This window comes from Petaurus breviceps, unplaced genomic scaffold (assembly GCF_028583685.1).
Source record: "Petaurus breviceps papuanus isolate PSGF00001 unplaced genomic scaffold, PetGlider_PUasm1.0 90804, whole genome shotgun sequence".
In the NCBI taxonomy this organism is placed as follows: domain Eukaryota; kingdom Metazoa; phylum Chordata; class Mammalia; order Diprotodontia; family Petauridae; genus Petaurus; species Petaurus breviceps.
This window is the reverse complement of record NW_027187348.1, coordinates 6,644,161-6,769,702: the sequence shown is the minus strand read 5'-3', so window position 1 is coordinate 6,769,702 and position 125,542 is coordinate 6,644,161. Positions and strand designations below refer to the sequence as shown.

Genomic DNA, 125,542 nt, shown 5'->3' with positions numbered 1-125,542 from the left:
TCTCTCTCTCTCTCTCTCTCTCTCTCTCTCTGTGTCTCTCTCTCTCTCTCTCTCTCTCTCTCTCTCTCTCTCTCTCTCTCTCTCTCTCTCTCTCTCTCTCTTTCTCTCTCTCTCTCTCTCTCTCTCTCTCTCTCTCTCTCTCTCTCTCTCACTCTCTCTCTCTCTCTCTCTCTCTCTCTCTCTCTCTCTCTCTCTCTCTTTCTCTCTCTCTCTCTCCTTTTCTCTCTAGGCTTCCCTAGATTTCTCCCAGTTTCAGCTAAATTTCCATATTCTGAAAAAATTGCTTCCCAGTCCTCCTTAATCCTCTTGCCTTCCTTTGGAGACTATTCTCACTTTCTCATGTTGAGGGAGTTGAGTGAACCCCACTGACTCCACCTTGAGACTCGTTTCTGGAGCTAATTCACTTCTCTTTTCTATTCAATGATGGGTTTTATCCAATTTTTGTCTTGTGAGAAAACTGTATTCAATTGTGGGAACTGTGAGAGGACATTATTGCATTGCTTGAACCTAGCCATTCATGGCTATGAAGTTAGACCACCTCATTCTATTGCTTTAGAGACTCTTAACTAGGGACCAAGGTTATGTTGACAAGAAACCCAGTCAGATCTAAAGACTGATGTGCAGAGTTTTCTCAAAACGATAAATCTCAAATAACCCATGTGTCTTTTCTGAAAACTGGCCCAGTACTGGTCAATCAGTTATAGATTCCATGTTCCTTTGACTGCATACAGACATTTGGGGGGAGTGGGACACATCTTTTTCTGATTTCAGGGAATAGCACACTAGTTCACTCTCCCCCTCCCAACTTGGAGAGTCCCTAATCTTTCCTCCAATTAGAAATCATATTACCCAATTTCTTTCTTTCTGGTTAATTACTTTCTTTTAACTAATTGGTCTTATTTGATTGATTGTTTTTAATATATAAAAATCTGTCTCACTCTGTATTCAGGATATAATCCAATCCATACAGTTACACAACTAAATTTTTGCATTTGCTGGGATTCCTAGTTACACTTCTGCTTACTGACTTTGTAACTTGTGCCCCTGCTTAAGGGTCATGTTTCTTTTTTTTTTTTAATTAAGCAATCAGGGTTAAGTAACTTGCTCAAGGTTACACGGCCAGTTATTTCTGGGTGTGGTGCTGAGTATCTGAGCCCGGATTTGATCCAGGTCATCCCGACACTGGAGCCGGTGCTCTTACTCGCTGTGCTACCTGGCCTCCCCAAGGCTTATGTTTCTTACTGCTTGATAAAAGGGATTAGCTGAGAGTCCCCAAATTCCCAGCTAACTTATGGAAAATTCACTACTGACAGTATCCTAGCCAAAAGCCACCGATGCTTGCAATTTCTGCTTCTTTATTGGTCCTCTTTGTACCTTCATGCATGCTCAAGACTCATAACAGCAAATTTTGTCAGCCATGTAAATCTCTGTTGATAATGATGACAGTAAATGGAGGTTTCTGGAGAGATGTTCAACCTCTTAGAGAGACAGGAGGCATGGCTTTTCAGTGATTGCTGTTTTAACCTCTGGTGGATGGACTAAGAATTCTCTTAACATTTGCCTACGCAGATTGTAACTCAATCGAATACTTAATTTACCCAGATATTCCTTACCCTCTCAAATTGTTCATGAAGACTTCTGGAGAAGTCAGATCATTCTTTGGGATGATATACTGTCTGAGGTTATTTCTGCAATGACATACATCTACTATCCTTTGATACATTTCCATTTCCATTGTGTATATTGTTTTCCTAGTTCTGCTTATTTCTCTCTATATCAATTCACAGGAGCATTCTAAATGCTGTTCTGAATTCTTCATAGTGATTTGCAATAGCATAAAGATAGAATCCATTATTTTCATGTGCTACAATTTGTTCAGTCATCCATGCTGAGAACTTCTGAGGTTCTGAAAGGTTACTTGCTCAATGTTTCCTTTTCCTTTCACTAACATTTTCACTAGTATATTGTGGTCAATATGATTGAAATTCAGTTAAATAGGTGTCCTTCTCTGCCTATGTGGTTACTGAGTGGAGGCTTTCCTGGTCCAGGATGCAGCCTGGACTGAGGGCTGGGGTGAGAGGTGGAGTTACCTGGCACCATGGACAGCTTCATTACTGTCATCAAGCTTAAGAATTACTTTGCAGTGTATATCACTTTGCTTTGTTTGTGAGAAACAAAGTGTGTCTCTTGGTGATTTGCTCCCTGCATTAGGTCTAGAAAGTATAGTACTAGCAGGATATACCAGTGACTTCAAGGTCTGATGTCAGCTCCCAAGATCTTACCGTTCCTTCACAGTTTTCATCCCATATATTCTGCTTGCTGGCCTAGCATTGATAATACCAGGTAGGTTCTCCGACAACCTCCTGGATCTGCAAGCTAGCTCACCCTAATTTGGATCCCAACGGAAGTCTTGGCAACCTTTCTAAGGAGGCTCTGCTTGATCACTATCAACACAGACCTTATCACTATTGAACTGATGACCTTCTCAAGGTATAAGCATATAGGGATGATGGGTGGCCTGCTATTTGGGAGGATGGGCTAGTACCTGGTGCTCAGCTGGTGTTTTGTGACCATCTTTGTCTTCCTGATCCAGACTCCTTGACTAAAAATCTTGTCAGAAGTAATGGCCAAGGCATTCTTGGATGAATGAGGGTCAGAACAAGCTGTGTATGTACCTGACCATGGCTATAGTAACTGCCGGTTTCTTCTTCTTTACTGGCTCACCTTCCACCTGGTCATGTGAGGGAACCAGGAAGCCCCTTACTTCCCTCCCCCATCCTCACACAGCTTACTTAGCTGCTCAAGGACTAGATTAAGGGTTGGAGAGGACCAGGCCTCCACTCTCTGGAAAGACAAGAAGCAGGAGGAGGGGACTAATTGTTCTGGTCAGGTATGAGTGTAACTCCTCATGTGTCCTGGGGCAAATTTAGTGAACTATGATCCAGCTTGGGAACAGAACAAGTAACATTTGTAAGTACATCCTTCCTACTTGCAATGGACATTCTATACTGACAGGTTTCTCAGTGTGTGAGGGAATACCCACCATGATCATAGTTGTTAGTCTATGAAAGCAATCTTAAATCTTTCAACTCAGGCCTGTGTTATAAAACAAATCCTTTTTTGCTCAGGTCATCCTCCTTTGGTCCCTACTCTCACCTGCTCTATTCTGTGTGGTTGAGCCAAGATGGTGTATTAGAGGAAACCCAGATGAAATGTTTCAATATATTCATCCAAACAACTCCTATTGGCTCTCAGATATGATACAAGCTCAACTGCCAATAATTTAAGGCATTATACTTTTTTTTTCTTTTGTGTTACTCTCCTTCATGAATTTTACATGGAAATTCCCATCTACATTTTACATTCTATATTCTAGTTATACTAAACTGATAGTGTTCCCTGAACTTGATCCTTCATCCCCTGCTATCTCTTTGCAGACAATCAACAAATTTAGTCTTTTTCCTGAGTTCTAACCCGCCCCCCCCACATCATGAACTACATTATGGACCTCTCAAACTGGATTCCCACAGACATCCCAAACATGACTGAAAAAGAAATTATTTTTTCCTCTGAAATCTTTCTCACTTTGAAATTTTCATATTGCTATATAAACATGCTCCTCATTGTCTAGGCTCTCATTCCTAGTGCCATCTTTGGCTCCTCACTTGTACTTTCCCCCTCTCCAATCTTCCACCAAGTCTTTTCATAGCCAAGTCAAATCATTGCTCCTGTTCTGTCCCCATTCTCTCGAGTCACACAGCTACCACCCTGGTGCAAACGTTCATCACCACATATCAGGAATATTGCAATAGTTTTCTGGTTGGTCTTTCTGACTCAAGTTTCTCTCCACTCCAATCTGTCTTCTCAGATGTCAAAGTGTTTTTTTGCTTAAGGGCAAGTCTGACGATGTCAACCCCCCTGCTCAAATTCTGGTGCTTCCCTATTACCTCCAAGATCAAATAGTAAGTATTTTATTTGGGATGGAAAAACCTTTGTAACCTGCACATTTCCCCCTACCTTTTCAGTCTTCCTTACTTTTCTTCCCTCCATATACTCTCTTATCCAGCTACACTGTCCTCCTTGCTGTCCCTGCCATAGGACACATCATTTACCAACTCCATGCTATCCTAGCAATTGTTTCATGTTCCTGGTTACTCTTCCTCCTCACCTCTGCTTCTCAGTTTCCCTGACTTCCTTCAAGATTCAGCTCAAACCCCGCTCTCTGAAAAAAAACTATTGTAGTCCTCTCCATTGTTCTTACTGAGATCATCTTCTATGTACATACCAGATATATAAATGCAGGTGTAATTATACATATATGTACCTATATCTATATATCTTATTTGTACACAGTTTTGTTTCTGCCATTAAAACGAGTTTCTCAATAGCATAGATTTTTTTTTTTCACTTCTAAACCTCAGCACAGTGGCTAAAATATAGTAAATTCTTATTTATTGCCTCATTGCAGGACAGTCCCTCAGAGAGGGAACTTCTGAGTTTGAGGCAGGATTCTGACACCTGCTAGCAGAGTGAAGGATTGTTTTTTCTGGTTACATAGAGAGAGACATGGTGGCATCAACCAACCATATAAAAATATTATTTACAGCATTTTGCAAAAATAATGAGGCTTTCAATCCATGGCTTTTATGAAGCTTGGTTAGAATGATTCTGAGACTTATGTGTGGAAGTTGCAGAGGCCAATTTTAAACTTAATATAAGAAAATTTTCTCTACTGCTAGAATGATCTAGAAATGGAATGGGCTTCCTCAATCCAGAGTTTCCTGTCACCAAAGGACTTTAGTGGAGACAATCATTGTTAGGTACATTCAGGGATGTATTGGATGGGATGAGATGGCTTTTTATGTCCTTTCAATTCTAGGATCCTATGACTTCACTGTAATAAAAGCTGTCCTACTTCTGAGTACCTATACCAGGGCACTATTCCTTAGCACTTCTGCTCTATTATTCCCCAAATACCACTTATTTCTAAAACGACTCCCCCTTCCACTAGACTAACTCAGTCTCACAAGCCTCAAAAGACAATCTATATAGACAAAGTACTTTTCAGTGTTTAAAGCACTATGTAAAAGATTGTTTTTTTTATTATTAACAATGTTATTAATTATTGTTAGCAATTGCCATCACGGAAAGAGTGTTTGTAGTCCCATTGTGGCCTCTGATGAGAAGATGGAGACTATCAAAACTTAGTATCATGAAGAATAGATCATAATTATCTTTGATATGGAAGCCTGTCCAATATTTAATACAGCTACATTTGATTTTAGTTTTCATTTTAAACCATTAGAGGAGAAGAAAGGCAAATAAGCTTGTACATCAACTAGTGACCTCCGTCTGATGTGACCTGTCTCCCAGTTAGCTTCTTGAATGCTCCCTTGACATCCTTGTTCCTAAGGGTATAGATTGTGGGATTAAGCATGGGAGTGACAACGTTGCCAAAAATCTGAACAGGAGTCACTAGCACTTCACTCAGAGATGGCTGGGTATAAACGAGGGCACAGGGCCCAAAAAACAGAGTGACAACAGAGAGATGAGACACACAGGTAGATGCTGCCTTGCGCCGACCCTCAGCAGAACTCATCTTCAGAATAGCAATGGCAATGCGAATGTAGGAGGCCAAGATGAGGAGGAAGCAGGTCATGGGCACAAGGCCAATATTGGTAAGGCTCACTGTCTCAATGATGAGGGTGTTGCCACATGCCAACTTGACCACAGGAAAGATGTCACAGAAAAAGTAGTCTACCACATTTGAACCACAGTAGGGCAGCTGGAAGGTTAGTGTAGTAAGAATAGCGGCATGGAAAGAACTGGTGAACCAGGTCCCAGCAGCTAGGACAGCACAAACCCGGCGGTTCATGATTATGGTGTAACGCAATGGGTGGCAGATGGCAGCAAATCGGTCATAGGCCATTACAGTATAAAGCAGACACTCAGTACTGCCCAAGAAGTGATAAGAGAAAACCTGGCACATACAGCCGCCCAGAGAAATGACCTGATTCCTCACCAAAAGGATTGCTAGCATCTTGGGCGTACTGACTGAGGAGAAGCCAATATCTAGCACTGATAAGTTGCACAAGAAGAAATACATAGGAGTGTGGAGACGGGAATCAGACATCACAGCCACAGGGATGAGAAGGTTCCCCAGCAGGGTACAAAGGTAGAAGATCAAGAAGACAACAAAAAGCACTTGTTCCTGTCCTTCAGTGTGTGGGATGCCAAGCAAGATGAACTCAGTCACAACAGTGTGGTTCCTTATCTCCATAGACATCAGATTTGTTCCTTTAGAAGGGACATAAAAAAATACACACAAAGTGAACAAATGAATCTTGATAATCAATTCCCTCTCTTGCCACCTCTTCCTGAATTTTTTTTACTATTTAGCATGGAAGAGTTTAGGAGATAAAGAGAGAAAGTTTACAATGAAAGATGCAGTCACTGATCTTACATAGAGGTAAAGAAGCTTTGAACCAATTCTCAGCAAATAACCCAAGAAAGAGATAAAGGAGGAACCTGGTGTCACCTTTAGATCTGACACTTCTTCAGGTGGTTATGGGAAGACATGAGGGAACAGCAGAGTCCTGAGCACCAGAAATTAGTCCTTGTCCTGGCAGTATGGGGTTTACCCAGTCTGATTCGCAGACATTAGAGTCATTTGACTGGAGATTCTGCTGGTTCAAAAGTTCCCAGTCAATAAAATTAAAATCCTTACCTGATAGATTGCCAAATAAGTCGTTCCCTGGCACAATCTGCTCTAACTCTCCATTTGTTTCTTTGTTTCTTAATAGAAATGGAGATACAGAAAGCAGTGAGATAGCCTTGCACTTACAAGTCTTGTTCTGCCGGCATAGCCCTAAACTGTGTTCCAGGACTGCATCAACAGTCACGGAAACTTCCTCCCCCAAACAGAAGGTGCAAAATTAGATGAGAAGCAGATCTTTGTTTTGAATTCATTAGGACCCCTGAATTTATAACTCAGGGTCTGCTGTGGTAATTCATTATTTAACTTTCTATTGCTCTTTATCAAAGACAATAGCCTTTATTGAAGAACTTTTAAAACTTCAGTATATCTGAATAAAGAAATGAGCAGGAAAGGAAAAGCATTAAATATTTAGTATGTACCAGTCATTGTGCTAAAACATGCCTTGAGAAATGGCACTCAGTTATCACATTAGATTCATTTTCAGCAAGTGTCACAATAATGGCATGCTAGAGGAAACTAGATGACTCAGTCAATGTAGCAGTAGGACTGGAGGAGTTAGGAAGACCTTAGCTCCAATCTTTTCCTCAGAAAGTTACCAGCTGTGGGATCGTGGGCAAGTCACTTAACAACTCTGCCTAGGAGACAGTGGATCAATGGATAGAGTGGTAAGCCTAGAGTCAGGAAGACCTGAGTTCAAATTAAGCCTCAAACACTCACTACCTGTATGACCTGGGTCTAGTCACTTAACTTCTATTTGCCCTAATCCACCGGATGACAAATGACTCCAATATTTTTGCCAAGAAAACCCCTATGGACAGTGTGGTCTATGGGGTCATGAAGAGTCAAACATGACTCAATAATTTAACAACAACATTGTGGGACAGTAGGAGTTGAAGTCAGTAAGTCAAAATGAAAACAATATTGGATTTGAGTCAGAAGACCTAAATCTAAGTTCAAATTCAAGTTTATAAGTTCTTCCATTAATTTACCATTTGAACTTAGACAAATCACTACACATCTCTGACTCCATCAGTAAAATGCCAGGGCTACATTACATGTTTCCTAAAGTCCCTTGCAGGTCCCAAAACTTGCATGACCAGACCCAGGACTCAGTACTTTCCTGTTGCTTTACCAAATTCTTTCTCCTGGGGAACTCTCTGCTCCTTTGCATAATTCTGAAAAGTCTTACCCAAATCAATTCAACAAAAACATTTATTAAACACTACCATGTGTTTGCTAAGTATAAGGTGGGAGAAAGTTACAAAACATAAATAAAATTTCCCCTGTCCTCAAGGAGTTTGCATTGTACTGTGGTGGGATACTACATGTAAACAAAAAATTAAACACAAAATCTATAAGAAATAATTTTCAGGGGCAGCTAGGTGATGCAGTGAATAGAGCATTGGCCCTGGAGTCAGGAAGACATGAGTTCAAATCCAGCCTCAGATACTTGACACACTTAGTTGTGTGACCTTGAGCAAGTCACTTAACCCCAATTGCCTTGCTTTCCTCCTTCAAAAAAAAAGAAAATATTTCAGACAGAGTGTTCATGACTGAGGAGATAGAAGAGGCTTCATATAGAAAGTAGTCCCTGAGATATGATTGGAAGGAAGCTCAGAGTCCTAGGTAGCAGAGCAAAGAATGGACTGTCCCCACATGTGGGAACCACATATCTAAGGCACAGAGGAAGGGCATAGAATTTTAGGTAGAAGGAACAGTTGAAATGCATCTTTGACTAGAAAAGATATTAGGAGAAAGGTAAGGGAAAGTGAGAGCCAAATAAATACAGTACCTTGTTGACAATCAGTTTCTTCTTTCCAGGAACTAAAACCCATTATTATATCAAAAGAACATTGATTAAGGAATCAAGAAAGAAACCTGACAGAAGGAGGGAGAGGAGAAAAAGAGGGACAGACTAAAACAAAGAAAGCCTAAAACAAATACTGAACAAAAAAATGAGATGCTTACACCCTTCATTTGTATAAGTCCAAGTTCAGTAAATTCTGCTACTCAGACGTAACTCCAGGAGATGATCTTCTGAGTCACTTCATAGAAAGGGATCCAGAAGTGTGCCTTATCTCTTCAAATTGGAAATATTTCTTTCTCTACCCTCACAAGACCATCAGGAAGGGAAGGACTAATGCCCACACCTTCACTGGGCCCAGTGGAACCTCAGATCCTTCCTGGAGGCTCTAAAGCCTCCTAGGAGCTTGCATCCCAAGCCTAAATAGCATCATTGGCCCTGAGGGACTAGGTCCTTTGAAACCTACTCAGGGTCCCAGTGCTTGCATCATGCTTCATCTAATCAGTTAGGTGATACTAATAAACAAGTGTGTATCAGGTGCCTGCCATGGAGGAGTTTATAAAGCACCCTCCAACAGGAGTTAATATGTTGGATATGATGAAACTCTTTCTCAGCCACATTTTGTAGAATCATGCTCAGGGTCTAGGCATACTGACAGCTGACAGAATCATAGACTCATAGAACTGGAGCTGGAAGGGTCATTTAGTATAACGCTTTTATTTTAGAGATGAAGAAACCAAGGCCTGGTGAGGCTAAATATCTCACTCAGGGTTACACAGATAGCCATCGCCAGAGGTAGAAATTACTTCGAGGTCTTCTGAGTCTAGAGTCACTTCTTTTTCCACTGAACCACCTCTCCTGTATCTGAAATAGAATGTTTCACTTTGGCTATCTTCACCTGAAAATCACCCGAAGAAATGACAGGTGATTTCTTCACCACTGATTGATGCCCTTTCTCCCAATACTTCAATTTAGCAATTTAATTTAACAAACATTAAATTTCTACTCTGTGCAAAGGGCTATTCAAGGCAAAGCAAAAAAAAAAAGAAAGAAAAAAGAAAAGAAACAGATCTTTTCTTGCTAAAATCTTACATTCTACTAGGAAGAAACTACAGCATTACTGGCCACCCAAAGTCATTAAAAGGCCTTCTTCTTGTCCTGCACAAGAAAGGTGCTTTGTTAAAGAGAAATGAACTAGGATTTGAGGAGCTTGTGCTCTTCAATTGATTAGAGCATCTCACCCAGTCCAATATGAATTTATTAAATGTCTGTTATGTGCAAGCACTGTGCTGGTCACTAGGGATACAAAGATAATACAGAAAATGGTCCTGATCTTGATAAAATCTAATCCCTTCTCTAAGTCTCAGTTTCCCTGAAATGAAACAATGTTTTCTCAACTACCAAGAGAGTTAGAAAGTTTATTACAATGGAATTTTTTGGGAGAAAGGGAAAACATTCTATTCTTTAAGGAAAAAAAATAGTGACCAGTGAACTATTTTGATGTGGTAGCCACACATAATTTTACCCTTAATCCCGTGTGCCTGAGACATTATGTCCCTATACAGATATACTTTATGTGTGAATATATATTGCTGGGCAAATCTCATTCCATACTTCAGATTGCCTGTGAGTAGAAATGTATGAGTTGTCCACCTTTCTATGATTTCCTGTCTTTTTTTTTTTCAAATCATATGGTTAGGAGACCAAAAATTTTTGACCTACTACTGGTACTTTGCATACAATAGGTGCTTAATAAATATTTATGACTAAATCCTATTATTGAACTCTCAGGTTTCAATTCATATCATATGATATTTAGTGTTTATTTACTATATGCAATGCATATATGGGATTTTCAGGGGGGGACTAGCACCTCTGGTGTGAAGGATTTTTGAGCCATCTTTGATGTCCTTCTATCACCCAGATCTCACCTGTGACTCCAAGAAACCATAGAATATGCAGGGCCACACCCCAGTAAAACCATGTAGGTAAATGGGCTAAACCAGGTTAAGGGTAACCGATGGGAAAACCTATCAGTGAGTTACATCCTTCCAGCAGAATGGGTGAATGGGAACAATTTGCTCCAATGGCCATGAAGGCAGTTGAAGCTGGTGCTGTGAAGTGCTTAGAACTTGGTCAGGCATTAAAGACACCAAGGTCGTCCACTGCATCATAGACCATCACCACTCCCCTTGACTCTTATCTTGCCACTGGACTTTGATGACTTTGGAAGAGAGTGGAGATGACAACTTACTGCAACTTTGCCTCACTTAAATACAATTCACACACAAGCCATCATGATGTCATTATTTCTCTTTGAAAACGTAGGACAAACAACTATATGCAAGGAATTGTAGTAAGACCTGTGGGTATTACAGAGATGATTTAAACTTTGTCCATGTCTTAGGAAGCTTGCAGTCTGGATGGGAACATGTGGGTATGTATATATACATATATATGTGTGTGTATGTATATGTATATATAGATAGACAGAAAGACACAGAGACAGAGAGAGCAAGAGAGAGAAACAGAGAGACAGAGACAGACAGAGAGGATGTCAATTTGACTACTTCTATCAACCTTATGATACATTTATCTATAGCCATCTGAAAGTTACCTTCCATGGATATTGGGCTTGTACATTGACTCCTTGCTGTGAAGATCGAAATCATTTTTGGCTGATTCACAGGGGCTAAGATTCAGGGAGATTGTCTCAAGGACTGCCCTTGTCTATGGTCTGTAAAAATGTGAGTGTGGGCGAGTGCCTGCTTTTTCACTCTTTCAGTTCTTATCTAGCTTTTTCTTTGCATCTTCAGTAATGAAGAAATGAGGGAAGGATAGGGACTTTTCTCCCTCTCCCTTCCAGAAAAAAACATCTATGACTTATAACAGAGCTCCAAGGCACTGTTATACATATGTAACAAGACATATAACTTAACAGTCTAAAAATACTCTTTCTAAATTCCACTTTTCTGTGTGGAGGATAAGGAGTTTTGAATTCCTTGGGCGGTATGACCCCTGGATAAAGTCTTCTTGTCAAAGAAGGAATGTTTCTTTCATAGCATAAACTTTTGGAATTGCCTTATGGGTAACCCCAACTTCAAGAGCTCCACAATTCAATTATGTAGACAATAGCATCTCATAAAGATGAGCTTTCCTCAACATCATGCTTCTTGGAAAAGGAAGAGGATTATCAATCACCTGCCTAAGCAAAATGCCTGGCCTTCTAAAAATATCTGATATCTCAAAGCTGTAATTATATTCAGAAATACCATAACTAAACTAAGCTAGTATACATTACCATTATGCTAAGCAAGTTGACTGAGTTGCCTTAATGAGTGTGATCACACTATACCCAAAGGGCTATAAACATGTGCATACCCTTTGACCCAGTAATACCACTTCTAGGTCTGTATTCCAAAGGCATCATAAAAATGGGAAAAGGACTCACATGTACAAAAATATTTATAGTAGCTCTTTTTGTGATGGCAAAGAATTGGAAACTGATGGAATGACCATCAAATGGGAAATGGCTAAACAAGTTGTGGTATATGAATGTAATGGGATGCCATTGTGCTATAAGAAATGATGATCAGGCAGACTTTAGAAAAACCTGGAAAGACTTATATGAACTGATACTGAGTGAGGAGGAGCAGAACCAGGACAACAGAACACTATATACAGTTATAGCCACATTGTGTGTGCTGACTAACTTTGACAGACTTGGCTCCTCTCAGCAATTCAAGATTCTAAGACAACTCCAAAACAGTCATGATGGAAAATGCTATCAACAACCAGAGAAAGAATTATGGAGTCTGAATGCAGACCAAAGCATACTATTTGCTCTGTCTCTTTTTTGTTTTGGTTCTTTTTTGAAGTTCATTCCATTAGTTCTTACTCTTCTTTGCAACATGACTAATGTGAAAATATGTTTAATGTGAATGTAAATGTAGAGCCTATATCAGATTACATGCTGTTTTAGGGAGGGGAAAAGGAAGTAGGGGGAGAAAACTTGGAACTGAAAAGTTTGTGGAAGTGAATGTTGTAAACTAAAGATAATAAATAAAATTTTAGAAAAAGAAAAAAATTTAAAGTGTGTCCCAAGAGGCGTAGGCTATCTTGTACTCCTTCTTTCTATTATTGCCTAAAAATCATAGGCCTGAGATGCCATAGCAATACTCTTGGTTGTATGTCTTTCTGGCTTTGTCTCAGTTTCGGTTAAAGATATCACTCCTGACCCTAGTATGATAAAGGTTGATAGGCTACTTTAGTTCGGAAGTGTTGGTCTTTGATAAAATTGGAGGCAATCACTGGATTGCCTTCAGTACTGCCCTCTTGCTGTTTTTGCTTTCTGCAACCTAGGGTGGCATTAGTTTAGTTCTAGTCTTCCCTTCAGAGCCTGTCTTTCCCTCAGAAGTATCTTTTTAAAAGAGAAATAGACAAACAAAATGCCAAATAACAGAACTTCCAGCTGTCATCATCGTCTGGATCATTTGATTTTTCTATGAAACACTTTTATTAGTAGGAATGGAACCTGACACAATGAATGATACTTTCTAACTCATGCAAAGATGGGAAAGGCATGAGAATCTAAGTGACAAAGAAGCAAACATGAGCCAAAAAAATTATTAATTTTATGAGACTTATAATTTCACTTAAAATAGGCTGAAACCTGGGTTGAGAGCAAGGAATGAGTGTATCTCAGAATCTACTGGTAGTGAAAAAAAATTACTTAAACCTAGAACACAGGAGAGGCTCACTCATGCAAAGTGGAAGTGAACCGAAATAAGTCGATCTTGGAAGGCCACCTGGTGGCTTGTGCAGATATTGCACCCCACGAAGCTATTAAAGCAAGCGTATGCCATCACCCATGAGTGGGCTCAATGTATCTATTACACTTATCGAACACTTTGCTATAATTTTCCTCTACCTAGAACATACTAGTCAACAGTAATTCCTGGGCAGGTATGCTATGATTTTCATATTTTTCACCAGCATTGTTCTTTACTTCATCTAATATGTGGTTATTCCCTCTGCAGATTGTTCCTCAGGACAGCTGAAATTCTTGCATGTTTAGGCCCTGAACTCCTGTCTCAGGTGAATGTATTTAACCTATTAGCCCTTCACTCTTCCGAATATCTCAACAAATTCGGGGGGAAGGGGGAGCAATATGGAATGTTAGTAGATTGCTGAATATACAGTCCAAAAGACTTGTATTTGAATATCATCTGATGCTCATTTAGTTTTGTGCCCATGAGTGAATCAAATACTTTAACTCTGTTAGACTGAGTTTCTTCAGTTACACAATCAAGATTAACATACTTACAGTCATGATGTTACCACACAGGATTGCTATAGGCTTCAAAAGATAAAATAATTGCAAAAAAAACATTGAAAATGTCAAAATGCAAAATGAATTCTAGTTATTATACTTATTATGAAATACACAAATATTAACCATGAGCATTAGCATCATTTAGTAAAACAATGACCCCCTTATACCACAAAATCCACAGCCAGCACACTGAGTGGTCTCTGTGACAAAATCAAATGAAACTTCAACCCATGAAAATGAGAAAAAGGAAAAGAACACCAAAAAAAGCCTTCTGCCCACTGTATGTTTTTTTTTTATTATAGCCACTTTGTTTTGCTTTAGGTTGTAGGCATATGATCAGTGTTTATTTGTAAGGTTTGAGTCAAAGTTCATTGTCATAAAAGCCACAGTAGTAGTAATAATAGTGTACACTTATGTAGTACTCTGTAGTTATGTCATTTTATTTGATCTTGTCAACTATACCAATGATGGGGTACCTGGGGTCTAGAGCAATTTGTGAAACCAACTTGTGGAGCCAGTCTGTGAAGTTGTAATTTGTCCTTTCCCGCCCTTGAGATCTGCCCCTTCCCTCTATCCCACATCCCACCTAGGCAACACCCTTCTACCCCTTTTGTTCTTACTTAATCTCTTGATTAAGTAATCAAGGCCAGGCCTGGCCCACACCCTCCTTTATCCTTGCCTTTTATCTCCTTAACGACCTGGCCCAAATCTTATCTAAACTATCTATTCACATGCTCCTCTTGGTCAGCTCTGACCTTTGTCTATGCATTGAGGCCCCTCCAGTCTGGTCAGCCCTGACAATGGCAGCCCTACCCTTAAAAAGTAAAAGCATATACCCCTCTCACTCGCAGGTCCCCTAAAGGACTCTTGCCTGCTTCTCATGGAAGCATAACAATAAACTTCTACAACTCTCACTCCAATTAAGCCTGAGACCTTGAATTCTTTCCAGACGATATTGTAGGTTTTCTGGTCTTGGATAAGATCAGAATATCTGCTGAACCTTTTGGGCTCCCGATCAGAAGATTCTAGGTTCGAATCTTGGCTGGCTTGCCAAAATGATGGGGGAGGGGATCCCAAAAGGTTCAGCAGATATTCTGATCTTATCTAAGACCAGAAAACCTTCAATAGCGTCTGGAAAGAATTCAAGGTCTCAGGCTTAATTGGAGTGAGAGTTGTAGAAGTTTATTGTTATGCTTCCATGAGAAGCAGGACAAGAGTCCTTTAGGGGACCTGCGAGTGAGAGGGGTACATGCTTTTACTTTTTAAGGGTAGGGCTGCCATTGTCAGGGCTGGCCTGACGGGAGGGGCCTCAATGCATAGACAAAAGTTATAGCTGACCAAGAGGAGCGTGTGAATAGATAGTTTAAGATAAGATTTGGGCCAGGTCGTTAAGGAGATAAAAGGCAAGGATAAAGGAGGGTGTGGGCCAGGCCTGGCCTTGATTACTTAATCAAGAGATTAAGTAAGAACAAAAAGGGGTATAAGGGTGTTGCCTAGGTGGAATGTGGGATAGGGGGAAGGGGCAGATCTCAAGGGCGGGGAAAGGACAAATCACAACTTCACAGACTGGCTCCACAAGTTGGTCCAACCTAGACCCCAGGTACCCCATCACCAAGAGGTAAGTAGCATATTTATCATGACCCCAATTTTACAGAAAAATAATCCTAGAAAATGAAAGAACTTGCCCAAAATAAAACAGCTTAAAGAACAAAAAAGACTAAGGAGCCAGAATTCAAAACCATGTTTTTTTAACACTAAAGCCAAGGTTCCTTCCAACAGAGCATATAAACACTCATGCACCTATCATTTACCAGGCACTGTGCTAAGCCCTGATGATACAAAGAAAGGCAAAAGACAATACCTGTTCTCAAGGAGTTCACAGTCTAATGAGGGAGATGCATGCTTACGTGCATACGACGTGCATACATGCAAACTACTGTGCATAAACAAAGCATAAACCAGGCCAACAGAAGGAAAGCTCTACAATTAAGGGGCATCAGAAGAAACTTCCTGAAGGTGAGATTTTAGCTGAGACTTGAAGGAAGCCAGGAAATCCAGTATGTGTGGATGAAGAGAAAAAGAGCAGCCAATAAAAATCTCTAGAGTTGGGTGATGGAGTTTCTTGTTTGAGGAAAGATAAGGAGGGCCAGTGTCACTGGATTGTAGAGTAGGTGGTAAATGGGGCAGGGTTAAGTGGGGGTATAAGTTTGTATTAAGACTGTAAAACTGGTGAGAGCAGGTTATAAAGGACTTTGAACATCAAAAAAAAATTTTTACATCATAATAATAGCTGAAATTTTATATGGTGTTTACTTTATACCAAGTACTATGCTAAGTGCTTTACATTTATCTCATTTGTTCCTTGTAACAACTCTGGGGGGTAGGTGCTATTATTATCCTTATTTTCAGTTGAAGAAACTGAGGTAACTAATTTTTCTTTTGTAGGCCATTGCCCCTAACCTTCCCATTCTACAACATTTTCTCTTTGAAAGATGTCCTTCCATCACTTCCTGGTTCCAGAGACCTCACATTCTATTCCTCTGTTTCTCTCCTTGCTATGAAACTCTTTTCTTGGGAAAGGATTAATTAACTGCTATTTATACCTAATTTAGTTCAGAGGAGTGAGTTTTAGTCACTGTGTTCCCATCTCAGGAAAATTTTAATAGTAAGCTTCTTCTCTCATTGATAAATATATGTATATACTCCCTAGTAAAAGGATTTCAAGTCTCAATGAGAGGAGAAGGTATTTATGGTAAAATGAAATCATAATCCAGGGGCAGATGTCTTCTCTGCCCATGAGAAAGGCTAGCCTTGAATCACTACCACTTCCTCCATTCTGAAAGACTCTTTTTGTTTGGTTGTTTTTTTAGTAGAAAAGGAATTTAAATTGGTTTTATTTTGATGATGTCTAGAGAAGAGGAGGATGGAAATAAACAGATTGCAGCACACTGCAGATAAAGAATCAGGCAGGAGAACAAGGGATAATCAGTGAAAGCAACTGTGCTGCCATGGAATGTTTTGTGTAGTTCAGAGAACATAAGGAAAACCTCTAAAAGAATTAGCAGGCTTTTTATGTTTAATTTATAGTAGGATTGTGAGCATCATTTACGTAGAATGAGCAGACATGAATGGGTTTTGATCTGTATCCAAATATTTGGAAATGTGGGGAAGAATCACATCAATGAGGGAACAGAAATATATGAGTGCGAGAGTCTTCCTATGAATTTGAGAATAGATCTTTTATATCTTTGGAGTTACTCTAGCGTATCCCCTAAACATTGTTGAGAATCATTGGACAAGCCAATTGACCAATCAGTTACAATGAGAAATCAGATGCTTAGAGAGTTATAATAACTCTCTAGACATTAGGGAAACAATGCAGTAGCTCCATATACTCCATCCACCCTTGGGACTGAAAACAGTGGTTCATAAAACATGGTTCACAAGTATACTCCAGGTAGTTCATGGAATAATCTCTAGAAGAATCCAGACTTATATTATGAAATAACTGCACTTTTGTTTCTGGTCTGAATGATTAATAATATTCAATAAAATTTGACATCACCACTAATATCTGAATGAAGCTGTCCAGTTTTAAATTCTAATATCAGCCTCATTATACATATGTGGAAAACACACTTGGCATTATTAGTCCCCTATTTTTAAAGATAAGAAAACAGACTGTGAGATTCTATGCTTTGCCCTGTGTCATGAAATGGTGAAAAAGAGAATGTGGAACTTGTGTCTTCGCAACACACAGTAAAGTGAGACTAGGCATTAATTTGATTAATTTAGTTATGTAAATTGTTAGACTAGATAATCCAAACCCCACTTCCCCTACTTGAAATTGTCCTTGAATTTCTGAAAATAACTGTATTGCTCAAAACAACCAGATGATTCACAGTTTTTCCCTCCCTTGCAAGTGAGTAGATCCAGAAGCTCTTGACCCTAAGGACATAATCACCAATGGATAATTTCATGGATGACATTTGGGTTGTCAAAACATTGTAACCCTCGACTATAGAAATCCATTGCCACTCTCTATCTGGAATTCCTGTTTAGCACATTCCTTCTTCGCTATTGCCCACTTCATTGTAAATTCTTTAAACCATGCTGAAGTGAGTGAAATGCATTTTTACTATTGACTCCCAATGGTAACAGCAAAACTGGGCAATTCCCAGAATCTACATGCCACTTTGCTTTTAGCAAACAGGGCCTATTAAATGTTTCCTTTTAAGAGATAGAAATACATTAGTGTTAATCAGCTAGGTCTTAGAGTCACTAGAGAAATCAATGTGAACTCAAGTGTTAATGGTGTAGGCACAAGTGCCCTGCCTATTCAGTACTTAGCAATGATAGGGAACAACACTGCATGTAAAATATCCCACCGCAAGCATTTTTAACAAGGCCCAGTGCAATGTCTGATACAATTCCCTTGTTGAATGAGTCTCTTGGCCCACAGCTCACAATTAAAGACCTGGAGTGAAAATTTAAGGAGAAGTTATAATGAGCCTCAGAAGTCCCGTACTGATGAAGGAGGACCTTAGAGATTGATTAACTAAAAAGTTGTGTTTTCAATGAGTACCTTAGAGAGCATTTACCAAGATGATGTAAGAGCGAAGAAAAGTTTTCCTGAGTGAATTTCATTTTTGATACCTCATGTAAGGTTCACATGGTAATTTTATAATAAAATATATTTCATTTAAACCATATTAAATAACCCTTTGGCTACTGCTCATTTGGTTCCTGAAACTAGTGTTTTGAAAATGAGTTCTCAGCAAAGAGAAAACAAAATCATCATTAATCACTCAAAATGACTAATGTTTCCTGTGAATGCCTATTTTATTTATGCCTAACTATACCTGTTATTGAAGCAAGAACTACATCTTTGCTATATCTTTCCTACTCCTGCTTAATCTAATTAAGATTTAATTCTGTTACATATCTTAGTATGGTGACCTGAAGCAGTCATCTTCCTTATTAACAAAAACTACTTTAATTATTAATACTTTGTACAGTTTCTTGCATGTTGTTCAATTTCATTATGTCAACTTGAGAACCAGTTCTCATTCACCATTCATCTCTTTTTGATCATGATCTCAGAATTGTAAGATCATGGGTAGGAGGAGAAGAAGGCCAAGTGGGTAAAGGATTTAAGAGAGACTAGTGCACTGTTTAATTGGTCAACTGATCCACAATAATTGTGAAGGGAGGAAATTGAAGCTAGAACCAGGATGATTGAAAATGACACGGATTGATATTGATGTTGATATTTAATGTCCAAGAAAGAGCAAAGAGAAGGTTTAGGATAAGTGAGACACCGGGAAACACAAGAGATTGTGAGTAGAATGCCCAATCTCAGTATTTGGGATTTGAGAAAAAATAATAGTCTTGAGTTATAGAGGGAAAATAGACCTCTAATGAAATCAGAATTTCCAAGGATTTCTGATAAAAGACAAGAATTGTTTAGAAATGTTGACATAGAAACACATACATCAAGAGGAGTTTAAGCTGTTTACATTCTTATATGGGGAAAGGTGTAAGGTTAATGGGATATAAGATCTTCTGTGTCCATTAATAGGCCTCATATGGAGCCCTGATGCAGAGCCAATTAGCATTGCTTGGAGAGGGATGTGTGGGTGGAGAGAGACTCAAGCTGAGAAAGAAGCAGACAGAGGGAAGATCTTGCCTAGAGGAACTTGCTTATGGGGAGACTTGAAAGAGAGAATGCTTGCAATGTCAGCACTACCTGGATTGGTGATGACTATCTTACTAAACCTTGCTTTTTTGCATCCTAATAGCAATGTCCCAAATAAATACTTTGGTTTTGTCTTGGAGGAAAAGAGTTTATTATATTTTGTGAACAAAATATGCATATTCATAGCAGCTGCTATGTATCCCTACAGAACTCCATCATCATCAGGGATGTATAATATCTGTGAAGAGAGAATCTAAAAGAGGGACTGGGGATAATTCTTTTTTTTTAGGATTTTAAAAGAAAAAATGAAAAAAGAAAGGGAAAAGACACTGGGGGAGTGAAATGGAAAAGAAGAATGGGAAAACTCATCTTACACAAATGGAGTACACAAGTAGAAGTCTATACAAAGAAGAGGAAGAAGGGAGGATGGGCAGTGAAAGATACTTGAACTTTATTCTCCTCTGAACAGGATAAAAGAGGGAAAAATACACACACCCAAAAGGTTGGGTAAAGTCTCACCCAAGAGGGCAAGGAGGAAAGAATAAAGGGAAGGCAGATTAAGTCAGAAGTTAAATAATAATGTAAAAAGGAGATAGAAAAAATCAGAAGGAAAAGCTGAAGGTAGTGGAAGAGGATGAAAGGAAATGCAAAAATAACAATCATAACAGGAAAAGTAAATGGAATAAAGCCCATAAAATGGAAGATGATAGTAGAATGAATAAAATAACCACAATAAAACTATACAATGTTTATAAGAAACATACTTGGAACAGAAAGATACAGAGATAAAATAAAGGGCAGAAGTAGTATCTATTAGGTTTTAGCTATTTTTTTTCTTCATTTAATAGCATTTTCCCCTAATCACTTGTAAAGATAGTTTTTTGTAAAATTTTGAGTTCCAATTTTTTTTTTCTCCCTTCCTCCTTCCCTTCCCCCTTCCCCAAGACTGCAAGCAATCTAATAAAAGTTATACATATACAATCATATTAAGCATATTTCCACATTAGTCTTGTTGGGAGAGAACAATTAGAACAAAAGAGAAAAAACTAAGAAAATAACAACTACAACAAAAGAGGGAAAATACTCTGCTTTGATCTACATTCAGACTCTATAGTTCTTTCTCTGAATGTGGATAGCATTTTCCACCATGAGTCTTTTGGAATTGTCTTAGATCATTGTATGCTGAGCATAGCTAAATCTATCTAAGTTGATTATTGCACAATGTTTTGTTACTGTGTACAATGTTCTCCTGGTTCTGCTCATTTCACTCAGCATCAGTTCATGTGTCTTTACAGATTTTTCTGAAATCCACCTACTCATTAATTCTTATAGCACAATAGTATTCCATTACATTCATATACCACAGCTTGTTTAGTTATTAACCAGTTGATGGGTAAACCCTCAATTTCGAATTTTTGGCTACCACAGAAAAAGCTATTATAAAAATTTGTACATGTGGGTCCTTTTTCATTTTTTATGATCTGTTTGGGATACAAAACTAGTAGCAGTATTGCTGGATCAAAGGGTATGTACAGTTTTATAGCCCTTTGGGTATAGTTCCAGATTGCTCTCCAGAATGGTTGAATAAGTCCACAACTCTACCAACAAAGCATTAGTGTCTCAATTTTCATACATCTTCTTCAACATTTATCATTTTCATTTTTTGTCATATTAGCCAATCTGATAGGTGTGAGGTGGTACCTCAGAGTTGTTTTAATTTGCATTTCTCTGATTAACAGTGATTTGGACCATTTTTTCATATGACTATAGATAGCCTTAATTTTTTCATCTAAAACTGCCAATTCAAATATCTTGACCATTTACCAACTGGGTAATGACTTGTATTCTTATGAATTTGACTCAGTTCTCTATTTTAAAAATAAGACCTTTATCAGAAACATTGGTAGTAAAAATTTTGCCTAACTTTCTGCTTTCCTTCTAATCTTGGTTACATTGGCTTTGTTTTGTAAACCCTTTTTAATTTAATATAATCAAAATTATCCATTTGCATTTCATAATGTTATTTATCTCTTGTGTGGTCTTAAATTCTTTCTTTGTCCATCTATCTGACAGGTAAACTATTCCTTGCTCTCCTAATTTGCTTACAGTATCACCCTTCACATATAATTATATACCCATTTTGACCTTACTTTGGTATACGATATAAGATGTTGGTCTATGCCTAGTTTCTGTCATACCATTTTCCAGTTTTCCCAGGAGTATTTGTCAAATAGGGAATTCTTATCCCAGAAACCGGAATCTTTGGGTTTATCAAGCAGTAGATTCTTGTGTCCCTAACCTATTCTACTGATCCACTACTCTGTTTCTTTACCAGTACCAACAAGTTTTGATGATCACTGCTTTATAATATAGTTTTATATCTTGTATGGGTAGGTCACCTTTCTTTGCATTTTTCCATTAATTCCATTGATATCCTTGACCTTTTGTTCTTCCAGATGAATTTTATTATTTTTTCTAGCTCTGTAAAATAACTTTTGGTAGTTTGATTAGTATGACACTGAATAAGTAAATTATTTTAGGTAGAATTGTCATTTGTATTATTTTAGCTCAGTATACGCATGAGCAACTGATATTTTTCTAATTATTTAGCTCTTTTAGTCTATCTTTCCATGGCCCTTTATTATTTTTGCCTTAGGTTGTGAGGCTTTTATGCTGTACTATATGGTCACTTTTTGTGTAGGTGTCATGTACCACTGAGAAAAAGTTATATTCTTTTCTATCCCCATTCAGTTTTTTTCTATGACATCTAACTTTTCTAAAATCTCTTCACTTCCTTAACCTCTTTGTTGTTTATTTTATGGTTAGATTTATCTAGTTTTGATAGGGAGGTCCCCCACTAGTATAGTTCAGCTATCTATTTCTTCCTATAACTCACTTAGCTTCTCCTCTAAGAATTTTAATGCTATACTACTTGGTGCTATATGTTCAGTATTGATATTACTTCATTGTCTATGGTATCTTCTTAGCAAGACTTAGTTTTCTTCCTTATCTTTTTAAATTAGATCTACTTTTGCTTTATCGTCAGGATTGCTAATACTACTTTTTTTCTTTACTTCAGTTGAAGCATAATATATTCTACTATAGCCTTTTAAAACCTTTACTCTATGTATACCTCTGTGCTTCAAATGAGTTCCTTGTAAACAGCATATTGTAGGATTGTGTTTTATCTATTTTAAAAGGCCAGGGTATCAAACATGCTCTCAGATAACCCAACAACAACAAACAACCTAATTAAAAGAGAAAAATAGGGAGAATACATTTTGCCAAAATATACTATTGAAATGAGTTGATATTAAATACTAAATATATATATATATGTTCTCTAAATTCATAAATAAAAATAATTAGATGTTATAAGGAGAAATAGATAGCAATGCTATAATAGTATGGGGGATGCAATTACCTCTCTCCGACCTAGGTAAATCTAAACAAGTAAACAAAAAGAAATGAAGGCTCCAAATAGAATTTTTAAAAAAGGCAAAGAAGAGTGTTCTCTGGAGAACACTGAAAGTTAATAGAAAGGATGTATATTTATTTCTGAGCTGTGGATGTCACCTTCACAAAAAAATGACATTCATTAGTGCATAAAAACTTCAAAAGCAAATGTAGACAAAGCAGAAAATTCATTTTACTGATCATAAAGAAATTAAAATTATATTCAATAAAAACCCTTCAAGGCAAAGATTAAAGATTAATTTGAGGAATATGATGTCATGATAGCAGGGTGAAAGATCATTACTCCCAAACTTTCCCAAAAACCTCTCCAACAGAAGGACCACTGAAAACACCAAATCAAATTCTTAGAGGACAAGGCAACAAAAAGGCAGATTGTATCACTGTTCCAGCACAGGGCAGCTTAGATAGACAGAAAGAGACAATTGCAAACCTCTGGAGTGAAGGATGACCAGGAGCACAGCGTGCAGGTTGCAACAAAAGTAAAACCAGTTGTAAACCTTGGAGGAGGCAGCAGGAGCAGCTGCTGTGAGAGTACCAGTCACACCCAATGCATGAAGATAGTAGGGTAAATAAACCCCTGGTCAGAAAGAGATACCAGGTAAATCTTGTGCTAGCACTGGGCACAGGATCTCACATGATTGGACCTCTCCATTGACCATTAACAAGTTCCAGATCACAATTCCAGGACAGAGGGATGCAGTCACAAATACAAGGAAGCTGGGGCCTCCATTAAAATTGTATTATATTCTTGTCCCCCTAACCATTCCCCTTTCTAGTCAGTAGAATAAGTAAGCTTATAAACAGCCAGTGTAAAGGGGAAATAGTGGGAAATAAGATTGCAAAGGGGAACCTGGAAGTCAGATATAAACTATCCCAAACATGAAGAAAAGTAAAATTTTCAAACTGCGTTACATATTAATAAAATTGCCATCCTGGTAATATGTGCTGAATGAAAGGAAGCCATCTAGTTACTGCTCTCAAGGCCTTTTGATTTTATGATATGTAAGTCTCAGACAAATTCCAAACATCTGCAGTAAGACCAAGGCAACCAAGAAATACTGATAATTTTGAAATAATGTGAATATGTTTACTTTAAAGTTCTATGAACAACTTTGGGATCATTTAGGTATGTTAATGAATGAACCCTGAGGTAACACAAATAGGAGCTGGTCTGTCCCTCCCAAAACCATGTTAAAATGAGATCTCCACTCCTGTCCCCTGAGCACTCTTCTATCTTCTACATGCGTCTAAGTCCAACCCACAGTTACATAAGTGATTCATTCCTTCCCCATCCTCTTCCTCATATTGCCTGTCTTAACCATTCCTTCCCCTGTTTCCATGCCATCTGCACTATGTCACTTTCCCCTCTTGTCTCTGATTTTATGTGCTTGATGCTCCACACCCTCTGTGCCTAAAGTGTGATTGTCATTCCATTTCCTGCTGCCACACGTGGTCTTTCTCAGTGAGTACCAAAGGAAGCAGGCATGCCTACCTCTATTTTATAACTTTGTAAATTAATTGTCAGTTCAGTGCCCCACCTACATAAGGACCAGGATGCAAAACAGGTAGGTAATAACCAGATTCCTCCCAGGATCACACTACCTTAGAAGAAACAAAATCCTGCAGTCCCTCAGATGGTGTCTGACAACTCCAGGAAAAATTCCAAGAGCAGAACAGAGGTCTGTACATAATGTTTATAGATCTGAGCAAGACTTTTGATATATACAGTCATGAGGGCTTCTGCAAAATTATGTCATAATTTGGTTGCCTGGAGAAGTTGACTGTATGTCAATATTATGATGGCATGCTTGCCTGGATTTTGGATAATGGACAATGCACTTATGCTTTCCCAGTCACCCATGGAGTGAAACAAAGCTGTGTGCTTGCTCCCATGCTTTTTAGGATGATATTTTCAGTCATGTTGTTAAACGCCTTCAGTGGGGACAAACACAAGGTTAGTCAGTGTAATGGGAATGTAAAGATCTTCCCTGCCCCTAGGCTAAAGTGCACCTGGAGCCTGGGGTGGGAGGCTTGTTTTTCAGTAGATACTTCTTGATTGGCCAGTGAGTCAATAAGGTTGTTACATTCTCTGAGCCAGGAGAAGGCTATATAAACCCTGATGTGTAGCTTTGTTTTGGGACTCACTTTGAGAAGTGTTCTGTGATTTGATCAGATGAGACTCTGGGAAGCCGTTGTCCAGAGTCCCCCGGCTTTGAAACCCAGATGTTTTTTGGTATGGATGTAATGGTTGGACAGTTTGGAAATTTGTCTACTTGATCTGTTTCTGTCTTGATAATTCTGTCAGTATACTTTGAAGTTGGGGGTGGTGACCTTCTTCCCCTGAACTAGGTAAATGACACATGTTTGACTGATTAAAGTAAGCTTGTTAACCCATTTTGAGTTGCTTTCCTTTATCAAAGCAGATCCAAGAACCTGTGTTGTCAGCAAACCCTGAGGATGCTTGAGGTGCTTGCTGCTACAGTCAGTTGTCTCACTGATGGTAAATTCTTCAACTTAAAAAGGTTATAAGCCAAGATCAAAGTGGAGAGACTGTTGGTGCGTGACTTTTTTGTTCGCAGGTGATTGTGCACTCAATGCAGCTTCTGAAGCTGAGATGCAACAAAGTATAGATTGTTTCTCTGTTGCTTGTGTTAATTTTAACCTAACAATTAACACCAAGAAAGCACAGGTGCCCCATCAGCTAGCACCACACCAGTCATGTATGGAACCATTAGTTACAGCAAATGGAGAAGTTTTGAATGCTATGGATAAATTTGTTACCTTGTCATTGTACTTTCTATGGATGTACACATTGATAATGAAGTTGATGCACACATTGCCAGAGCTAGCTCAGTGTTTGGGAGGCTCTGAAGGAAAGTGTGGGAAAGAAGAGATGACTGACTACCAAACTGAAGGTCTACAGAGCCATTGTGCTGACCTCGTTGTATGCCTGTGAAACCTGGACAATCGACCAGCCCCATAGCAGGAAACTGAATCGCTTCCATTTGAATTGTCTTAGGAAGATTCTGACAATCACCTGGCAGGATAAGAGACCAGACACTCAGGTCATTTCTCGGACTAAACTGCCAAGCATTCAAACTCTGCTTCATAGAGCACAACTCCAATTTGATGACCAGGCTGTTTGAATGCTAAACATACACTTGCCTAAATGAATGTTTTATGGAGAACTAACACTGACAAAAACACACGTGGTAGTCAGAAGTAATACAAGGACACTCTCAAGATCTCTTAGCTTGGAAGTTGATTTGTGACATGGGAGACACTGGCACACAACTACCCAGCATGGCACACCCTCATCAAAGAAGCTATTGTATTCTATGAGCAAAGCAGAATTGAAATACCCCAAAAGAAACACAAGATGCACAAATTTAGAGAAACTACTTTAAACGTTCATGTGAACTGTTTGTACCCAACCTGTGGTAGAGCATTCTGAGGTCGTATTGGTCTGGTCAGACACAGTTGGATGCATGTGTTTGTATGGGTGTGCGTGTGTATAATGTGTGTATGTATATAGCTGTATCTATGCACACACAGATTATAATTATATCCATGGAAGCTGAGAACACCAGGTGAAATAGCATATATAAAAGAAGAGAAAAGGATCCAAGTCAGAGTCTCAAGGAACACCTTTTGTTGGTCACTTTGTGCTGTATAAAGAAGACTGAGAAGGAACAGTCAGACCTATAGGATGAGAAAAAGTAGTATGACAATAGACTAGAGAGAAAAGAATATTCAGGAGAAGATAGTCATAAACAATGTCAAAAGTTGCAGAGAAACTAAGGATGAGAACTGAGAAAAAACTATTATATTTGGCAATTAGAAGATGATCTATAACTTTAGAGAGTAGTATTTAACATTGCAATCTCTATATAGCAATGAATGAATAAGCGAAAAAAAAAACATTTATTAAACATTTACTCTGTGCCAAAAACTGTGTAATATACTAGGGTTAGAAATAGAAAACTGAGGACAGTGACAGTGACTGAGGAGGCTAAAATCCTGACCCTGGTCCTGGTCCCCTGCCAGCTCCCCACCTCCTGTTCCCCTTCGCGTGCCATGGTATTCTAGGAGGTGCTGACACTGCTGGCCGTGCTTCTGATCATGATCTCAGGATATTTCATTAGCATAATGCACATGTGAAGAAGTGTTTCTTTGACCGTGTCACCTCCAGCACCAAGATGGGCCTCATCTTCAAGGCGGTCAAGGGTGGTTTCCTGGATATCAATGTGATTATAGAACCTGATAATTAAGGAATTTATAAAGGAGACAGAAAGTACAAAGGGAAATAATAGTTTTGCAGTAGATGTGGATGGAACTTACAAGTTTTATCTTAGCAGCAGAATGTCCACCATGACTCCCAAGAGAGTGATGTTCACTATTAATACTAGAGAAGCTCCAAAGGACCAAGACATAGAAACAGAAGCTCATCAGACTAAGCTCAAAGAGATGATTAACAAGCTCACCATGGCAATGATTGCTGAAAAGCACAAACAGGAATACATGGAAGTCCAGGAGAGAATACACAGAGCAATTAAAGGAAGACTAACAGAAGAATGGTCCTCTGGTCCTTCTTTGATGCTCTTGTATTAGTTGCCGTGACAATGGGACAGATCTACTACCTGAACAGATTTTCTGATGTCCAGAAGGTCATCTGAGAAGGCTTTCCCTTATGGTCCCGAACTCCCAGTTCACTGTTTACCAGACATCTGGGTCACAATGATGTTACATAGTTTTTGAACTTTTTTTTTTTAATTTTCTGAACTATACACTCATTGCTTCTCTTTCTTCCTCACGAATAGGTTTTGAAAAAACACCTTGCCTGTCCTGATAACTTTGACACTTTATTGATATAACTTCTTCTTTGAAATATGCCTCCAACACACAGGGCATTCCAGAGCTCCAGCACCATATGTGTGATGTAGTCACATTTGTTTGACATGTTTTAATCTGGTTTTCATAATAAAATAAAGCTTGTTCATAACACAGCATTAAGGTTAATACAGTCTTTTACTAAAAATAATTGTACATATCTTTGGATCTCTAAACCTGCAGTAAAAAAAAGAATCAGTTCTGTGAAGTTCTAAGGTACAACAAGTTAAATCAGTAAAAACTGTCCCACTACGATGAATAGAATCATTTTATCTTGTGGCACACTCTCATAACGGGGTGCTTGTATTTCATTTAGGGTAATTTTTATTTGACAAGCCAACTAAAGAAAATGGGAATTTTATTTAGGTTGTACTTCAGGATTTAGCCATCTGTATTAAAGTATAGAACAAGTGACTAACCACATAGTTTTGGCTTCTGCCTGACATTTCTGATGTCTCAAGTCAAGGACAGAGGCTGTTTTCAGCAAATGGTAGTTAGTATTTTTTAGCTGGCATGTCCAACTCTCTCCCTCACCTTTATGTTGACACTTAAAACATACATATTAATCTAAGTTGGGAAAATCTGGATTCCTGATGACAAAGGGTTAAAGTTCACTCATGGATATTATTGATTTGTTATACAGCCATCATTTATTTTTATCAGAAACAGTGGCATTTTAGGCCACTGTCTAACTAAAAAGAACTGAGAATAATTCTCAGTATTAGGGTTCTTTTTCCCCCCTCTCCTTGTCTTTCATTTTAAGCCCATGTGAATTTTGATTCATATGAAAAAATGACTTTTTCTGGGTCTCTAATGAGGGTTTGAAAATTGAAGCATCCATTTATGGTGTGGGGCTTATCAAGGATGATGATATGACTAATTTATGCTAGTTACTTGTACTTATTTTTATCTTTGCAAGGGGAAAAACTACAAGTAATAAGTTATATTAATATTATTTTAAAATTTTTTACAGGTTTTCATGTTCAGAGTAAAAAATTTGTTGTTTTTTTAAGTCTTGGGCAAAATACATGCAGCAGTTTATTAATAAGGTGAGTTTTTTCACCTTAGGGTAACTGTTGAAAGCCAATTTTATTGTGTTTGAAAACACTTCAGAAGTAAATTCAACAATGTAAATTAAATTTGAGTGTATGTGAAATTTGACCCAGGTCCAGCAAATAAACAGTTCTTTAAAAAAAAAAGAAATAAAAAACAATTTTTTTTCTGTGTCTAAGTAGCCCTCATGCTAATTGGAGAAGAAAACCTGTGTAATAGGGGTAAATTGTAGATCATGTAATCTATGGGTCCTAAAGGTATATCAACAGGGCAGTTTGAAATATCTAGTGGTCTTGAGGGTATATTATCAGTGCAGATGCTAAGGTCCAGTGATCCTCCCCATTACCAGAAAGATTTTTGTTGGTAACTCCTGACTCATAAAAGTAGTATGAGTGACCATTTGGGGATAGGAGAAAACTAGAGGATTCCAAGATCCTACAACCTTTGGAAAGAGGAGAATGGGTCAAAGGGTTAGAAAGGAATGGGCACTCCCAAGTCCTATCCACAGAGAACAGTGGAATAATAGGAATAATGAAGTTTTGAAGATCAGTGGGGGAGGGGAGAAATAGAAGGAAACATTGACAGGGAGGTTGGGGCAAAAGGAAGATCTTGGTAGGATCTGGCTGGTATAAGGCTCTTCCCAATCTCTACCCTTAGGGCCCACCAGCACCTGTTATTCAAGCTTTATAGATCCTGAAAGCTAAAGACATGGGGTTCTATGGTAGGGAGATTGGAAAGGGTAGGTGAAAGGGATTAGCAATACAAATAGCAAGGTTTGATGGTTCTCCACTTTACCAAAAGTATATTAATTGATGACTCATAGTTCTTTAAAGTATTATGAAGGACCATTTGGTGGGGAGGGGTAAGAGAGGGCAGCGGGGAGACAGAGGAGTCCAGGGCCTCATAATTTTTGGGAAGAAAGAATGGAACTAAGAATTGAAGAGAAACAGGCACTCCAGCCTTCCTGGATTCCCATGGGTGGGGATCAGAATTTAGAATACAGAAAGTTAAAAGAGGCAGCATGGGCTCTGCAAATTATGGCAGTTCAGAAGTGCTATTCTACTTATTGAAAGTGTAATAATGCATTCTTTATGTTTGGATTTGTGATGGGAAGTCAGCTCTGAAATAAAGACCTTGCTCAACCAGAAGAAAAAAAAGTTCATTCCCACCTTTAGCATTACTCAGCAATTGCACAATGGATCTGCTGTGCTATTGAGAGGAAGATATTATTCACAAAGTGAATGTTCATTAAGTGAGAAGGTCCCATGGTTTTCAACCATAGCACAGATCTGGTATGAAGTCACTTATTTCTCAGGCTCACGTCTGTTCTAACTTGGAGATAACAGAGCCCTTTGAATTTCTTACATTATCTTTATGATTGGTAACAATTTGGGGGTGGGGTAGGGAAAGCAATATACTTAGAGAAGGATTTGTGAGAGGGTGACACTCTGGAAAAATATCAAAGTGTTGTCCCTTTTCTACTCCGCCATCTTGACTCCGCCCTCCCTTTTCTAAAGTCTCAGAACATCCAAGATCTAATTATTCCCCCAGCTCAAGAGAATTCCTGAGTTTGTGATATATCTAGAGATGAGATCTCAATGGGAAATTGATGCCAATTATAAAGGCTTCTTTTGCCCTCCACTCCAAGCCCTGTTGCTACTGAAGTCTGAGGAAGAATCACTGCAGTGGCTAGGAAAAGTCAGTCCTATGTTGGCTAATTTGTGAAATTTGGTCTAATAAGGAGAAGCATTCAGGGTTGTCAGCTACATACACTAGCCCTACCTCATGGCACCTAAAATAGAATGAATAGATGGAAAAACTCCCATCTTCCCTTTATGAGAGACTTGAGAAAAGAAAAAAGACTTCTTATCCCCAGTCAACTGTGTTCTCTCTTGGACATGTAAGTTCACCCAATTTTGATCTATCACTGCTTTTCATGATGAAAACCAAATGGGGTGCAATAGGTTGGGTGGAGCTATTGAATGACTCCCAAGGTTAGGATAAGAATCTCCAGAACAAGAAATGTAAGGAGAAAAGTATTTAGGACTATCAGGCCTTGGTGATGGTTGGCTGTGCTCCTTGAGTCTGGAGAATTCAGTAGTTTTTACCTAGCTACACAGACACGAAAAGTGGAGGCTCAAAAGATTGTACTTCATTAAGGAATTTCCTCAAGTTCTTCAGTGAGGAAAACTTTGATATGCAAAAGCCAGTGACAGACTGGGTAGACTCCTTCTCTTGGGGCTATGATGCCCTGGGGCCAAATCTAGCCCTTGATACCAGAGCTCTGCAACTATCAGCAAGCCACTTCTCTTTGAGACACAGTTTCCCTATCTGTAAATAGCTATATAATACCTGTGGTACTTATCTAATAGAGTCGTTGAGTGGTTCAGTGAGATAATGTAGAGAAAGTGTTTTACAAACTTTTAAGTCCTATATATGACACTTGCCATGATCATTATCCATGATATTGTGATAGAGGAGTCAATATCTGATGCAGTACTTATTGGGGATTTTTGAAAATTTGAGTTCAAGAGTCCATCCTCCAACTTCATTTTTGGACTTAAACTTCCAGCAGTGCTACTTGATAAAGGAGGAACATCTTTGTACCCTTGTAAGGGTTACTTTTATGCCAAGATATGGAAATGATTTTTCACTCAGGGACAGCATATTCTTCACAACTGAGGTCCCCACTCAGTCTATGGCTTGGCTGTTACTGTCACTGTCAAAGTTGCTCTGATACCTGTGACCTTTTAGTTTCTAAGTGGCCAGGATTGATAATCTTCTCATTTAGGAATGGTAAAGGAAACCAGCATAAAATAAGAACAAGGCTCCAAGGCTGGTGGGTTCAATGGGACATTTCTTTTTGGCTTTTTTTCATGGTGGACATTTCTTTGCCTATTTCAGGTGTTTATTGAACAGTATTCCTTTGATTAATAGCAGTCATTCCATCCCATTCATTTCTTTGAGATGTCCTAATGTTATACAACTCAGAGTTCCATTTTACTTGCAAAGCACTATGTGATAATCTTCCCAGTTGTACTGAAAAAAAATTCAATAAAAAACATAAATTAGTGATCAAAGATGAATTTGCATCACACCAAACCAACTCACCCTTTGTCTTTGATTTTATGTATTCACCATCTGCTTTCTTCTCTCTTCCCCAGGTCCGACTGTCCTATGAACATAAAGAACTGCACAGAGGTGACTGAGTTTATCCTGCTGGGAATCCCTCATACAGAAGGACTGGAGACTACGCTCTTTGTCATCTTCTTATTTATCTATGCCTTCACCCTGCTGGGGAACTTCCTCATCCTCTTAGCCATCATCTCCTCCTCTCACCTTCACACACCCATGTATTTCTTCTTGGGACTCTTATCTGCTTTTGACATATTTTTTCCTTCAGTGAGTTCTCCTAAAATGCTGGTCTTTCTCTCTGGAAATAGCCGAGCCATCTCTTACAGAGGATGTGCCTCCCAACTCTTTTTCCATCATTTTTTAGGGTGCACTGAGGGCATTCTATACTCTGTGATGTCCTATGACCGTTTTGTTGCCATCTGCCATCCACTGCGCTACAAAGTCATTATGAACCCCAGACTTTGTGTGGTCCTAGCCGCATGTACCTCATTGACAGGTTGTATCCATGCCACTATACTGACATCACTCACCTTCAAGTTGCCTTACTGTGGCCCCAGTGAAGTAGATTATTATTTATGTGACATTCCTGTTGTCCTACCGTTGGCCTGTGCTGACAGTTCTCTGGCCCAGCGGGTGGGTTTCACTAACGTTGGTCTTTTGGCTTTAACATTATTTTTCACTATTATTGTCTCCTATACCCGTATTGGGATAGCCATTTTGAGAATCCGTTCAGCTGAAGGAAGAAGCAAAGCTTTCTCTACTTGCAGTGCCCACCTCACTGCCATCATGTGTGCCTATGGACCAATTATCATCATCTGTTTTCAGTCCACACCCAACCCTTTGCTTGGTGCTGTGGTTCAAATTTTGAATAACATTGTCTCACCTATGCTGAACTCCTTAATCTATTCTCTGAGAAACAAGGAAGTAAAAAGAGCCTTGAAAAGAATTTTGTGCAGGGCAGGATTAACTGCAGAGGCCTAAATTAGGAGCCCTCAGTCTCCCTGGTCAGTCTCTGTTTCCATCTTTATGTGGAAAATGTTGATCACGTTTTTTACTTTTGTCGAATGGCAGCCGTGTCTTTGCCCTCTCTGTGTGTCATCATTCCATCTTTTATGTACAGTGTATGCAACCAGATATTAGACCAACATGAAAAAAATAGCTAGTTGAGTTCTTTTTTCTTTTAATGGGCCTTTATGTTGGGATTCACTTTCATTTTGGAGTTCATGAAGTGTTTGTCACTAGGAAGGCAGTGCCTGTATATTACTTCATTTGAAATCATTATCTTAAGAGAAACTCATCTTTGAGTATAACTGTCTTTCTCATGGAAGTAGTTTTGGGAAAGTAAGGGACAGTTTAGACCAGGGGAGAACCCTCAGCCTTGAGGCCACATGTGGTCCTATAGGTACGCAAGTGTGGCCCTTTAACTGAATCCAAACTTCACAGAAGTTCTGTGAAGTTTGCATTCAGTCAAAGGACTGCATTTGAGGGCCTAGAGTAGCCACCTGTGGCCTGGAGGCCTCAGGTTCCCCACCCCTGATTTAGATACATGATTTCATTGGTGAAGAAAGTTACAAAAGTGGTTCCTTATCCCAGTGTTTTAAATCAGCATACCTCTTGACAACAACTCCCATTAATTCCTCCTTTATTCTAGTCTCTGATGTAGCCCTTCTCCTTTTCAAGGCTTTCTACAAGTAGCCTTGAACTCATCCAATCGATCCTCTTGTCTCCCCAGGCAGACTATCCCTTCTTACTAATCTTCAATCTTTATCTGCTTGCCCAATCCCTGATGTCCCCCCCCACCAAAATATGCCCTTTTCTACCAATCATTATATAAAGTTTATTTGATATACCTATACCTTCAAGACTTATGCTTGACTTTCTTCCATTGACAGCTAAACCGCTATAAAAATATGTCTGCATTTTCTCTCTCACTCACTTCTCAGACTCTTGCAAACTGACTTCTAACTCCATTATTCCAACTGTAATCTCTCTCTCTAAAGTTATAAGTGATCGATTTGTTAATTGCCTAGTCCAATGGTCTTTTCTCAGTTCTCATTCTTAAACTCTGCATCACCTAACAGTTTTGAAGACCCTTCTTCCCTAGATATTTTCTCATCTTTGGTTTTCATGACATTTTTCTCTTCTTATTGGTTTCCTATCTGTCCCTCCCCCTCCTCTTTTCTGGTCCATCATTCCTACCTTACCCACTAACTACGGATGTACCTCAAGTCTATATCCTGGGTCTCTTCTCTCTCTATCCTCTCTCCTCTAATTTCATCAGATTTTATGAGTTAAATTATAATCTCTACTACATATAAGACTCTTGGATCTAAATGTCCAATTCTAATCTTTCTTCTGAATTCCAACGTCAGAGTCGCACCGTGTCCCCCATTCTTGGAATGCACTCATTCTTCCATCTCTTAGAATCTCTAGCTTCTTTCAAACATCAGTTCAAAAGACATTTCCTAGTTCAATCCTTTCCTGATCCTTCCCACCTCCAGGTCTTAGTGTGTCTCTCTCACCCCTGAATTTATCTTGTATTTCTTCTGTGTTTCCTGGATATATTTGTCATTGTATATGTTGTTTCCTTTATTGAATGTAACCTCTGTGCAGGCAGAGACTATTCCATTTTTGTCTTGCATTTGATGATCATTGATTGATTTTACAGTTGATTTACTGGAACCTCCCTCCACCACTGCAGATCTCTAATCTATCTGTAATTTTTCTGCCTCAGTAAACTGCCTGTAGCACTGAAAGGAAAAATTACTTAATCCTGAAAACATAACCAGTGTGGGTCGAAGACATCACTTTATTGCAGATCTTCCTGACTCTATAAACTAGTCTTTACTCTTCTTATCTAGAACAAAAGGGGGGGGGGCAGTTGATTATTTGAGGAAATGTATGAAAGAAAGCATTGTCAATTTCCTTTTGACTTACCTATAGCCAGGAATGGGAGACAAGAATCTGGGAGAGGGACCTGATCCATTTCTTTTTTAATCAAGGTAAGGCAACAATACACAACAGACTTTTCTAAGATGAGTAGTACACTTTTGGTTCATGTGGATGCTCCATAAAAGACATTTCTTGATTCTTCACACAATTCTTCTTTCATGAGGTGAAGATGATCATAGTGGGATGGTAACCTTCTAACTTTTGTTGTGGGATAAATGACTTCTGTTTAGTTTGTATGTTCATATCACTGTTACCAAATAAATCTACTAAAATGCAGAACAAAAATGCTAAAAATCTGGGTCTTATTATGTATAAGTACAGGTTCAGGAGGTAAGAAAATAACTGAATAAAGATTAGGATTCTAATGAGGCTTTTCATACATAAAATTATGTCAGAGAAACAGAGAAATAATTTTGTCCATACAACAATCTAGTACTTCCTCATAGCCCATAAAAGTTTAAAATACAGACAAATAATTCCATGCTTCTTTCAATGTCATTAAGGTTGAACAAATTAGTAAAAAGATTAAGATATAGAGTTAAACACTGAGTTTCCAAAATCCTACATTAACAGAACTACAAGGCTACATTTTAAAGAGGTCACAATGGATTAATTGAGGGGAAAGAATGTATATGTCGTGAAGATAACCAAAAAGCTTTGTAACAGGAAAATCCTTCCACAGATAATTATTTGGAGGAATCCTTCCACAAATAGCTAAATCACTTTGGAAAGTTCACATTCCTTTTTGGTTTCTTACTGAGGAATATCAAAAAGTCTTCTCTTACTACTATTATTCTGTAAGTCAGCTTTTATCCAGATGAGGTTAATATTAGTAGAAGACACGCTTTAGTGAAAAGTACTAGAATAATAAAATTGAATAAAAGTAAATCAAAAATGAAAAAAAATATCATCACACTTTCATTTTTTACAATTAGCATTCTAAGAATTCTGGCATCTGGAAATTCATTGTATTATTGGTTGTGTTTAGTTGCCAGCCTATCTTGATTTTCAAATTTCTACTTTTTTTTTTCAGTTCTGGGTTTATTATCTTGGGGAAAATCCATAAAATCATTCTTAGATATGTTCTGTATCCTAGACTATCTTTAGTCTTTTCTTTTTCCACACCCTTAGAAATCGTCTATGTGCGTTCACTTTTAGGAAATAAGTATTAAAAAGCAAAGTGCAAAAGTTAGTACTGCCAAGAAATGCAGTAGCTACATGTGTGTGTGTGTGTGTGTGTGTGTGTGTGTGTGTCCTGTTCTAAGGGTGTGCTCTTTTGTGGAGAAAAATGTACTCAAGACACACATACTTTCTCTATCACTTTCATAAGTCTAGACAGTCAACAAAACACTAAACCAAGTCCTGATTTGTGGCATCTGTCGATTTCCAAGGTCAGAGGGCATCTTTCTGAACATGAAACTGAACAACAATCCACTCTGTCAGATTTCTGACATAAAGCCTTTGCTTGAAAAATTCTAATGCAAGGATATCTGTCATTCCAAGAGAGTCAATTGCTTTTTTATAGCTCTGATTGTTACAAAGTTTTCCTTTATACCAAACTGTTATCTGCCTCTCTGAAATTTCTATCCATTCTTCCTTTCTTCTATGGTCATCTAGAATAAAGTTAGTTCCCCCTTTGTTGGATTGTACTCCCTTTTCATATTTGCGTATTAGCGTTCCTAATTTCCTTTAAGATTCAGTTTAGGGGGCTATCTCTTACATAAGGTCTTTGCTGTTCCTCCAGATCTACCAGAGATGTGCTGTAAACCAGCTTTGACTGGGTAAAGAGAACTGATTGCTAAATTTTCTGTGTAAGCATTTACACCTTGGAAATCATCAAATGCTACAAAACAGAGCTAGATTTATTGCTTTGTTCATTCTCTAAACTTAAGAAAGTGATAAACTCATGATAATCCTCATTAAACTAAAGTACCAGGCATATATATATGAATATGTGTGTACATGTATGATATATATGTATGTGTGTATGAATATGTATATGTATATAATTAGAGACGCGGTTGGTAAACATTTTGGCCATACTCCTTCCTAAAATAAAACTGTATTTTTTGGTATATACTCTATTTATTAGCATATATTATTTATCCTTCAGTAGAACATAAGCCCCTTATTGCATATGAACTGCTAATTTATTATGTACAATTTGATATTCCTTTTAAATATACAAGAAAGTTATGTAAATTTCTTTTTTTCTTTTTATTTCTTCCTTCCCCCCACCATGCCCTATAGATGGCTACCATTAGATACAAATACATACATATAATTATTCTATACAAACTTCTATATTTCAATTCTCTCTCTGGATGCAGATAAAATCTTTCTTCATTTAAAAATTTTTTTATTATATAATGAATTATGTTACTACTCTTCCTTATGTTAAACTCTCCCTACATTCCTTATATAAATCACACTTCATCATAATATAGAATCTTTATAATTGTGTAATCTTTTTGCTAGTATTTTATTTAAGATTTTTGCATCCATATTCATTAATGAAATTATTCTATAATGTTTTTCCTCTGTCCTACTCTTCCTGGTTTAGGTATCAGTATATTTGTTTCATAAAAGGAGTTTGGTAGGATCTCTTTTTGCCTATTATTCCAAATAATTTAGTTGATCTTTAAATGTTTGATAGAATTCACTTATAAATCTATCTGGTCCTGGTACTTTTCTCTTAGAAAGCTCATATTAGTTCAGTTTCTTTTTCTAAAATAAGTCTATTTTAGTATTCTATTTAATCATCTACAATTTATATTTAGTTAATTTATATTTTTGTAAATATCCTCTCATTTTACTGAAAATATTAAAAAGGGGGCGGCCAGGTAACACAGCGAGTTAAGAGCACCGGCTCCAGTGTTGAAAAGACCTGGAGATCGAATCCCGGGCTCAGACACTTAGCACCCACCCAGAAACACCTGGCCGTGTAACCTTGAGCAAGTTACTTAACCCCAATTGCTTAGGGGCGGCCAGGTGGCTCAGCAAGTAAGAGCACTGGATCAAATCTGGGCTCAGATACTCAGCACCACACCCAGAAATAACTGGCCTTGTAACCTTGAGCAAGTTACTTAACCCCAATTGCTTTAAAAAAAAATATTAAAAACTATTGCATATAATTGGGCAATTTAAGCCACCATTTCTTAAGGACAATATTTCCTGATTCTCATAAATGTTCATTTGTCTAGATTACACAGTAGATACAGCGCTGGGCCGGTAGTCAAGCATACCAAAAATCCACCCTCATACACTTTCTAGCTTTTGTGAGCCTGGGCAAGTCATTTAACTTTTATCTGCCTTAGTTTCCTTAAGTGTAAAATGGGTATAAAGATAGTAATACCTCCCAGGATTGTTGTGAGCATCAAATGATATAATATTTTCAGAGTTATCAGCACAGTTGGAGGCAACATATAAACACTTGTTTCCTTCTACCCCTCCTAACATTACCTTGTTTATTTAACTGTTTAAATGTATGTTGCCAAGTGTATGATTCTTGAGGGTAAAAATTGTTGTTGTTGTTCTTTGTGTCCCCAGTGCCTAGCTCTTTTTGTTTTGTTTTGTCTTTAATATCACTTGTGCAGAGAAATCTGGTAAGGAAACTCTTTTCATCGATGCAGATCGGTAACTCGTGTGACTCATCTGTAATGCACAGTTGTAGAAAGCTGCCTGGGGCACTGAAAAGTGAACCGACTTGCCCAGAGTTACATGGTTATGATGTGTCAACAACACAACTGGAACAAGGGTTTGCTTGATTCAAGGCTGGCATTCTATAATACCTCCTATTTTTTATAGTACTTTAAGGTTTACAAAGCATTTTCCTATCTTCTATACCAGTGTTGTAAAACACAAATAATTACCTGTAGGTCACATATTGACTTCAAAAAACAGAAATTAACATTATCTATGTAGTGTTTTATTTATTTTTGTTAAACGTTTCTCAGTTGGATTTTAATGTAGTTCAGGTCACTGGCTTCCTTGGGCCCAGGTGGCAAGTTTGACTCCTCTGCACCATGATGACACAGAATATGTTTAATATGTGCTCGTGACCTTAGGGAAAAAATGAGGGAGTCAGGTTTATTTGGGGGAGGGTAATCTTTTTATGGGAGTAGGGGAAGGAAAGAAGAAATATTATTTTGAATTTAGTTTTGAATAATGTTTAATAGTGATAAAAATTGGGGGGAGAGTCAGGGAAACCCTTTCCAATCATTTATTTCCAACTCCCCACCCTCTCCCTCTTAGACATAATTAGGGATTTTTGTTCTCCAGACAAATAGCTCAAAGTATGACCTAATGGAACAGCAGGGGAGGGAGACAAGAGATAAATGGATTTTGGACACCAAACTTGGGAGGCAGTTCTAGGAAGGAAGAACTGGAAGAAACAATTGTTCACCTGAGCTTGTCATTGAATAGTATATAATTTCGATTAATACTTTCTAAAAAGGTGCTGATTTCAATTGCTACTTACTAAGCAGGTGCTAATTTCAGTTTCTGCATTGCTAAAGGGTTGAAAGTTCTATCAGTTGTAACTTCACCCATTGGCAAAGCTTCTTTTTTTCCTCCTTAGTTATGGCTCTATGTCTCCTTACTAAAGGAAAACAAAAGTAGCTGAAGGCTCTTTATCAACAAAAAAAAACATTAAAGGAAAATACAAACCCTTCTTTAAAAAAAATTTGTCAATGTATGCCTTATTTGGTATTTAGATATAAAAAGTAATTCACTTAAAATAAAGTACTAAAGAAAGAATTTTAGGTAAAATGAAATATACAGTTATCTTATTTTTCACCTACTCGAATTCTCAAAACTATGTTGATCATCATAATTTTCAACTGTAAGTGATATATTATTATATGACAGTTTGAAAGTTGAAACTTATCTTTTGGTCTTTTGAGAAGTTCATAATCTAACAACTGATTGGTCCATAACAGGAAATTTGACCCAGAATACTAGAAATTTGGAATGGGGGATTTGTAGGCAGTTGTTATATTCATTGCAATCCTTCTGTTGCCTTAACTTAATCCACCCCACATTCATCCCCTCAAAATATTATTCTTATCCCAAGCACTTTCCATGATACCCATGTCATCTTTATCAATTCTTGACCAAATGGACAAATTGAATAGAATCTACTTCAATGTTATCAATCAAATGACTTTCCCAATTTTTCTTATTTATACATACCACTTTATCTCTTGACCCTAATTTCATGCCTCAGAAGATAATGGCACAGTGAAGATGCAAGATTCAAATGTCTGAATAGCAGTGAGAGGAGAGGATAATGGAAAATAAAAACTAGAAGGACCTCTGAGATTATCCACTCCAATTGCCTCTTTTTTCTAATAGAGAAATTGAGACTCAGAGAGGTTAAATAAATTAGTGCTCAGAGTAACAAATCTTAGTAAGACATGAAGCCAGGTCACATGATTTCCAGTACACTTTTCCTCCTAGTACACCAGCCCAATAAAAATTGACTAGAAATTGAATTTCTTCAGAAGGCCTTTCTGCAGATAATAGCTATGGATGGTAATTTTTGAATTAGGATATTCACAGTAATCTCTTATTTGCATATACAATTAGCTAGGCAAGCTGTACTAGATAACAGGTAAGAGCAAGAAAGTCCAGATAATAAAAATGCCCCAAATAGTGATGGAGTTTGATTTAGAAGGTGTTAGTAAAGAAAAAAAGACCTATGTTTTGGTTAGTATGGAAGGCTTGTGATTCTTATAGTAAGTTGAAGAGCCTTCTAGGTTTACATTTTTCCAGCCAATTAATAACTACCTGTGTACAAAATGTAGGTGCATCTCCCTATTAAGAGAGAAAGTGAAAAAGCTAGAAGAGGACAATATTTTCCTTTATCAAATGATTACAAATGAAGTATGACTACAGAAAGAAGAAGAAATATTTCAAGGGGAAAAACAAAGAGATGTGTGTGCCTCAGTTTCCTCAATTGTATAATGTGATTAATAATAACATCTATCTCACATAATTATTTTGAGAATAAAATGAGATATTTGTAAAAGCATTTAGCAGAACCTGGAATGTGGTAGGTACTTATTAATTCATATTCCATTCCATTCTATTCTATAATTATTCTGAAAAGTAATTTGGAATCATACATGAAAGGTTACTAAATAGTAAATGCCTTTTGACTGAGCAATACCAAGACCAGGCTGATATGGGTCCTTTATGTATAAAAAATATTTATAATATCTCTTTTTGTGGGAACAAAAAAACTGTAAACTAAGGAGATGCCCATCAACTGAGGAATGGCTGCATAGGCCATGACATATAATGGGATGGAAGACTAAAGAAAGGAAGGAAAAAAAATATTCAAAAAGATGTGAAAATACTTATAAGAACTGATGCAGAGTGAAGAGAGCAGAAACATCAATTTACATTTAATATCGATATTATACAAATGAACAATTGTGAAAGACTTTTATATAGATTGATGATGAATGAAATGAGAACAAGAGAACAATTTATACAGTAACAAACACCACTGTCAAAACAAACAAAAAAAAAACCACCCTGAAAATTGTAAGAACTATTATGATCAATCCAATGACCATTCATGATTCCAGAAGACCAATGGTGAAACATACAATCCATTACAGATGTGTGATACATTTAGGATGCTGAATGAAACACATACATGTATACACACGTGTGTATATATAGTCATTGAAGGAATTTTTGCCATGCATATTTCATGTAAGGATTTTAATTTTTATTCCTTTTTTCCCAATAGGGTGAAGGGTTTAGAAGGAGATCAAATAGTTTCCTGTCATTTTAAAAAATAGATAAGTGTGTGTGTGGGAAGAAGGTAGTTATAGATGTGAAACCTATGCACTTTCAGATGAGTCACTCTATTATTAATTTATATAATTGTTTTACCTTTTTATGAGACCTCCCATAATGCAGGCATACTCCAAAAAAATTGTAATATAAAAACAAAATATCAGTTTTTTATAGTGTATTTTTCTTGAATCTTAAAAATATAATCAAAGGAAATAAGGACAAATGCATATACACTACACTACATATACATACAATAGGCATACGTATGTATATATGAATAATGATAACAGTAGCTAGCATTTACATAGCACCTACTCTGTGAAAGGCACTGCATTAAGTGCTTTACAAATACGATCTCTTAATCCTCACAACAAGCCTGCAGGGCAGGTGCTGTCATTATCCCTACATTACAGTTGAAGAAACTGAGGCAGATAGAGGTTAAGTTACTTGCCCAGAGTCACACAGCTAGTAAGTTTATGAGGCTGGATTTGAACTAAAATTATTTTATCTCCAGGCTTAGTGCTGTATCCATGGTGTCACATAGCTCTAGCATAGGAAGAAACATAGCAATTGAAACAGCCTGAAAATCAAAGAAGAAGAAAAAATTCTAAGAAAGGGGCGACAAAATTCATGGCTACAGTTCTTCTATTCATAAATTGTAAAACATGGATAATAATCAAGGTGAACGCACAACCTTAATATAAGAAGGCAAAATTGACCCATAGGTATCACTGAGATGCAAAGGGAATCAGATTATTGATTGAAAAGTGATTCTCGTGGGATGCAAAAGAAACAGATTGGGTAAAAGGAGAGTGGAATTGAAATATATTCTAAAAAGATGCACTCATGGGAGGAAATCCAGTCTGGGGAATGGAAGGAGGAAAAATGTTGGAAAACACTTGATGAAAAACTGGTGTGACTCATATGGGGAGTTTAGGTTAGGATAGGCTATAAACCTGGCAGTACCCAGCCAATGGGGAAAAAGGAGAAGGAAATATGAAGCGGTAATAGGGAATTAAAAGTGGTGTATTTGTCTCAACAAGCGTGCCTACTAGTTGGGTACCCACTCTTGCAAGAACACTAACAAAAGTCCTTCCTGACTTATCAATGCCTTAGTGGATTTCTTGATAAGATGCTTGTTTCTTACATAGGGAAAAGCAACTATAACCACAGAAATGAAGGGGAATGCTAGCAGAAGGGTATCTTCTGATGAAGAAGTAAAGGATCATAGCTAAACCAGCCTTCCCATTCTTCATTATAAAGTAGCAACAATTAGAGAAAAGGCATAAAGCAGGGAAAATGGAAAAGGAAAGAGCTCATTACAGGGAGGACATCACAGATAATCCCACAAAGAGACTGATAAAGAGAAAAAGAGAGGAGGAAAAAGAACTTGCATTTTTTCTCACTTTTTTTGCTTCTGGATTTGTATTTATTTTCATCTTTGCATTAACAAGTCACTGATCTAACTATATATGGAAAATTGATGAATGAAGTCCCACCCCACATCAATAACAATGACCCTCCCAACCCCAAATCAGTAATGGATGATTTTGTCTCTATTAATCTGTATTGAAATAGAGGTAATTAATTTTATTTTCTGTGATTTTGTTCAATGTTCACCATGTCTAATACCTTCTTTTTTTTTAAATTTAAATATGTTTTAGTGATACCTTTAGTTTTTAAATCACAGACATTTCTAGAAATACTTTATCTCTCCATCCCAACTTCCTATTGATACAAACTTCCCCTTTTAACATTTAAGCAATATAGTGACTTTTTCTGATAATAAATGCAACACTCTGCCCTGGTTGCCCTCTGTTTCTCTGCTTGAAGGAGGGAAGGATATCTGAGACTACTCTTAGTTTTCCATTTGCTCAGTTTACTTTCCTTTTAATGATTTTCCAATGACTTTTCTTGAGCAAACTATTCATGTTGTCTAGGTAAGAACTTTCTGTACAATCTACATGTCTTTGCCCTTCTAATTGCTTATTCCTGGGCCATATTTTCCAACATACTTTTTTTTTGCTAGTGTCACCTAGTCCAACCTTTGTGTTCAAATTAGCTATTTAGTCTAGTTTGGTTAATACTTTGCAGTTTCATAATGTGTTTCATTTTTATCTTTTTTATTTAGTTTCTCATATTTTGACACAGTAGGTGTCAAAACCTACTCTTACTGATCTTTTATAGTTATTTCTTTTTCTGTAAGACTGTGAACTTTTAGGTACACACATATTTAAAATTTGTGTGCTCTCATTCTGAATAGAATCTTTTAGCCTGATAAAATGCCCTTGTTCATCTCCTCTAATGTTTTATGGTTTGAATTCCACTTTGCTTGATTTTTATCAATGTCACTTTTTACTTTTCATTATTTAGAATGACAATACAGTAAATTTTATATCACCCTTTCAGGCAAATCTATTAAATATTTATAGATTCAAGGTTGTCAAGTCTGAAAAAAAATGACCAAAAAGTCACAGAAGTTATGCAACAACTATTAATTCTAAAAATATCAAAGAGCTCACACAAGTCATCACAATCACAGTAAACTCTAAGAAACAAAATAAATAAAAACAAAATTTTAAAAATAGGACCAACAGTAGCCATAAGCAAAAGGCTTTCTTTATTCTGTTGGAGGACAACTAGACACATGTTCTGAGCCATACTCTGGTAGGAGACCCGCTTTAGTGTGGGCAAATCTTAATACATGTAGCAATAGATACACAGTGAGGTGTGGCCTTGACAATGAGGGGTAATAGCAACAGTGAGATAAATTTGATTCATGGTAGGGCTTCATGACCAGAACATGTGTCCTGTAGGTGCTTGTCCAAGCTCAAGGACCGCCTTGGGCTGGTGTGAAAAAAAAAAATTATAGGATTTTGCTGCAGCTCAATTCATCCAGAGGGTGAAGGTAAAGAATTGTTGTCATGTCAAGCTCAGGACACAACTTGTTTGCTGGGCCTTAGATCTTTGGAAAACAGGGTATCTTCTAAAAATGAAAAGAGAGGGGTGGTCTTGGCAGGAGGAACCTGACAATGTGTTTCCTGAAAATAACTGGATACTTGATTTTAACATATTCATTAACTTATTTTTTTCCTATTGAAGAGTCCAGTCAACTTAGGTTTACTAATGTCAGATGATTTTGTCATACTTTTCTCTTTTGAATCCTTATTTAATTTATTATAAGAGAATAAAAACTTTCACAGTAAGATCTTTTGTTTGACCTATGAAGTCATCAGTGTGGATATTCTTTCTGATAATGTAGATCATAGCCCAGCCATGACTGCTTATTCCACATGTCTTTTGGCCATGTTCTCCTTGTCAGCCTTTTAAAGAGTGCCTAGCTGACAGACTAGGAACTTGTTTTGAAATCTCTTGACACTGAATGGATACAAATGAATTATGCAGTCTGGCCATCAGTTAACTAGTCTTTTCTGGTTATAGCCCCTTCCAGCACTTCAACTTTAAGCCCTCCCTTGTAACAAGCAAAAAAACATTAATACAGTTACAGTGTCTTACTAAGGAAGAAACATTCTGCCCTCTCTTTTGAGAGAAGGCAAATAGAATTTATTATCTGTTGCTTGGGACTAAGACTGGTCACTTTGCTTGCTTAGAGTTTTGCTCCCTTTTAGTTATTTTCATTTATATTATCTTAATCGTGTATCTTAATAATAATCTTAATCACATGTATCTTTGTATGTTCATGTTTTGGTTCTGCTTACTTCACTGTCTCTTTATACAAATCTTCCCATGTTCTTTCCCATCTTTCTTTCACTTTCTCATATTCAATATTATTGTTCATATTTGTTCAATATTGTTCAATTGTTCAATAACATTGAATCAATTCATATACCACAGTTTGTTCAGCCATTCACAAACTTTGTTTTGAATTTTTGATTCTCACAAAATAAAACACCATTATGGATATATTCTTATACATGAGGCTTATCTGTAACAAACTGTGTAGATGACCAGTAGCGGGATCTCTCACATAAAAGGTGTGAATGGTTTAGTCATTATTCTCACGTACTTCCAAATTAATTCTCAGCTTTGTTAAACCAATTTCCACTAGTTGATCTTTTTGTTTGGTTGTTTGTTTGTAGCCATATATTTCTCTGATGACATCCTTTATATTGCTGTTCTCATGTGATTCTTTGCAATTTTTGTTTATGAAAAATTTAAAATCTCATTATTTACCATGACTAAATTAAGCTTAACATACTCTCAAAAGTCTCCTGTATCATATGACTAACTGTAGGTTTAAAAACATCAAAAATAACTCTAAACTTCTTTAGCAAATAAAATCACATTAACATTATCTTACCTGTGACTCATTCCTTTTTAGTTTTCTCTTTATCAATCTGTTAGAAACATTCAGTCATCCAGGCTATATGATGTCATCAAACTAGAAACTTAATTGTTTTTTTCCCCTCTCTTTTCTATTTTTTTAGTTTACATAATTCATTTCCACAAGATTTTGAGTTACAAATTTTCTCCCCAATTTTCCCTACTCACCATCCCAAAATAACATTACCACTGAATATACCCTCCCCCAATCTTCTCTCTCCCGTATCTTCCCCTATTCCCCCTTCAAATTTCCAGTAGGGATCTCTATGCCCCAGTGCCTCTAATTCCCAGTTACATGTAAAATATTAATAATAATATGTACAATAATATGTACACCTTGGTTGTGCTCCTATTCTTATTTATCTCCACTCACACTTTGCTCACCCCAGGTTGCTATTTTAAGTCTTTTGTGGGGTAAAATCTTGAGAACTTGAAATTTTCTGACTTACTCTGCCATCTTCCCAGAATCATTTCTTTATTTTTCAATTATCAAAATTTGCCATTTCTTTCCAGCTCATGGAGAGTTGGTTGCTCACGGCAGAGGGTCTGAGGTTTGGAAGAGTTTTCGGCAGCTCTTAAACAGGCCCCCAGCCATCAAAATGCCACAGAATGAATACATAGAGTTACACCAAAACCGGTATGGCTACAGCTTGGGTTACCACGAGAAAAAGAGAAAGGAAAGCCGAGAGACTTATGAATATTCTAAGAAAGCAAACGATTGGTCTAAAAGCCAAACTGTACCATAAACAGCGTCATGCTGAGAAGATTCAGATGAAAAAGACTATCAAGATGCATGAAAAGAGAAAAACCAAGCAGAAAAATGTTGAGAAAACTCCCCAAGGATCAGTGCCTGCATATCTGCTGGACAGAGAGGGACAGTCACAAGACAAAGTCCTTTCCAATATGATTAAACAGAAATGAAAAGAGAAAGTTGGTAAATGGGAAGTGCCCTGGCCGAAAGTTCATGCCCAGGGAGAAACAGAAGTATTAAAGGTTATTCTTACAGGAAAGAGAAAGAAGAAGACTTGGAAAAGAATGGTTACTAAAGTCTGCTTTGTTGGGGATGGATTTACTCAAAAACCACCAAAATGTGAAAGATTTATTAGGCCAATGGGTTTACGTTTTAAAAAGGCTCATGTAAGTTCATGCCTACCCATACCTGGTGTGAAGAAAAATCCCTCCTCCCCACTATATACAACTTTGGGTGTTATTACCAAAGAGACTGTCATTGAAGTGAACATGAGTTGGGCCTTGTGACACAAGGAGGCAAAGTTATCCGGGGAAAATATGCACAGGTTACCAACAATCCAGAAAATGATGGATGCATAAATGCTGTATTACTTGTTTGATTGACTGAAGTTCTACATCTTTGATAATTATTAAAGATTCTACAATATATCAAGAAAATGACAACAGTTACTATGTTGAACAGTAACAAAACAGAACCAAAGACATAGTTCTACACATTGGTTGTTTTGATTTGAGATTAACTTGGAAAAGAGATGAGACTGTTTTCTATTCTTCTATGAGACTTTTTCTCATTTTGAAGTAGCAATAAAAAAAGCTTGTAGCTACTCTTCCTGCTGAATACATTGAAATCCTCTTTCAATTAACAAAATTTGCAATTTTCACCACAAAAAAAGAGCTACTATAATTTTTTTCATACATAAATGACATTTGGTTCTTTCTTTGATTTCTTTTTAGTAGAGGTCTAGCAGTGGAAACTTTTAAAGGAACATCTTTTGGACTTATGCACAATCCAAAGACTATGTACCCTGAAGTCATGAAGCAGGAATGTTTATGAAATTAGAGACCAATTGGCAATAGTAAGGTGGTGTGGTGGCTAGTGTGTGATAAATTCCTCACTACTACATTTCAACATAAAAGGGAGAAATTCTCTGGACATCAATTATAGGATGAGAGACTATTATGAGTAGAAAAGAAGCTGGGAACTTTTATTTCCTATACTCCTTTGCTTGCTTGGCAGAGAGGAAAACCTGGTTGAATATCTAGATCATAAAACTACCATGTTTATGGCCTTAACTATCAGTCTGCCTAAGTCTAGGACTCTAGGCAAAGCTAAAGGCATGAACTTGATGTTCTATTTTTTGTTTTTCTCTTCCTTTTGTTGGGTTCATTACTAAGGAAAACATGGCACAGGGTCAAACATGTTTGCTTGTCAGTTGGAAACCATTGTGAACTTATCACATGATAAGGATTCATTGGAAAACAGCTGATTAAGGGAGGAGGAAGAGGTTTCCCAGTGAAATAAATTCTTCACTAAAAACACCCATGAGACTAGAAAAAGGAACTTAGTGTCACCCATAGAAAGTCCAGAACTTGCTCTGGTGTTGGGTAGAGAACATAACCACAAAGATGACCATAGGAGTTAGGATCAGAGATGATCAAGGATTTAAAATTGGAATCTAGTCCCCATCTTGCAGGTAAGGAAACTGAACCCTGGAAAGGTTAAGTAATTTGTCCAAGGTAACACAGGTAGCAGCATAGCTGTTTAGAATACAACTTAGGTCCTCTTAACTTAGAACTATTTGGAATAGAACTTAGTTCCTCTAACTTCAAATTCAATCCTTGTTTCCACAGTATTTGACCAGATTGGAATACCAGAAACTCCAAGGCACCTTTGATAAAGAGACTATTAGTGACTTAATAGCACCAGCTGGGGGTTAAATTAAAATTTGGTTTGGCCTTTTAAAAGTAATTCTAATAATATATGTTACTTCCTTACTATTCAAAACTGACTAGCCATGCCAAGGGGCTGGTCAGGTGGATCAGTGGGGAGTATACCAGGCTTGAAGTCAGAAAAATTCAGCTATTTTTAGTTCAAATCTGGCCTCAGTCATTTACTCGCAAGTCACTTCACCCTGTTTGCCTCATTTCTTCTTTTGTAAAATGAGTTGGAGAAGGAAATGGCAAACCACACCAGCATCTATATCAAGAAAATCCAAAAGGATCACAAAGAATGTGGACTTGACTGGACATCAAAGTTATGCTGAAGCCAATACTGATTATGTGTATCATCACATTTCCATTAAAGTCTTTCTAGGATGGCTCATCATACAGGGAGGTGACCCTGGCTTCTTGAAAGCCATTAAAAGCAAACCTTGTCAGGTCCCACCAAAATGAAAAGACTTCAAAGATGGATCTGGTGATAAACTGCCTTCTCATTGTTTGAGCATTGTTCTACCTAAATTAGGAAGGGCTCATCATGAGGTTGCCTCCAAAATAATGATTTTTTTCATCACAGAAAGTGTCATAATAACATCTATTAAGTTATAGTGAGATTGTGATCTGTGTTGGTGGAAGAAATATACATAAATCATAAAGAGTAAGAAAGTTACTTTATAATGAAATATCATAAATTTTATTTTATTAGAATAGCAAAGCCTCTATGCATTTATTAAGTACTTATTGTATGCAAAGTGCTATGGGAGATGGAATATTTAAATAAGGAAGTCCTTACCCTATAGAACTCACAGGTTAGCATGGAGCATAAACACACAGGGTGCCCAAAAGTCTTACTACAGTTTTTTGATATAAAATGTTTAAAACTGCACTAAGATTTTTGAGATATCCTGCATATACCAGTATAAGATGTTATGAGAAAAGTGCATTTGAGGAGTTCAGAGCAAAGTGCTTTGTGAAATCTGGGGCAAGGAGAGATCTGAGATCAGGGAAGGCATTCTCCCTGAGATGACATTTAAGTTGGGCTTTATGGATGACAAGACTGGACTTGATCTCTAAAGTTCTGGCTCAAATTGTATATAAATCTATGGATGGATAGAAACTGAGCAAACAAAAAGTAGGAGTGACGACAATCCAGTAAAAAAAAAAACAGCAAAAAAATGGGGGGGTGGAGGATGGATTCTGTTGGGGAAAAGAGAATAGAATAAATGTGGAGAGTAGTATGAAATAGGAGCAGTTAGGTGGCACAGTTGATAGAGCTCTAGGCTTGGAGTCAGGAAGACTCACATTCCTGAGTTCAAATCTGGTCTCAGACACCGGCTAACTGTGTGACCCTGGGCAAGTCACTTAACCTGTTTACATCAGTTCCTTTTCTGTAAAATGAGCTGGAGAAGGAAATGACAAATCCAAGAAAATTCCAAATGGGGTCACAAAGGGGCAGACATGAGTGAAATGATTGAACAACAACAACAATATGATATAAACTTGGGTTGGTAAAGTCACTCCAGATTGTACAGGGCTTGAATACTAGCCAAAGGTGGTTGGACTCAGTAGGCAATAAAGAACCAGCAAAAAATTTTGAGCAAGGTATTTTGAACCAACCTATGTATTATAAAGAACATTCTGAGAAAGATAAGGAATTCAGGTTGGATAGGGGAGAGAGGAATCAGGAAAACCTTTTGGAAGACTAATCTAGGCAGATGTCAATGAGGGCCATTATTAAGATGGGGACAGTAGTAATAAAGAGGAGAAGACAGAGGTGAGATGCTGTGGAAATGAAATCAATAGGACTTGGTAATTGTTTAGATGTGACAGAAAAAGTAGAGAAGAGGCAAAGATGAACTTCAAGGTTTAGGAGATAATAAGAGCTAGCTTTTATATAGCAATTTAAGGTTTACAAAGAAGCTTATATGCTTTAATAAAGATTGACACTCATTAAATAGTCTCTGAGATAAATGCTATTGTTATCCCCATTTTACAGGCTAGGAAATTGAGGCTGAAAGAAGTAACTTGCTCAGGGTCATACAATTAATAAATGTCTAAAGCAGAATTTGAAATCAGTTGTTCTACTATACCACCTAGTTGCCTCTATATGACAATGTTGGAGGCAGGGTGAAGACAAGTATCAGAGACAGAAATAATAAAGTCATAAGACAGAACAGATTTAGAGTGGAAAATGAGAAGCTCAGTTTTGTGCATGGCGAACTTACCTTACCACTTGGACATTCAAGTAGGCAAAGTGGAAGTGTGGGTCTAGAATTCAGAAAAGAGTTCCAATCAGAAGCTATCTGTAAAGAGTTTGTGGTGAAAAATATCAGAGGAGAGAGGATAAAGAGAGATGAAACAAGTGTTGAGGACAGTTGAGGAAGATCCTTATTAATGGATCAGTAAAAGTTGAGAATCCAAACAATGAGCCAGGGAAGGAGCAATAGTGGACCCAAAGAGTATGGTGTCTTTGAAGCTAAGGGAGGAGACATTATGCAGTAGTAAATTCAAATAGTAGCAAAGGATCCATCAAGGTCAAGGACACTAAGAACTGGAAAAAATGCCATTATTTTTGTCAGCTTTACATTGAATAGCTTCATTAGAATGATGAATCTTGAGAAGAGAAATGTAGTGAATGTGGACATGTCTTTATCAAGAAATTTTATAGGACAGCAGCTACATGAAACAGGGAGGAGGGAAAGAATCAAAGAAAACTTTTTTCCTTTATTTTAAATATTGGGGGCACCTATCATGTTTGTAGAAAGGGGCAAAAACAGAGAGAGAGAATGAGAGATGAAAAATACACCAAAAAAGGAGGATTGACTGTTAGATTGCAATTGTTTAGGAAATAAGAGAAATGTGATCAAAGGAAGAGAAAAATTGTTTCAACTTTGTGAGTCTCTAAGTTTAATTCTAGCTCCAAAATGTTGTGCTATGTTAGAATATGCCCTGCTAAATGGACTGGACCAAGATGAATTTTATTCGTTACACTGAAATTTATCAACATATTTAAGAATTGATAAATCAGTCATAAATTTACAGCTAGAAAGGATCTTAGATGATCTTACCTTTCTTTTAGATGAGGCGACTTTGATGAGTTAACCAAGACCAAGTGAAATGACTTTTAATTAAGTTATGACTTCATTTTTATTAACACCCAGGGCCCCTCAATTTATTCCCCTTCTCAGACCCAGGCCCACAGCACTGCAGGAATAATTATATATCTATGTCCATCACTAATGATTCTCCTTCAAAGTTTTGTTTTCCACAAAATGAAACCAAGTTATCATGAATTAAAAGTAAAAACCCCTTTGAAGAATGTTGTTTTTAAATGCGCAAAATAAAATAGGATTATACATGAAATTATGTATATTGAAATTCAGTTACCTATATATATAGTACATATACATGTATATGTATATATACACACACATACATATACACATATACACACGTTATCAATTAAAATTAGTGAAAAATTATAAAAATGTGTTAAACAGGAAAGGAAAGTTAGACATTATTTTGGCAAATTCTAGAAGGAACTGAGTAAATCTGGAAGGGCCTCTGGCAACAAGTCATTGTTGGGCTTCTAGTCTCTGCATGTTTCCTTTTGAGCTAGCAGTAAGGTCTTTTAATAACAAAAGGGTGACCGTCATACCCACTCGAACTTTCTGTGTTGTCCTGCTTCCAGCTCTCCTCTTGGCAACAAATCCAATCAGTGCATAGGATGGAGGGGGCTCGACTTGAGCATCCTCTTAGAAACTGAGATGAAGATATAAGGAAGAAATGGTCCCATGGCTTACACTCCTGAAGTGCTTGCCACTTGGTGCAGTACTTTTCTCAAGGCCAATTTCACTTCTTTGTTCCTCAGTGTATAAATTAAGGGATTCAGGGAAGGGGTGACAATATTATTCAACACCTGAATCACAGAATCCAGCCAAGGGGTAGAAGCAGGTCTGAGATAGATGAGGACCACGGGCCCATAGAACAAGAGGATGGAGGTCAGGTGAGCACTGCAGGTGGAGAAAGCTCGGCGCCTGCCCTCTGATGAGCGGATTTTCAATATAGAGAACACAATGCGAATATATGAAGTGACAATGAGCAGGAAACATAGAAGAGCCACGATGCCAACATTGGTGAAACTCACCATCTGGGCTAGAGAGGTATCTGCACAAGCCAGGGGCAACACTACAGGGATATCACAAAAATAATAATTTACCTCATTTGGGCCACAGTAGGGTAACTTAAAGATAAGAAATGTAAGTACAGCTGCATGCAGACAGCCACCCAACCAGGTACCTATGGTGAGGACAGTACACACCCTTTGGTTCATAATGACTGTATACCTCAGTGGGTGACAGATGGCTGCAAAGCGGTCATAAGCCATCACAGTATAGAGAAAACACTCAGTGCAGCCCAGAAAATGGTAGAAGAATAGTTGGGATGCACAGCCCTGGAAAGAGATGGTGTGACTGCATCCCATGAGGTAGAGCAGCATTTTAGGAGAACTTACTGAAGGAAAAAATATGTCAAACACAGATAGATTTGCCAGGAAGAAATACATGGGAGTATGAAGCTGGGACGAAGAAATGATGGCTGTGAGGATGAGCAGATTCCCCAACAGAGTGAGGAGGTAGAATGTCAGAAACAGAATAAAGAGTTCAGTCTCCAGCCCCTTAGTGTGGGGTATTCCCATCAGGATGAACCTGATCACTACTGTGTGATTCTTCAGTTCCCAAGGAGGATCAACCCTGGAAAATAAAAATAACTAGATAGAATGTTACAAGTAACAGAGTAAGAGAATCACAGAAATGTGGAAATGGAAGCTAACTCAGAGGTCATCTGGTCCAACCCATATCTGAACAGCTAACTCATGTACAATACATTGATGCCACTCCTGACAATCCCACTTCTGCTTGTAGATCTTCAACAATTAGAAAGCTACTACTTTCCCAAGATAACCCATTCCACATTTTGGCCACTTGAATTGTGAGAGAGAAAAAAATATTATAGTCCATCAAAATCTATTTCTATGCAATCTCTACCTACTGCTCTTGGCTTTACCTTTTGTGACCAGGCAGAATAAAACATAACAGGCAGATGTATTTTCTTATTAGAAAATAAACTCCTTGGAAGCAAGGACTCTCTGTACTTTTGTATTTGTATCCCTACCACTGTGGTTGAAATTTAGCAAATGCTTATTGAATGCTTTGTATTCGTTCATCTTTGTTAGGAAGGGGAACTTCTCAGCCTACCTAAAAATCACCTATAGGATCCTGCACCCTTCCATACCCTGCTCTCAAATAATCAGCTCAGTTTATGTTTAATGAATTCAATTCTGTGAGAAAATGTTGTTGGGGGAAGAAATGTTAAGGAAACCAGTTCTGATCTAATAGTCTGTTCTGGAATGTGTTAAAACCTAAGAAATGAAAAGACTAGATTCAATTATAGGTTTACTGAAGGGAGCTTGGCCAATCTACCTGCAGTTTATAACAAGGACAGTGATCAGGCTTCAGTTGGCTGCCCAGTGGGCAAAAGTAGCCCTAAACTTCTCTAAAAAACCTTTAAAAAACACACACACAAATGTGGCCCTAGAAGTTTAGAGTTGAAGAGGTTAGACAAGATACACATGACATAAACTGAAATATAAAGCTACTAAGTTATTAAAAAGTTTAATAGTTTCTGAACCATTATAATATGAACTAAACTTCTTATGTCTGATGTGCACACAAGAGGGAATGGATTAAAACAAAAGCTATCCTCATGAGCCCCCAAAAGTTAATAAAGTACCATAGATCTGAGTCTAGAAGTACACTCAAACCAATTAGTCCAACACCATCGTTTTATAGATGAGGAAGTTGAGGTTGATGGAGATTAAATGCCTTATCCAAGGTCGGTAAATGTCAGCTGAAGGTTTTGAACCCACCTTCTCTGATTCTAGAATCAATGCCCTTTCCCCTGTACCAGACAGGTCTCCTTTGGAATCTCCTTTGCCTCTATTGCTGTAAACAGTCTCCAGCCACTGAAAGTCACAGGTATGAGACAGGTTCAAGACTTCAGCAAACTCTGCCATGGGGTAAATATCTACTGAGTAGATCTAGCCCCCTGTTTCTGTACTGGTTTTCCCCCTTCTCCTGGAATTTGAAGCTCAGGGAACCTTTCTCTAAATCAGCTTTCAGAAAAAGCTGCAAAATAGGGCCTTTGAGAAAAAATAACATTTCAGTTTAACATGAGAATAAAATTTTAACAATTTAATTATAATCTAATAATAATCAGCAATAAAATATCTAATCTAATAACTAGCAATAAAATGAGCAATTCCATAAGTTGTAAACTCCCCATCAATAAGGGTATTCAAGGAGAACTTGAATGACTACATCTAAGAAGAGACTTTTGCAATGATTGGCATAGTACCCATGACCCCATGCATCTATCCCTATAGAGAACAGTTAAAGTCTTAGACATTTACATGGTTAAATTAGTTTGGAAGAAAATTTTTCTGTGCCTTCCTTCTTTTCCTTGAGTGAGAAATGAAAGCCTTTAGTTGAAAGTTCCTTCTAAAAAGGTGCTGTGGAGAAGGGGTTGGTTTCCAGAAGCAGGAATCCTTTGAAATCCTTCTCCTTTGTCATAAAGTTACATTGAATCACACAGACCTGGCTGTGCTTTTGTCCCCTGTAGTAATTCCCATTGAGACTCCAACAACCTTAATATTCCCCTATGTAGAGGAACTTAAATGGCCTTGATCTCCCTTTGGAATCCATTCCCTGCTGTGCTGCTGACTCTTTAGGGGGGTCTGATGAACAGAGGGACCAATTTACTCTATGTCCCTTATTTCTGAGGCATTTGTAATACTATAGAGATTTGTGAGATTTGTTATATGTAGGATACTGATGTCTATGATTTCAAGTTATTCTTGCAGCATTGATATATCTAGATTTTGGGGAAAGAGGATTGACCTTGACCCCTCTGGTATGGAAAGAGATAATATTTGTTTGACCATGACTTAGTTGATAGAGATAGAAGAAGAGTCTCTAATGTGTCCTAGAATACATACACAAATAAATACATGTGTTCATGCATACATATGTATTTAATAGTACCATTACCACTAAGGCAAAACAAGGGAAGAAGGAAGAAGGCTATTCCACAATCATCCTTTTGGATAACCTTGGTGTTTTACTCATTTTAACTCTCTAGTCAGGTGAGGTTTTTTTCTGGAATGTTGTGTGTGGGGTGGTTACCAAAAAAAATAAAATAAAATAAAATCAACACATCAATTTCCATCTCTTTCAGCTTCTTATTCATGCCCTTATTAAGTTTTTCTCAGGATTTAAAAGCAGTGTAGGTCATGAATGTCACAGAGATTATTAAAATTAAAGAAAAATGGCTCTAATCAGCTTATCCACACCTCTGCTTAAGCTAAGGAAAATCTCCCCATTTGGGGATTAATTTATGCTCTTTGCTCAGTCTTGAACTGTGCCATTATTGACTTGGACTAAAATCTTGATAAATGTCCATATACCTTAACAGAAATTTCAAATAGTATAGAAACACAGACAAACATTGAAATAGAACAGGGCTTCTAATTGTAGACTACAGTGGCTGCAGCCTGGTAGTTTGAATCTCTTCTTTCTTCCAGCCTCCTTCTTACAGATCAGAGTGGGAAGTGGTATTTTAAAGTAGTTAGAGGAGTAAAGGGAACTGGTGTATTCCCCAGCAATAGTAGAGAGAAGAATGGGAAAGATGGATGCTATGAACTGGACTTCAGCTTCTCATCAACCACTGAAGCTTACTTACTGTTCAACTGTCTCCTGTGGTCTGCTATCACTGGCTTACCCTATCCTCTCTCTCCTCAATTTCATGCATACTTTTCATGGTACAAAGTCTCAATTCCTCTTGTTTTCTATGCTTTTTGTTATAGTGGCAACACTAAATCTAATGTCTTGGCAGGAGAATGGGGAGCTAATACCACTCACCATTCTCTCTTCTTCTATCTCTTCACAGTTTCTCTTTATCTTAGGTGTATCATTTCTTCCTAGAAAGCCCTTTCAAAGTGAAAAGCCTTAGGAATCATGAGTAATTCCAGGTAAATATGTAGACTTACACATAGAAACTTAAAGTCACCAAATCTCCATGACAATATTTCTGTGGAAGCAGTGATATTGCTCCTTCCTTCTTGAAATTCACTTGAGTATTGGGACAGCTAGGTGGTGCAGTGAATAGAGCACCAGCCCTGGAATCAGGAGGACCTGAGTTCAAATCTGGCCTCGGACACTTAACACGCAAAAAACTAGCCGTGTGACCTTGGGCAAGTCACTTAACCCCAAGTGCTCTCCAGAAAGAAAAAAGAAATGAAATTCACTTGAGTATACTGGATATCTATAAATATAGACCACAAACAGCATGACTAATATAAACTTTCAATATGTCCAGAATGTTTATCTCCAAATCACAGGCAATGGCTGCTTCAGTGACTCAATGGTTAAGTTATTTGCAGAACATATTATGTGCCCACATCTTGATCATATATACATACACAACCATGATGGTATAGTTTACATATAGTAATGACATCAATGCAGAGCTAATAGGAATAATATCAATTGAGCTATATAATAATAATACATGCAAAAGATCACTACACATATAAACAAAAAGTACATAATTGATATATCTATGACATAACTAATACTGGTATAAAATCAAATACACATAAACTACAAAATATAACTCAAGATCATGCAGCATTAACATATGCCAATATATTAAATACCATGCAAGGCATTTATTACATAGGTGAGTATTAGTCTTGTCATCGGGTTGTATATATAGCAGCTTCGCCTTCTTATCCTGCAACACCATCTTAGTCTGATCATAAGTCAGATGCCCAGCTCTTTTGTGACCTAACTTTTATGCACTTATAATACTGATAACACAGACCTATCATGAGCAAAATCAGATCTGTAGTTATGTATTTTTAAGCCTGCACTTGGTGAGAGCTCAGGCTCTCTCTAAGCATTCCCAAACTCAATGAATTGCCTCTGTACCATAAGGGTACAGAATCTCAAATTCAAAGTTTCTAGCCCATATTTTCTACTCATGATTTTGAAACTGGGGATGTCTCAAAATTTTATACCTGCTTTTCAAGAATGAAGCAAAGGAAGATCAGAAGATACTATATGATAAATGGACACAGGAAGAAGCTCACAGTTGGAGAAAGACAGGGGGCCTGAAACTCAATTGAGAGTAAGGTAGCGTTCTTGGAGGAGTCATCCTGAAGACTGGCTCTCAAAGGGCAAGAAAATAGCATAAGTGCCTTACAGGCTAAATTTGGTGATGGATTATTGTGTAACCCTGTATCAGGACCACATCAAAGGGAGAAGAGAGACCCTGAGTCTTTTCCCCGGAAAAGTAGTTCTAATAAAGTTCCATTTCAAATCTGAGTGAAATCCCTGAATGTAGGATAATTCTGTGTTTAGTTGAAGGGTAATGGATTTGCTCCAGTCTTTTATTTTAACTTGATATAAATTTTTATCATTTAAGTGTGTTTCCTGTAACAAACATGTTGTTGGATCTTCCTTTCTAATTCATTCTTCTATTCTCTTCCATATTGTGATTGAAAATTCACAGTCACATTGTGCATTAGTTGTGTATGTTCTTCAATTATATTCTCTTCTACTTTTCCCTCTCTTTCCTCCCCAATTCCCTCTTCACAAAGAAGGAGGAAAGAAAAGAGCATGATCAACAATAGTACTCTATGCTTGATTCAGTCTATTTCTGCTACCCTGCCCCTCTTCTCTTATCTCCTATACCTCAGTTACAGTTTCTTGGCCTTTGTTCATTAACCTCTTCCTCTTTTTTTCTCTCTCTCACTCTTTCTATCTCATTCTTTACTATTCTATTCTCCCTTCTTCCCTCCATTCTTCCTTCTTTCTTTGTTTCATCCTTTCATCTTTCCTTTTCATAAGACTAAAACTAACTTGTCTTAGCAAAAGATTGGGTATGGGGGTGTGTGTATGAGAGTGAGAGGTTGTAATGGGAATGGGAATTTGAAGTATTTCCCTGTGCCTTAATAAGCCTAAGAGAATTTGAAGACTTTCCCTGCTTTTAAAATAAACTATGCCCCCTAAGAGGCTGAATGTAATCACATGGAGCCTGTGGTGGGAGGAGTTTGCTGAAGCATGAAGCAGAACCCACAGGAAGCTGGGAGTCAGAGCTAGAGAAACTCTGGTGGGAGAGAGAAGATGTTGAGGCAAGGAGTTAGTCAGATTTGTGAGTAGATATTGATCTTGTATTGGTTTGTGGAAAGGTTAAAGAATGCTGTGGCTCTCTGTGTTGTTATGACTTATTAACTTCTTTGCTGCTATGATGGAATTGGCTTCCTGGTTTTGGGATTTGTTTTTATGATGTCTGAAAAAAATGTTTTGCTTCTGTCCTCTATGTGGAAAGTTTGTTATATTTTGTGATCAAGCACCATGGGGGAATATTTATAGTCACAGTCATTATATTTATCATGATCATGGGTGCTGTAGTTACTGCATTGAAACAACAGAAGTCAAAGATGGCATCTAAGTTATGAACATGGGTGATTGACAGAATGGTGTTATCATCAATGGTATTAGGGAGATGAGATCCCCATCAGTATCCATATAAAAAAAGATGAGTCATACATGGGCACAATTTCCTTGGTGAAAGCTCTATTGTCAGAGGGAGCTATGATTTTAGAACCTTCCTCGGTCACTCAGACCCAAGAGACATGTTTAGCCTTGCGCTGCTGTTTCCACTTCTTTACCAAAAGTTCATTCAGCATGAATGGTTGCTTCAAAATAATAGCATCAGAAGAAACAATTACAAGGACTTCTGGGAGCCAAGATGGCACAGTAAGCACTAAGTTGCTCTCACTCTCCCTTACTGACCTCTAAAGTCCAGAAAATATTGCGCCAGGAAAAATCTTGGAGCAGCAGAGCCAGTAGAAAGGGTGCAGAAGTCTTTTAGCCCACAAGGCTTGGGGAGTTAATGGAAAAGGTCCTCTTGCTCTGGTGGAAGAGAGCAGTACAGGATGGGAGGTATCCCAGTAAGACAGTGGCAAGTGTCACCTCAGCAAATGAGTGGGAGATCCAAAGGACCCCAGATCAATACCAGGTAAGTTGCCACACCCCTACAACCTCCAGCTGTCAGCACTTGAGGCCCCAGAACAAAAAGCCAGTGACCAGCTCCCTGACCCCTAGCAGAAGAAGTTTGGGACAGTGCCCCGTGTGCTCCAGCAGGAGAGTTCAACTTTAAAAGTCAGGAAATAGACAAACATCATGAACAAAAAGCAGAAACTGGCAATGAATATAGATTCTTTCTATGGGAAGATCAAAATACATATTCACAAGAGGATGACATTGTCAACATACCCATATCCAAAACCTCAAGGGATAAGATGAACTGGTCTCAAGCCCAAAAAAGCCTTGGTGAAGAGGTTACCCACTAAGAGGGTTAGGGTTGCTCTGGAGACCACAATATATCAACACACCAGGTCCTGCATAATGAATTCAACTCAAGTCTTCTCAGCCAAATAAAAGTTAAGTTTATTAAAAGTTCACTTGTATTAGACACAGAGTAAGTCTGTGCTAGGTCATTCTATAACACTCTTACTATTCTATGGCATTCTATGGTGCTCTCACAATTTTATGGCACCATCACTATTCTATGGTGCTCTCAAAAACATGAAGACAGGATGGGGTCTTATATACAGAAGGCTGTGGGAGGAATCTAGGGGTAGTCTCAGGGAGGAATTTGGGGAGGGTCTTCAGGAGGAGTTAATGAGGTCAATGAGTGATTAAGGGTGGGAAGCCACCTGGAGACTACAGAAAATTGTGGGCTAGGCTAGTTCAAGGGTGGGAAATAGATGAACAATGGAGGGCTAGGCTAGTAACTAGGCTAGAGTTAGTAGTTAGTAACTAGGCTAGAGGTCTGGGCCCAGCCACAATGTAAGGCTTATTGCCTCATGAAAATGCCTCATCAAATGAGACAATTTAATCAGAGTCCAAGGGAGTTTCTCAGAGACTGAGACTCAAGGAGAGCTCCAAGGGGCTCACAGAGCCCATACATCATCATTGGAAGAGCCCAAGAAGGCTTTCAAAAGTCAAATAAGAGAGGTAGAAGAAAAAAATGAGGCGGAGGGGGGGTGTGTGAAATAAGAGGTATGCAACAGAGAGTCAATAACCTGGAAAAGTAAGTACAATTGACTGTAGAAAACAATTCCTTAAAATATTCAATTGGCCAAATGTAAAAAAAGGAAAGTACACCAAAAAAAAAAAAACCCAACTCCTTAAAAAATAGAATTGGCCAAATGGAAAAAAGGCACAAAAATTCACTGGAGAGAAGAACTTTTTTTTTTTTTTACAGTTGTCTATGTTTATTGCATAAGCCAAATAGAAGGGTACTATGTAGGAGGATCATTTTTTAGTCTTCTCCTCTTTGGACAAATTCTTGATGATCTCCTCTTTCTTAGTCTGCAGATGCTCTTCCAGATGCTTTCGTGCTTCCTTAGTCTTAGACCTGTGAGCTTCAACCTGGTCAGCCAAGAGCTTCTTCCAGACCTTGTCTGCCTTCAGTTTACAAATGTGCTCCATCAGGATTTGCTTATTCTTGAACATGTTTCCCTTACCTTCAAGTACAGACTGTGTGGTAAACGTGGCAGTCAATCTTTTTGGATTCATGATATCTTCAATACAGATGGTGCAGAATCCTCATTAGCCTCATTCATGTCACCCTCTCAGGCATACAAGCATTGGCAGAATCCTTTGTCTTTCCAATACCTATGTGCCTTCCCTTCAGTTGAGCCAGAGTATTTTTTTGGCATCTGGCCTGAGAGTGCACAGTAATGGGCTTCTGGATGATAAGCCTATCTTCAATCAGCTTCCAGATCTGCTGATGGAAATTGGTATTGGCAATTTCATTGGTCTCATTGGTGTCAAGCCATATCTTCTTCTTTCTACATCAAAGGACACTAGAGGCAAGCCTCTTCTGAAGCCTGAGCATACTCATGGCTGCAGCCACAGCATGGAAAAGGAAAGGAGAAAGCTAGAAGAACTCTTTAGAAAGTAAAATTGGTCAAATGGAAAAGGAGATACAAAAGCAAATTCAAGAAAATAATTCAATAAAAATTAAAATTGGACAAGTGGAAGCTAATGATTCTATGAGACATCAAAAATGAGACTTCCAAGTCTTTCTGATGAAAAGATCAGAACTCAAAAGAAGTTTTCATCTTCAAATACAAGGCTCAAGAAAGGCATAAAAAGGTAAAGAGGAAAGAAAAAATGTTATTTATAAAGGGCAAACTGTTTACATCCCTACATGGGGAAATGATACTTGTAACTCTTGAGAACTACATCTTTATTATGGCATTTAGAAGGAGTATACATAGATACTAGTGTGGGTATAAGTTGACTTTGATGTGATGATAAAAAATTCTAATTAGGTGGTGAAAAAGAATTGTGCTGGGAGAAGAGGAAAGGAGGAGGAACAAAGAGCTATTACAGTAGAGGGACAGAGGGAAGGGAGATGAACATTGTTTGAACCTTACTTTTATCAGATTAGGCTCAAAGAGGGAATAACATACTCAGTTAGGTATAGAGATCTAACTTACTCTATAGGAAGCAGGAGGGGAAAGGGGAAAGAACAGGGAGGGGTGCATAGAAAGGAGGGCAGACTGAGGGAAAGGTGGTCAAAAGCAAAACTCTAGTGAGGAGGGAAAGTGAGAAAGGAGGGAGAGAAGCATAAATGGGGTAGGGTGTGGGGGTAAAGAGGATGGAGAGACAGGCACATAATCATAACTGAATGTGAATAGGATGAAATCTCCCATAAAACTGAAGTGGATAATAGCATGTTAAAAAAATAATCCTTCAATATATTGTTTACATGAAATACATTTGAAGTGGAGGGATACACACATATTAAAGGTAAAAGGCTAGAGTATAATATATTATGCTTAAGCTGAAGTAAAAAAGCAGGGGTAGCAATCCTGATCTCAGACAAAAGGAAAGTAAAAAAAAAATATCTAATTAAAAGAGATAAGGAAGGAAACTGCATCCTGCTAAGAGGTACCATAGACAATGAAGTTATATTATTACTAAACATATATGCACCAAGTGGTATACCATCCAAATTCTTAGAAGTTAAAATAGTTACAGGAAGAAATAGACCATACTAGTTGGGGACCTTAATCTCCCCCTTTCCGAATTAGATAAATTTAATCACAAAACAAACAAGAAAGAAGTTAATGAGGTAGGTAAATGTTAGAAAAGTTAGATATGGTAGATCTCTGGAGAAATTGAATGGGTATGGAAAGGGATATACTTTTTTTTCTCAGTGTTACATGGCACCTACACAAAAATTTACCATGTAATAGGGAATAAAAACCTCATAATCCAATGTAGAAAGGCAGAAATATTAAATGTATCCTTCTCAGACCATGATTCAATAAAACTTACATGCAATAAAGGGCTATGAATAGATAGACTAAAAATTAAAAATTAATTGGAAACTAAATAATCTAATCCTAAAGAATGAGTGGATCAAACAACTAATCATATGCACAATTAATAACTTCATCCAAGAGAATGACAATAATGAGACAACATACCAAAATTTATGGGATGCAGCAAAAACAGTCCTCAGGGGAAGTTTTATATCTCCAAATGTTTACATGAATAAAATAGAGGAAACCAAATTATTGGTATCAAAAATGAAAAGGGTGAATTCACCACCAATGAAGAGGAAATTAAAACAATCCTTTGCCCAATTATATGCCAATACATCTGACAATCTTAGTGAAATGGATGAATACTCACTAAAATATAAATTGCCTAGATTAACAGGAGAGGAGATAAAATACTTAACCCCATTTCACAAACAGAAATTGAACAAGTCATCAATGTATTCCCAAAGAAAAAAATTAAAGGGACAGATAGATTTACAAGTGAATTCAACCAAATATTTAAAGAACAATTAACTACAATAATATATAAACAGTTTGGGGAAATATGTGAAGGAACCCTACCAAATTCTTTCTGTGATACAAATATAGTGCTGATACCTTAACTAAAAAAACCAAAACAGAGAAGGAAAATGATAGAGCAATTTCCCTAATGAATATTGATGCAAAAACTTTAAATAAAATGTTAGCAAAAAGATTACAGAAACTTATTATAAGAATAATACAATATGACCAAGTAGGATTTATACCAGGAATCCAGGCTGGTTCAATACTAGGAAAACTATCAGCATAATTGACCACATCAACAATAAAACTAACAAATCATATGATTATCTCAATAGATGCACAAAAAGCTTTTGACAAAATACAATACCCATTCCTATTAAAAAACAGTAGGGAGCACAGGAATCAATGGAGTCTTCCTTAAAATGACAAGTATCCTCTATCTAAAACCATCAATAAGCATTATATGTAATGGAGATAAGCTAGAAGCATTTCCATTAAGATCAAGGGTGAAACAAGGATATCCATTATCACCACTGTTATTCAATATTGTACTAGAAATGTTAGCATTAACAATTAGAGAAGAAAAAAATTGAAAGAATTAGAATAGGCAAAGAAGAAATAAAGCTATCACTCTTTGCAGATGATATGACAGTATACTTAGAGGATACTAGAGAATCAAGTAAAAATTATTTGAAATAATAAACAAATTTTGCAAAGTTTTGGGATATAAAATAAACCCACTTAAGTCATCAGCATTTTATATATTGCTAATAAAGCCCAATAGCAAGAAAGAGAAATTCCATTGAAAGTTACTGTAGGCATTATAAAATATTTGGGAGTCTACCTGCAAAGACAAACCCAGAAACTATGTGAACACAATTATAAAACATTTTTCACACAGATAAGTTAGATCTAAATAATCAGAATAAACATCTGTTGCTCATGGGTAGGTTGAGCTAACATAATAAAAATGACAATTCTACCTAAATTAATTTATTTATTCACTGACATACCAATCAAATGACCAAAAAAATATTTTATAGAGCTAGAAAAAATAATAACAAAATTCACCTAAAAAACAAATGGTCCAGAATATCAAGGAAACTAATGGAAAGAAATGCAAGAGAAGGCAGCATAGATATACCAAATATTAAATTACATTTAAAGCAGCAATCATAAAAACTACTTGGTACTAGCTAAGAAACAGAGTGGTGGATTGGTTGAATGGGTTAGAGACACAAGACACAATACTCAATGACTATAGTAATCCACCAAAGAATTCAGCTTCTTGGAAAAGAACTCACTATTTAACAAAAACTGCTGGTAAAACTGGAAAATAATATGACAGAAAGTAGACCTAGACCAATACCTTATACTCTATACAAAAAGAAAGTCAAAATAGGCACATGATTTAGATATAAAGGCTACTAGTATAAGGGAATCAAATAATAGTTTACCTGTCAGATTTATGGAGAACAGAAAAATCTATGAACAAAGAAGAGTTAGAGAACATTATGAAATGCAAAATAGATCATTTTGATTGCATTAAATGAAAAAGTTTTTTGCCCAAAGTCAATTCAACCAAGAATAGAAGGCAAACAGAAAGCTGGGAAACAATTAACACAGACAGTGTCTGATTAAAGTGTCATCTCTAAATATATGGAAAACTGAGTCAAACTTATAAGGATACAAGTCATTCCCCAATTGATAAATGGTCCAAGGATATGAAGAGGAAGTTTTCAGAGGAAAAAATTAAAGATATCTATAGTCATATGAAAAATGCTCTAAGTCATTATGGATTAGAGAAATGCAAATCAAAACAACTCTGAGGTACTACATCACACTTGTCAGATTGGCTAAAATGACAAAAGAAGAAAATGATTCATGTTAGAGAAGATATGGGAAAATTGGAAAACTAATGCACTATTGGTGAAGTTGTGAACTGACTCAAACATTCTGGAGAGCAATTTGGAACTATATCTAAAGGGCTATAAAAGCTGTGCATACCCTTTGACTGAGCAATACCTCTTCAAGGTCTATATCCCAAAGATATCATTAAAATGGGGAAAAGACCCACATGTATGAAAATATTTATAGCAGCTTTTTTATAGTAGCTAAGAATTGGAAATCAAGGGGATGCCAATCAATTGGGGAATAGTTAAACAAGTTGTGTTATATGAATGTAATGGAATACTATTGTGTTATAAGAAATGAGGAACAGACAGACTTCCTAAAATCTTGGAAAGACTTATATGAACTGATGCTCAGTGAGGGGAGCAAAACCAGGAGAACACTGTACATAATTACAGACACATTGTATCTGTGTTGACTAACTTTAATAGACTGGGCTCTTCTCAGCAATGCAAAACTATAAGACAACTCCAAAAGACTCATGAGGGAAAAGGTTATCCACATCCAGAGGAAGAATTACAAAGTCTGAATGCAGATTGGTGTAAACTATTTGCTTTCTCTCTTTTTTGTTTTGTTTTTTTTCTCTCTCTTGTGGTTCATTACATTGGTTATAATTCTTCTTTACAACTTAACTATTGTGAAAATATGTTCAATGTGAAAGTATATGCAGAACCGATATCAGATGGCATGCTGTCTCTGGGGGGGAGTGGACCTGAATGTTGTAAACTAAAAATAAATGAGTTTAAAAGAAAAAAAAGAAATGGTAATTGAAGATATGCCATGAACAAGTTTTGGTGTATTAATGTAATGGAATATTATTTTGCTATAAGAAATGATAAGCAAGCTGATTTCAGAGAAACCTTGAAAGACTTACATGAAGTAAGCAGAACCAGGAGAACATTGTACACAGTAACTGAAGCATTATGTGATGACTAACTGATAGATTTAGCTCTTCTCAACAGTGCAAAGATCTAAGATAACTCCAAAAGACTCATAATGGAAAATGCTATCCACATCCAGAAAAAGAACTGTGGAGTCTGAATGCAGACTGAAGCATACTGCTTGCTCTCTCTCTTTTTTTTTGTTTGTTTGGTTTCTTCCTTCTGCATTTCTTTTGACCGGTCTGACCTATTTGGGAGAGTACAACATATGCTGTAGCACCAATGAAATATCTTTAGCTCCTGTGATCACTGTAAAGACTGTGACTATAAGAATCACACGACGTTCATCGAAAAATATATCAAATTCTCCAGATAGAGGATAGAACTGAAGCATTTATTTAGACACCAGAAAACCCAATCCCAAAACCAGAGAGCTGATTCCATCATAGTACCAAAGATATTAAGAAGCCGTAATAATGCTGAGAGCCATAGCATCCTTCAGCCTTCCCACAAACCAATAAAATATCAACATTTATTCACAAACCTTTCTATCTCCTTGCCTCAACCGCCTCTCTCCCACTGTCTTTCTGGCTCTGACCAGCTTCCTGTGTGTTCTGCTTCCCCTCAGCAAACTCCTCCCACTACAGGTTTCATGTGACTACATTCAGCCTATTAGGGGGCAGAGTTTACTTTCAAAGCAGGGAAGGTCTTCAAACTTCCCCCCCCCCCCCCAGATCTATTAAGGGGCAGGGAAGACCTTCAAATTTCCATTCCCATTACACATGCCTGACTTAAATCATGCTCATATAAGAATATGGTTCATTTTACACAATTGGTTTAGATAGTAGATCTTTAATATATTCTGGTGGTGGTTATATTTTCTCAAAAAATATTTTATTGATAGATCAATAAGACTTCCTTGCTTTGCTAGGTCTCTGATTTTCTTTCTTCTGGTATGTGGGAGCCACAGAGAATACAAAGGAAAAAAATGATTGAAAGAAGGAAAAGGAAATTAAGGGAGAAGAGAGGAAAGAGAAGATGATGAGAGGGCAAAACAGCAGATACTTACATGACTGAGCAAGAACATATCTTTTATAGGTTGAGCGAATATTTCTGACCCTTCTACAAGTGTTCCTGAATGAAGAATGAACCCCTTTAGCTCTGACTTGTCCCTGCTAAGGTACCATGGAAGTGGGGTTGGACTCTTTAGGCAGCAAACTTTTATTATTTTTCTTCATAGTTAGGGATATACTCTGGTTGAAAGACACAGACTTAATTGTACTTCTCCACCTTGCTGTAGTTTCCTCCCAGACTCTAGAAGCCTCAGAGATCTCCCCATATCTAAAAACTTAAATCACCTTGATGTTCCCTTGAGCCAATTCCCTGTGATTCTTCAGGGAACCTGATGAGCAGAGGGAGCAGCAATTAGTCTAGAGTTCATTCCTTTTCTTCTTGGCACAGTTCTAATGTTATGGAGAGGTGGGATATTTTATCTAATTCCATTTTGTCAATGCCTATGTGGAAAAAGTGGATGGATTGGAGTGCAGTGAATTCTGGGAAAACATTCTCCTCAGATAAAGTAGCTTCAGAGGCCAAAGAAACAGAGTTATGGTTGTTACAATGGATAGAGTTCCAGGTCTGGAGTCAGGAAGACCTGAGTTTAAAACTGGCCTATCTTACTTACTAGCTTACTTCCTAGTTGTGTGACCCTGGGCAAGTCACTTAACCCTGTTTGCCTCAGTTTCTTTATCTGTAAAATTAGCTAGAGAAGGAAATGGCAAGCCACTCCAGTATCTTTGCCAATAAAACCCTAAATGGCTCCCCAGAGTCAGATATAACTGGAACACTGAATAATACAACAAATAGAGACTCTCCAAATATATTTGATCCCCCTCCTTACTGGCAAGATAGTGACGAGCATAACGGATGCTATATTCAAGGAGGCCTATACTATAATAGAGACTTACTGCCAAATATGATATTCTAATAAGAATATTCAGGGACAAATGCATTTTATTCCAATAGGAACAAATCTGACCTTTGACAATTCCTTTGAAATGTTAGCAATTTCTTAAGTGTGGCATACTCCCTTCATTTCCATTCTAATGCATAATGCTGTTGATTTACAGTATACTGTGAGCCTAAAGACTGTAAAAATCTAAGATGCATCCTAAAGAAGCCTAGGCACTAACCCAAGAGATCTTCCTTAATGCACTAAAACACTTCTTTTTCTTTCAGTCTGGCTACTCATTTTTTGACTCCCAGGCTTGATGGTGGGTAACCATATCCCTAAATTCTCAAGGAACCCAGAATAGGCAACTCTCACAATTCCTTTATCCTATAAGAAGAGTTTGTATTATTTTCCTCACAATATTTTCCTCTTATTTACTTATATCTTAAGCCAATTTTCCATTCATAGGACCATTTAAATGAAATTTTATGTTTTTGGCCTTTGCATTTTGCTGTTGTAAAGAACTCAGTCATCTGACAAGTTCACTTTTCACTCTGCACTATACAATTCCAGATATTTCTTTTTTTTTTTGGTCCACTGATTGTTCTTTATTAACACAAATATATACTCCATTACCTCTCAAATAATTACAGCCAAACACAATTTTCCTTCACAGAATCAGAATTCCAGAATTGAGGCCACATAGTACAACATATACCTGGAAAAGGATTACTTTTCCTTCGAAAATTGGGACACTTGCCTTTTTTTTCAAATCAAATGCTTTATTAACTTCTGGTTTACATCATTAATTTCTCCCAGATTTTGAGTTACAAATTTTCTCCCCATTTTTCCCCTACCCACCACCCTAAAATAGCGATCCCACTGGATATCCCCTCCTCCAATCTGCTCTCTCCCATATCTTCTCCCATACCTGCTTCAACTTTCCAGTAGGGCATGGTGGATCTCTATGCCCCAGGGCTTGTATATCTTATTTCCCAGTTACATGAAAATAATAATAATAATAGTATATATATATATATATATATATATATATATATATATATATATATATGTAAAACATTTGATTTTAAAACTTTGATTTCCAGATTCATACCCTTCCTCCCTTGTCACCCACTCTAACTGGGAAGATAAGCAATTCAGTATAGGTTGTACATGTGTAGCTATACAAAACATTTCCATAGTGGATATATTGTGAAAGACTGACTGTATTTCCCTCCCTCCTATCCTACTGCTTGCTGCTGGCCTGCTGGGCTGTCCTCAGTGGGAGGTTAGCTTCTCTGTGTCATTTTCTGGGTTCTGTAGCTCCAAAATTTCTTCAGAGTCACCTTTTATATGAATTGGGGGAGGTGGAAGCTGGAGCCCCTGTTTATACTCTGCCATCTTGACTCTGCCCCCCAATTCCAGATATTTCAATTAAAATATATCAGTGAAAACCATGTACCCTTTTTGACCTTATCTTGGTATATGAAGTGAGATGTTGGGCAATACTTAATTTCTGACATGCTCCACCCCCCACCCTCCAGTTTTCCCAGCAGTTTTTGTCAAATAATGAATTTTTATTCCAAAAGCAAAAATATTTGGGCTTACCATATACTACATTACTATTATCATTTACTATAATGCAATATGTACTTAATCTATTCCACTGATCCACCATTCTATTCCTTAGTACCAGATTGTTTTGAAAATAATCACTTTATAATACAGTTTCAGATCTGATATGGCTAGACCACCTTACTTCACATTTTTACTGATTTCCTTTCATATTCTTGACCTTTTGTTCTTCTGGAAAAATGTTGTTAATATTTTTCAAGCTCCATAAAATAATTTTTGATAGTTTGATTTGTATAGTACTGAATAAACTGATTAATTTAGGTAGGATTATCACTCATTTTTATTATATTGATTCATCCTATTCATGAATAATTAATACATTTCCAATTTTTTAGATCTGACTTTATTTGTGTAAAAAGTGTTTTGTAGTTGTGTTCATATAGTTCCTGGGTTTTTCTTGTCAGTTAGATTCCCAAATATTTTATGTTGTCCACAGTTATTTTAAATGGAATTTCTTTTTCTATCTCTTGCTGCTAGACCATGTTGGTAATATATAGAAATGTTGATGATCTATGTGAATTTATCTTTTATTCTTGTGACTTTGCTAAAGTTATTCATTGTGTCAAGTAGTTTTTTTGTTGATTCTTTAGGATTCTAAAGGGTTATACAATATAGGTGGCATATAATAAGGAAATTAGGAAAGTAACAAAAAGTTTATTTTTCCAGATCTATAGAAAAGGAAAGAATTTAGAATGAAAGGAAATATTAAGAGTATTACAAAATGTAAAATAGATCATTTTGATTATGTGAAACTTAAAATTTTTTTACGAACAAAAACTAATGCAACAAAAATTAAAAGGAAAGCAGAAAACTGGGGAAAATGTTTTTGCAAAAATGTTCTATGATATAGGCCTCATTTCTCAAATATATAAGCCATTCCCCAATTGATAAATACTCAAAGGATATGAATAGGCAGTTTTCAGACAAAGAAATCAAAACTGTCTATAGTCAGAGGAAAAAATGATCTAAATCAATACTAAGACAAATTCAAATTCAAACAACTCTGAGGTATTACCTCACTCTTATCAGATTGACTAATGTGACAAAAAAGGGAAAATGATGGATGTTGGAGGGGATGTGGGAAAACTGGGACACAAATGCAACTTAGCAAAACAACTTCCTGCAATATTTCAAAAGGAAAATATACATTATTCAATTGCTTTGGATGGAATCAACTGATACTACTGACTTGCCACAGGTTTTATACTTCATTCAGGTCATAACAGAAGGTTTTCTTTGCTACAGAGAGTTACTCACTTTGGACACTCTTCTGAACAGAACATGGGGAATATTTCAAGATAATTGTTGTGAAGTTGGACTGAATTTGGTAAATTTAGTGAGCGTATGTACAGATGGTGCACCTTCCATAACAGGAAAACATGAAAGGTTTATTTTAACATATCTAGATGCTCTCATTTCTTTTCATTGTATCTTGCATCAGCAAAATCTCTGTGCTAAAGCTACCATTTTAATTGACACTTTGCAATAAATTGTAAATATTGTTAACTATATTCATACAAATGCCGCACAGCACCATCAGTTTAAGATGAGGTATTCAGTGTGAATTTACCATATCATTCTAAAATGCATTGGCTTTCACAGGGCCAGGTGTTAGACAAAATTTTATCTCTGCAAGAACAGATAATTTTATGAAGAACAGAATCAGTAATGTGAATTATTGAAAGAAGATATCTATAGGTATATTTTATTTCTGTGTGGTATGTAAAATTAAAATGACTTGAATATTTCTTTGCAAGGTAAAACAAAGTTTATATATGATATATAGCAAAAATCCAAACATTTGGGGGAAAATATATTTTTTCAAAATAATTCTTCAAAAGGAAATTTTGGATGAACACGTTCCCCAGTTTGCAAAGGTCATTGATCAACAGGATGATATATGTGAATCATTTGAAGAATATGCAGCTGTTATAGACCTGTTAATTGGAGAATACAATGAAAGGTTCATGACCTTGAGAATCATGATATCACACTCAAATTTCAGCCTCTTCTAGTTGATATCACCAAGGCACAGAAAGAATAACAGATGGATTTGATTGAACTCTCAGTAGATGACATTTTAAAGTCATTGTTTGATACTAAGAAAGACTCAATTGAAATATTCAAAAATGCAATAGAAAATCTATGTCTTTGGCAACATGCCCAATAAAGGTTTTTTTTTGCTTTTCATCTCCTTATTGATGCAAATCCATATTTTCCTGCCTAACTAAATCAAGACACCCTTAAAGTCAGAAATGACTGATACCCATCTAGAGCATCAACTGAAACTGTGGACCTCCATGCTACAATCAAATATCCAAATGTTTTCCAACAAAAAGCAGATACAACAAAGTCATTAAAAGATTAGTTAACTTTAAGATTAACAAATAGTTTTCATATTTTGAAATTATTGAATATATGGATTTTTTTTAAAATAATGTACATTTTTAGGTATATCTAATTGAAGTTTCTTGAATGTGAACTTCTTTGATTACAGCTAAGTCAATTTGGCCTTCTAATGTGAAAAGTTTTCTCACCCCTGTCTTAGAGTAATACAGAGGCATGATTAGATGATTTCTAATTAAATAATAAAATTACAACCTCTTTCTCATTAACTAATCTTTTAGTTTCATCCCCATCTGTAATAGTAATGGAATTTAAAGACCCCCCTGTATTGGCTTGGTTTTCAGATTGATAGTGTTAAAACCCAAAGCTTGTGAATCCCACTTGTGGGATGGACTTGTTGACATGAAAAGAGAGGGCTGAACTGGGAGGAGCTGGTGACGTGAATTTAGAGAGGCACAAGCAGAAAGAGAGGCAGAAGAAGTTTTTGGAAGCAGTATCATGGAGGTAGAAAGACAGAGAGGCTTTCTGAGGGCCAATTCAAGCTGCCCAGGACTTTTGAGAGTTGCTACCCAGAGCTGCCAAGGACTAAGGAGACATGGCGATGATGCCAGTACTTTGTCTGTTTTGATGTTGTTTTGCCAGATTCATCCATTGGCGAAAGACAGTGCTGTTGTTGCAGAAGTCCTTAAACTTTGCTGTTGGTTCAGAGCTCTTGAGACTGTTCTGCAGATAGAGAATAAATTGTGTCCACTGGTGATGGACAGTGCTCATGTTGCAGAGGTTCTGGAACCTTGCTGTTGGTTCAGAAGCCCTGAAGAAGGATTTTCTTGTTGTATGTTTACAGAATTCCTGGAAGAGGGTTTTGCTAATGATTTCAGGGGTCTTAGGACTGTTCTGCAGACAGAGAAAGAATTAATGAGGACACTGGCAATGTATCTTGTGGCCTTGCTAAGCTTTGTCTCCCAGGAACAAAGATTGCTGAGAAATTGCCTCAGGTCAAGATGAAGAAAAGACCTCTCTTTGGGTATTAAATGCTGTGCTTAAGCTTGTTGTAACTCTAGGGTAGATGGCCTTTTAGGTTGTGATCCAGGGCTGAGAAACTTTTGACTCTTTTGTACTCTGTGATTGCCGAAATGAATGTACTTTGTTTATGATTGGAAACTAATCTCCATTTGAGAAGAGTGACTTTGTGATCGACTAAATGAATGTAACATCCAGGGGTGGAGTAGTACTTGGAAAATATTGAATTACACTTGGTGAATGTTGTATTTTCAATTATGCTATATTTTGATTTTCTCTGTTCTTAATTTGTCACTGAATAAAATGGAGAGTAGCTATGCTGGTATTTTGAACCTTGGGAAGTTGCCTTTGCTTGGCATTACATTATGGCATAGTAGGCAGGTTTACAGAGCATAGGGCTTATATTTGTTCCAGGACCCATTGGCCATTTAAATTGAGATTGTAAGGCCAAGGATCCTGGAGAGGTGGAAAAAAAAGTTTCCCAGCTCTGGATCACAACTGAAAAGGCCAGTTACCCTTAAATTAACATGACCTGGTTTAGTTTGGGCTGGACCAAATTGGAAGGCCAGAATTTCCTGTATATCCAGACCCAAGTCTACTAAGGTTGCTGGTAGTTATATTTTGCCTCTCTATATAAAGTTTTGGATAAATAAAAAAGGATTCCTATCATCATTTTTCAAGGCTAAAATATTTCCTGGAAGGATTTGTTGTTTATCAATGAAATCATTCATTTTTAAAACTATATGTCTTGGAGTTTGCCACAGGTATTTTTTTCCAGAAAGGTATCTGTACAATCATCCAATTGGCACCTTGTTTTTTCTGTTCAGAAATTCTGGGCAGTTTACTTAAATAATTTTTTGCATAATAGCGTTTGTCTTTTGTCTTTTCTTGTTATTATGGAAGCACTTTAATCTTTAAATTACATTTACATATTCTGTCTTTAAGAGCATTAACTGTTTCTTTTTTTTCCCCCATGATACCTTCTTCTAACGTTATAGCTTTTTCCCTTTGCTCTTCCAGATTTTTTTTACTTATGTATAATAAGTTATCTTCTCTTTGGTTTCTTTGGTAAGACTTGCCACTGTGGATTCAAGGTTTTTTTTTTAATTCTTCCAATTATTTCTGCTGTTCAGGTCATAAATTCAAGTCTCATAATTCTTATTTCTATTTTTAAAAATTTTGGAATATCTTGCTGGGTTTCCATACTCTCTTCAGAATCCACAGGGTCTTATGCATCATTAGGGATTGATTCATTTTCATTTGTCTTACAATATTTACTCATAGATGCCTGAACTCTTTTTATCTGATCTTTTCCTTTTATGTTCAAGGACATTAATTATGTTTCTTCCTTTTTAGGTTTCTGTTAATTTTGGGTGAAAGGGGTTACCTTATTTTCCTCTATTGATCAATTTCTAACACGTTTCTCTTTGATGGCAGTTTCCCTACATATAGGATCTCAACAGAATGTTGCAAACTTCTCACTCACTGTTCAATTCATGTTTAACAATCTTCTTTCTCTGCTCATAGTGATATCCCAGAAGTCAGAAATAAACCTAGATGGATTTTGAACTCTTTCCCTCAGTTTTGAGGGGCACACACACATAAGTCCAGTCCCATTTCCTTCTGTTCTTCAATTACTTGGCTAAACTCTGTTGTGCCAGAGTGCTGCCATGCTGTGCATGCTATGCTTGTTCTTTTTTTATATTTTTGTTATTTTTAATTAAATTTTATGTTTATTTTTAGTTTACATCATTCATTTCCACAAGATTTTGAGTTACAAATTTTCTCACCATCTTTTCCCTACCCACCACGCCAAAACAGCAATCTCACTGTACACCCCTCCCCCAATCTGCTCTCCTATATCCTCTCCCCCAAAATATATATTTTATATATACACACAATCACATATGTATTCATATGCCCATATATCCTCCTATATAGACATAAATATGTATGCATATACATATATATATATATTCCCTTAACCTATCCTCATCCTGCAAAAAGTTTCATAAGTTACAATTATTGTTTTTCCATGTAGGAATGTTAATAGTTCAACTTTGATAGGTTCCTTATGATTTCTTTTCCCTGTTAACCTTCTCATGCTTTTTTTGCTTCTTGTATCTGAATGTCAAATTTTCTCTTCAACTCTGGTTTTGCATCAAGAAATCTTGAAAGTCCTCTATTTCATTTAATGACCATATTTTCTCCTGGTACATGATACTCACTTTTGCTGCGTAGGTGATTCTTGGTTTTAATCCCAGTTCCTTTGACCTCTGGAACATCATATTCCAAGCCCTTCGATCCCTCAATGTAGAAGCTGCCAGATCCTGTGTTATCCTGATTGTATTTCCACAATATTCAAATTGTTTCTTCCTGGTTGCTTGTAATATTTTCTCTGGAACCTGACTATAATATTCCTAGGAGTTTTATTTTTGGGATCTTTTTCAAGAGGTTATCAGTGAATTCTTTCAGCCTTTATTTTGCCCTCTGGTTCTAAAACATCAGAGAAATTTTCCTTGAGAATTTCTTGAAGGATAATTTCTAGGTTCTTTTTTTGATCATGGCTTTCAGGTAGTCCAATAATTTTTAAATTAGCTCTCCTGGATCTATTTTCCAGGTCAGTGGTTTTCCCAATGAGATATTTCACATTGCCTTCTATTCTTTTTTTTCATTTTTTTTTGTCTCTGTTTAATAGTGTCTTGATTTCTCATAAAGTCACTAGCTTCAATTTTCTCCATTCTAATTCTGAAGGAATGATTCTCTTCAGTGAGCTTTTGAGATTCTTTTTCCATCTGGCAAATTTGGCTTTTTAAGGCATTCTTCTCCTCATTGCCTTTTTAAGCCTCTTTTGCCATCTGAGTTAGTCTATTTTTTAAGGTGTTATTTTCTTCAGTCAGGTTGTTTACTGTCTTTTCGTGATTTTTTTTTTGCATCATTCTCATTTCTCTTCCCAATTTTTCCTCCACTTCTCTTCTTTGGTTTTCAAAATCCTTCTTAAGCTCCTCTATGGCCTGTAACCAATTCATATTTTTCTTGGAAGTTTTCTGTGCAGGAGTTCTAACTTCGTTCTCTTCCTGCTGTTCCATGCTTTGATCCTTGTTGTCCCCAAAAGAGGAATCCAGAGTCGGGTTGCTATGCTTGTTTTGTTTCCTTTCCTTGCTCATGTTGTCACTCAATTACTTGACTTTTGAGCTTTTTGCTACAGTAGAACTCTGCTTCCAGAGAGGAGAGCTTTGTCCCAAATCAATGGGGTTTTCACAGATGTTTGAGCTATTAGTTGAGTTCCCACTCTGAAGCCTCCACAGTCTCTGACACCTGGTCACACACCCCAGGACCCCCCTCCCCCAAGGCAGCAGTTGAGATTCAAGCAAGTTAAAGCAAGAACAATTACTCCTCAGAATGGTCTCTTGGTCCCCCTACAATCTGCAATCCAGGAGCTCTGAAGCAGTCACGTGGTGGTGGCTGCACAGCCACCATGCCTCAGTTTCTTCTCCCTCTGGGGACAGAAGCTGCACCACACTCTCAATACCCCTGTTCCCAAAGTCCACACGGACCTTTTACTTTGCCTTTGGCATTTATAAGTTGATAATTCTTGAAGCCACAACAGATGATGGTGATCCACTCTCCCAAAGTCCCTCCAGTCACAGCTTGTAGTGGCCACCCTGAGGCTAAAACCAAGGTTCATATGGGGCTGGGCTCTAATCCCAGCATGCTGCAATGGACCCTTCCTTCCATTCTGCCAGGCTGCCTTCAGCGGTAAATTTGTTTCTCTTTGTCACTTTGTGTATTTTATAGCTCTAATGTTTGTTTAGAGTCATATTTTATATGTATTTGAGGTGGTTATCAGGGGAGCTCAGGGAGCTTTCCTGCTTTTATGCTGCCACCTTGCCTCTGCCCTCCCCACCCCATGCTATGCTTGTTCTTAAGTAAATTTTAGCCCTGTGGATCTCCTTTGGGTGGAGTGGGGTGTAGAGTTGAATTCTTTTGAATTTTGCTGCTAGAAGTATTATGGGTAGTGGGCAGGGGATGCTGAATGGGCACATTAAGAGTTAGGAATTTTTCTCTGTTGTTAGTTCATTGGAGTTTTCCTTATTTGAGTTCTTGTTGTCATCCACTGTGGAGACAGCTAAAATAGCCTTATCTCTTGGATAGAATGCCTAGTTTTAGAGAGGTTTGAGAGTTTATGAGAATCTAAGAAAATGTCTAGTTCTCTACCTTATTAGTCACTAGAAGACTCCAAAGTGTTTTATCTAAAATATTGAACTGACCAAGTAAGCCCTCTGCTCAATGGGTTCCAGTGACTTTCTATTGCAATATAAATTTCTCACTTTGGTATTTTGAGTTCTTCATAAACTGACACTTTCTTAAATTTCCAGGTTTCTTCTATTTCTTCCTCTCTACACTCTCTGATATAGTTATATTGAGCTAAGTGCAGTTCCTCAAACATGATAACCTACCTCCAATCTCTATGCCATGTGTTATTTTAGTTTCCCTGACTTTCAAGATTACATTCAAATTTCACCTAGAAGAGGCTTTTCCCACTTTTCCAATCCCCCTGGTTGCCAGTGTTTCACCTCTCAGAAAGTGCTGTGCCTCCTTTTTGTTTCTTTTTCTATTTCTGTCTTTTTCCATCTTTGTCTACTTATTCCATATTTATATACATGCATACATACACAGACACATATATATGCACACATATATGTGTGTGAAACTCTCCCTCTTACACACACAAGCACATCCAGGATCATCTATACACATATACATATGTATGGATAGATTATGAAAAATAATTTTTCTTAGCAATCATTATCTTGGAAAATCAGAGTTTTCCCAACCCCCTTTCTTTCAAAGTTCAGTCCTTCTTCAGAAGGACCTTAAGATCTAATCTAAATGGGTCTATTCCTGGTCATTATGTTGCCCAGACAAGTCTGGGAAAATGTTGATTCCTATTGTTAAGAAAAGTGATGTAGAAATTGATATGTCTTTAATCAGGATTAAGTGACCTAAGTCACTCACACCTCATTTTAATATAGCCTACCTCCCAGCATGTTGACCAGAGTTGATTGGTGTCCCTTGGGAACACCTTCTCTTTGAAGGGCATGTAACCTATACCCCCCAAATCCCAAATCAAACCAATTCTGAACTGGCACCCTTGGGGGGTGAGGCCCTCATTTTTGCACTGTAATTCCTATGCAATGCATGTCAAGCCAGCTTGAGAGAAATTAAACCATGGATACATGTACTCTAATTTAATTTTCTCTTTCTTGGAACAGGCTGTTTCAAATTGGGGTTCATGGGGTTCAATATATATATATATATATATAATGTATATATGTATATGTACACATGCACATGGACAGAGTATATATAATACACATATATACAGAGATATATACATACATGTTTATGTATACATATATGCATAGGTGTATAAGTGTGTGTATATACTTATGCACATATACATACATATATGCATTTACAATCTCTCCCACATTAGAAGGAAAGTACCTTCAGTACAGGGAATGTATATTTTTTTGCCTTTCTTTGTATCTTTAGTGCTTCCCACACTCTCTGGCACATATTAAATTCTAATTAAATTCTTGGCAATTAACTGGCTGTTGCTAGCTCTCATATAGTCTATAAGCATCCTATTTTTTTTTAAAAATTCCAAACCTTGAGCACTGGAATAATTTAAATCACACCCAGTTCATAATAAAGCCCAAAATAAAAAATTACTGAATCCTATGCTTTTCCCAAACAATAAACACAGAGGGATCTTGTATCTCCTAAACCATTCAGGTAATTGTATGGTATGAAAGATTTGATCTGCTGTCAGATACTGTTGATGAAACCTTTCATAATTCCTTTTCAAATATTCCTTTAAAAAAAGCCTTTGACTGGGGTGGCCAGATAGTGCAGTGAGTAAGAGTACTGGCCCCAGAGTCGGGAGACCTGGGATTGGTTCTGGCCTCAGATACTTAACACACACACAAAATAACTGGTCATGTAACCTTGAACAAGTTACTTAACCCCAATTGCTTAAAAAAAAATAAAAAATAAATAAAAAAGCCTTTGATTCATGTATAGATTGTTCTCACAAACATCTAGTAAAGATGGCATTGGACTTGGTAGCTATTAATCTTCTATAGGATAGGGAGCTATGGCTATAAAGTAATTCATTTGATAAAAGACCTGGGGCTTTATCAGTCCCTACAGGAACATTAGCATGAGTCAGTAGCATGAAATCACAGCTGAGAAAGCTAATATAATCTTAGGCTGCATCAATATAGTGATGTGACATATAGGACTAAAGGGCTTATATACTTGTTGACTATGGCTCTGATCAGGCAGCATCTGACAATTGGAACCATTTCAAAGTAGAATTCATGTCTGGTAAGGTTACATTACCTACCCCACCCTCCCTAAAGTTCTTCAAGCAAAGATCATTTAGGTAGTTTATAATGGAGGCTCTTGTTCAGATGCAGGTTGTAGTAAATGGATTCTAAGGTCCCTTACAACTTTGAAATTCTGGGATTCCTTTTTTTATATTAATTTGTTAAAGCAAACATATAACCTTGATTTCTACTATTAATTGCTAAATTTTTACAATTTCAATTTTGTATCTTCTACTAGTCAAAGGCTATTTTATGCTACTTTGCTCAACTTTCTTAAGGGAATGTTATTCTTTTGTGTTTAAGTTCTGCTTTATTTAGACTTTTCTATTATACAAAAACAGAACTGATGAACTTAAAAAAATATGTAAAATAGTAGCATGAAAATAATGAAAAATTTAGTATTGGATTGCCAGAATCACATTATCCTTCCTTGTCTAGGTACCTGCCTAGGTAATGCTCTTCCATGTTCCACATAGAAGCTAGAGAGTTGCTTGTCAGGTAGGACCTCAAGTCTAATTGTTTGCAAGTAACTTGGGAACAACCTTTCAGAAAGTAAAGAATGAGTCTCCAAAAAGATCCTCAAGGCCTCCCGAAGAGAACACACTGTGAGGTGGAAGCAGTCTTTCAATTCATGAAGAAAGTGTTTTAAAATAAGGAAAATAAGATACATAAGTGTTCATTGCATATTATAATGTCAAGCCATAAAAATTAGTAAATAAAGACATGACTTTTCTCTCTGCATCAGTCTATATGAGTATGGAAGGACAGAGAAACAAATATTGAGTGCTCCCATATGTGCCCTTAAGAAAAATATCTTAGTTGTTTACTCTTCTTTTCCATCTATGGGAGGAAGTTCAGAGACCCTGAGAGTAACTTCATCCCTGGTAGTCATTTTTCCAATTTAAGTTCTCTTTCACCAACTTCTTTTTGTTATACCAGTTATTCTATTCTTGCATATATATATGTATGTATGTATGTATTTGTATATATATATATATTAACTTTCCTTTCCTGCTCTGAAATAAATGATATCTAAAGTCTTTGAACTGCATCTTGTGACCAATACCTCCAACCAGCTGATAACTAATGAAGAAGGGGAAAAACCATAGCTAATTTTGACCTCCAGGAAGAGTCACAGACTGTGGGGTGAGTCTTTTCTTCATATATCTTTTTTATTTAGTTTTGCACACCTTACATAGTTGCTAATTTTCTCTGCATCCTTTGGCTTATAGCCCACTATTCACAGAAAGCCAAATTTCATAGACCAGGAAGCTACTTCACTATCAAAAATAAGCAAATAAAAAAATCAGAATTTGGAGCAAATATGTGCACTCTAAGTGTAAGGTAGGAGGGATCCTCCAAGATGCCTTATCATCATAAGACATGTACAGAAATTTGGCAAACAAACAGAAATAATTGTTTCATCTCAGATTTTAGATTTGGAGTTCTGTGAGTCCTTTATTCTATTTCCCTTCTTATTTATTATTTAGAATTACAACATGGAAAAATGAAATGACCATTGAAATAAGATTCAAAAGATTTGGGTGTTAGTCCTAGTGATTAAAATTCCAATATAAGTAGTTAACATCTCTGAGCCTTAGTTTCTCCATGTGTGAAATGAAGATGATAATGCCCATAATGCAAAATTCACAGGGAAATTGTGAGAATTCTATAAAATAAAGACTGCAAAAGTATTCTGTAAACTTCATATCACAAAATAACCTAGTCCTATGAAATATCAATGTTTCACTCCCTTTCCCTTTCTTAGAGAAAGTTTCCATTGTAGAAACAGAACTGACTTATCTGAGGAACTCCAGCAAATCAGTGGCAGAGCCAGAAATAAAACTATGTCTCCTGATGCTTTATCACTTACTGTTTCTGTAGACAGGACTATTTGTGAGCATGATTAATATTCTAATACCATATTGACCAAAAGGTTTCATCTCAAAATTGATCAAAATCAGAGATCAAATCTGTGATCTAACAATAGAAATAGAAGAGAAATCTGATGACAATGAAAAACTAACTGATGAGTGATTCTGATGTTCGTCATATCAGTGGACCATTTTCTCTGTCTTTAAAGCTTTAAGAATTTAAAATATAATTTTTATAACTCTAAGCTCATAAATCTCCTAATCATCTGGGGCTCTTCAGACAGTAATATTTTATCTTGGGGTCTAGTCTGACTGACTCTATATTACTTGATTTTTCCTCAAAAAAGAGAGTTTAAACATTATTCTCTTTTGCCTGAGGACCTTTTCTCCTCCCTGAGTTTGATCAGTTTTGAAATTGAACCTTTTGGTCAATATGGTATTAGAATATTAATCATGCTCACAAATAGTCCTGTCTACAGAAATAGTAAGTGATAAGGCATCAAGAGACATAGTTTTATTTCTGATTCTGCCACTAATTTGCTGGAGTTCCTCAGATAAGTCAGTTCTGTTTCTCTGTGGGGTCAGTTACCTTATTTGAAAGAATCATAACATTCAACTAGATTAATTCTGAGGTCCCTATGAGTTAAGATTCTCTAATTTTATAACTTGTCCATGATTGAAGAGAAAAGAGAAATGAAAGAATAAAACATGGCTTATTCAAATAAGTATGAGAGGGTTAATTTAGACTCTATGGTGGGTGTGGTAATGCAAGAAATGTTAGCTAATGGGTGCCCACCCTAGCCATTAGTGGAGGAATCTTGTTCTGCCACTGCATTGATATTTGACATCTTATAGTTTCAGAATAGAGCCAGGATTAGGATATGATGAGGTGGGTATGTCTGTAAACAACTGAGTGCTCGCTTGATGATAATGAGAATGGGAGCACTACTTTGTTGGCTTTATGGTGAGTCATGGCATCAGCAGGACTTAATCACAGGAAAAAACATTTTCCCCTAAAAGAATCTTAGAAAAGGATAAGGACAAGGACAATGAAGGAGAGTACTTTGTAGGAGATTATGAGGAAGATGTAATTTCTTAGAGGAAGTCTGTAGAAAGTTAACCCTGTGGAGCACTTTAAAGTATATTATCTCACTAGGAAGCATGTGCAATACTAGAGCTTGGTTTCTTTGTTCTGGCACTCCATCCTATAGAGTATATTGCAAATGAGATTTGTCTCACTTTGTTGATTCAACTATAGAGGTACATGGCCATCTATAAATGTGCAATCCTTTCTCTGATATTCATTTATATCTTATTCCATGGAAGGGAGATATCATTCCTTTCAACATAACATTCCTTGCATTCACTCTCCTTTCTCTATTCATATAGACATTAACCTTAACTCAGATCCTCTTCAACTTTTCCCTACACTATTAAAATAGTCTCCTAATTGTTCCCAAATAATATTTCCTATATGTGCCAAAGTGATTTTCCTAATACAATAGTCTTGTTTTAATTCCCTCTTGCATTGAAGGTTCTTTACAGCTTGGCTCAAATAAACTCTTCTAGCCATATTACATATTTTCCTCTTCACATGTTTTATAGTTAATCCAAAGTGGCCTTGGAATGGATAATAATGCAAGGCACTCCGTTTCTCATCTCTAGCCTTTTGAAGAAGCTGTCCTACATTCTTGGAATTAACTGCCCTTTTTAACCACTGATTCATAGAATCCCCCAGTATCCATACAAACTCAACTAAAATGCTACTTTCTAAATTAAATCTGTCCTGACCCTCATAACTGCTAATTTTCTCTCCAGCCAAATAACCTTCTATTTTGTATATTTTGTATATAGATTCAAATGGCATAAAGAGGCAAGTCCTTGAAACATACAGAGATATACTTCAGTAAACCACTTGGATATTTAGAGCAAGTTTACTTCCAGTTATACATGACTAAGGGCCTTGGACTGTGTTTTAATAATGAGTTTCCAAATTGACTGCTGAGCCATAAAAACCAATAACTCAGGAATCATGTAAAAGCAAGGTACAGAAGCTTTCAAATCTTCCTTTCTCTCTATGAGATGTGAGGACTATTTCATGCTGGCCCTGAAATTTAAGTGGGGTCAGTTGTCCTGTCTCACACCCAGGCTCCATATGGCCATGAACACATACCCTCATTGGTTTCTATGTCTTGATATTAGTTAAATAAGTACCTAAGGATAACTTGAGAATTTTGAAAGGTCTAGAGGCCCCAGGTAGCCTGTGAGATAGCAATTGCAACATCTCAGGAATAGCAGTGACTCAGAGGAGGAAAATTTTCTATATCAGGAGTGAAGAGACTCATCAAAGACAGAGAGACATGGAAAAACAGTCATGTAAAGATGAACGAAGTGTTAGATAATGTGACTTTCAGTGACATAAAGTGCCAGGTATGGATTCAAGATGGGGAAAGACCATTGGATACAACTGAATTTCCCAGGCAGAAGAGAGCTGAACCCAAAAAAGGAAGCTCCATCAGAATTCTTTCAAATTCTTTCTCATAACAATTGTATATTAAATTTGTACCAATTCTACTTGATGATCCCATATGTATTTGTAGGAGAGGACTCTGAAGCTCAACTGTAGTTGAGTTAATCGAATCTCCTGGCTGATTAAATTAATGAGAAGTACAGTCTGATGGAGTTGCTCCTAAAATTCAAAGGGTAATACCACAAAGTTAATCCTAGGCATCCTTCCACCCCCAGGTACTCTGAGACCACTAACCTGGGAATATGAGTACTAGTTATGAAATTTATTAATAATGGAAATTGCATTGTATTTGGATTCAAAAGACCTATGTTTAACTTCTGGATCTCTTATGCTGTGCAATTGTATGTGGTTAAGAGTTGGAACAAACTGTACATACAGATCAATCATCTTATTTTATATAGGAAGAAATTAAGAGTCAGAAAAGCAAAGCAATTCCCTTAGCAAGTATTGCTAAATAACACCCTTAGCAAGTATTAAAATCCAGATTTAAATATGGATCCTTCCATGTCAAATCCAGTACCTTCCAATGCACCTCACTTCTTCCTTTTACCATTCTCAGTCTCAATTTCCTAACCTGTCAATGAAGGAGTTGGACTAAATTATTCTTCAGGTTAGTGACTTCCAGCTCTGATAGTGTGTATTTATGTGGTAGTAGATCTTTTTTGGTTGATATATTTCTCTTCTCCTTTAGGTAAAGCACCTATAATCTAAATGAAAAGGAAGAATCAGATATTTGTGACCACATTCATCCTAATGAGGATTCCACATCCACCAGAACTAGACACTACCATGTTTGGAAATTCTTAGTGATCTATATACTTAACTCTGGTGGGAAACCTCCTCATCTTGACAGTGATCAAGGTAGATATCCATCTCCACACCCCCATGTACTACTTCCTGGCCAACCTCTCCTTCACTGACACACATTTCTCCACTATCACCAAGATTCTCATGGGTCCCCTATCTCTAGATGGTGGAGCCATCTCTTTTCAAAGTAGTGTAGCTCAACTCTATTTTTTCCACATTCTGGGGGGGCTCTGAGTGTTTACTTTATACAGTCAGGTCCTATGACTGCTACCTGGTATAACTCACCCTCTGTGCTATGCTACCATTATGAGTGGGAAAACTTGTGCTTTCTGGATGGAGGCGCATGGTTCACTGGTGCCCTTCTCTCTGCCATCCACACTACCCTGACCTTCTGTCTTACCTATTGTAGACCCAATCAGACTGAGCATTTCCTTTGTGATGCACCCCACCATTCTCAAATTGGCCTGCGCAGACACTTCAGATGAGACAGTCATTTTTATTAACATTGGTGTACTTACTTTTACCTGCTTCTTCCTGATTTTTCTTTCCTATGTGTCCATTGTCCATGCTATCCTGAATATCTACACAGATATTCTGTGTGGCAGATACAAAGCCTTCCAGATCCGTGTCTCCCACTGCACTGAGGCTCCCTGTTTCTTTTTACCTTGTCTTTGTATTTACCTGAGACCAGACACCAAAGATGCTGTGGATATAATTGTTGCTATTTTCTTCACTCTGCTCCACCCATGCTGAACCCCATGGTGTATACACTGAGCAACAAGGTGAAGACAGCTTTGCTCAGGCTACAAAGCAGAGTTTTTGCTAAAAGGAAATAGATAATTGGGGGTGAGTGGGTTGGTCATGTCTATATTTTCTGATATGTGTATGTGTGTGTACATACATATGTATATCTATGTGTGTATATATATGTGTATGTAGCTATATCTTGCCAAACTTCATTGGACTTTCTTTCTTTAGCCAGAATTATCTCTGCTACTACACTCGTAATGATTACTCTGTAGTCTTTTAACACATTTATGCTTGTGAATTTTATTTGAAAATAAGAAAAGAATGGAAATTTGGATATCAGGAAAATCAGGGTATATGAGCATCTCATTCACTGTGTTCCTTATGGATGTCTTACAGAACCTATGATAACAGGATTGAGGAACTTATCTGATTACTGAGATGTAGTAGTGTGGTCACCATGAGAGTACTTACATGGAAAGAGAAATCTTAGGGCAGGATTCCAGCTTTGTTCCATACTGCTTTAATGATTTGGATCACATTGCCTTGCTTCTTATCTCAGTTTATCATCTCTAAGATGGTGAAAATAATATTTATGTTCTCCATTGACACTGGATTTTTGAGGAATGAGATGTGAACTGTGAAATGAGGTGTTTATGCTACATACTCTGATTATTAATCATAGCAGCTAACATTTGTACAGTGCTTACTATGTTCCAGGTACTATGTTAATGCTTTATAATTATCTCATTTAATTTTTATAGCAATCTGGGAAGATAGGTATTATTATTATTCCCATTTTACAGATGAGGAAACTGAGGCAAACAGTGGGTAAGTGACTGGCCCAGGATCACACAGCAAGTAAGTATCTGAGGCTGAATTTGTACTCAGGTCTTCCTGACTCCAGGCCCAGCGCTCTATCCACTGTGCTACTTAGCAGCCCCGTGAACATGTCAGCTATTGTTGTTATTATTATTTCCCAGAGAAATATATGGGAGTTGTGGGAAAGATTGGAGAATGTGCCTCATGGAGATGGAAGCAAGATTTTCCTAAACACTCTGTGTGTTTCTTCACTTAAGAGGAATCATCTTTACTGGGTTGATCACAAAACACTGGACTTTTGAAAACCTCTGGTTAGGAATAAGAACAAAGAACACTACTTGAAATGGAAAATGTATTAAAAGAGATCAGATTTCACAAAAATATATGAGGACAGTTATCTCTTGCAGAGTGTACTGTGGGTGTCCGCTCTCAGCCCCTGAAGAGTTGATAACATACCTCCGAAGAAAACTATATTGAAACCTGCACTTTGAGTAAAAAATCTGTTGTAAAATACTTATGAAAAAGGAGGGGACTGTATAATTAACTGAGATATGGGAATGTATTCAAGGGCAAATAACAGGGCAGGAGCAGGAAAAAGAAAAGAATCCCAGAACTTTCAACATATCCTTGCTATGGAAAAGAAAGAGTTCCACTAGTATCTATATGCATTTCAATTCATAGTAGAAAATTATAATGGATAATGGAAGTGGGGCTGATTATCTTGGAAATGAGCTTGGACAACACTTTTTGTTTTGTTTTATTTTTCTCTTGTCTCTCACCTTGAGTTTAGTTTAGGTAAATGACCCAGCTCTGTAGGTCTACATTCATCTCCACTCCCTTCACACAACATTATGTCTTGGGAGAAAGGGGAAGAAAACATTTATTAAGTGCCTACTATGTGCCAGTCACTGTGCCAAGTGCCTTTACAAATATTATCTCATTTGAGCCTCACAAAAACCCTACAAAGTAGGTGCTGTTATCATCCCCATTTTACAGTTGAGGAAACTGAAGTAAACATTAGTGACTTGACTAAGGTCACATAGCTAGTATGTGTCTGAGGCTGTCTCAGGACTTGCTGACTCCAGGCCTAGCACTCTGCACTGTGCCACCAACTGTCTCTTGGCACTGGAAAGGATGCTGCTAAACATCATCTGATCCAAAGGAACCATGAACAAATCAAATTGTTCTATCTCGTCTCTCCTACATTGTTGGGTAGATTGGAGTTAATGATATGAATCAGCAAGGACATTACTCTCAATATTTTCACACATCATCTGCTACTAATCCAGATGAGCTCAGTAGTATTGGGTCCAACTTTCTATCCTAAACCATGACTTCTCACTTAGTCCTTTGATTGTCTACTATAGGTTCTGGCCTGTTCTGGTGCTGATCTCCTTATCCTTTTGGAGTTAGTTTCCTCCCCTGTAGTGCCACTGACAGACCCCACTAGGCAATTAGAGATTGAACTGTTCTCAGGTGTCCTATTCAACTTCCTTATTGGTGCTGAGACCCTCTGTTGGATTTGCCTCACTGTGGCTCCTAGTGTTTCAAGGATTTAAGGGTATGACCCTGACTCCATGTGCAGGTCATTAGAGTCTGGAATGGTCCCACACTGGAAAATAAGATAAAATAAATTATGGCAGATTGGTCCTTGTCTGTATCTTCCTTCTGTTCTCCTATGTTCCACCTTCTACAACTCCTTTGTTAAATGACATTTAGGTAGGACTGAGGAGAACCCAGTATGAATAGATCTAGAAAAATGATCTAGACCCTCAAGCTTCTTGAACAAATAAAGCTCATAGAATGTGTCCCTGTGATTCCTTAAGTCTAGAAGCTTCCATTGCCTCCTGAAATTAGACAGAAAGGAGTGACAGAGACTGCTTCAGGCCTCCCTCTTGCCCTCTTCCTATTCCCCTCTTCCTATTCCCCTTTCTCCCTCCCAAGGAGTCCTGAGTTCATGGTGAGAAAAATCTCTACCGTGGTTAAAGGAACTCCAGGAAACTGACTTTTGGTAAAGTGTGCCATAAAAATAATAGCCTCCTATGCTGGAATGTAATTTCTGAAGGGATTGGGATGCTCTTCACAGAAGAAGTACAAAGTCACATCCACTTAATAAGGAAATGATCCATTGTCTTTATACAGGTAACGTCTGGGCTGCACACTCTGCACTGGTTTTTCCCAACAGGTCAGTCAGGGGTAAGACATTACCACACTGAGCTACAGTCATTTCATCTCAGACATTTCTCTAGTCTATTATCATGTTATCCTCCTTACAATCTCTGTTGCCTACCTCACAGTAGGTTAACTGTTTTGAGTATGAGTCAAAGAAAAGTCCTTGAACCTACGTGGAAGGCTGAAGAAATGCCTCTTCTCTCTATGCCTCAGGTCTCAGATATGCTTTACCTAGTTGTGTCCAAGTTTGCTTATTGAACTAAAATTTAGATTGCTATCACTGGCCTGGGGGATTAATTTGGCTGTTAATTATAAGAGTGAGTGATTAATATCTCTCCAAGAATCAAAGAATCTGATAGCAGGCTAGACTTGGAGTGTCGGGCAGACCTTGGTTCAAATCCTATCTTAAACCGCTGCTAGGTATAAGACCATGGTCAAGTCACTTAAAACTTTCCGAGCTTCACTGTCCTCTTCTTATAAATAGGGGCAATAATTCCAGTAGTACTTACAAAGATGTTAGTAAAATTTGAAATTCAATGACAATAATTATTCTTAAGGGGATAGTAATTATAGACAAATGCAAAAGGGTCACTGGGAGATGAAAGAGGGTTTTTGAAAAGGGGGTTAAGGAAATTAAGGAGAGAGAGAATATTCAAGACACATTGATGAATAAAAAAGATCAATCATTAGATCTCCGTGTTTGCCCCTGTTAATCTGTCTCTGCTTCCATTAGGTCTGTCTTTCACTGCTCAGGAAGAAACCCAATCTGTTGTAGTACCTTCCTTAGGGATGATTTTACTTCCTTGTTCCTCAGACTATAGATCAAAGGGTTCAGCATGGGGGTGACCAGATTATTCAGGATTTGAACAGTGGCATTCAGCCAAGGATTAGGGGTAGGCTGAAGATAGATGAGGACTACAGGCATATAAAATAAGAGGATGGCTGTGAGGTGAGCACTGCAAGTGGAGAAGGCTCTACGTCTACCCTCAGCTGAGCGTATCCTCAAGATGGAGCAAACAATGAGGCTATAAGAAGTAAGGATGAGAAGAAAGCAGCTGAAAGGCATGAGGCCAACGCTGATGAAACCTACCATCTCCAGGGCTGAGGTATCTGCACAGGCTAGCTTCAGCATCACCGGGATGTCACAGAAGAAGTATTCCACCTTATTGGGTCCACAGTAAGGCAACTGGAAGGTGAGAGCAGTGAGGAAGGTGGCCTGAATGCAGCCAAAAAATGAGGTCCCCATGGCCAAGATGGCACATACCTTATGGCTCATGATGACTGTGTACCGAAGAGGGTAACAGATGGCAACAAAGCGATCATAGGCCATCACAGTGTAGAGGAAACATTCAGTGCAGCCAAGGAAATGATAGAAAAAGAGTTGGCATACACAGCCCCCATAGGATATGGCATGGCTGTTCCCAGAAAGGAAGAATAGCATTTTGGGAGAACTTACTGAAGGAAAAAATATATCAAAAATAGATAACTTGCACAGGAAGAAATACATGGGGGTGTGAAGACTAGAGGAAGAAATGATGGCCAACAGAATGGTTAGGTTCCCTAGCAAGGTAAAGAAGTAGAAAGATAAGAATACAAAGAAGAGTTCAATTTCCATCCCTTCTGTGTGGGGGATTCCTAGGAGGATGAACTCAGTCACCATCGTATAATTCTTCATCTCCAGGAAATGTTCAATACTTAGTGTTGGGTCACGGGGCACCAAAGGATGGGTACAGACATCAGAGACGTAAAATGAAGATCAACAGGCATGAAGAAAATGTTCCTGTCAAAAGATACACATAGACATACAAATAAAACCACTTTGGGCTTTAAAATAGAAGTCTTCAGTAGATTATTGACATAAGACTGACATACTATATTATATTGATTTAAGGGGACCAACTGCTCTCTCATATGGCATCTCATTTGAGAAGAAGCACAGAATGATATATTCTGGACTCAAAGTAAGAAAGAACTGGGTGCAAACACTGCTTCAGACACTTTCCAGATGTACAATCTTAGACACAGTCTTTCTCAACCTCACTTTCTTCATCTTTGAAATAAGGATAATATCCTCACAAAGTGATTTTGGGGATCAAGTGTAAACTGCTTTGCAAACTCTGGAGTGCTTTTTAGTTGTTGCTGTTATCATTATTGCTATAATTAATCTTCACAATGGCTCTGTGATGGAGGTAGGACGATTATTTTTATCCTCAGTTAACAGAAAAAGAAATTGAGGCTAAAAGAAGTTCAAAGATTTCCTCAAGTTTACTTACTTGATAAATGGTGGAAGAGGTGATTGAAATTATATTTTATGACACCAAGTGCTTTACAATATCCATTGGGTAGGTTCACAATAGAGTGAAATCAGTCATCTCTGCAGAATGAGCCTTCCACTGATAGATTCTATTAGCTTCATTTTTTTATGAACTCTGATAGTAGCCAGATTTCTTCACCATTCTGTCTATTAAACATATAACAAGACAAAAATGATCATTTTGGGAAAGATCCATGGACCATTAAGACAAATAGTTTGCTTTTGACAGTGAGATAAAGGATGGTTTATGGTAGAACATGACTGTATATAATGTGGCATCAGCCTCAAAAGCTTAGAACTGTTTGATTAAACAACCAGAAAAGGGACAGCTAGGTAGTGCAGTGAATAGAGAAACCAGCCCTGGAATCAGGAGGACCTGAGTTCAAATCCAGCCTCTGACATTTAACACTTATTAGCCATGTGACCTTAGACAAGGCACTTAACCCCAATTTCTCTGCCCTCCCCCCTCCAAAAAAAAACCAACCAGAAAAGATTTGAAACTCCTCAGAAGGGGTAAGAGATCACAATAGACTTAGAAGGGGTAAAAAGATGTCCAGGAATTGTCCAAATAGATAGATCAAGATAAGGTATGCACATAACTGGAGTATGGTACAGTCTGCTAAAGTGAATGTATCAGTTATCATCAGTTTAGCCCATAAATGGAGGGTATTCTGACTTTATACATTTTTATATTACATACTTTTATTTTTTAAATTAATTTTAAGAATTTTTGTAACATCTTCATTTCCTAATATATCCCCAATTCTTTGTGATAAAGGTTGAAAATAGAGAAAAAAGCAATTTAGCAAAACCAAGCAACACATCAATCAAGTTTGAAGGTGCCTCGAGTGTTCCCCCTCAATTGACCCTCCCCTCCGAAAAAAAAAAAAACGAGATTTATTGTCATATCTCTTTTTCAAGATCATTCCTATTCATTGCTTTTGCACAGTCTTCTGTTTCAATTTTTGTTTTTGGTTGTGATTTCTATTTGCATTGTGTTAGTTTTCATTCATATTATTTTCCTGGTTGTTTACTTTACTCTTTTTTTTCTTTTTTAGTTTTGAAAGTTCAGGTGTAGAATTGAAACTTTGACATCTTTTATTTTGGGGTTTTTTTTTTCAAATGCTTTATTAACTTCTGATTTACATCATTCATTTCCGCCAGATTTTGAGTTACAAAATTTCTCCCTGTTTTTCCCCTACCCACTGCCCCAAAATAGCAATCCCACAGGATATCCCCTCCTGCAATCTGCTCTCTCCTATATTTTCTCCCATACTCCTTTCAACGTTTCCAGTGGATCTCTATGCCGCAGTGCTTGTTTATCTTATTTCCCAATTACATGTAAAATAGTGTTAATAATAGAATCTATATTTGAATATTTGATTTTAAAACTTTGAATTCCAGATTCATTCCCTTCCTACCTTGTCACCCACGCTTACTGGGAAGATAAGCAGTTCAGAGTAGGTTGTACATGTGTGGCTAATTAAAAACAATGACATAGTAGATATATTGTAAAAGACTGACTATATTTCCCTCCCTCCTATCCCACATCCCACTTGTTCTATTCTCTGCTTTGGTCCCATCCCTTTTCAAAAGTGGGTGCTTCCAACTTCCCTCCCCCCCCCAGCCTGCCCTCCCTTCCATCATCCCCCCTCTCATGCCCTTCCCCCCCTACTCTCGTGGAGGGTGAGATACCCTATTTAATGTGTATTTCATTCCCTCCTCAAGCCAAATTCAATGGGAATAAGGTTGACCCATTCCCTTTTGCCTTCCTATTCTTCCCCTCCATTGTAAGCATTTTCCCTTGCCTCTTCTATATGTGATAGTTTACCGCATTCTGTCTCTCCCCATCTCCTCTCATTATATTCCTCTCTCACCTCTTAATTTCACCTTTTAGGTATCATCCCTTCATGTTAAATTGATCCTGTGCCCTCTATCTATGTATACCTGTAAACATATATACACACATTCACATATGTATTCATATGCCCCATACCCTCGTATATATATTTCTATTTCTATTCCCTTCAACTACTGAGAAAAGTTTCATAAGTTACAATTATTGTTTTTCCATGTAGGAATGTTAATAGTTCAACTTTGATAAATTCCTTATGATTTCTTTTCCCTGTTTACCTTCTCATGCTTCTCTTGCTTCTTGTATCTGAATGTCAAATTTTCTATTTAACTCTGTTTTTTTCAGCAAGAATGATTGAAAGTCCTCTATTCCACTGAATGACCATATTTCCCCCTGAAACATGATACTCAGTTTTGCTGGGTAGGTGACTCTTGGTTTTAATCCCAGCTCCTTTGACCTCTGGAATATCATATTCCAAGCCCTTCGATCCCCCAGTGTAGAAGCTGCCAGATCCTGGGTTATCCTGATTGTGTTTCCACAATATTCAAATTGTTTCTTCCTGTGTGCTTATAATATTCTCTCCTTAATCTGGGAATTCCAGAACCTGGCTATAATATTCCTAGGAGTTTTATTTTTGGGATCTTTTTCAGCAGGTGATGGGTGGATTCTTTCAAGCTCTATTTTGCCCTCTGGTTCTAAAACATCAGGGCAGTTTTCTTTGAGAACTTCCTGGAGAATGATTTCTAGGTTCCTACTTTGATCATGGCTTTCAGGTAGTCCAATAATTTTTAAATGATCTCTCCTGGATCTATTTTCCAGGTCAGTGGTTTTTCCCATGAAATATTTTCATTGCCTTCTCTTCTTTCATTTGTTTGTATCTGTTTAACAGCATCTTGATTTCTCATAAAGTCATTAGCTTCCATTTGTTCCAATCTAATTCTGAACCAATGATTCTCCTCATGGAGCTTTTGAGATTCTTTTTCCATCTGGCAAATTCGGCTTTTTAAGGCATTTTTCTCCTCATTGCCTTTTTGAGCCTCTTTTGCCATTTGCGTCAGTCTGTTTTTTAAATTATTATTTTCCTCAGTCAGGCTGTTGACTGTCATTTCATTTTTTTCTTGCATTGTTCCCATTTCTCTTCCCAATTTTTCCTCCACCTATCTCATCTGCTTCTTAAGGTCCTCTATGGCCTGTAACCAGCTCGCATTTTCCCTTGAAGCTTTTGGTGTAGGAGTTCTGACTTCACTGTCTTCCTCCTGTTCCATGCTTTGCTCCTTTTTGTCCCCATAATAGGAGGCTAATGTTGGAATCTTCTGTCTACTTTGTTTCCTTTGCCTGGTCATGTTGCCCCTCAGTCACTTGACCCTGGGTTTTTTGCCACAGTAGGACTCTGCCACCAGACAGGGGAGATTTCCTCCCAAATTCTGGGGTTTTCTCAGCTGGCAGAGGTATTAGATGGGTGCCCTCTCTGATGTCTCCACATGCTCTGGCTAGCTGGACACACACCCCAGCACCTCCACCCTAGACTGCAATCCAGATCCAAGAGCGATTACCTCTCAGACTGGTGCTTGGTTCCCCTACACTCTGCAGGCCAGGAGCTATAAAGCTGCCATGTGGCACTGGCTGGCTGTGCTGGCTTCTCAGCGGCTTCTCGCACAGGGGTCAAAAGCCAGGCACTCCCACTTACTGGGTCCCAAAGTCCAGACTGCACTGACCTCTCACTTTGTCCTTCTCATCTATGTGTTGATAAATCTGGAAACCGCCATAGCTGCTGCTGATCTGGAGTCCCTGTAGCTTTTGGCTGGTCAGGCCTGCCCTGGGGCTAAAGCCTCCGTATGGAACGGGGCTTCACTCCCAGAGCACTGGGCTGGATGATTCCTGTCCGCCTGCTGGGCTATCCTCAGCGGGAGGTTACCTTCTCTCTGGCATTTTGTGGGTTCTGCAGCTCCAAAGTTTGTTAGAGTCCCCTTTTTACATGGATTGGGGAAGGTGGAAGCCAGAGCTGTGGGGAGGTCCTGCTTCTACTCCGCCTCTGTTTACTTTACTCTTAATCAATATCTTCCTGATCTTCCCTGTATTCTTCACATGATTACATTTATGTACCACAATTTGTTTAGCGCTTCCTCAATCAATGGATGCCTACTTTGTTTACAATTCTTTGAAATGAGAAGAAGTGACACTACATATACTTTGTAGTATATCTAACATGAGATTTAAAAAGTTTGAGACACAAAATTTCTGAGTAATTAATCACTTTATTAATCATGCTAGCATGTAATTAATAAAAGGAGTCAGTAACACTCTCTAATGCCAAAGACTCCTCATAGAACCCACTCAACACTTGTGTGCCCTTGGAAGAATGGTTGTTCCTGAGGGTGGCAATCAGCTCATATTGGTTAACAAGTTAAGGAGAGAGAAAGAATATTACAATGAAATATGGATTTATTCTAATGAGGGACTTAAACCATGTCATTTACTTCCAAACCTCCTCTAGCCCTGGGCAATCTAGGTAAAGGATCTATACCGCCCGACCATATCTGTCTGAGTGTAACACAATAGGTCAGAATTCACCTTAAATTAAACTCTTTGTACAGCTTTCTAGTTGGGTGAGGCACCAACTCTACCTAGATAAGATAGTATAAGTGGAGTAAATTGTGGGGAAAGTTCAGGAATCTCCCCAATAATTTTTTTATTTAATAATAATTTCTCTCATTCCTCATTTGATTCTATTGGGAGACATGAGTCTCTTCAATGAATTACTAATTGATATGACAAACACTTCATCAGGGCCTCCTAATGAATTCTAATTCCCATCTTATGATGGAAAACAACATGAAGGGGAAAAGGAAAAGGACTGATCACATTGACAAAATCAAAGAGGAAAGTTCCTTCTGTTAAGCACAATTACAGATAAAAGTTCATAGGAAAAAACAAATAATAAAAAATAATCATTTTTTTATTGATCATTTCATAGAAGTCTCATCTCATATATCAGTATGCTTCTTTGGAAACATCTGATGCAGCCTTCTGCTTTGAGTGTGGTCTCAGAACAGTTTCCAGCTGACTCTGATTCAGGTCACTTGGAGAGATCTCTCTGTTAAAAAATTTTCCTACAAAATTGGTCTTGCCAAAATTTTAAATTTACTTTGTCAATAACAAGTCAAATAGTGAAAGTTAGCTAAAACCTTATCTCTGCTATTAGAAAATAAAATTTGGAACCTTTAATATCCAAGACTTTACATTTTTAGGTTAACCAATTGTTGTGTTGATATATCCAAGGAAACTTGGATACAAACCAAAAACTAGAACCCAATTTTAATACTTAGCATTGATCATTCCTTCATTAGGAAAATGAGATACTATTGAAGAATTATTAACAGGATGCTTTTTTTAAAAATCTATACTGATGTTAAAAGGATAAGCACTAGACTTTCATGAAGCTAATTAGGAGGTGGGGGATTGAGAATTGATCTAGCTCTTTGAGAAAGTAGGGGAAAAGATTATCCAGAGTAGGAAATTGTCACTACCTATCATACACACATGCACGTGTACACACACACACACACACACACACACACACACACACACACACATGCATTTCTGGATAATAATCTTTTTCTTTTGAATCATTAGCAGTAGCTAGGTCTCAGAGATTTAAATGTTATCATTAATGATTATAAATCTGTATTTGACTTGATTTGATTTAAGCCAAAATCTGTCCTGAAGGAAAACAGACTGTAGTCTGAGTGTATTCTCCTATCAGGATTATTATGGCAAATCAGAATCTAATATAAAAGACATTTGCTATTTGATGTTAAGAAATGTATTAGCCATGTGACCCCAAGCAAGTTACCTTTTATCTGTTCACCTCAGTTCACTGTAAGGGGATAATGATGGCACCAACCTCTCAGGGTTGTAGTCAGAATCACATGAATCTACAATGCTTAACATAGTACCTGGTATAGGGCAAATGTTGCACGTTAACTGTTTTATTGTTTCTTTAATTAGATGTAATTGCTTCATACTTGATAACTTTATATGGGGTTCTAGATGTGATCAGTATACTCTGCTGATGGTGATGTGATGAGTGATTTTCTGTGTACAGTAATTTGGAAACATCCCACTGAATGGTGGCCACTTGATTGGTAATGGGTTTGTTTCAGATTTCAAATACATAATATTGCTTCATGAAAGTCTAGTGCTTATCCTTTTAACATCAGTATAGATTTTAAGCTATTTTTAAGAAAAGGAAAGTGTGGCAGGTCGTACCTAGTCAGGAAAGCTTTGAATGCCATATTAGTGCCATGTTGTATATAAAATATCCTAATATTAAAGGAGCTTAACTCTAGGTTTGTGGAAGGGTGATTAATTTTTGGCCATGACTAAATCACATAACAGTTTTCAGATCTTTTTTTTTCTTTTGCCTTCTTTTACCATTACAATTCTTAATCTAACAACATCAAGATTATAAGAGAAGTTGTTTTTCTAACATCTGATAATAATGGTTTACCAAATTTTACAATATAATAAAATTTAGAAACAAAAAAAACATAAACAAATCTCCTTTACCTATCTTTCAGATTTTTCAGATAGGGGGTTGGCCAAAGTATTCAGTTTCCAATTCCCAATATACACTTACTTAGAAATACTTATAAAGTTTTAAAAACAGTTTGAATTCACACCTGTTATTATTAGGTTACCTTAAAGTGTGCTGGGCTAAAATATTATAAGATTCTTAGACCTAAGCTATTTGAACTAATGAGGGCAGGGCATGGCCAGTTTCCCCAATATTTAAATAAATAATTCTCAATTTGAGGGCAAAGAAACATTAAAATTCTATATAATAGTCACAGATCACAATAAACAAAATTTTTGCCATGTCCAAAATTTACATGTTGTTAGATTTAATATGGGCTTCCTACTCATTAACCTGAAAGGTAAATGGACATGAACTCACAGGATAAAGCTGGTTAAAGACTGATTATTTTTTAAGGAATAAAAAACTTTTCCTTTGCAATTTCTGGTTCTTAACTAAAATCAAATCACTGCACCTTAACCAAAGCGTGGGGCTAGATTGTGAAATCTGAAAATATTGACACCCTGACTCAGCTATCAATCTTCAAGTACTCAATGTTACTGATTTTTAAATTCTTTTAATGTATCTATTTCAGTCTTTTAACAATTAAATTCATCACCTAAAAAAAGAAGAAAGCAATTTTTTCTAAAATTTCTACAATCAATGAATTATCTAATTTAAAATTAAATTCTGGAACCTGGCTATAGTATTCCTAGTTTTCTTTTGGGGATCTTTTTCAGGAGGTGATCAGTGGATTCTTTCAACCTCTATTTTGCCCTCTGGTTCTAAAACATTGGGGCAATTTTCCTTGAGAATTTCTTGAAGGATGATTTCTAGGTTCTTTTTTTGATCATGGCTTTCCAATAGTCCAATAATTTTTAAATTATCTCTCCTGGATCTATTTACAAATCATGAGAGTTGGGATGGCTAGGTGGAGCAGTGAATAGAGCACACCCTGGAGTCAGGAGGACCTGAGTTCAAATCCTGCCTCAGACACTTAACACTTCCTAGCCCTGTGGGTTTGAGCAAGTCACTTAACCCCAATTGCCTTTCCAAAAAGCAAAAAAAAAAAAAAATCATGAGAGCTGTAATTCTCTCACACATTACTTATAAAAGTGGCTTTCACAATGTTAATATACATGTTAAACATAAATTGCTGAAATACTAAAATCATTGCATTTAAGGCTATGACAGAAAAACCCTGATCAAAGTGTCTTAAAAGATTTAAAAAAGAAAAACTTTTGCAGTTTTAAACACATTGCCCTGATGTCAAATATATTGTGTGTGGAGGGTGGGATGGGGAGGGGGTGGGAACAGGGAGGAAAAATCCCTTCTTTCATTCTACTTTCAAACCTGTAAACTCACAATAAAAGACAGAAAGAGAATTCTAAAATTAATATTACCCATTTTTAAACATTGTAATCCGGGAGAGTCTCACCTTGCTTTTTCAGTTCTCCCACCCAGCAAATGAAGGACATTAGCTTGATTCACACAGAGGTAAAACTTTAAAGATATAGATTAAAAATATAACAAAAATCAAAGTTGAGATAAAAACTCTTTCACTTGCTTGGGAGTACTTTCTACTCTCTTCCTTTACTTACTTGTATGCTTCCTGTTGTGCTCACTACATACTTTTTTTACTCAGTGCCACACCCAATCCTGCCTTTCAGTTTGGCTACCTAAAAACACTTCCCAAGTCTTTTGTCTTTTACAAGAGTTGATATCCTCACAGATTGCCTCAATTTCCCTTTCTGAAACCTTACCTGAAAGAAATTTTGGACCATACCTACTTTAATAGCAGGACTAAGATGCCCAGGCCATGATCTCAAAATAAACCCTGAATTTCTCAGGCAGCTCACCCTACATCTCTGCCATTTCACCCTCCAAAATTCAATTTAAAAACAGGACTTCTCTCAAAGTCTTCTTTGGCAGAGGCTTCCCACAATTTGTGCATGCATGCCTCAGTATCCCCCCATTAGCTGGCCTTGAAAGGATCCCATTGATAAAAGGGAAAGTCAGATCACAGAGTTCTAAGAAAACACTTCCCCTCCCAGAGAAATGCTCCATATGGGCCTCAGATATAGGGAAGTTCTTTTTGTTAAGAATATGGAATGCATATAATGGTCCCTTCTTCTGGTCACCAAACTGTGACATATAAAAAGTTTGAGAGACATAATTTCTTAGTAATTAATCATTTTATTAATCATGCTAGAAATACAATTAATAAAATGGTCAATAACACTTTCTAATACCAAAGACCCCTTATAGAACCCACTCAACACTTATATGCCCTCTGAAGAGACAGTGTTCCTGAGGGTGGCAATCAACTAATTGGTTAACAAATAATGAGAGAGAATGAATATTACAATGAGAGACAGAACTATTCTAATGAGGGGCTGGGTGATATGACTTTGATCATGCCATTTACTTCCAAATCACTTTCAGCTTTGGGCAATCTAGACAAAGGATCTACACCCCCTGCCCAAATCTGTAGGAATGGAACCCAGAGTCAGAATTCACCTAACATTAAATTCTTTGTAAGGTTTTCTAGTTGGGTGTTGCAACAACTCCACCCAGATAAGATAGGCTAGGTGGGGTCAAACTTTGGGAACAATCAGGGAATTTGTTATTTAATAACCATTTCTCTTACTAACCTTTTTTTTCCCCTATCTTTAACCTCATTATATTCCTAGCAGTGAGTTTGGCAGATCAAAGAGTTATGGAACTCTTTCTTAATTTTCTAGCATAAATTCAAATCGCCCAGAATGATTGGATCAGTTCACAGCTCTCCTAACAATCCATTATAGTAGCTGTCTTTTCAGGTGCTCTCCAACATTTGCTTTTTCTACCTTTTGCCATCTTTGCCAAAGTGCTATGTGAGATTTTTTTTAAATGCCCTGAAAATTGCTGTGATATGTATTTCTCTTATAATTAGTAAATTGGATCAGTCTTCATTATTGTTGTAAATAGTTTGTGATTCTTATTCAGAGGAATTGTCTGTTTGTAACCTTTGATTACTTACTCATAGAATCATAGAATTTAAGTGTTTAAAGGAACCTCAGGTCCATCTAGTTGAAACCATACCTTAATAGGAATTCTTTAACACACCTGAGAAGTCATCATTCACCTTGAAGAACTTCCAGGAAATAAAACCCCACCGTCTCTCTAGGTGGCCCATAATATTTTTGGATACTTCTAATTGTTAGGAAATTTTTCCTAATATAGAGTTTGAATTTCCCTCTTTGAAACTTCGACTCAGTGCTCCTAGACCTGCCCTCTCAGGCCAAAGGGAACAAGCCTGGTCCCTCCACTGTGCAATAAGCTTTCACATACTTGAAGACAATTTAACAATTTATTAATTATTATTATCAGGGGGGTTGATTATTATTTAGTTATATTATTTATTTAATTATTATGTATATAATATTGAAAAATATACTATAGCATATAATAATATATTATATATTTAACAATATATAATTATCAACAAATTATCAACTATTATCAAAGTATATCATATCATAGCTTCCAATTTTATACAGTTATGATAAAAAGAACTTCCCACTTCTCATCTGGATTTAGGCTTGCATTTCCTCTGATTTATCCATTTATGCAAATATTTATATTTATATATTTAATACTTTGTATTTAATATTTAATTTAATAATGTATAATATTTAATGATATATAATATAATAAAGAACACAATAATTATTATATATTGTTTATCATTATATAATAATTAATCACTATAATTATTAATAATTATAAAGGAGAACTCATTTTCCCCCGAGTCTTCTCTTCCCTAGGCTAAACCTACCTAATTCTTTCAATCTTCATATGACATTGAATCAAGACCCTTACCATATTGATTGCTCTCCCCTGGACACACTCCAGTTTGTTAATGTTCTTTTTCAACTATGAATCCCTGAACTGAACATGATATTCTAACTGAGGTCTGACAGGCAGAGCACAGTTAAACTATCTTAATCCTGAAAGTTATGCCCCTCATAAAGGAGCCCAAGATTTCATCTTTTTTTTTTTTTGGTTACCACATCACATTACTGACTCATATTGAAATTGCAGTCATTTAAAACCCCAAATCTTTTTTTCTTCTCCATATTATAATTGTGAAACTGACTTTTTGTATCCAAGTATAAGACTTCACATTTATTCCTACTGAATTCCACTTGTTAGATTTATCCTAATAACCTACCTTATCAAGACTGATTTAGATCCTCATTCTGATATCCACTGTATTAGCTATGTCTCCCATCTTTGGGGCATCTGCTAAAAATAGCTTTTTTTCTATGAGAATTTCCACTGTGGGTTTACTGAAATGATTGGATGAATTTGGTAGCATAATTGCTCATACACCTTCAATACTTTAAAAATATTTTCAATGTGGGTGATCCCTTCCTCAATACAAATCTCAAGCCTTCTAAATCTCAGTAGATATCTTCATAAATTCACCATCCCCTTAGAGATGAGCCAACCCACATAGCTTTAAGATATTTCTTGAATTGCAGTGGGATCACACATATTTTTTTTTTTGCTTTTTGGAGGGCAATTGGGGTTAAGTGACCTGCCCAAGGCCACACAGTTAGTGTTAAGTGTCTGAGGTTGGATTTGAACTCAGATCCTCCTGACTCCAGGGCCAGTGCTCCATTCACTGTGCCGCCTAGCTGCCCCCATCACACATATTCTTGAAGCCTTGTCAGTTTGGAATGATTTTGCACTACATTGCCATTACTTTTGTGAACTCAGAATCACTTGGACACTACAAAGGGGCATCAGGGTAGCATTAGTTTGACTTCTTCTTATAGATGATTTTCAGAACACTGGAGAACTACGAAAGATTAGACTTTTTACTAGGGCATTTTTCTACATACCTAGTACAGAAAGGACTATTCATTTTGCATCATGGTCTATAGTAGTTTCCTTTTGTAAGATTAGTTTGGGGTTGATGTCTTGATAGATTGTAGCAAATACAAGCCTAATCCAGATGAGAAGTGAGAGGTTGCTTTGATCATAACTGTATAGAATTGGAAGATATGATATGATATACTGTGGTTAACAATCTGGATTAAGATTGACTCATTATTAACATTTCTGAAAATGAATTCTAAGTGCAGCATTGCCTCAGAAACAGTAGACTAAGAAAAATATCATTGCTTTCCCACAACCGACTTCACAGAGATGTCTGTTAATTATACTTGCAACTCAAGATTGATGACATCATTTTTCACATGGATTTATTTGTAAGTTGTATTTAGGGCTAGTATTTACATAAAATGGGAACAGAAGTACAATGTAAAGGCAGAATTGTTATCAACTATATTCCAAACAGAAACTCTAAATCTTAACATACAGCCTTTTGTAGAGAAAATAGACAAAACAAAATACCTCTACATTTTTTTTTGTTGTTAATACCTCAAAAATCCCAGAATGCTCAAATACCATCATCCTGGTTCCAGAAGCAATCATTATTTGACTGTAATAGCTATTCCTAATTAAATTCTTAATTAAAGAATGGGTACAGAAGAATCACAAAATATAAAATTTGTGTTGATTTTATGAAATCAAAACCTTTTGCAAGAACATAATTCAATCACAATAAAAAGGAAAAGTCTCAACTGGGTTTTTTTTGTTTGCATAAAATTGCTCTGATAAGGGTCTGATATTCAATATTTATAAAGAACTAACATTAATAAATATGTAAAATCAAGAGACATTCCCAAATGAATGTCATCATAGGAAATGATCAGTCAGTTCTCAGAAAAATTACAAATTTTAAAAAACTAAAAAAAAAAAAACCTAAACTATGGATAACAGGAAAAATGCAACACATACATATACATAGAACCCATCTTTCCATCCAGAAAACTGGCAAAGAGGATAACAAGTTGAAATAGTCAATGTTGATGGGCTATAGAAAGATACACATTATTGAAAGAGTTATGAATTGATTCAAGCACTTGAGAAAGGATTTTGGAATTATACTAAAAAACAGGGCTATGAGGTCTATAACCTGTGGCCCCCAAATCCCATTGCTTGTCATATAGCTCAAACAGATAAAAAACATAAATGAAGGTTGTATGTAAATATAAAAATATTCATAGCAATACATTTTATGGCAGAAAGAACTAGAAATAAAAGTAGATGTATAGTCATTTGGAGAGAGCCAAAAATCATAGTACAAAAATATTTTGAAATATTAATATTCCATTAGAAATATGGAATATGAAAAATTCAGAAGTATAACAAGGTTGATGTGAATTGATGAAGGTAAAGTAAAAAACAGGAAAGCAAGCAAAACAATGAATACAATACAATGAATACAATACAATCATAAAGGACACAAAAAAGGAACTGAATTTTATGTATTTATAATGGCCATCTTTGATCTCAGAAAAGAGATGAGATAATGTACTCCCCTCCTCCTCTTTTGCAGAATGGTGTGGAACATTGTACAAATGGTCAGATTCATTTGATATATTGGTTGTTTGGCTAAATATTTTTTCCTCCTTTTTATTCTTTGTTACAAGGAATTGGTTGCTGGACCAGGTGGGAGAAGAATACATTGAGAAATTAAAGTCCTCATTATCATCTTTAATAAACATATATTAAATGCTTTCTATGTGCAAAGCACTGTGCTAAGTTCTAGGAATACAAAAGAGACAAAAGATAGTCACTGCCCTCAAGGAGCTTACTATCTAATGAATATAAGGTGATATAAAAGCAAACAAAAATAGGAAAAAATTGAAAAAATTAAATTGTTTTTGGCAACATAAATACACTTTTGTACTAAAATGCCCTATGATTTCATACTGTTATGTTCTCCCTCTATCCATCAATATGTATCACAACTTTTATGACACTTAATTGAAGGCTTTGATTTAGTCATGGCCAAAAATTAATCACCCTTCCACAAACCTAGAGTTAAGCTCCTTTAATATTAGGATATTTTATATACAACATGGCACTAATATGGCATTCAAAGCTTTCCTGACTAGGTACGACCTGCCACACTTTACAGTATAGTAGCACAAGTGAGGCATAGGAGAATATGATTACTTATTAATAATAACTCATTATTGCCATTATGTTTCAAAAATCAGTTTGTGGGTGAGCTTGGTAAATGTGAATCAGTTCCCCCAAGATGAACTGATAATATCAAGTCCTGAACTTGCAAGGCTAGCGATAAGACCCTAGAACTGTGGTGACCTCCTGAGGTATAGACACCTTTAGAGTGACTCACCCAGAATTAAAGCCTCTCTCTCTCTCTGTCTCTCTCTCTCCTCTCTCCCTCTTTCCCTCCCTCTCCCTTCCTCCCTCTTTTTCTCTCTCCATGTGTACATACTATAAAAACAAAATGACACTTTGGGCTTTATGTCAATCTGTTATTGTCATGGTTATTATTATTACCCTAAACTATATTCAACAGAGATATGTAGGACATTTTGGCTCACCCTATGACAATGGAGAAGCCTCAAACCTCTCTCCCTCAGCATGATACAGCCTCTTGAAATTCTACAAAGACTTTAAAGTCTTTTTCAAATGTTAACTTCTCCAAAAACATTTCCCTGATCTCTGCCTGGTATATGTATTCTAATTCCCTCCTGTTTCCATGTCCTCTCCATAGTCAGAAAACATGTGATTGTAATTATCATTACACATATGTAATTACTTAGGCAGAGGGGTGGGAGGTTGGGAGTAGCACAGAATAGTGGATAGAGCTTGAGAGTTCCTATGAGATCTGGGTTCAAATATGCCTGTAACACCCAGTAACTCTATTACCACAGGCAAGTTCTTTGACCTTTATGAGCTCCAGGCAGCTCCCCAGAATTTGTCTGCTTGAAAGGCAGCATGGCATAGCAGATAATATTCTGGAGTTGGCATCAGGAAAACCTAGATTCAAATCCTGCCTCAAATCCTTACTAGCTGTGCAACCCTAGACAAGTCACTTAACTTTTGAGTCTCAATTTCCTTAGCTATAAATTAGATATATTATCACCTGCCTTACAGAGTTATAATAAGAATATGATTGTATGAGATATTGTAATAAAAAGCTTTTGTGACTCTTTTGTTGTTCAGTTATTTCAGGGACATTGGACTCTTCATGACCCGATTTGGGATTTTCTTGGCAAAGACACTGCAGTGGTTTACTCCTTCCTTCTCCAGTTCATTTTATTGGTGATGAAACTGAGGTAAACAGGGTTAAGTGATTTTCCCAAGGTCTCACAGCTAATAAGTGTCTGAATACAGAACATGAGCATGAGTCTTCCTGACACTAGTCCTGGCACCCTATCCACTGTACCATTTGACTGCACTCACCATGAATCTTAATAAGCCATAAAAATGTAAGTTACTATTATTAGTATTACATCACAAAATGCTTGCAAGCCCATTTTGTGATGTAGTATTAATAACAGTAACTTACATTTTTATGGTCCATTAAGAGGAAGAGGGAATTCCTATATCAGGAATTCTTCACAGAAAAAAAATCCCAGATCTTTTACATTTATGCCTTCATCCATGGCATAAAATCAGTATTGGGAAAAGAAAAGATACTTGGAATTAGGAGAGAATCTGATTCAAATCCCATCTCTGACATAATAATTCTATGGCCCTGGGCAAGTCATTTCACCTTTCTAAGCATAAATTTCCTCATCTGTAAAAGATAATAATTATTCTTATATGTGGAAAACATTTTATGAACCTTAAAGCACTATACAAATTTGAACCACTATTGTCAGGAGTGGGAGTATGGTATAGAGACCTAGCATTGAAGCCAGGAAGACCTGTGTTCAAGTCATGCTTCTGCGACTTGCTAGCTGTGTGACCTACACAAGTCACTTAACTTCACAGTACTCTAGGGTGGCAGCTCATTAAGACTATAAGTTCCAGAGTAGCTGTCAACCTGCATTAATAGGAGTTTTCTCACCTGAAAGTTTTCCATAATAATGTAATCATAAGTCTAGTACTTTTCCTAAATACTCATATAATTTTAAAGTTAGAAGAGATCCAAGTCTACAGTTAAATTATCTATGTCAATGAATATATAAAGGATATTGTTCCTCACTATATTCAGGGTTAAGCAGATAGAAAGAATGGGACTATATTGATCACCATATCCAAGATAAAGTGGGTCAATAACTCAAGTCCAGGGAGCTCAATCCCGCCCAAAGGCCACCCTACCATCCATTCCAATATCACTGTGGTCTTGCTGTATTTTTTAGGACTTCCCAGAAGGGAGGAAAGTCCTAAAGATAGCACGAAAAAGAGTACCATTCTGAGAACAAAGGATCATCCAGCAGCCCTCTTCCTCTTGGTTGTGTTCTTTCTTGATGAAATGTGAGAGTAGGAAAAAGAAATGGACAAAGTTCAGGTACTTACCTTGATCATGTGTGAATGTGGCCGGCCTTGGTGGAGAGCTATTTCCCCCACCTAGTGTCTAAGAATATCATTTATAAGCTAACATTCCAGAAACTGAAAGGAGGGCAGGTTGTGCTCCCACCAAAGGAGTTTCAATTCAATCCTTATTTATGAGCAAAGTAGTCTCTGAGGGACTGCACAAACAAGACCCACCTCTGGCCATACACCCTGAATTGCTTCCTCAGAGGCTTCAATAATGAAAAAAAAATCCTTTGATTTTCTGGTGTAGCTCTTGGGACATGATATATTCAGTAAATACTCTGAGGGAGCAATTAGTTCAGAGTATCCCCTCATCTCTCCCAATACACCCATTGGATAACAATGATGGTGAGATCATAGGAAACAAAGGATCTGAAATAGGAAATTCTAGATAGGTTTCCTAGGTCTGGTTGAATTACTTTCTACCCTGTCCATAATGTTGTCTTGCACTGTGCTCTGATTCCTATTCTGTTGATCTTTATAAGTATTACAGTTTATCCCAATTCTGCTTCAAGCTGCATTCCTACATAGTGGTTATTATAGATTTTATTTATATTTAATTTAATGATTGTCTTGATTCAATGAAGGAATTCAATCAATATCATTTAGCACTTGTGTATAAATATCTCTGTGATTTTAGGGGACTTACATTTAAAGACACCTTGACAAACTGGAGTGCTTCCAGAGGAAGGTTAGTAAAACTGGTGAGGGAATTGGAAATTATGTACAATTGCATAGAAATAGTTGAAAGAAATGTATATTTAACCTAGAGTATAGGCATCATAGAATAAAACAGCTTTTAAAAATGTCAATGGAAAGGGGTGGCTAGGTGGTACAGTGAATAGAGCACCAACCCTGGAGTCAGGAGAACCTGAGTTCAAATCCAGCCTCAGACACTTAACACAAAAACTAGCCATGTGACCTTAGTCACTTAACTCCAATTGCCCTCCAAAAAAGCAAACACACACACACACACACACACACACACACACACACACATGAATGGAACAATTAAATTTCATTTTCATTTGAACTTGTTCAAGGAAGGAAGAACACACATGCACAGCCAATTGGGTAGAGAAATTTATCTTGCCCAATAGGAAAGTAGGAAAAAGAGGGCTTAAAAGAAAGGGGAAGAGAATAAGAATAAAGATAGATTAAGGGGGGAGGTCAGGTAGCACAGCAAATAAGAGCACCAGCTCCAGTGTCAGGATGACTTGGGGATCGAATCCGGGCTCAGACACTTAGCACCCACCCAGAAACACCTGGCCATGTAACCTTGAGCAAGTTACTTAACCCCAATTGCTTAGGGTCGGCCAGGTGGCTCAGCAAGTAAGAGCACCGGCTCCAGTGTTGGGATGACCTGGGGATCAAATATGGGCTCAGATACTTAGCACCACACCCACAAATAACTGGCCGTGTAACCTTGAGCAAGTTACTTAACCCCAATTGCTTATAAAAAAAAAGATAGATTAAGGAAGGCAGTGGTAAGAAGCAAAACAGACTTTTAAGGAGGGCACAGGGTAAAAGTAAAAAGGAGGATAAAGGCAAGATAATAAGAGAAATAGACAATTAACAATCATAACTGTAAATATGAATGGAACGACTCACCTACAAAATGGATAACAGGAGGCTGTATTAGAAACCAAAACAAACTATGTTGTTTATAAGAAAAAACATTTGGAACAGAAAGACACACAGAGAATTGAAAAAGGGGGCCAGAGCAGAATCTATTGTACTTCAGATGAAGTACAAAAAGACAAGGGTAGCAATTATGATCTCAGAACAAAAGCATAAAGAGACCTGATTAAAAGAGATAATCAAGCAAATTACATTTTTGCTAAAAGGTACCAGAGATAATAATTAATATCACACTGAAATGTGTCAAATGGCATAGCATCCACATTCTTAAAGATAAAGAAATGACAGGAGGAATTAGATAGAAAAACTATACTAGTAGAGGACCTCAATTTTCCCTTCTCAGACCCAGATAAGTTTAACAAAATAAACAAGAAAAAAATTAAGGAGAGAAATAGAATTATAGAAAAGATAGATATGATAGACTCTGTAGAATATTGAATTGAAATAGGAGTATAATTTTTTTTATAAGTTTACACAGCACCTTCTCAAAAATTGATCATGTATTAGGATATAAGAACTTAACAAATAAATGCAAAAAAAGCAGAAATATTAAATGTATACTTTTCAAATAATAATGCAATAAAAATTACATTTGATAAAGGAAGCATAAATTAAAATTAATTAAATAAAAAAATAAAATTAATTAAAAATTAATTTGGAACTAAATATTCTAATACTAAAAAATTAGGTGGTCAAAGAACAAGTCATAGATACAATCAATTAATTTTTAAAGACAAAGACAACCATCAGATGAAATGCCAAAATTTGTTTTGTTGTTGTTGTTATTATTGAGTTATTTTATTCATGTCCAACTCACTATGACCCCATTTGAGGCTTTCTTGGCAAAGATACTGGAATGGTTTATCATTTTTTCTCTAACTCATTTTTATAGATGAAGAACTGAGGCAAGCAAAGTTTAGTGGCTTACCTATGGTCTCATAGCTAATAAGTGTCTGAAACCAGATTTTAACTCAGGAAAATGAGTCTTCCTGATTTTGGGCCTGGCAATCTATCTACTGTGCCACCAAAGCACTCCTTAGGGAGAAAGTTTTCTCTCTTAATGCTTATATCAATAAAACAGAGAAATGTAAATAATTGAATTGGGGATGCTACTAAAAAATCTAGAAAAAAATTAAAAATCCCCAATGTACCAAACTAATACATATCAAAATAAAAATCCTAAAAACCATACGATAAATTAATAAAATTAAAAATTATTAAAAAAAACACTGAACTAACAAATTAAACTAAGAGCTAGTTTATTTAAAAAAACAATAAAATAAACTACAGGATTTTTTATTTAAAAAAGAAAGAACAAAATCAAACTATCCATATAAAAATTAAAAGGATGAAGACACAAGCACTGAACCTAAAATTAAAGCAATTATCAGGAGCCATTTTGCCCAACTTGGCCAATAAAACTGACAATTTAACTAGAGTGAATAAATATTTACAAAATAGAAATTGCCTAGATTAACAGAGTTGAAAATAGAATATTTAAATAGCCCTGTCTCAGAAGAATACATTGAACAATCCATAAATGAGCTCCTTAGGATAAAAACAAAAGAACCAAATAGATACACATGTGAATTTTATGAATTACTTTAAAAACCACGAATTCCAATAATGTTTAAGCTGTTTTTAAATGAGGTAAGGAACAATCCTACCAAATTATTTCTGTAGTACAAAAATAATTTTAATACCTAAAGCAGAGAGAACAAAAGACAGAGAAAGAAAGCTATAAACTAATCTTCCTATGAATATTGATGGAAAATTTTTAAATAAAATACTAGCAAGGAGCTTATAGCAATTTTTCACAAAGACTAATTTTTCATTATGATCTGGTTATACTTATGTCAGCAAGTAGAACTGGTTCAATATAAGGAAAAATATAAGCACATAAATGACAAAAACAAGAAAAAATACATATTTACACCAAAGGATGCAGAAACAGCTTTGAACAAAATATAACACTCATTCCTATTAAAAATACTAGAAAGCATAGAAATAAATGAGACTTTTCTAAAAATGAAAAGTGGCATCTATCTTAAACAAAGGGCAAGTATTATCTGTAATGGGAATAAACTATATGCCTTTCTAATCATATAAGGGTTGAAGCCAGGATATGCATTTCACCATTATTACTCAATAATCAGAAATGTTAGCTCTAGCAATAATAAATTTTAAAAATGGAATAAAAATAAGGAAATGAGGAAAATGAAGAAATGAAACAAAACTATCACTTTTTTGGTAGATTATCTGATGGCATAGAAAACCCTAGAGACAGCTAAAATTACTCAAAAAAAATTAACAACTTTAGCAAAGTAGCAGGATATAAAACAAATGCACACAAATCATCAACATTTCTATATATTACCACAATAAAACCTACCAGGAAGAGACAGAAAGAGAAACTGCATTTTAATTATTGTGGACAGTATAAAATACTTGGGGGTCTATCTGACAAAACACAAACAAGAACATATGAACACAATTATAAACAATCTTCACACAAATAAAGACATATCTAAATAATTCAAGAAATATCAATTGCTTGTGGATAGATCAAGCTAATATAATAAAAATCACAATGCTACCTAAACTAATTTACTTATTCAGAACTATACCAATCAAACTACCAAAGAATTATTTCATAGAGTTAGAAAATATAGTAACAAAATTCATCTGGAGAAACAAATGGGCAAGACTATTAAAGGAATCAGAGGAAAAAAAATGAAGAAGGGGGCCTAGCAGCACTATATCTCAAACTATATTACAAAGTGATGATAATCGAAACAATTTGGTACTGGAACAGAAATAGAGTCACTGATCAATGAAATGCATTATGTACACAGTATACAGAAATAAAAAAGAACAATAATATAATGTTTGTTAAACCCAATGATACCAGATATTGAGACAAATACTCTATATTTGACAAAAACTGTTGGGAAAACCAGAAAGCAGCCTGGGATAAATTAAGCATAAACCAACATCAATATTTATGGCCAAACAAGAGTTGAAGAGGTTCATAGGAGGTAAAATGGATAACTCTGATTACATCAAATTTAAAGATTTTGCACAAACAAAAACAATGCCATCAAATTTATAAGAAAATGGAGGAAGAAATGGGGAGATGGAATTTTACAGCAAATTTCTCTGATATCAGTCTCATTTCTCAAATATAGAGAGAACTGAGCCAAATTTATAGACATTAAAATCCATTCTTCAATTGATAAATGATCAAATGATATAAATGGGACATTTTCAGAGGAAGAAATCAAAGCAATCATCATTTTAAAATGTTCTAAAGCACTATTGATTAGAGAAATGAAAATTAAAACAACTCTGAAACCTTACAACTCTCTGGTTAGCTAAAATAACAGAAAAGAAAAATGACAAATGCCAAAGGAAATGTGAGAAAATAGGTTCATTAATGTACTTTTGGTGGAATTGTGAACTAGTCCAACTATTCTGGAGAGCAATTTGAAACTATGCCCAAAGGATTATAAAACTGTGTATACCTTTTGACCCAGTAATACTACAATTAACTCTAGAGCCCAAAGAGATCAAAGAAAATGGAAAAGGACCCATATATACAAATATATTTATAGCATCTCTTTTTGTGATAGCAAAGAATTAAAATTTGAGGTAATGCCCATCAATTGGGAAATAGCTGAACAAGTTATGGTTTATGAATATAATGGAATATTACTGTGCTATAAGAAATGATGAAGGGGATGGTTTCAGAAAAAAAAAATCTGGGAAGATTTATATGAACTGATGCAAAATAAAGTGGGCAGAGCCAGAAGAACAATCTAAATAGTAATAACAATATTGTAAAGAAAGGGGATCAAAAGGATTGAAGAAATCAAGGGGGAGAGATAGAAGATTCAGGAGTCTCTGTTGAGTAAAAAATACAAACACTCCATCTCTAGGTTTCTTTCTCACTTCTCAGAAAGGAACCCAACCTGCTGCAGCACCTTTTTAAGGGATGCTTTCACTTCCTTGTTCCTTAAGCTGAAGATCAAGGGGTTCAGCATAGGGGTGACCAGATTATTCAGGACCTGAACAGTGGCATTCAGCCAAGGATTGGGGGTAGGCTGTAAGTAAATGAGGATTACAGGTATATATAAGAGAAGAATGGCTGTGAGGTGAGCACTGCAAGTGGAGAAGGCTCTATACCGTCCCTCTGCAGTGCGGATCTTCAAGATGGAGCAAACAATGCGACTGTAAGAAGTAAAGATGAGGAGAAAGCAGCTAAGTGGCATGAGGCCCACGCTGATGAAACCCACCATCTCCAGGGCGGAGGTATCTGCACAGGCTAGCTTCAGCATCACTGGGATATCGCAGAAGTAATAGTCCACCTTATTGGGTCCACAGTAAGGCAACTGGAAGGTGAGAGCAGTGAGGAAGGTAGCCTGAATGCAGCCAAAAAATGAGGTTCCCATGGCCAAGATGGCACATACCTTATGGCTCATGATGACTCTATACCGCAGAGGAAAACAAATGGCAACAAAGCGGTCATAGGCCATCACAGTGCACAGAAAACACTCAGTGCAGCCAAGGAAATGATAGAAAAAGAGTTGGCATACACAGCCCCCATAGGAAATGATATGGCTTTTCCCAGAGAGGTAGGACAACATTTTGGGTGAACTCACTGAAGGGAAAAATATGTCCAAAATAGATAGCTTACACAGAAAGAAATACATAGGTGTATGAAGGCGAGATGAAGAGATAATAGCCAATAAAATAATCAGGTTCCCCAGCAGGGTAAAGAAATAGAAAGATAAAAACACAATAAAAAGTTGAATCTCTAGTCCCTCAGTGTGGGGGATTCCCAGGAGAATAAACTCAGTCACCACTGTATAATTCTTCATCTGTGTGAAAAAAAAAAATCAACCAATCCCTGGTATGGAGTGCACAAGATCCCAAAGGGTGGGTGCTAGTGTCAGATATCCAAGACAAGGTTCAATGGACATGATATAAATATACCTATAAAAGAAAAAAATAATAATAACTGGTGGCTTTATAATGGAAGAGTTTGGGCTGATTTTTGACATCTAGCTGATATTTATAGCCTTATAATTACAAAATGCTTTCTTGTTTGTTACCTCATTTGAGAGAAAGCATAGCATAATGGATAGTATCTTGAACTTAGAGTAAGGAAGATCTGTGTTTGAACACCTTCTTCCTCCTCAACATCATCATCACCATCATCTTCATCATCCAGTCATGCATCTCCAAATGCCTCTTAGAACTCTCAAACTAAATGTCCCTTGGGCATCTCAAATGTAAAATGTTCAAAATATAATTCATTATTTTTTCTCCAAACTCTCCTCCTTTCTGAACTGCCCTTTTATTATTAAGAGCACTTTCATCTTCCTAGTCATTAGGCCTAGAACTTTGACCTCTCTGTCAACTATATATCCAATCACTGTCAAATCTTCCTTTCTACCTTGTTAACTTTCTTGTTGCCTTCTCTGCACTCACACAGCCACACCACTAACCCAGGTGCTTATCACCTCTAACCTAAACTCCTGAAATAGTCTTGTATATGGGCTCCTTGGCTTATATCTCCCCGCTCCAATTCACCTTTCACCCAGGTGTCAAAGTATTCTTTCATAAGTAAAAGTCTAATTTTTATCCCTTTGCCTAATGAGCTCCAGTGGCTCCCTATTAACTTGGGATCAAATCTGAAGTTATGTTTGGAATTTAAAGCTCTTCATATCCTGGTCAATGCTTACCTTTCCATTCTTCTTACACCTTACATACTTCTTATTTCTATTAACTCTACTGATATACACTCTAACAAGACATTCCAGCTCCAATTTCTATGCCTTTACATTGACTATTTCTGCATGCCTGAAATGATCTGCCTCTCTTACCTTTGGCTCTCTGGTTTCCTTCAAGGCTCAGCTCAAATTTCACATTCTGTAGGAGGCTTTTTACCATTTCCCTAGATAATAATACCTTCTTTCAAATTTGTTGTTTGGTCATTTCATTCATGTTCAACTCTTCTTGACATTATTTGACATTTTCTTGGCAAAGATACTGGAGTGGTTTGCCTCAAGAAATGTCTCACTAAGTCAGAAGCATCCAGCCTCACCCTTGCTTCTGACATTATCAGAGATGGTTTAGGGTAGAGGGACTGCATGATGATTACAACAACTGTTAACAAATATCATTAACATCACTTATATATTACCCTAAGATTTGCAAAGTACTCTCCATGTATTACCTCATCTGATCTTTATAACAGCCCTGTAAGGTAGGACCCCATTTGAACACATGAGGAAACTGAGAAGGAGGGAGGTTAAGTGACTTGCATAAGGGTCTCATAGGTAGAGAGTTTCTGGGGCAGGATTCAAATTCAGGTGATTATTTTCCTTGTCAAAGCAAATCCCTCTATATGCACAAGTAATCCCATTCCACCTTTCCTTCTCCGGAAGATTGCCCCCTATATCATCCTTACTCTCTCATTTATCTTGATTCTCTTTCTATTTAATGGATACTTAACTACTGCCTCCAAATATGTTCTTATCTCCCCCATCCTCAAAAATCTTCAATTAATTTCTCCATTTTTGTTAGCTGCCAACCTATATCTCTCCTCCCTTTTGTGGCTATATTCCTGGAGAAGACCATCCCCAGCCTCCACTTTGTTTCCTCTTTTAACATCTTCGTAATTTTCTATAGTCTGGCTTCCAACCGTTCAAATGACACTCTCCAAATTTACCAATGATCAAGATTCTAATTATCAGACTTAATGTCTTTTTCCTAGTCTTCTTCCTTCTTGACCGGTCTGCAGACTTTGATACTGTTGATCATCTCCTCGAAACTCTCTTCTCTCCAAGTTTCCATGATACTACAAACTCTCCACTATGCTTGATCAAAGAGCCTGAAAAGAGCAGCATCAACTGAAGTGTGAAAGAAGATTAAAAAATCAACTTAGAGAAAATTGAGGATGCCTTAAACATAAAACGTATCCTTCAATAAGCAAGTAAAGACCAGAACAAGCCTTCATATATAATGTGACACAGGGACAGACATCTTCAGTAAATGTGTCTTTGGTGAAGATACCACAAGCTTGGAGACATTTTTAATTTGTACCTTTTCACATAACATAATTTTTATAATGCTTTCTAATTCTTGTTTGGTCACAAAGTCTTCCCCTCTCCATAAATCTGACAGGTAAACTATTCCTTGCTTTCCCAGATTGCTTACAGCATCAGCCTTTATACCTAGATCATGCACCCATTTAGATTTGATTTGGGTATATGGTGTTAGATAATGGTCAATATCCAGTTTCTGCCATACTATATTTCAGGATAACATAATTTTTAATGACCATTTTCACTGTAGGTCACATGTGATCCCCCAGCTTCAATGACTGAATGAAATCAAATGCATAATTTTTCACATTTTATTAGGACTTCAAAGGATTTCTCAGTGTGAGTCTTCCATTCACCTTGCAGATCAAACCACTCTAAAATTTTGTAGATGGCTTCATAAAGGCATCAATCCTTTTGTCATGAGCCTTGCTGCATGTTTCTAGACTACTTCTTGAATTATAGTTCATTGCAATGCCTATTATTGAAGCTTTTTGAGTCTGAGAGGACTTGACTAAATTTGCATTGTGCTTTTCTAGCCTTTAAGAATTCAAGGTAAGCTTAGTATGGCAAAGGGGACACACAAGTAGAATTATCTTTATCTCTTATTTTTTTTTTCAGAACACCAGAGAGTGGGGTAGATAGACATCTTCCTCAGAACTCATTTAGTATAAAAGGGATTCATGGTTTTGTTTCATAATGTAGTCTCTCTTTGGAAGACTAGTAAGGTATTGTTGTGACGATCTCTTCTGTAGTGAATGGTGAGCCTTATCCAAATGAGAAGTGGCAAGTTCCTTTGATTATAAAATTTGAAGCTATGATATGGTATACTGCTAATAACAGACTAGATGAAGTATCACTTTGAACATAATCATTACTGAAAATGAATTATAAATGTAGCATTGCTTTGAAGATAATAAATTCTTCCTAACTTTTCCATAGCAGGATTCACAGAGATGTTTATATACTGGTGAAGTAGATAGAGCAAAAGTCCTGGAGTCAGGAAAGCCTGAGTTCAAATTCATTCTCAGATATTTACTAGCTACTTCTGTTTGCCTCAGTTTCCTCATCTGTAAAATGGGAGTAATAATCACACTTACCTCCCAGGTTTTTTGTGAGGATCAAATGAGGTAGTAAAGTGCTTGGGACAGTGAGTGGCATATAGTAAGTCCTATATAAATGCTATTTATTATTATTGTTGTTTTCTCTCAAACTAGATTTCTGAAGATGCTGACATCATTTCTTACCTACACTTCTTTCACTGAAGAGAAAATTTGACACTGTGTGTGATGTTCTATTAAAAATATGAGAAGGACAGCCTGTGTACAATTAGACCTAGTGCTATAACAATACAGGTGCCTAGGGCATATTCAATGAAAAGTATGTGCACAATATTACTGGCCCTAAGGACAACTGGATCATGGGTGCAAGGGTTCCATTGTCCATTAGGGAGCCTGACTTGTGCCTCAATTAATGTTGTTGGAGACTCTTGGATACTAGAATAGAAGCCCTATGGAAAAGGGATCTTAGATGTCTGATTTGAGTAGCACAGACTAGCACAGTAACCTTACACTGAGGTCTGAGCCTGGTAGTCACTGAAAGAAGGAAATAAACTCCTACCATCACACTCTTGAAATGCTTTCCCTCTTAACAAATCTCCACTCTATCATTGGGGCACAAAAAATGAGGTCATTATATTTGCTAAGAAAACAATATTGTCATTATCATTTATAAATTGATCTATTAACCTGGGTCAGTGCACATCTATTTCCCCCAGCCTGACTGGTGAATTGAACAAATAAAATACCTGATCATACAAGTATGAGGACCAGATCATGGAACTCTAGTGATTTCCTCATGTGTTCAACTGGGCCTCCAACTAACAGTCACTTTCTCTCTTGGCAATCAACATAACTACAATAAGAACCAGTTGATCCTTAGTATTCTGCCATACCCATCTTCTTATTAACCTTCCTTGACTTTCCAGAAAGTACTGAAAACTAAACTGGAGTAAATTATTCCATAGTAACTCATTGCCTGAATAATGTATAAATGTGTATTCTGAAGGGTGTTTTCCCTTCCTTTGACCTACTCTGACTACATACTAAGGGTGACATTTCTATTCAATGAATAATCAAATGATGGCAAGAATAATAATAAAAGAACATTTTCTATAGTTTCTTCAAGGCTTTCAGTGACTTCATGAAGTAGCACAAGTATCCACATTTTCCAGATGGAGAAACTGAGACTCAGGGAAGTACAGGGTCTTATTCAGCATTTTACAAATGTCAAGTATGAAAGTAGAGATTAAAACAGAGGTTTTCTCTTGAAATCAGAGCTAATATTCTTTCTACTATGCCATACTACAGATTCCTATCTGTGTGGGCATGCAGTTGAATACAACCTGCTACTAAAGTATCTAATAAAAATCTCCTATGAATTACTGATGACAGTTAAAACGTGTACTCTGTGTTTGGCTAAGGTGGATCAAATGCTTCAAATTGATAACCCTCAGCTCTATGGCCAACATCCTTTCACTGATTGCAAATATACACTTGAGTTTTCCACACAGAGAGTCTCAAGAAAAATTAAGGGATTTCATTTCTTATCAGAAATACTTCATGATTTCTCTTCAGGTCTTAAGACAATGCCATTAAGACATGCATCAGGATTATTTTTATATCTATCCCAGTGCTATTGTCCTGGGGCAACAAACTCCAACTCTAACTCAAGGTATCTTGACATGAAAGAGTCCAAACCCCCTGTTTACATGTTATTAAAACATACACAAACTTGAAGTATTATACAGATGCCTTATTGCTGTTATCAGTATTACTCTAAGTCCTTTTAAGGAGAGATACATACACATAGCTGTTTGGTTCACTGTGGGCCCACATTTTGTAGCCCTACTGCCCTCAAGAGCCCTAAGATGTCACAGTCTCTTAAAAGTCTAGAAATGCATTAAAACCTGGCTCAAAGGTTTCTCCAAGAAACCATCCTAATACATATACCCCAGTTCCCTCCTATCTTTGTGGCCCTTCCAAATAGATATAAAACATGAAATGCCAGTTACCATTACTCATATAGATATAGCATGCTATAGTAGTGTGTTGAGCTTGAAGTCAGGAAGACATGGGTCCAGATATTCCTGTTGACCAGAAGCAAAACCCTCTATGTACCTTAAGTAAGCCTAGGACCTGATTCCCTCTAGAGGCAGCATGAAACAATGAATTGAGTGTTGGTGTTGGAAACTTAATTTTGCATCTTCTCTCAGATACTTACTAGCTTTGTCAATCTGATCCAATCAAGAACATCTCTGGGCCTCTGTTTTCTCAGCTATAAAATGAAGATAACAGTAAGCAGATAAGTGAATTAAAAGGTTTCAATGTTAAAATATTACATAAATGCTAACTTCTATTCTTACTAAATGATCAATTGGCTATGAGCTATATTAGAGTGAGTTAATTCCCATTTTATGAATTATCCTCCTTGAAAAAAGATCACATATTTTTCTCATATTTGTGTCATTACTCATGAGATAAAATCAGTATGGAGTAATGGAAAGGACTTGCAGTTGGGAATGACTTCCATTTGACTCCCAGTTCTGATACTTACAAGGTGTCAAGTTCCTTTCATTCTCTGAAATCAGTTTTAGTGTCTGTAAAATGGGAAGAATTAACATTATTAATCTGACAAGGTTGTGAGAAGACTATTTCACAAACCCACAAACTTTATAATACTGAACAAATAGGAATGACATTTTTAATTTTAGAGCTAGAAGGGACTTAAGTCTTATGATTCTATGTAAGGGTTTATTTAGAGTACATTATACTCAATCAAGGAAACAAGATGGGAAAGAGACTATATAGACCAGATTATCTAAGATAAAATTCTAGTAGGAGGTAGGAGAGGTAAGGACTAAGTTTCTTTATCCCTCCCTTCTAAGTGACTTTATATCTATTAAGATTCAGGTCCAAGGAAATCAACTTGTACTCCCCACTCTTAGGACCTAAACTATTGCCTGCTTTAATAGATCTGTGACTTTGCTGCATTTCAGTGAACTTCCCAGTAGGAAGGAGACCCTCCAGATCCTTCAAAGGATCATCTAACAGCCCTGTTCTTCTTCTTTCTTCAGTCACTGTGAAAGCAGAAAAGACAGACAACCAACCTGGGTACTTACACTGTTAACATGTGAATGTGGCAGGTCTTGGTGGAAGGTTGTTTCCCCCACCTAATGATATAAGGATATCATCTGTACCTTCATTGATTCCCAGCTATTGAAAGCAAGGAAGATAGTTCTCTCATTAGAGGAGCCCCAATATTGTTATTATTTATCAGTAAGGGGGTCTCTGAGAGACTATATAACCAAGACATATCCCCTGAATTGCTTCTTCAGAGGATCCAGAAGCCCGAAAGGTATGTGGATCCCCTGATGTAGCTCTTGGGACATGATGCATTTAGAGTATTCTCTGAGGAAGCAATTAGTTCAGTTTTCCCTCTTCTTATCAGCCATCCATCCCTCGGGCAACAGCAAAGGTGAAATAGGAAAAAAGGATCTGAAATGGGTGCCTCCCAGTTGTGGTTACCTTGTATAATAACCTTCAGTCCTGACCCTCAAATCCCCATTGGCTGTGCTCATTGTCTGCTTTTCTCTGACCCTTTCAGTCTTTCTAAGTAATGCAATTTTTGTCACTTCTATTTCAATGTTATTATCATTATATATTTGTTTTATTTAATTGTCTCAATTCAAGGAAATGATTAAGCTGATATTAGTCAATAACATTAAGTCAATAGTATTAAGCATCTAGGTGTCTTCTGGGTGCTACATTTTAAGGGGAATTTAAGAAACTAGAATGCTTCCAGGGGAAAGTGAGTAAAAAAAAAATGATGAGACTGGAATCCATGTCATATTAGGAATGACTAAAGGAACTAGAGACTTGGGCTTGAGTAGAGAGGACTAAGAGCAAACAAGCAGTTTGGGTTTTTGTTTATTTGTTTTAACAATTTGAAGTGATGGAACATAGAAACAGCAAATATCTTTGTGGAGCAAGGTTTGGAAGGTTAAAGTGAAAGGAAACCAAGGGTAGAAGAAAAAACACCTCATTCTTTCTTATTCCATCCTCTAAATAGCAAAGAAGAGATATAGATTCTTCCCACACCTTTCTCTTCCCACTGGGTAATCCTGGACAGGATTTTCTCTTAGTTCTCACCCTTCTCCACTTCTTATTGGGTCAGAAAATTTGACTAAGATACCTGTGGTTAAAGTAGCCTGACTCAGGATAAAAAAAATTAGCCTAGTGGTGATTTGGTCTCAAGAATTCTGGGTTTCTCTCTGAAATTTTAGAAGCTTATAGATATGTTTTATCAATATTTTTAAATTTTTATTAATTTTTATCAATAAAAATTCATTAGCTTGAGATATTCTCACACATAGCTCATAGACTCCTCCACCATCATCATTTCAATGTTTTGTACAGAAAAGTTAGCTCTCCGACTAGGTTGAAGTCTATGTATTTGGTTTGACTTCTCCAATATTAACATACAGACATACAGCACAAAGGAGCTTATAGATTTTGTGTCAAGGCAAAATGCTTTCAAAAATACAAATTAAATCAGAGATTACAGCAGACTTAAAAATAGGGAAACTTAACAGTAAAATGCCTCCTTTTTGTAGGCAGAAATAAAGTTGGGGGAGAAGGGAAGAGTTAGAGCTCATCAATGGTTCTAGGTTTCTCTCTGAAAAAAAGGTCAAGTTGCTTCTTAGCAAAAGGTTTACAAGCATAGAAGTAATTTGGTAAATCTATACAACAACCTAAATATCAATTTTAATTTATTCCCATTCAAAATATGTATACTTCTCCAGTCTGGATGACTTATTCTATTCATGTTTCTTTTTACCTCCTTCCGTGATTCTGTCTCTCTGTCTCAGTCTCTGTTTCTCTCTCTGTCTCTCTCTCTCTCTGTCTCTGTCTCTGTCTCTCTCTGTCTCTCTCTCTCTCTCTCTGTCTCTGTCTGTCTGTCTGTCTGTCTGTCTCTCTGTCTGTTTGTCTCTCTTTCTCTCTCTCTACCTCCTCCTGTCTCTTATCTTCTCCAACTTTTCAGAAGAGAACCGGGAAAAGGGAAAGGAACAGAAGTAACCTGTTTTTCTAGACACTATTCAGTAGCCTAGAATCCCAGAGATTCACTTGTTTTCCTTACTGAAGGTATTGATTACCACTTTACATAATCTACTTTGCATGTCTCTGATTCAGTCATTATCCCCTGTGGTATCAAGCATCCTTAACCTTAATTTGCCATTTATTTAACCCTTCTGGATGAACCATCAAATACACACATTACAAATTCAGGCACAAAACATATTCTCAAAGAATAGGAAGAAAACCTAGTGTTTTCTTTGATCAGTCTCTAACACTCTAGATAAAAGATATTTATTTAGCAAAATCTCAAATCTCACATCAATATCTGAAAGCCACCCAAACTCAATTAGACCCACAAGACATGAAGAAATAACCTGCTTAAAAGTATTTTCAAGGGGTGGCTAGGTGGCACAGTGAATAGAGCACCAGCCCTGGAGTCAGAAGGAGTTCAAATATGGCCTCAGATACTTAACACTTACTAGCCTGTGATATTGGGAAAGTCACTTAACCCCAATTGCCCTGCCTTCCTCCCTCCAAAAAGAAAAAAAAAGACAATGTAACCTAGGGGTGGAGAATTTATCTTTGTACTTTGTGTCCCTTAAGGAGGCCTGCTTCTTAAGTATGATTAAGTCAAGGACTCACTGAATATCTTTTGTTTGAAACTATGTAGCCACTTTGGTGAAAACTATGTGGCCACTTTAGTCATAACTTCTTATGCTATAACATTGTGAATGTGTACTTTGGTTTCTGTCAATGTTTTGTCTTAGTTTATTACTGAATAAATAGAGTTCACTATAATATGTAATCAGAAGCGTGAAGCTGTTCACAGCAGCAGTCCTCTGGAAAGCTGCTTGTGCTTGGCTTTACAACATGCTATATTAGCTAGGCTTGTTCTAAGAACATATATGAACATGTGTTAAGAACTTGTATTTGCAATATCCCCTCACCTCTAGGAATCACAACTGCCATTCCTAAGTAATCTTTGTTTTAAAATTACAACATGTTTGGTCCCCTAGGATACTGTTGGCCAATCACTAATGTTTGATGGCTTGTAGAAAGTTCCTGCTGAAATGAGCTGTAGCTGCTGACCTGTAAAAGGCCTGCTGACAAAAGTGGCTGTGGTTGACTTGGCCATTGCCATTAGCCAGTTATGAGAGATCCCCCCTACATAAACACATATTCCTGAAGATTAGCATGTTATTAGGAACTTCCCAGGGATGGCCCAAGGATCTTAAGATCACTCAGCCCCTGAGCATCAAGATCCTTGGTTGAGAGGAAGGTCTTGGACCTCACTGCTTAGGGACCCAACTCTGCACCATACTGTAATAAATTGATAAGTGAATGAAAAAGGCAAAAAAAGAGTGAAAAAAGAAAAAAGAGCTGGAGTCAGGATTGTGTATCTTCCACTAAATAGACTGAGAATGTTCTTCCAATACCAGATGACTGGACAGATTTTTAAGGATCTTAAATCATTCCATTGCTTTCTCCTCGACCAAGGCTATGTGTTACAAGCTCATCTAGGCATTCTTGGGAAGTCCTACCACAGGCATTTGCAACCCAAGGGAACTGGGACCAGAGGCTGAATTATAGGGGCCTACTTATGGGATGGGATGGTTGGACACATATGGAGGAAAAAAGCAGAAGGGGTAGAGTTTGCCCACTGGGAAAAGCAGGCAATCAGGACAGCAGTTTAAGGGTATAAGGGCCAAGATATGTGACTAGGTGGAAGAAAACATCAAATAAAACAAACAGCGTTAATAGGCAAGTCATTTTATTCTTGGTAGTAGAATATTTGCAGCAAATAATAGGGTTTCTGAAAGGCTTAAGTACCCATGACAAAGCAAGTGAGGATATAAGATGGTAACATGCCTTTTCCTTCATCTCAGAGAGAGGGAGATGCTTATTTCTATCCCAGATCTTTCTCCTGCTATTGCTGCTGAGCAGAGAACAGAGCATAAAAGCCAAAGGTCCACAGTCCATAGTCACAGGAGTCCACCTCCACCAGCACAAATTAGTCTCTATGTCTCCAACAGCTGCCACAGGTGGCATGGGGAACTCATCAGTGCTTGTAGAAGTAGAGGATATAAAGGCCCCACAGACAGAATCAGAAGGGTCCAGGGCAGTTTAGGCATCTCTTCCCAAGTCCATGCCCCAAGTTAAACCTAATGCCTCCTTTCCACCCCTAGCTGCCATTGTTTGGGGGCTTTACCTGCTCACCAGTTTTGTCCAGGTAGTGGAAAATGAAATAGTACAAGAATTTTTTTAAGTCATCTAATGCAAATAATTCTAGTTCTGTTATGCAATAACATGTCATGGGAGATACATGTTCTACTATTATATAAATATTCATTCCTCAAAAGTGAAATCCCTACCTACACATCCTACACATAGACTAAGACACTTCAAACTAGGACCTCCCTCCTTCTATTTACTCATTTATAAAATAGGAGGGAACCACTGTTCCTTTCATATACCTTCAGATAGCCTAAAGGGGGGGAGGGAAAAAGGGAGAGTAATATCTGTCTTCCCCAGTCCTGAACTTCATGGATTTTTATGCAGTGACAGAACCTGGTAACCACAAAGAATCATCTAGTATAAAAGTATTTGTGGAACTGAAACAAGCCTTTCTTGATTCTCCCAGTTGTTACTTTTTCTTCCTATTTCTCCACTTCCTCCAAAAAAAAATTTTTATTTTGTGCATATTTTCAAATTTGCTAATTTCTGTACTTGGGGCTTTCTGCAGTAGAATGCAAGCTGCTTGGGTGAGAAGACTATCTCTTTTGTCTTCATTGCATTTGTTGTTAGCACATGTCCAACACATAGTAGGGCCCTTGATAAACACTTGAATTGAAACAGATCAACCCCTATCGGGAATGAGCATAATCATGAAAGGAAGGCACATCAACAAGTTTTAGCAGCATAGACGGTGAAGAGCAGCAGCCAGAGATAAACACTTCCATTTCTGCTCTCACAGGCCAAAGACAGCAGGATGCACAGATGATTTCAGGAGAGCATTGGCAGCTTTAATGCATTCACCCAGGGAGGAATCTGTAAACACAAGAACATGAACAACAGGACAAATGCCAGACAAAACAGAGGTGTGACTTTGCTCACCAGTCTGCATCCTACTCCCTTTCATCCCTCTTTCCTTTATTCATTCTTTCCACCCTTTTGATTATTGTATCATGTTAATAGTGTTTGACTCTGTGATTCCATTTAGGGTTTTGTTGGCAAAGATACTGGAGTGCTTTCCCATTTCAGATTTCCCCTCAAATCCTCCTGACTCCAGGGCCAGCTCTCTATCCACTGCACTGTCTAGCTAGCCCTACTCCTATTCTGTCCTCCGCCAACCATTGCTACCTCCAAACATTCCTTAAGCAGTTGCTATGCTCGACAGAAGGTACTGCTATATCCCCACCAAGACTCCTGCTCTTTCTCTTTTTCCATCCCTTAAACTCCCCTTTCACTTTTCCTGGCCCCACAAACACTTCTGAGGGACA

General features: G+C 37.0%; 6 protein-coding genes and 4 pseudogenes across 6 annotated transcripts in view; 4 read left to right on the top strand and 6 right to left on the bottom strand.

The window, feature by feature from the left end:
- Nucleotides 1-5,338: 5,338 nt before the first annotated feature.
- LOC138147646 (olfactory receptor 10D3-like) lies at nucleotides 5,339-6,280 on the bottom strand. The gene has a single exon (XM_069070237.1). The coding sequence runs from the start codon at nucleotides 6,278-6,280 to the stop codon at nucleotides 5,339-5,341; it is 942 nt and encodes a 313-aa protein (XP_068926338.1).
- Nucleotides 6,281-10,542: 4,262 nt separating this feature from the next.
- Nucleotides 10,543-27,708, top strand: LOC138147645 (transmembrane emp24 domain-containing protein 2 pseudogene; annotated as a pseudogene).
- Nucleotides 27,709-32,122: 4,414 nt separating this feature from the next.
- Nucleotides 32,123-33,091, top strand: LOC138147705 (olfactory receptor 10N1-like). Its single transcript, XM_069070277.1, has one exon. It carries the CDS (start codon nucleotides 32,153-32,155, stop codon nucleotides 33,089-33,091), a length of 939 nt encoding a protein of 312 aa, XP_068926378.1. The 5' UTR covers nucleotides 32,123-32,152.
- A 13,727-nt stretch (nucleotides 33,092-46,818) lies between these two features.
- LOC138147704 (ribosome biogenesis protein NSA2 homolog pseudogene) lies at nucleotides 46,819-47,639 on the top strand (annotated as a pseudogene).
- Nucleotides 47,640-52,706: 5,067 nt separating this feature from the next.
- Nucleotides 52,707-53,636, bottom strand: LOC138147703 (olfactory receptor 10D3-like). Its single transcript, XM_069070276.1, has one exon. The coding sequence runs from the start codon at nucleotides 53,601-53,603 to the stop codon at nucleotides 52,707-52,709; it is 897 nt and encodes a 298-aa protein (XP_068926377.1). The 5' UTR covers nucleotides 53,604-53,636.
- Nucleotides 53,637-61,350: 7,714 nt separating this feature from the next.
- Nucleotides 61,351-61,945, bottom strand: LOC138147702 (large ribosomal subunit protein eL19-like; annotated as a pseudogene).
- Nucleotides 61,946-85,156: 23,211 nt separating this feature from the next.
- Nucleotides 85,157-86,088, top strand: LOC138147701 (olfactory receptor 10G9-like; annotated as a pseudogene).
- Nucleotides 86,089-89,735: 3,647 nt separating this feature from the next.
- LOC138147700 (olfactory receptor 10D1B-like) lies at nucleotides 89,736-94,940 on the bottom strand. The gene is made up of 2 exons (XM_069070275.1): nucleotides 94,923-94,940; nucleotides 89,736-90,668 (listed from the first exon to the last, which is right to left on the bottom strand). The coding sequence occupies exons 1-2, from the start codon at nucleotides 94,926-94,928 to the stop codon at nucleotides 89,736-89,738; spliced, it is 939 nt and encodes a 312-aa protein (XP_068926376.1). The 5' UTR covers nucleotides 94,929-94,940.
- Nucleotides 94,941-112,743: 17,803 nt separating this feature from the next.
- LOC138147699 (olfactory receptor 10D1B-like) lies at nucleotides 112,744-113,676 on the bottom strand. The gene has a single exon (XM_069070273.1). It carries the CDS (start codon nucleotides 113,674-113,676, stop codon nucleotides 112,744-112,746), a length of 933 nt encoding a protein of 310 aa, XP_068926374.1.
- A 10,120-nt stretch (nucleotides 113,677-123,796) lies between these two features.
- LOC138147569 (von Willebrand factor A domain-containing protein 5A-like) overlaps nucleotides 123,797-125,542 on the bottom strand; it is a 17,550-nt gene continuing 15,804 nt past the window's right edge. The window contains exon 9 of the mRNA XM_069070099.1: nucleotides 123,797-125,090. Coding sequence (XP_068926200.1) covers nucleotides 125,011-125,090 — 80 coding nt within the window. The 3' untranslated portion in view covers nucleotides 123,797-125,010. The remainder of the gene's footprint in view (nucleotides 125,091-125,542) is intronic.

Bases quoted from the DNA above. Each gene is read 5' to 3' on its own strand.
- LOC138147703 (XM_069070276.1), bottom strand. From the start codon at position 53,603: ATGGGAATACCCCACACTAAGGGGCTGGAGACTGAACTCTTTATTCTG.
- LOC138147646 (XM_069070237.1), bottom strand. From the start codon at position 6,280: ATGGAGATAAGGAACCACACTGTTGTGACTGAGTTCATCTTGCTTGGC.
- LOC138147705 (XM_069070277.1), top strand. From the start codon at position 32,153: ATGAACATAAAGAACTGCACAGAGGTGACTGAGTTTATCCTGCTGGGA.
- LOC138147699 (XM_069070273.1), bottom strand. From the start codon at position 113,676: ATGAAGAATTATACAGTGGTGACTGAGTTTATTCTCCTGGGAATCCCC.